General features: G+C 41.1%; 2 protein-coding genes across 4 annotated transcripts; both read right to left on the bottom strand.

The window, feature by feature from the left end:
• Positions 1–2,424: 2,424 nt before the first annotated feature.
• Positions 2,425–86,158, bottom strand: LOC132824749 (antiviral innate immune response receptor RIG-I-like). Of its 3 annotated transcripts, XM_060839453.1 has the most exons (20): positions 85,998–86,158; positions 65,281–65,382; positions 56,355–56,616; positions 54,174–54,305; positions 52,703–52,884; positions 44,574–44,724; positions 41,887–42,003; positions 36,258–36,371; positions 33,296–33,449; positions 31,113–31,371; positions 29,942–30,104; positions 28,587–28,688; positions 27,784–27,941; positions 23,566–23,701; positions 22,794–22,942; positions 19,245–19,326; positions 12,400–12,570; positions 11,051–11,202; positions 6,038–6,184; positions 2,425–3,500 (listed from the first exon to the last, which is right to left on the bottom strand). In XM_060839453.1, the coding sequence occupies exons 3-20, from the start codon at positions 56,458–56,460 to the stop codon at positions 3,204–3,206; spliced, it is 2,772 nt and encodes a 923-aa protein (XP_060695436.1). In that variant the 5' UTR covers positions 56,461–56,616; positions 65,281–65,382; positions 85,998–86,158; the 3' UTR covers positions 2,425–3,203. The 3 variants fall into 3 exon arrangements, with proteins under 3 accessions (XP_060695436.1, XP_060695445.1, XP_060695424.1); XM_060839462.1 differs by lacking the exon at positions 65,281–65,382; XM_060839441.1 differs by lacking the exons at positions 2,425–3,500; positions 6,038–6,184; positions 11,051–11,202; ... (14 more) ...; positions 56,355–56,616; positions 65,281–65,382 and adding an exon at positions 72,703–76,818.
• Positions 86,159–92,083: 5,925 nt separating this feature from the next.
• ndufb6 (NADH:ubiquinone oxidoreductase subunit B) lies at positions 92,084–103,287 on the bottom strand. Its single transcript, XM_060839430.1, has 4 exons — positions 103,002–103,287; positions 96,532–96,624; positions 94,204–94,248; positions 92,084–92,282 (listed from the first exon to the last, which is right to left on the bottom strand). Exons 1-4 carry the CDS (start codon positions 103,182–103,184, stop codon positions 92,211–92,213), a joined length of 393 nt encoding a protein of 130 aa, XP_060695413.1. The 5' UTR covers positions 103,185–103,287; the 3' UTR covers positions 92,084–92,210.
• Positions 103,288–114,745: the final 11,458 nt, after the last annotated feature.

Raw genomic sequence — 114,745 nt, 5'->3', positions numbered from 1 at the left:
TTTTGGGAAAGTTGCTGAGTAACCCAAATAATAGCCTGCACTTGTGGAGGGTGTTGTAAAACATCCTAGATACTTTATAGAAATGTCATCTAATAAAAGTTGTTACCAAGCTGCAAGAGGAGATATTGCAACAGGTAACCAAAAGGCTTAATTGGAGAGTTGGATTTTAAGGAAAGAACTTTGGTTTGGAACATATCTGCCAGTTATGGAGAGACAAAAATCAGGTGCCACAGAGTGCAGAAATTTTGCAAAGAGTGTGGTGCTGGAAAATCACAGTCGGTCAGGCAGCATCCAAGGGGTAGGAGAATCGACGTTTTGGGCATAAGACCTTCATCGGGAATGAGGCTTGTGGGCCAAGGGATAAATGGGAGGTGGATGAGGCTGGGGTGGGAAGGTAGCAGGGAAAGTGATAGGTAAACCTCTACACTGCTGAAGCCAGGTGCTAATTCGTGGACACTTCCTCCTACTGCCCCCTCAACCACAACCTCACCTCCCATCATCTCCTAGACCATCCACATTCTCATCACCTCAGGGGATCTCCACAGCCTCAACCACATAGTCCGGGAACCCTGCATCGCCCAATTCTACCTCCTAACCAATATCCACTAACCTGACTGCTCCCGGTTGACCCATTGTCTCACCCTGCTCCTGCACCACCGAACTTATCTCTGCATACCTTGACATCATCCTGTCCTCCGTGGTTCAGGAACTCCCCACCTATGTTTGGGACACCACCCATGCCCTGCACCATGGACATCCAGTCCCTGTACACATATATCCGTCATGACGAAGGCCTCAGTTTCTTCCTCTGATGCCAACCCAACCAGTATCCTTCCACTGACACCCTCATCCGCCTGGTTGAACTGGTTCTCACCCTCAAAAACTTCTCCCTCCAATCTTCTGACTTCTTCTAGACCTAAGCAGTAACCATGGGCACCTGCATGGGCCCCAGCTATGTCTGCCTCTTCGGGTAGGTGGAACCGTCCATCTTCCATGGCTACGCCGGCACCATTCCCCATCTTTTCTTCCGCTACATTGATGACTGTAGCAGCGCCACCTTTGCTCCCATGAGGAGGTTGAACAGTTCATCAACTTCACAAACACTTTCCACCTAGACCATTTCAGACATTCCATCTTCTCCATCTCCATTTCCAGTGACTGACTTAACATGGACATTCACTACAAACCCACGGATTCCCACAGATACCAGGACTACACCTCCTCCCCACACCCCCTCCCCCACCCCCGTAAAAACACTATTCCTTATTCCCAATTCCACCAGAGAACATCTCAAAGGACCTCATTCCCTCTTTCTTCAAAGACTGCAATTTCCCCACCCATGCATCTCCTCTACTTCCTGCACCTCTGCCCTTGAACCCCACCCCTCTAATCACAAGGACAGAACCCCCACCCCCACCAGTCCTCAACTTCCAGCGCACCAACCTCTAGATACACTGCATCATCCTCTGCCATTTCTGCCACTTACAAGCAGATCCCACTACCAGAGAGGTGTTTTCCTCCCCCAACCCTATCAGCGTTCTGGAGAGATCAGTCTTTCCATGACTCCCTTGTCAGGTCCATGCCCCCCCACCAACCGACCCTTACCTCCTGACACCTTCCCCTGTCATTGCAAGAAATGCATAACCTACACCCACACCTCACCCCTGTCCAAGGCCCCAAAGGATCCTTCCACATCCATCAGAACTTTATCTGTACATCCGCATCCATCATCTATTGCACCGATGTGGCCTCTCTACATTGGGGATACAGGATGCCATTTTGCGGATTGTTTCAGAGTTCATCTCTGGGACACCCACACTAACCAACTCCACTGCTCTGTGGCTGAACATGTTAATCCCTCCTCTCACTCTGCCAAGGACACTCAGGTCCAGGGCCCTTCCAACTTCATGAGATCAATGTGAATTCCACCTGGTTTCTGCACCCCCCCCACCCCCCCTTTCATTCCAGTCCCAACCTTCCAACTTGGCACCACCCTCTTGAACAGTCCAACCTGTCTGCTCCACCCTCCTCCGACCTATCACTTTCACCCCGACCTTCATCTCCCTATTGCTTTCCCAGCTACCTTCTCCCCAGCTCCACTCCCCTCCCATTTATTCCTCAGCCTCCTTGGCCCACAAGCTTCATTCCTGATGAAGGGCTTATGTCCGAAACGTTGACTCTCCTGCTCCTCGGATGCTGCCTGACCTGTTGTGCTTTTCCAGCACCACACTCTTTGACTCTGATCTCCAGCAATGGTAGTCCTCTTCTAGAGATTTTGTAGTGCCTGAATTGTCACTGTTGGTATTTCTTTAATTTTTATTTGTTATTTTGCAGTTCTGTCTGTTGCTGGCACAAATCTGTGTGACACCATCTCTTATTGACAGCAACTCTTGTAATTACCAATTTCAAAAGTAAAACACACTATTGACGATTAATCCAGTTTGTTTTAATTATTAAATGCATATAATAAATTGATTTTAAACAATATTTACTTAAATTCAAAGCACTGAACTACCTTACATGGAATGCACAGATAAAGACTCAACTGCTGAATGATATTGATGTGCCCCATCAGCTGCTTCCTCATCTATTCATCTTAATCTGTTAGCATATTCCTTTAGCCTTCTCTTCTTCATGTGATTAGCTTCCTCTTGATTGCTACTTATTTGCCTCAACTACATGCATGGCAGCAGTTGTCACATTCTAATCACTGGAAAGTTCTTAACAGATTTTTCAATAATTATCCTTTAGTTAAATGTCTATATTAAAAGCATTGACGAGTGGAAATGTCTTCTATTCTGATCAATAGTAAAGGACATTCAAATGCTTTGACAAAATTACTGAATCAGTATTCCAACTGTCGCATGTTCATGTTCTGTAAATGTAGGTTTTCTGTTCATTGTGTTGCTCTAGAGAAGGGAATTAATGCTTAGGGTGATTCTGAAACAAAGACTTAGGCAAGAAAGGTTTTGCGTAATGAATATCCAAATTGTTTTTTAAGCAGTTAAACGTAGAACAAAAAATTGTTATTTTTTTCATTTAAATTAGCAGAACAGTAGAGTGTCTTATAACCAAACTTAGATTATTTTTTTTAATTCTGTTGCTTGAATCTACTATGCAGTTCCAGCATTTTGTTTTACTGTGAAATGTCTTTGATTAAAGAATTTTAATAAGGGAATCCCCCTCCTGCCCCACACAGCCTATTATTTATTGGCCATTTCCACACCATCAAAAAGCTTAATTGAAAATGGGACATTCTTCCATTTAGTCCCAGGAACTAGTTCAGATGTTTTAACATTCTTAAGAATAAAGCTCTCAATTTTAATTATTGGGAGATCAATGAACACCTTGTAGTTTGCAGTGATTCCCCAATCATGCTTGCAGTTTTTGCAGTGCAATTTTTGCCTTTTCTGAAAATTGTTGAAGCTTTTTGGCTTCTTGTGAGGTTGAGTCGAATAGCGCTCCTGGAAAGAGTTGTCGATAATTGTGTGATGACATTCCTGAAATAAAACAGGGTGAGGTTTCAACAATAGCCCATGAATTAGCAGAATAGAAACAAATGACTCTACCGTATTGCATTACCTGTTCAGTGTGGTAAACATGGGTGACAGAGACAATATTTAACACTCTAGGAACATCCACAGATTGTATAGTTATTGTTAGTTGTGGGATTCTGCTGTCTGCATATTATCATAGTATCCCTATAGTCCAAAAAGAGGCTATTTGTTGAGTCTGCAACAACCCTCCAAAGAGCATGTGACTGAGACCCAAACCCCCCTCTCCTCCATCCTGAATTACCATGGGTAATTTCATCTTGCCTGCATGTCCCTGGATGGTATGGGGAAATTTAGCATGGCCAGGTTGCCTAACCTGCATATATGTGGATGTGGGAGGAAACCAGAATGCTTAATGCAAGCCCACACGGACATGGGGAAATGTGCAAATTCCACTCAAGGCTGGAACTGAACCTGGGTCCCTGAGGCAGGAGTGCTAACCACAGAGTCGCCCATATTATAGAAGTGACTACACTTTAAAAATACTTCAGGATGCCTTGATCATTGAATGTCTATACATTCCCCACACAAGTAGTTTCTAAAATATTATCCATCGCTGCTGATAACCTAACTGGACTATTTACCCTTTCTTGTACACACTTGTTACTCTCTGGCTCATCCCTATTTCCACCTCCCAATTCAGACCATCTGGATTAGGCAATTTGTTTACTCAAGGATAGCCAGCTTTTCCAGTACTTAATATCAGAAGTAATGGATGGGGTTGAGAATTAAGTCAGTCAACTTGTTATTCCTGAGTAAATACGAATAGCAATCCTCATTAAGTATTTTAGCATTGCTTTGTGCTTCACAACACACATTATTCTCTTTAAAACATGCTTTGTAACTTTTCTCCACGTATTTAGTCTACTCCCAAAACAGTTTCCACCATCATTCTAAATATTAGATTCCCATATAAAGCAATACACTGGATTTCAAAAAAAAAACTTCCTAATTTCTGGCTGTTTTGGTAGTCGCCTTAATTCTGTGTCCTCTGACTCCTCTGCAAATGGAAACAAATCTTCCTACTTCCATGTTCAAGATCACAAACATTTTTGATATCTTCCCCCAATCTTTTCTTAGAACAACTTCAGCTTCTCCACCCTCTAGACATAAAATTGTATCCCTCATCTGATTACATTCTGATAAGTTTTCTCTGTTCCCGCCTCAGGCGACTGACTGTGTGGAGTTTGCACGAGAAACCCCGTGGCTGCGTGGGTTTCCTCCGGTGCTCCGGTTTCCTCCCACAGTCCAAAAATGTGCGGGTCAGGTGAATTGGCCATGCTAAATTGCCCGTAGTGTTAGGTAAGGGGTAAATGTAGGGGTATGGGTGGGTTGGAGTCGGTGTGGACTTGTTGGGCCAAAGGGCCTGTTTCCACAGTGTAAGTAATCTAATCTAATCTCTGCAGCTTCTCCAAAGTCTTGCTTTCGATGTTTACCGAGATAGTAGGTTCACATCAATTCGATTTACTAGGGTACTAAGAAAACTTCCACTAGGCAGTTGGGTGTTTCACTGTATTTAAAAGGTGTTTGTTCAATTAAGAATCTGGGTTTATAATCCAATCCTGATTAGGAACCTTAGAGGCATTCTGTATAAAATGTATAAAATTAAAGTACATGGGATTGGAGGGTAGTTGGTAATCTAATTTAAAAAAAAGACAATTATACTGTTCCACCTGATCCCAGTTAATCAGCTTAAAAGTTATCCCCATCTCTCCGTAGTGTTCTTGTACCCAGATTATATAGTAATCACATTGAGTAGTGTTTCTGTATGAAATTCTACATGTCACATCAAAACACCAAATTCTTGCCATAGATACAACAGTTTGAGATAGCAAGTCAACATCGTCTGTCAATAGGCTCAGCTGATGAAGCCTCAGGTAAGGGGAGAAATTGAGAAGGATTCCTTCCTCATAACCTTAGCCATGTGGGAACGGAATCCATGCTGATGGCATCACTCTGCATTGCAAACCAGTCATCCAGGCAACTGAGCTACATGAGCCCCTGCAAGTGCTATTCAGTTACACAAACACACATGACTTGGACTCTCTTTTTCCAGTCAGGGTATGGTTGAGCCCTCTCTTGAATCTGAAATGATGGCCCTTGTCCCAACATTATTGCTATTTTGTCGGAATCATAAATGCTCCGAGGGGTGTGCACGGTATTATTTACAAGTACTCTCTTTAGCCATGTGCTTGGTCGATAATTGAAGAACTTTTGACCCCCTAAATTATGGGTAATTGTGCTTGGCAATTATCCAAAATTAGTTCCAATATCAAATCCTGGTTACTGGCTGAGCAGGCAAATCCATTTGTATTTTTCAGAAATTTTGGAACCAAATATTATGGCCAAGATCTAAGATTGAGTATGGAATTACAACTTTGAAATGTGGTTGCATCTGGAAGCACTTAGAATCAAGTTGTTCATATCTAGCTAGATAATTGTCATTATAGTAATAATGGTAGGTTTCTAAATTCTGGACTCACCTCTATGACTCTTATGTCATCAGAGTTGCATGCATACGTTTTGCATTTTCCACAAAGTAACTCGTAACTGACATCTGGTTTCTCTGTATTTGGAATACTAACAAGCAGTTCCCTCATCATCTTGTCATTTAGTTGAATGGTATTAATCTTTGAAGAAAGAATTGCAGTTTAGTCTCTTGCAAAGGTACATTTTAAACAGCAACCTCCAATATGTATTGTTAGAATAACAATCTAAACACAATTAATTCAATCAAACAAGAAAGTAAATGAATTGAGAGCAAACACTCTCAATTGTGCAGCCATTTCTGAAGGTAATTTAAAACCTAAAATGAAAGTGTGTGAGCATAAGTAAGAGCAGGAGTATTGTTATGACTCCAATTGGACAAGCCAGAGACCATAGTGAAACCTGGCTCAATAGGAACCAGAGTAGGTCATTAATGAGATCATGGTTGATCAAACCATTCAATGCCTTTTACCCAGCCTTCTCCATAATCCTGTCTGAAACTGGTAATCAGTAATAAAGTCACAGATGTACAGCACAGAAACAGACCCTTCAGTCCAACTCATCTGTGCAGACCACATATGTGAAATGGATCTAGTCCCATTTGCCAGCATTTGATCCAAATCCCTCTAAACCCTTCATATATATACCCATCCAGATTCCTTTTAAATGTTGCAATTGTGTCAGCCTCCACCACTTCCTCTGGCAGCTCATTCCATATATACACCTCCCCCTGCATTAAAAAGTTGTCCCTTTTAAATCTTTTCCCCCTCACCTTAAACCTAGGTCCTCTAGTTCTGGATTCGCCCAAACCAGGAAAAGACTTTGTCTATTTACCCTACTGTTATGAAGATGTACCTTTAAGAGTGAAGGACTTGGCAAATACACAGTGCTGGAGAATTCATAAAGTAACATTTTGATTAAGAACAAACATCACTCCCTGAATGGCCTAGAGACCAAAACAAATTCAAATTCAGCCACTCAGTTTGAATTATACCCCCCAAAAATACCAATTTCAAATCAAGTTTGAATTAAGTATATTGACAATCTTTAAAGCCAGTGTCACAATCCGATGCTCTGGGGGATAAGACTGGGGTAAAATTCAACAGTTGAGAGGAGAACTGCCAATCCTAGCATGTACCAGACTGTTTGAAAAAAAATCTCTCTTAAATGTCCCTTTTCAATCAGTAACCTGTGATGCAGAAATTCCTAACAAGGAGAAAAGACGACACAGGAAGATCTGAAGACGAGAACCTACAGCTGCCTGGTTTTGAGATAAGAAATGTTTTGTAAATCTTAATTGGGAGTTTTATTGGACTAGTATTATAGAAGGGAAGGTAAAAGATAGGTTAGAGAAAGAAATTGTAAACAGTGGTTAATTAAATATTCTGTTATACTTTATTTCTTAAAATTGTTCATTTTTACTTTACTTAGTTTTTGGCTGCTCTAATTTTACAGATTACTGCACAGGAAAAATCTTCTGTGTTGCTGGTTTTAAATTAAACAGGAGAGTTTACCCCATGTCGATAACACCTATCCATCATGATTTTGTAAACCTCTGTAAAGGTCATCCATGGAACACAGCTATTCAGCCTCTCCCTATAGCCCAATCCCTCTAATCCTAGCAACATCCTTGTAAGCCTTTTCTAAACCCTTTAAAGTTTCATAACGTCTTTCCTATAGCTATCAAACCTCTGTTTTAAACATACTCAAAGCTGAGCTTCCACAGCCTTTTAGGGTAGAGAATTTGGAAGGTTCATAACTCTCTGAGTAAAACAATTTTTCCTTATTTCAAACCTAAATGACATCCCCTTCTCTTTAAACTGTGGCTCATGATTCTAGACTATGCCAACAAGGTGAACATCTTACCTATTTCTTCCCTGTATTTTCTAAGTTTAAATGAGATCACTTCTCGTTGTTCAAAGTTCTCGGGAACGTAGGTCTGGTTTACACTATCACTTTGTATAAGATCATCTGGCTATCCCAGGAACAAATCTAGTGAATATTTATTGTACACCCTGTGTCAATGACATTTCCTGCGATAAAGAACCCAAAACATCACATTGTACTCCAGGTGGAGTGTAACCAAGCTCTGAGCAAGACTACACTAATTCTGTACTCAAATCCTCTTGCAAAAATAACATTCTATAAGTCTTAAAACAGTACAGTACAGGAACATCCCTTTGGCCTGCCATGTCTGCACTGACACAATGTCATTCTCAATAATCCCATCTTCTTGCATGTCCCTCTATTCCCTGCCTGTTCACCTTCTTGATAGCTTGCTATAGGTGGATGTTAACCTTCAGTGACTTATTGACAAGGTCACCCTAGCCCCTTTGTACATCTACACTTGCCAACCTCTTGACAATTAGCAAATACTCTGAACATTTTTTTTCGTACCTCATAGGACACATTCCTACCTAGCTTTTTTTAACCTGCAAATTGGAAAATATTAGATTTCTTCCCCACGTCCAAATGTATTGTAAACATCGGGGCCCATGCACCGTTTCTTACACCATTCTGCTGAGGTGAGAATGACCCAGTTTTGGCCCATTGGCTCTCAGATAGAAAACAGTCCATTAATCCAAGCCAGTACAGTATCTCCTACCTACTGTACTTAACCTTTCTAACTAGCCTCCTATGCAGGACTTTACCAAAACACCTAGATTTTCATAAGTGTATCTGTCAGTAACAACTTCAAATAAAAACTCCCCAAGTAATTTCCCATTCACAAATTCAGGCAGATTATGCTCAGATGATCAAAAACCAGATGTCTACTTATTTAAATCATTTCTAATATATTCTAGGATTTTCTCTATTGCTAATGTAAAACTAACAGGTCTATAGTTCCCTGTTTTCTCTCTCACTTGCTCCTTTAAATAGTGAGGTAACGTCTGTTGTCTTCCAGAATCTATAGAATTTTGGAAGATAGTGCATAGAACATAATTTATTTGTTTACCATGGAGAGTGTTACAGAACATATTCACGGCTGCCAATGTATTTTTAACAAAGTAAAAATCATTAACTATATTAGAGTGAAGACCTTTGGAATAATTTTATTGCAAACATCAGACAGATTCATCCTTTTTTTAATCCCCCCGCAGTAATACCCTTAACAGATACTTAAACCTCAGGAGTCACCCACTTCAAAGTTAAAACCTTTTGCTCAGCTGGCATGCCTGTAATTGGTTTCCTTTTGGGAAATTGCTATGTATTCACTAGAAATTAATTTCTTCACTTCACAGTCTCTACTCAACTGAACTCAGCTCATTCTTGTTAAACATGGCTCCCTAAACTCATTACTTCAACAGTTTTGGTGGATGTTTTCCTCTCTGACAGCCCCACAGCTGCTTTACTGACTTATAAGCATCTCAGGTCCTATGCCTAGCCTTGACCGCTAACCTTCCCCCTTTATAGATTTGTTTTTGATTCTTTGTCTCTCCCTGCAGTGGTTGTAAAACTCAAGTCAACAAATACTTTTGCAGTTAACACCCCAGGCAACCTTGTGGTCATTTAACTGACTTTAGTAAATGCTGTGGTCAGATAATCACAAAACTCAAATATGTACTAAAATTCCCTCCACTTCAGAACCTAAGTTCTCATGTAATGTGAAGCTTTAGAATGATAAAGGATTCCGTCCCTTTAGCCTACTCTGCCATTCAATAACATTGTGGCATTATATCCATTTTCCTATGCTGTCTTGACCTCAATAGTAATCAAAATCAATCTATTTCCATAAACTCCAGAGAACAATTCTAATCAACACTCCACATATTATAATAATAATCTTAGCCTGGGAAGGAAACAGTTAAGATGCATCACTCAATTAATTCTTATGTTAATTTTCTCTAGAAATAATTCACCAATGATTCCCATTGCACTGAGAGCTGGTGCTAAGAGCTTAGCTGATTTTAGTTAATTATGGTGCATGTTTTTACCATTTCAGTCAAGATACAATTGTTTACACAGGACAAACTGCAGACTGAACCATTTTATTTGTAGTTCAGTTGCACATTGCACAGTGCATTTATCTATTCAGAAGGTTCGCCATCAATGGAAGGTGAGATTTAACCCCGATGTTATGGACTGGACCCTAAACGTTTTCTTATTTTTAAAAGGCAGTGTGTTCCAGATGCAGTTCAATTGGTCAAACTACCAGGCCTGAAGCAAAGCACACTTTATTCTTACACTATTGTTAAAATACAAACAAAAGAAGGAAGAAATTGGTATAACTCATTCTGTTAAGTTTCAGTAGAGTTAGAGATTATTTAAATACTAAACAACAACTGTTCCAATCTAGTAACATCTCAGAAATATATCCTTGGCAAAGGCAAATTCAGTAAAATAGATTGTCTTATGCAATTCTCCAGTCCAGGAGGGAAGATCAACAAAACCTCAACGGCTAATGAAACCTAAACTAAAATCCTCGTTCTGTGAGAGCTAGACTCCACCCCTTCATGCTGCTCCTATTGTTCTAATTTAGGTGTGGTTCTTTTAAGGTCTCAGGTTGCTTACTTTGAGTTTGGAACAGACCATTCTTCTCCTCTGACGCAACTTCTCTTCATTTTAAATAAAAGAACAAAATACATCTCTCATACAATAGTATCATCACACAGGGGTCTCTGATAAGTTACCCAATTGAAATCTTAGTTGGGAACCTGTAGTCTCCAGAATTGGAACTTAAAACCTCACTGTTACCCTGTAATTTCAAAATTACAACAAGCTTCCAACTAATCCAGTGTGCTGTGATGATCGTTAGAATGAAGACATTCAAAGAAGGTTAAATGAATTGGTTGGCCTTATGGCTGCTTGTTTCTGTCCAATTTGATTTAAAATATTTGTCTGAAATAGCAGGTACAGTACAATCTACATCTCGAAATCAGGGCAGTGGAACATTGCATTTTCACATAAGATGTGCCTGCATAGGAGATCTGGGTGGAACAGAATATTGCAACTCAACCAAGAATTAGATTCTGAAGCCTGTAGCATAACAACCATAAGCCCATTATTACCTTCTCGACCAAGTCTGCCTGTCCCAACTGTTGTACTTCACGAATAGCTTTGTACATCATCTCCTCTTGTAAAAAATGAAGCATGTCTTTCTCAGCCTGCTCTTTTTTGCTGGTAATAAGAATGCACTTGCTATTTTGTGCTCTTCCACGACCTGTGACAGCAACAGTTTAATTGTGTTGTAATTGAACGCAGGCATGAACAGAACTGTCATATCAGAATCACCACTAAGTGAACTTCATGCAACAAAATGTGGAAATTGCTTATTCAGTTTTGTATAAATTAGCAGAAAAGAACATACCACATACATTGTGAATAGTAAAATTAATGGAGATTAAAAAATGTACCAGACTTTATCCAAAGTCCCTTATATTGTCATTTCATTTGACAAGAATAATTATTATACTGCTCAACTGCATGAAAACGTGAATTAACAATTGCAGAGTAGCATATCTACATTTAGCAAGCAATTTAAATTCCAGAGACACCCACAATTCTGTGCATCAATAAGCTCTCCAGTCATATAGAATTTACAGAAAATTTACATGTGGTCTATGCCAGTTTTCATTGTTCACGTGCATCTCCTTTACCTTGCCCTATCAGAAGGATGTTATGGAACTTGAAAGCGTTCAGAAAAGATTTACAAGAATGTTGCCAAGATTGGAGGGTATGAGCTACAATGAGAGGCTGAATGGGCTGGGGCTGTTTTCCCTGGAGAGTCGAAGGCTGAGGGGTGACCTTATAGAGATTTATAAAATCATGAGGGTGATGGATAGGATAAATAGATATGGTCTTTTCCCTGGGGTGGGTAAGTCCAGAACTAGAGGGCATAGTTTTTGGGTCAGAGGGGCAACTTTTTCCACACGGAGGGTGGTGCGTGTATGGAATGAGCTGCCAGAGGAAGTGGTGGAGGCTGGTACAATTACAGCATTAAAAAGACATCTTGATTGGTATATGAATAGGAAGGATTTAGAGGGATATGGGCCAAATGCTGGCAAATTGGACTCGATTAGGTTTGGATATCTGGTCGTCACAGACGAGTGGGACTGAAGGGTTTGTTTCCATGCTGTATGTCTTTATGACTACATGTATTGAACATTGTCTGAAATACATTGGTGCTAGCTAGTGAGTCCCACAGTCTCACTACTCTCTGGGTAAAGAGGTTTCAACTGAATTCCTTAATTATATGCTTAGTTTGTATGCATGGTCCAAAACAACTTAGCACTGAACTGCTTGTTTAAATCTAAACATTACTTGAGTGATACATTGTGCCTCCTACCCCACCATTATTCAGTAACAACCATTGGACAATAGATCAGTTGATCATATCTTACTTTGACAATGTCCTTACCTCTTGTTTGAATCATCTTTATAACATTACCCACATACTCATACAACAGTACAAGGTTACATTGAGCTATGTCAATTCCCTCATCAGCAACAGATGTTGCTACAAGGATTTTGGTTCCACTATCGCCTTTAAACGAAATTAGTACTTCTTTTTGCAAGGGCAGAGTCATTCCTGTAAAACATAATATATGCACTGATAAAATTATCTTTTATACCTTAGTTAAAAGAAAACATTCACAGTAGGTCACCACTATGATCTCTGCAAACCTCCTCCAAGACATTTACACTTCCAGACTCTTGGAATCAGATTGCTCTCGCTCCATCACTGGCAGCTGGCTAGGTCTATTTCAGGAACCACCTCCCTCCAAATCTCTCACTTAGAATGTTCAACAAAAACAATCTTTCTGAACACGTTTTTAAGTCACCTGTCTTAATCTTACGTGGCTTGGTGTCAAATTTTCTTTGTTAGTACTCTGATGTATTAACAGTGCAACGTTACTGTGTTATTGTTCCATTGGTTTAGAGAAGCTAACTTTTCTAACGCGCACACAAACTATTGTACACAGGTCAGCTCCGAAAGAACAATTCCTCAGATTCATGCTAATGTGGCTACAGTTCCCCATAATTTCAAATGTAACATTTACATTTAGAACTGCTACCTGCAACCTGTAACAGTTTTAAAGGTAGCAAGAGGGCAAACTGTTCAGTGTTTTTGGAATTCCAGTGCAAATTCTTGATATACAGCAGTTGATAACAAGATTACTTACAAAATCTAAGAATTTTAATGCTGCTGGAGTATAAAAGAACTGCCAAAGTCTATTTCCAATAGCAGGAGGATTAACAACTTGAGGTTACAAGATTCAAAGTTATTGGCTAAAGAACCAGAGTAGCATAAGGAAACATTTTATGTAGCAAGTTGTGATCTGGAGCAGTGATTTGCAGTGAAATAAATGCAATATCTTTCAGTAGGAAACTGGATAAATACTTGAAGGTGGAAAAAAAATCACAAGGTTATGGTAAAAGAACAAAGGGGAATGATTAGCCCAAGCACAGGCTCAATGGGTGAAATGACTCCTACAGTGTTTTATCATTTCTAGAAGTTTGTTGCAATCCTCTGCTTCTAGTTCCTTCAATGACAGATAGATCACCTTCCCAAACACGGACTGCTGCAGACAAAATCAATGTTCCAAAACCTCCATGATGCAAGCTGTGAGACTCGAGATGATTGGTAAGACAAGCTTGATTCGGTAAATGTTTTCCTGGTCCGGCTGCAGCCCCAAGGTATTTCAGACACATTATGAAGCAGGTAGGGCCAATATAACTGTTACACAAGAGCCCCAAGCTGCATCTCCAAGATATTTAGGGTTTTTTAAAATTCAACCTGTTCAGAGATGGTACTTCTGCAGAAGGTGCAACACCTGCTTCCTCCCTTCTCAGGGCCCAAACATATACCTTCCAGGTGAAACAGCACTTTACCTGAACTTCACTCAATCTAATCCACTATGTTCACTAGTCACAATGTAGTCTTTACATTGGGAAAACAAAGCATAGACTGGGGGACTGTTTTGCAGAACACCTACATTCTGTTTGCAAAAGAAAAGACCCTGAGCTTCCAGTTGCCTGCTATTTCAACACACCACCTTGTTCCCTGGCTTCCTGCAGGGCTCCTGCATAGCTCAGTGAAAGCTTGAACAGCAACTCACTTTCTGCTTGGGAACTGCATAGCCTTATGGACGCAATATCATATTCACCTATTTTAGGGCTTGAAGCCTTCTGCCATTAGATAAATGCGAGGTGCTGCATTTTGGGACAGCAAATCTTAGCAGGACTTATACACTTAATGGTAAGATCCTGGGCGGTGTTGCTGAACAAAGAACCTTGGAGTGCAGGTTCATAGTTCCCTGTAAATGGAGTCACAGGTAGATAGGGTAGTGAAGAAGGTGTTTGGTATGGTTTCCTTTATTGGTCGGAGTACTGAATATAGGAGTCAAGAGGTCATGTTGCAGCTGTACAGGACATTGGTTAGCCACTTTTGGAATATTGCATGTAGTCCTGGTCTCCTTCCTAACGGAAGGATGTTGTGAAACTTGAAAGGGTTCAGAAAAGATTTACAAGGATGTTGCCAGGATTGAAGGATTTGAGCTGTGGGGAGAGGCTGAACAGGCTAGGGCTGATTTTCCCTGGAGCGTCGAAGGCTGAGGGGTGACGTTCTAGAAGTTTATAAAATCATGAGGGGCATGGATAGGATAAATAGACAAATCTTTTCCCTGGGGTGGTGAAGTCCAAATCTAGAAGGCATAGGTTTAGGGTGAAAGGGGAAAGATTTAAAAGAGACCTAAGGGGCAACCTTTTCACACAGAGAGTGGTATGTGTATGGAATGAGCTGCCAGAGGAAGTGGGGAGGCTGCTACAATTGCAACATTTAAAAGGCAACTGGATGGGTATATGAATAGGAAGAGTTTGGAGGGATATGGGATGGTTGCTGGCAGGTGGGACTAGATTGGGTTGGGATATCTGGCCTACATGGATATTTGAACCAAAAGGTCTATTTCTGTGCTGTACATCTCTATGACTCTGTGTCTTTACCCCAACCCCCACACATCCAGGCCTTGTTGTCTCATGGTCCGCTATCACACACTTCCCATTATTAGCCACTATCATCCCCATTAGCAGCAATTTATTCTCATAGGCTGACCATTATCCACTCCTTTGTCTATCCAACTGTTGTTCCCTCTCTTTGGGCTCTGTGTCCACCTATAATTTACTCCTTACCCCCTGTCTTCTGCATTAAAACACCCTTTTTCTAGCTGCCATCAGTTCTGAAGAAGGATCACTGGACCCAAAACGTTAACACTGATTTCTCTCCATGGATGCTGCCTGGTCTGCTGAGTCTTTCCAGCAATTTCTGCTTTTGCTTCTGATTTCCAGCTTCCACAATTCTTTTGTTTCCTTTTTTAAAATGGTGGAATTTTTCATTGGGATAGAAAGTGAAGCAGTCCAATCCAAAACTATGGTCCTTAATCTAAACAAAGGAAATTATGAAGGTGTGAGGAGTAAGTTCACTGTAATAGACTGGGTAACTTTGTGAAAAGGCATGATAGTGGATAGGTAATGGTTAATATTTAGGGAATAAATGTGCGCATTGCAGCACTCGCACATTCTTTTCAGGTGAAATAACATCAGGAAAAGTCGTCAAACCATGCTTAACAAAAGTAGTTGAGGAAAAGGTTTGATCAAAGCGGATCCATATTAAAGTTGTTCGATGAAATAGCAAGCTTGAGAGCTGGACCAGTTTAGAATTCAGCAAAAGAGGAACAAGAAGGGAAAATGCACGAGGGTAAACTTGGAAGGAATATGAAAGTGGACTGCAAGTAAATGAAATGAAAAAAGAATTATTGAAGACAACTGTACATCTCTTTCAGTTTGAAACTGAAGAATTAATAATGGAGAACAAGGAAACTGCATGGAACCTTATCGCAAGGGAGTTATGGTGGCTCAGTATTGCTTCTTTATAATGTCAGGGACCCAGTTTCAATTCCAACCTCAGGTGACTGACTGTGTGAGGGTAGCGTGTTCTCTCCATGTCTGATGGATTCCCTCTAGGTTCTCTGATTTCCTCCCACAGTCCAATGATGTGCAGATTAGGTAAATTGCTCAATATCCAGGGAATTGCAGACTAGTTAGATTAGCCATGTGATATGCAGGAGTACAGGGATTAAGGGTTGGGGGTGAGGGTGTTGTGTGGAATATTCTTTGTGGAGGGTCAGTGTGGGCATGATGGATTGAACGGCCTGATTCCACACTATAGGGAGTGCAAGAATTAAACAACTACTTTTGTTCTGTGTCAAAAGACACAAAAAGCTTTCCAGAAATGCTCGGAAAACAGGTGTCTTTTGGGAAGGAGGAAATTAACATGAGTTTTAAACAAATGTTGGTAAACCCTAGGGGTGGCCATGGAAATAGTGGATGCTTTGGTTGTCACTGTCAAAAATTTTCTAAGTACTGACATGGTTCCAGCAATTGGAGGGTAGCAGTTAACCGCCAAATCTCACAGTGACAGTCCACTATACTTACACAAAGAAACAACAGTAGCAAACAAAATCCCACTGTATAAAAATGCAGAGGGGGAATCAAACCTACAGTTGCAGACCGGCTAGTCTAATAGCAGTAGTGGCAAAAATGCTGGGGTCTATGATAGGTATGTGATAATAGAACATATAAAAATACTTAAAGTCAACATAGATCAATGAATACAGCTCAGTCCAACACAGGCGTCTCCAAATCATAGATCAACGGAAGAGAAATAATATTTGAAAAACTTGAAGTTTATTTTTGAGGACATAACTAATAGAATAGATGAAGGAAGGACCAGTGGATGTGCTGATCTGGAATTTTTAGAAAGCCTTGTTAAAATCCCACATTGTGCAAAATGAAAGCACGTGGGATCAGTGGAAATATACTGGCGTGGATTGAGAACTGATTAGCAGATTGGAAATGAGAGCAGAAATAAATGAGCCATTTTCAGAGAGGAAACCAGTGATAGTGGGGCTACTGCAGGGATGAAAGCTTGCAACCCAGCCATTCACAATATTTTCCCTCATCCAAATCATCGATATATACTATATTTCCAAATTTGCTGGTGACACAACTGGGTGGGAGAGACAGTGGTGACGATGATGTCAGGGTGATTTAGACAAGTTGAGAGAGTGGGCAAATATACTGCAGATGTAGCACAACATGGATAAATGTGAACTTGTTCATTTTGTTAGGTGAAACAAAATGGCAGAGTGTAAATTAAAATAGATAGAAAAGTTGAGTTACAAAAAAAAGGGAGCTGGTATCATTTGTTCACTGAAAGCAAGCAGGCAGGTGCAGCGAGCAATTAGGAAGCCAAATGGTATGTTGGGTCTTCACTGCAAGTGGGTTTGAGTACAGGAGCAAGGAAGTCTCACTGCAGCTGTACAGAGTCTTACCTAGAATACTGGGTATACCTTTTGGTCTCCTTATCAAAGGAAAGATATAAAATATTCCCTGTAAGCTGTACGGCTGCTCGAGGTCCTGTTCATGCCATTGCAAAGGTAGACACACTTGCACATCGCTGACATGTGTAGACTTTGGAGGGCAATGAATAAAGAAATTAGGGGCAATGTGGCTTGAATGAAGCACAAGCACTCCTGTTTGATTCCCAAGATGGCAAGTTTGTTTTGTAAAGAGAGATTGAGTTGACTGGGCATATATTTACTGGCATTTAGGAGAATAAGAAGGGGTCTCGATGAAATACATAGAAGTCTGACAGGATTGCATAGATCGGATGCAGGGATTACGTTTCCCTGACTGGGGAGTCCGGAATAAGTGATCATTGTCTCAGAATATTTGGTAGGCATTTTGGACTGAGATAAGGAATTTCTTCATTCAGAGAGAGACTGGTAAAGCTGTGGAATTATCTATCAAAGAAAGGTGTGAAGGCCTAGTCACTAGATATATTTAAAATAAGAAATAGATAGAAGGAGTATGGGGACAGAATTGAAGTTTGGCATTGAGATAGAGATCATCTATTGTCACATTAGATGGCAGAGCAGGCTCAAACGGGCTGAATAGCTCACTCCTGCTTCTATTTTCTTTCCTGCGACTGACATTGATGCTATTATTTCTCTGCTGCTGAGTCAAATCACAGAGGCTCTGCCTCTGCTCCCAAAAGTAAATCCTTAGATGTTCCTGCCCTCTTTCCTTCTCTTTACAAAACTGCTGTCTCCACACTCTCTTGTGCTCTTCATGAAGTTATTCTTCCTATGCTTTCTACCTATGAATCTGCTGTCTTCATGCTCACTCTTTCTGTCTTTGTGAAACTGCTGTCTCTGCTCTCTCTTCTTCTCTTTCATGCTTTGAAAAAAAGAGGTACAATCCTAAAACTAGAGCTGGGCCTTTTAGGAGCTGATGTCCAGAGGCACTTCTGACGCAAAAGTGGAGTGGAAATTTCGAAGCCCCTCCAAAAGGCGCAACTGAAAATGCCAAAATAAATTGATGGTTTTACGCTCACCAAAGTATATTAATGTTTGAGAACCAATGCAGACAAAATATCAAATCGGTCACATTACTGAAACAGATTTTCTGATCGTTATTTCATTACCATTTGTGGAAGCTTGCTGTGTACAAATTTCCTACATTGCAACAGTGACTACACTTTTAAAATAATTCATTGGCTGTAAAGCACAGAAGTTGTGAGACCTGCTTTATAAAATTGTAAGTGTTTTTATTCTGAATGGCAGAAAATGCTCCAGGCTTCTGAATTACCTACCCTTCTTCCCACATTTAGAGGGAAACTTTAGGAATCAAATACCAAAATGTATTCTTGGCATTTAACCCTCGCACTGTTTATTTGTTTATTTTTACATTTAAAAAAATACTGGATATAAATTTTAAAATATTTTTGAGGGCTACCAATGTGTTTGACTTCAGTAACTTCAGTGGAAGAGCGTATGGTGTCCAGAACCAAAACACCACAGAACCATATATGACAGGAAAGGGTCATCTTACGTGAGCAGGCAGTCCCTTCTGCACAGACCTGCACATTTCTTCTTTCTAAGTTTTTACCCTATTACTTTTGAAAGTTAATGCTGAATCTACTTCCACTAGTTTATAGGCAACACACTGAGATCACAGTAACTCTGGATTCTGCATCCTAATTCTGTGGTTTCTGGTTACTGACCCTCCTGTCTGTGACGGTTTCTCCTTTATTAATCTCATCAAAATCCTTTAAATGATTTTCACCTTTAAATCAACATTTTAGTACTGGGTGCAGTATTTGTTATGTTAAAAAGGCTATAATAGTTGCACATAGGATATCACCTGTATTTTTGGATCTTCCCAACAACATTTCAGGTTGTAAGAATGCCAGTTCTTGACACTCTAATAGCCACTTCCTCAAAGCCTGCATACAAAGGAAAGTAATGTGTGCTTTAAAATGAATATAAACATGCCTCAAGTAAAGACTAACCTCTCCAACATTAGGATTTAATTTGAATGCATTTTACAACTGGCAGTATGTAATTTCACACAAGACGTATTTACTCTGCAAAGCAAACATAAGAAATAGAGGAATAGGCTGTGTGGACTCTTGGTCCTGTTCCACAGTTTAATTAGATCACAGCTAACCTCTATTTGAACTCCCATTTATCTGCCTTGGCTAGATTAATTATATTACTTTTGTTAGTCAAAGTAATGAAGGCATTTGATCCTTTGGTTCCCTCTCATATAGTGAACATGAATGAATCCTTAAGTATTTAGAGTCATACAGATGTACAGCACAGAAACAGACCCTTCGGTCCAATTCATCCATGCTGGCCTGATATTCTAACCTAATCTAGTCCCATTTGCCAGCACTTGGCTCATATCCCTCTAAACCCTTCCTATTCATTTACCCGTCCAGGTGCCTTTTAAATGTTGTAATTGTACCAGCCTCCACCATTTCCTCTGGCAGCTCATTTCGTAAACGCACAACCCTCAGCATGAAAAGTTGCCCCTTAGGTCTCTTTTATATCTTTCTCCTCTCAGCCTAAACCTATGCCCTCTAGTTCTGGACTCCCCAACCCCAGGGAAAAGACTTTCTCTATTTATCCTATCCATGCCCCTCATGATTTTATAAAACTCTATAAGGTCACTCCTCAGCTTCTGGTGCTCCAGGGAAAACAGCTCCAGCCTATTTGGCCTCTTCCTATAGCTCAAATCCTCCAATCCTGGCAACAACCTTGTAAATCTTTTCTGAACCCTTTCAAGTTTCACAACATCCTTTTGATAGGAAGGAGACCAGAATTGCACACAATATTCCAAAAGTGGATAAGTCCTGCTATGATTTGCTTTTCCAAAATGCAGCACCTCACATTTATCTAAATTAAACTCTATCTGCCACTCCTCAGCCCACTGGTCCATTTGACCAAGATGCTTTAGTACTGAGGTAACCTTCTTCACTGTCCACTACACCTCCAATTTTGGTGTCATCTGCAAACTTACTAACTATACTTCTTATGCTCACATCCAAATCATTTATATAAATGACAAAAAGTAGTGGACCCAGCACCGATCCTTGTGGCACTCCACTGGTCACAGGCCTCCAGTCTGAAAAACAACCCTCCGTGCCAATCCTCTGACTTCTACCATTGAGCCAGTTCTGTATCCAAATCATTAGTTCTCCCTGTATTCCGTGAGATCGAACCTTGCTTACCAGTCTACCATAAGGAAGCTTGTTGAATGCCTTACTGAAGTCCATATACATCACGTTTACTGCTCTCCCCCATTAATCCTCTTCGTTACTTCTTCAAAGAACTCAATCAAGTTTGTGAGACATGATTTCCCATACACAAAGCTGTGTTGACTATCCCTAATTAGTCCATGCCTTTCCAAATACATGTAAATCCTATCCCTCAGGATTCCCTCCAACAACTTGTGGACTTGTTGGGCCGAAGGGACTGTTTCCACACTGTTAGTAATCTAATCTAATCTAAAACTTGCCCATCACCGACGTCAGGCTCACCAGTCTATAATTCCCTGGCTTTTCCTTACTACCTTTCTTAAATAGTGGTACCATGTTAGCCAACCTCCAGGCTTCTGGCACCTCATTTGTGACTATTGATGATACAAATGTCTCAACAAGGGGCCCAGCAATCAGTTCCCTAGCTTCCCACAGAGTTCTCGGGTCACACCTGATCAGGTCCTAGGCATTTATCCACTTTTATGCATTTCAAGACATCTAACACCACCTCCTCTGTAATATGGACATTTTTCAAGATGTCACTATCTATTTCCCCACACTCTATATCTTCCACTTCCTTCTCTACAGTAAACACGGATGCAAGATACTCGTTTAGTATCTCCCACATCTCCTATGGCTCCACACATAGGCTGCCTTGCTGATCTTTGAGGGGCCTTATTCTCTTCCTAGTTACCTTTTGTCCTTAAATGTACTTGTAAAAACCCTTTGGATTCTCCTTTACCCTATTTGCCAAAGCTATCTCATGTCCCCTTTCTGCCCTCCTGATTTCACTCTTAAGTATACTCCTATTGCCTTTATACTCTTTTAAGGATTCACGTGATCTCTCCTGTCTATTCCTGACATATGTTTCCTTCTTTTCCTTAAAGAAAATCTCAATAACTCTCGTCATCCAACATTCCGTACACCTACCAGCTTTTCCTTTCACCCGAACAGGAATGTACTGTCTGTGGACTCTCGTTATCTCATTTCAAGAACATAGTTGATAATTTGAGTGAGGTATGAACTGCTTTTCAGAGCAGAGAAGGCAAAGAAGAAATTTTCTGGAATTTTTAAAAACATGATGTATTCATATAAAGGAAACATATAGTCATTGCTTTCGATGGCTGCAAGTTTGATAACCAGAGTTCACGGGTTTAAGGATAATTAAAATGACCAAAGTTTCATATTATGCAATGAGTGGTTAGGATTTGTAATACACTGTTTGTTTACATGGTAGAAATAGCTTCTCGATAGTAACTTTCAAAAAAGAAATTGGATAAACATTTGAAACAGAAAAATTGCAGATAGACAGGTAAAAGGGCCAGGGGTTGGGTTTAACAGAGTTGATTTTTCAAAGAACTGCCAGAGGAAGTGGTGATGGCTGGTACAGTTATAACATTTAAAATACATCTGGATGGGTACATGGATTGGAAGGGTTTAGAGGGATATGTGTCGAGTGATGGCAAATGGGACTAGATTAATTTAGGGTATCTGGTTTGCATGGCCAAGTCGGACCAAAGGGTCTGTTTCCATGCTGTATAACTCCATGGTTCTATAAGAGACTGCACAAACCAGATGAGACAAATGGCCACTGTCAGTGCTGTACTATTTGATGGTTCTATTCTGTATTGTCCAGACTGACAAGGGAGAAAAACATCTGTGTTAGCCAGGCGAGATGGAAGATTTGCAGGATCATACTTGTGGTAAGTGATCATGAGAAGCAATGTGAACAGGCAAGTGTTAAAACAATTCTTTGTTTGACAATTAAATAGCAAATTTTGAGAAGGAAACCAGGTAAAACAGCTCATTTTCAAGGCTTTCATGAAAATCACAACTGTGGAACCTACTTTGGTGAAACTAGTTCTGTCTTTTGAATCTATTAATTGGTAAAGACTGCATATGACAGCACAAGTCTCAACCACAGTGGCAATGTGTACCAGCAAAGTTACCTACATCATGTAAGCTACTTCTATTCAGACTTCTTCAGTTTCAGTCATAGGCTTTGTTTGCTATAGTGCATGAGACTCCTGTTTGAATAAACTGTTTGCTGTAAGTCCTGCCTACCCTGCTCCATTAGCTCCCACATTCATTCTCACTCCATTCCATTAATAAATGCATTTCTTAGGAATGTGACTCAAAAGGCAGCTTACATCTGCAAGTGCTCTGGTTCTGACAAACAGGATAGTTTTGGTTTGTAGATTGTTTTCATATTCCTCTTTCAGAATACTCTTCACTTCAGTCAGCTTGGGATTTTCATTGCTTGGATCAGCACCAATTGCCGACAGTTGCTGTTTCTTATCTAAGGGACAAAGTAAAACATAGGATTCAACAAATGTGGCAAAAATCAACAATGAACGGGAACAGTGCACAATTAAAGCATAAATAAAATTTCAACCACAACTTACACTTACATAGCACCTTTAACATTGCAATATGTCTCAAGCTCTTCACAGGACTGTTATCAAACACTATCTGATAGTGAGCCAACTAAAGAGATATTAGGCTAAATGTCCAAATGTTTGTTCAAGAGGTAGATATTAAGAGGCATCAGAAAAGAAGGAGAGAAAGACAGGAGAGATTTGGACAGAGCTTAGGGCAAAAGCTGCTGAATGTATTGCTCCCCATGGTGGAGTGATGCAAGTCGGGGACTGCAAGGGCCACAACAGCAGGAATACATAGATCTTGGACGATTTTAGTGATAGATGAGGTTACAGAGAATAGAAGTGATGAGGCCTTGGAGGAATTAGGAAATACGGGTAAGAATGTTAAAGCCAAGGCTGACTTTAGGATTAATGCCAATAAAAATCAGATAACCCACCTTGCTCAGTTAAAACATGCAGGGTCCAAACAAAAACAGTTCTTCTGAAGCTATGTGAAAATGAAAGATCTAAAGCTTGATTGATAATGCAATTTTTTTTTTACCTTCAAATAACGCAGTAAGCTTTTGTTCTGTCTCATCATATCCACCCTCCTTCACATTATTAAAAAATTCCTCCAGATAGTCAATAGCATCTTTGGTTCGGGCATCATCATTGATAATCAAAGCATCATTGTATTTCTACAGGCAGAGGGGAGTTAAAACTGAATTAATAAAGGAGAAGAATTAACTATGAAATGAAACTACAAAGTAAACAGGGAATTTATGTATGGCTATCAGGAAATAAATAGAAAAGGATTGCATCTTTTGAATCCATATCATAATGAATAATTCTAATATATAAGTAACAACAAATTCAATTTATACAACAGCTATAATGTAATAAAACACTCCAAGGTGTTTTACAACAGCACTCATGTCATTAATAAATGATTAATGCATAATCAATCATCTTTAATTACTCCAAGGAGGAAGTGAGGACTGCAGATGCTGGAGATCAGAATTGAAACGTATGGCGTTGGGATGCTCCTGATGAAGGGCTTATGCACAAAACGTCAATGCTCCGGCTCCTTGGATGCTGCCTGACCTGTTGCACTTCTCCAGCGCCCCACGTTTTGACTTTAATTACTCCAAGACTTATTACCCTGGTGAGGGGTAGTTAACAGGAACACCTTGCTTATAGGTCTTTGAATCCACTCATGTTCCATACTTATGGCCTCTCTATGTGGGTCAGTGCTCATTCATGATTGCATCCTTCTCTGGAGGCAAGGGTTCATTCTACCTGTGTATCTTATGAGGGAGCATACACTCATTTAGAGACGGATGATGTCTACTACCCCATTATCATCTAAACTCTGATTCACTGCACATTTCCCTTGTTGGAATTGAAGATTTAAGAACTGATTGCAGTTATCGCAAAGTCTGCTAAAGAATTGCATACTCATTTAGTGGAGCATATGAAACAAAGACACTGAAGGCTGAATGATGATGGGTGGGCATGAAGCATTCATATCTGGAAGGTTCTCAAACTGGTCATGGCAGAACTCATTGTATAAGTCTTCAATACATAATCAGGAAGAAAGCCTCAGAAACTGCCTTAACTTAGCACCAAACATTGTTAGAACTCTATGTGAACATGTGCTGATTTTTCTCAATGTTGAGACCAGAATAATGTTGTCATTCTTGAATGTAGGAGCAGCAGAGGTTGCAAAGCATTCAAAGACTTGATAGTAGTGACTTTTATCGTACAACAGGAAAGGCAAAAAAAAAATGCATTTGTTTTGTGCAAAAAGAGGGACTGCCTGCCTTTACATTAGTGCAAAGCCTATGTTACCATCACTTGGGAGCAAGTACTAACTGTTTGGCTGACTTGTTGCACCCAAAATTGCATTCTCCAGCATGGTAAAAGTGATATTCCTCATGTTCAGCATCATCATCTTCTTCCTCAGAAGACTGTTGCTGCTGTCTAAGCTCCTCAGCAACCATGACATCCCCACTTTATCTTCTCCCATTGTGAAGAACACATTATGCCATAGTTATGTGAAACCCTTATAGAAACGTAGAAAATAGAAGTAGCAGATGACCACTCAGCCTTTTGAGCCTCCTCCACCACTGATTATGATCATGTCTGTTCATTCAACTCAATAGCTGGTTACTGCTTTAGCCCCATTCTCTTTGATCTTTGTAGCCCCAAGTACTTTTTCCAATTAGTTCTTAATCGTACAATGTTTTGGCCTCAACTGGTTTCCATGGTGATGAATTCCATAGACGCACTCTCTGGATGAGGAAACTTCTCAGAGTCATACAGGAAACAGACTCTTTAGTTCAACTTGTTCATGCTGACCTGGTTTCCTAAATCGAATTAGGCCCATTTGCTTGAGTGTGGCCCATATCCCTCTAAACCTTTTCTATCATGTACCTGTCCAAAAGTCTTTTAAATGCTGTAATTGTAACCGCCTCTTTCACTTCCTCTGGCAGTTCACTCCATACATGCAACACCCTGTTAGTGAAAAAGTTGCCCCTCAGGTCCCTTTTAAATCTATGTAAATAATTTACATTGTATGCTTAGACTATGACGCTGACTCTGGATTCCCTTGCCATCGAGAACACCTTTCCTGCAACTATACTGACCAGTCCTGTTATAATTTTACAGGGACTCCCTCACATTCTTCTGATCCCAGTGAATTCAATTCTAACCAATACAACCTCTCCTCATATGTCAATCTTGCCATAGTGTGGTAAATCAGTCTTGTTCTGTACTTCCTTCTATAGCAAGAACAGCTTTTCTCAGATAAAGAGAGAAAAACAGTGTCACGGAGATCCTGTGTAACTGCAGCAAGACACCCCAGCTCCTGCACTCAAATCCACCTGCTTTGAAGGCCAACATACCATTTGCCTTCTTTACCATTTGTGGCAACTGCATGTTTGCTTTCAGTAACTGGTATACAAAGACACTCAGATCTCACTGCACATTCTCTTCTCTCAGTTTATAGCTGTTCAGATAATAATGTGACTTCCTGTTTTTGCTACTTCATGAATAACCCATTTATTTAGATTTGTTTAATATTTAACATGTTTCTAACTACAGTGAAAAGTGTTGTTTTGTGTGTTAAATGTAAAGTTTTGTTACGTTCTAGCACCATCTTTGAACACTGAATTATATACCATGATCTTATTACAACAGTTTTGCTATTTTAGGTTCAAAAGTTCAGCTTTTCTATTTTCTTTTCAGTTGGCTTCTCCTACTCTGCTCCTCCAGTCACACAGTCTCAACCTCTGACTGATGTCTGCGTAGCTCCCTGACTGACTTATCAGTAATCCTGGATTGGTCTGACTTGACCTGTAGGATTAACCATGGCCAAATTCTGATCGCACTAAGCACTCATCTGACTGTGGCCAATCTCTTGGACTGAGATTGTGCAATGACCATGATGCCACTGACTGACTAACCATTGTCCCTCTTTGCTTGATAAGAACTACTCCTTTTAGGCTTTCAAATGTGGCCAATCATTTGGAGCTCATGTGGTGTTTAGAGCTGAAGGTGCAGACAAATGGTGTAGGTGTGACATTGATACAGCATGATGTTATACACCAACGTGTTGACCCTCTTGACTGTTCAATGCCAGCAACCATGCCAAGCTGACTGGCACTGCATCTGTGCTGAAAGGCAAGGCAAAACAGAGATGCTGCTAACGTAGAAATCTGAATGAAGTGGTAATGTGCGAAGGGGCAAGGAGAAGATGATGTAATCATTTAAGTAAGTAAAATTGAGTGAGCTTCAAGGAAGCTAGAAGCATAGATGCAAACTGTGCTGATGAACAATGTGCGTGCGTGTCCCTGTGCAAAGCCACGTGGCAGCAGCATTGCAATACGAAGTGTTAGTGAGCTCCAAAGTGCAATTGTTAAGTACTATAATGCTTTCCGAGTTAACCCAAGTTATGCTATGAAAATGAGGCTTATGTTTTGCTGCAGTCGACTTTCATGGACAGGGGATACATTCAGTCGCTGCCCACAGAGCATACCCAGAGATGTTGGAGAATGTTGGCCAAGATACAAGCCAGGAGAAGAAACTTGTGAGCTACTGCCATCAGGTGATTGTTCTGACTTTCAACTCGCATTGGTCGCATCTAGTTGCTCACTGGTACCTGGGAGAATTGTAAATTGCTTAGAAAAGAGGTAAGGTTAGCTAATGCATGCATATTGAGTCCCTACCATTTGCTTTTGAGATTTCACTGGCTAGGATGAGAATCACAAGGGGAAAAGCTCATTTCTTTTCTCAGCGTCAAGAATCTCATTTATTTATTCTTGCTGCATTTTCCCAAATTCTACCGTTGCCCATGCTGATCAAAGGCTGGGAATCTTTCACCCAATAACTGACTCCTGCTCCACAGCTGCTGCTGGACTTGCTGCGTTTTTCAGCAATTTCTATTTCAGATTTCTAGCATCTGTATTTTGTTTTGCTTTTATTTTAAATATATGACCCAAAGCCTACATCTTGAAAAGTTGAAGGCAGAAGACAAACTGGCTATAGTGGATTATCAAACTTGATGAAATGAGCAGCAGTAAACTATGTATCCAAATATTTCAGTGCCATTAGATCTTAACTTTTATATCTAGAATGAAACACTGGACTATATAAAAAATAAACTTTGCCCTTCAGTTCAAAATCAGAAAATAGTTGAGTTTGAAACCAAATTAGCTGGAAACTGATTTCTTACAGACATGGCTGAAGCCGTATTGCTGACACAAACAAACTCCCTCACCCGTAAGTGTTCGGTGTAAGTGAAAAGTGCCCGACAGATCCGTCTTTCTTCTTCTATGTCGTCCATTTGGAGGACTTTGCACTTTTTTTGCACTTCAACGATCCACTGCTCATACTTCTGTGTCCCACGGCTTCGATTCTGGATGTGTGAAAGGTTATCTGTAATGACAAAATAAAGTGGCACGGTGGCACAGTGGTTAGCAATGCTGCCTACAGCGCCAGAGACCCAGGTTCAATTCCTGCCTCAGGCAACTGTTTGTGTGGAGTTTGCACATTCTCCCAGTGTCTGTGTGGGTTTCATCCGGGTGCTCCGGTTTCCTCCCACAGTCCAAAAATGTGCAGGTTAGGTGAATTGGCCATGCTAAATTGCCCGTAGTGTTAAGTGAAGGGGTAAATGTAGGGGAATGGGTCTGGGTGGGTTGCTCTTCGGAGGGTTGGTGTGGACTTGTTGGCCCAAAGGGCCTGTTTCCACACTGTAAGTAATCTAATCTAATCTAAAGCTTCACTGCACTGTTGAATGCCACTTCTTAACAGCAGCACCTCCCGTAATTCAGGCAGAATAAGATGTGTGTTAAAAAGCTACACCATTACGGAAGAATATCAGGGTAAAACAGCATGCAAATGGCATAATTCATAATGCAGTAACAGATTTCCTCCATATGTATCAGTATCCAAATATATTTGGAACAATAGATAGGAAAAATAAATCAAACTTTTCAAAACCAATCACTGCCTATTGGCACTAACAGGCCAGATCAAATACTCTCTGCCAATGTAAAAGCATCTCATGAAATTGCAATTTACCAATGTTGTAATTGCTCCTGGCCATTGCCTCAATTTGAGCCATCATCTGAGAGATAATGTCTGCAAATGGATCCTTTGGACGCCTGGTAGTTTGACGAGTATCTGTCAAAGAACAACAAAAACATAGGAATCTAAGTTTGCCAGTATATTTCAGCGTACAGTGACCTTAACAGTTAAAAGCAAAGCAAGTAAACCTCAGCTAATCACACTTCTTCCCTTGTCCAGATTTGCTTGATTTCTTCACAGAAACATAGAATTAATCCCCATTTCCCGTTCACTATGCCAATAAGTTTCTGTTTACTTTTTGCAACTAATATATATATTTGCATACTTTCATTAGTAGCAGTATCTGTAAACAGCAATGGCCCACCTCATTTGTCAGCTTGAGTGTCCAGCTTTGTGAAAAAAACTCGAATCAAAGGCCAGGAATTTTGTCTGAGCAGATTTCACCAATGCTGTAACCATGTGTAAATATTATATAAACCTCAAAGTGATAATGATGCTGTTTGAATTGGAAAATCCTTAATTCTACCAAAATTGAGGCCAGATATTCATCATATTCTATTTTGTTTTGCATACATCAAATAAGACATTTATTTGAATCAATTTCTTGCTTTTATTGTCCAAGCAGTTTTTTTCCTAATAACTTTAGTAACAGATTCTAAAATTAAACAATGCTGTATAATTTCACAGAACAAAAACAGGCCTTTTGGCCCAAGTGGTTAATGCTGGTTATGTGCTGCATATGGACCACTTGCTATTTTACAAGTCTTTCCTTATGCATTTATCGAACTTCTCCTTAGATGTGTCAATATAGTTTAATTCAATCACTCCACGGGATAGCAAATTTCACATTTTCTGCATTCTCTGGGTGAAGATGTTTGTTCTGAATTCTTTACTGGACCTGTTAGTGGCCAGTTATTGCACAGCCATCAGGAATGTGATACCAAGAATGATGGCACTTGCCGCATTGGCAGGAATACTGTGCAGGCACGGTTTGCACATCTGCATGAGGGCATTTTGGGGATTAGATTAGATTAGATTTCAGAAGATAGGATTTCAGGATATCAGAAGACAGTCTTGATTGAAATTACAGGCAACATTATTCACAATTACACCTCTGATTCCTGAACTCCCCCACAGGTGGAAATGCCTCCTTCACATTTACTCTATCAAGCATAATCTTTCATAATCTTTAAAGATGCCCTTTTCATAATTTTAAAGACCTATTGGACATACAGGAAAAATAAATTAATTTCCAGCAGTTTTGGGAAAATCATTTGGCATGAGGCAAAGCTAAAATTTCAATGCAAGACTTTAACCTGCTGGGATACTAATGCAGTTAGAAGTCTTACATTTTTTTGGAACAAAGACATATTTGTTCAATTCTGCCACATTCTTCTGCACAGTTGATAAGGATTCAGCATCAAGATTGGCACAAATTTGGAGAATATAATTCACTGCATCATTGAGTGAGCTAGCATCACCAACGCCAAGTGATGCTGTCAATCCGACAATCTATTGAGAAGCAAAAAAAAATTTCATGTTACATAAAGGTGCGATCACAAGCAAGTCCAGCATTTTTTTCCTTCCTCATTAAAACTTTTTTAGGACATATTGAATTTGTTTTATTTTCCCCCTAGATGAGCCACTGAAAGGTGGTGGTCGAGCACATCAGGGATTCCATTTATGGAGGAGAAGTTGTTTGCAAACTGGTGTTCTTGGCTCTGATAACATTTTCTGAAAGTTGCCTCTGAGACAGCACATTGTTTCCAACACCCAGCAGTAAAGTTGTCGTTGGTCTCTAGTTTCTTAAAGATAAAGAAAGCAACTCAATCTCAACTTAATCTGATACTCAGCATTGACAAGAACTGAGGCAAGTGGACAAAAGGAGAAATGGAACTCCATCATGAGTGATAAGGTTAGATTATGAATAGATTAACCATTAAATCAGAGTTACCTGCTTATAAACAACTACACAGCATGGGAAAGTGAGGCAAGAGAGGAGAACTAAAGGGATGGTCTGAATTTAAAGAACTGGACACAATATTCCAAATAAGACCTAAACAGAATTTTATTGATGGTTTAACATAACTTCCTAACTTATCTAACAAAAACAGAAATTGCTGGAGGAGCTCAGCAGCCCTGGCAGCATCTGTGGAGAAAAACAGCGTTAATATTTCTGGGCCATTCGACTTGCAATGTTAACTCTGGAGGTGATCTGAATAAAAAAGAAATTGCTGGAGAACATCAGCAAATCTGGTAGCATCTGGAGGGAAAACAGAGTTAATATTTCAGTTCTGAGGAAGGGTCACTGGACATGAAATGTTAACTCCGTTTTCCCTCCAGATGCTACCAGATCTACTGAGTTTCTCCAGCAATTCTGTTTTTTTTATTCAGATCACCTCCGCAATTCTTTGCTTTATTCTATTCTTTCCTCACTTCTGTATTCTACACCCTCACTTATGAAGCTGAGGACCCCATTACCTAAATCAGGCAAAGGAATAGGAAAGCCAGAGGTTTAACCTGAGGTAAACTGCTCGTCTTTGGGCCCAACTTGAGATCCATGTACGTCTTCATTAAAACATTGTATGGGTGGTTTTTCGTTGTGTTGTGACATTCATCAAAAATCAACAGTGTGAAGAGAGACAAGGATGGAATTCGTTCATCTTTGAGACAATTCAGCAGAATTTGTGGTGTCAGGACAATGATATCATTTCTCTCAACCAACATTTGCACTGGAGAACTGTCCACTTTATCAGCACACAGTCCACACACCTTGTAGCTGGAAGATGAAGGCAAATGGAAATTAGTCTCACCCAAGAAATAACCTGTGATCACTGCACAGCCATTAATGTGAACATTTAAATTATGGCCAAAATGTGTTGCGCTGGTAAAGCACAGCAGGACAGTCAACATTCTGGGCATAAGCCCTTCATCAGGAATGTTGTTCGAAATGTCAACTCTCCTGCTCCTCGGATGCTGCCTGACCTGCTGTACTTTTCCTGCGCCACACTTTTTGATACTGAGCTCCATCCTCTGCAGTTTTCACTTTCTCCTTTTATATTATGGCATCAATCAATCAATTAAAATCAGGTGAATTTATTTAGCTTTTTTCAAAACCTCAGGATTTTCTAGAGGACATCACAGAAAATTAAGTACTTTTCGAACTGTGGTCACTGCTGTCGGAAATGTGGCTATCAAATTGCATGAAGCAAACTGACACAGATCATATTTTTAATGATGTTGCTTGTGGGATAAAGGTCGGCTGGAACACAAGAGAACAACAGTGCTGTCTGTGGGATCTTTTATATTCACCCAAGGGGACGGATAACACCTCAATCTAAAAGCTCCATTTGAAACATGCCACCTTAAACAGTGCAGCACCCTCTCACTTCTGCATTGGGAGGGCCAGACTAGATAGTTGTGCTCAAGTTTCTAGAGTAAGACTTGAACTCCAAACCTTTTGATTCAGAATCAGCAGGAATCGAGTGCCTATCTGCTGAATAGATCCATATTTATGACTCTGCAATCTAAATTTTAATTCCTGATTCCCCAGGTGAAAGCTGAAAGATTGATGGGAGCCTGATCTCTTTCTTTGGTCTTCTGAGCTTAAGATCATTAAAAATTTCTGAATTACCTCTCATAGGTAATAAAAACTTCAAAGCTGAAAAAAAAACCATGGTTAGATGACATGGAGTTATTGTGAGCCATTTTGGGCACTACAACTTAGGAAGGTTCCATAGGCCTCAGAGGGAGCTCAGTGTAGATTTACAGGAATGATAGTATAGCATTTGAACTTCTTCACAACAAAGGTTGCATTCCTCGAATTTAAAAGATTAAGAGGTAATGATTAAAATTTAAGCTGTTAAGAGGGAATGATTTAGTTGACAGAAACCATTTCTAATGGTTGGAGTTTGAGGATGAAGAGGAACAGTATAAAAATTAGAGCTGGACCTTTAAGAAATGAAAATAGGAAACATTTCTACACAAAGTGATGCAATTTTGGACTTATTCTGCACATTCGAAAACTGAGATTGAATGATTTTTATTATTGATATGTTTTAAGGGATATGAAGAAAAATTGGTATTTGGAGTTCAGTTGCAGAATAGCAATGATCTCATTGAACGGCTCCAGAAGCATGATGGACTAAACGATCCCCTCCTGGTCCTATGTTCCAGTAGATGGACAGAGTAAGTATGGAGTCAATGCTTCCGCCTGTGGGAGTAACCAAAATGAAGGGCCAGAAAAACAAAAATAATTAACAATAAAAAACACAGGGAAATTGCTTGATTCAGTGAAGGGTGAATGAATTGGTAACTCGGGAAATGGTTGACAAATACTTTCAAAAGATGAGAAAATAGAATAGGAAGATGCACAGAAATGGAATTGGAAGAACTTCGCATGGACTACATGATTGGTCATCAATCTGAAACAACATTTTCTCTTCACATGTGCTCCCTGTCCTACTACGTAACTAGCATTTTCTGATTTTATTTCAAATTTACAACACCTGCAGTATTTTGCTTTTATATCACAGATCATTTAGGTTGAATGGTTTGTGTCTGTACTGCGCATTCTAAGCTATTCTGTGCTAACATAACTGAAGTTTAGCACACTGCCAAAAGGAATTTCTGAAATGATAGCAAAATCCTGAAATTTATGCTGCTTCTACAAAGGGCTGAGAAGTTGTCATTTCTGGGTGTACCTGGTTTGATCGAAGTGTTTCTTGAACAAGTTGTGTTGTTGTTCATAGACAGGAACTGTGGTAGCCATGAAGACAACTTTCCTTTTCACGCCTTTGGGTGCTTTGTTGAGGTGATCCTCACTGATATAGAGGGCAACTATGGTTTTTCCACATCCTTTGAATAGAAATGCATTTGATGATAATGGCACTTTTGATACCATGGCAAAGTGTACTGCCATTCAATACAGATATGAGCATTTGGATAATAGGAAAGTTATTCTCTAATATCCAGAGGCAAATGAGGCAGGCTCATCTTCACAATGTTAAGAGGGAAGTTAAGAAGAAAGTTCACAAATATTGCCTGATTCTGTGATTAAATTATTTCACTAGAAATTAGAAGCTGGTTCTAATGTTTCAGAGAGTTTGAGATCAAATCCAAACTGGATAGTTAGATACTTTGAGAAGTACATCTTTTTTCTCTGCTATTATCCGAGTAGTTAATGAACAACATCATCAATAATTCAGGCCCTAACACAGATCCTTGGTGACACCACTGATCACATCCTGCCAAATTAAGTATCTACCCATTATCTCTACTTTCTATTGTGTTCTCCAACCAACTTCCCAACCATGTCAAGAACTTGCCCCCATATCTATTCCCGATGAAGGGCTTTTGCCCGAAACATCGATTTTCCTGCTCCTCGGATGCTGCCTGATCTGCTGTGCTTTTCCAGCACCACTCTGATCTAAATTCTGGTTTCCAGCATCTGCAGTCCTCACTTTTGCTCAGTTCTGTGGGTGTCTACCTTAGTTAACAATCTCTTTGTGAGGCTTTATTAAATGTGTTCTGGAGATCATATAAACAACATGGCACAGAGGAAAATAGTTGTGGCAACTGGAGAGCAGTCATATCAGCTCCAGGACATCTCTGCAGGAGTTCCACAGGGTAGTGTCCCAGGCCCAACCATCTTCACCTACTTCATCAATGAACTTCTCTCCATCATAAGGTCAGAAATGGGAAAATTACCAATGACTGCACAATGTTCAGCACCATTCATAATTTCTCTGATTTCTCTGAAAGGTAGTACATGTTCAAATGCAACTAGATCTGGATAATATCCAGGCTATGGCTGACAAGTAGCAAGTAACATTCACACCACACAACTGCCAGGCAATGACTATCTCCAGTCAGAAATTATCTCACCACCCCCTCTTGACATTCAATGATGTGACCATCACTGAATCCCCTACATCCTGGGGATTACTACTGACCAGAAATGCACTGGACTTACCACATAAACACAGTGGTGCTACAGCAGGTCAGAGCCTAGTAATACTGCAGCAAGTGACTCACCTCCTGACTCTCCAAAAACTGTCCACCGTCTACCAAGGCACAAGTCTGGAATGTGATGGAATACTCCCCACTTGGCTGGATGGGCACAGCTCCAACAACACTCAAGAAGCTTGACACCATCCCGGACAAAGCAGCCCACTTGATTGGCACCACATCAACAAGCATCCAGTCCCTCCACCAATGACTCTCAGTAGCAGCAGTATGTACTTTCTGCAAGGTACACTGCAGAAATTCACCAAAGATACTTAGACAACACCACTCCAATTCCACAACCACTTCTATCTAAAGGGCAAGTGCAGCAGATACATGAGAACACATCATGTGCAAGTTTCCCTCCAAGCCACTCACCATCCTGACTGGAAGTATAGCACTGTTCCTTCACTGTAGCTGGGTCAAGATCCTTGAATTCGCTCCCTAAGGGTGATATAGGTCAACTTACAGCACCCAGACTGCAGACGTTTAAGAAGTCAACTCACCATTACCTTATGAAGGGAACTAGGGACAGATAATAAATGCTGGCCAGTTAGCAATGTCCATGTCCCATGAATGAATGAAAGAAAATGCAGATACTCCCCTGTCCACTACCTTAGTGACCTCTTCAAAAAGTTCAATGAGGTGTGTAAGACACGACCTATTTGTCATAAATCCATGCTGGATCTCCCTGATTAATTGTAAATTTGAGGTGTTCAGTTACCTTATCCTTGATTATAGACCCCAACAATTTCCCCACAGATCTTAAGCTAACTGGTCTATAATTCTCTGGTTTTCATCTTTTGCTCTCCTTAAAAAGTGGAGCAACATGCAGTTTTGCAATCCAGAGGGATGACTCCTGTACATAATGAACTCTGAAAGATTATAATTAAGACATCTACAATGCACTCCCCTACTTTCTTTAAAATGCTCAGATGGCAACCGTTACTTCCTGGGTATTTGTTGCTCTTTAATTCTGTTAATTTCCCAATTACTGATGTTTTACTTACATTAATTTTATTCAGTCCCCATCCACAATCCACTATTAATTTCCTTGGGACTTCAGCAAGCTATTTTCCTTTTCTACAGAACACAGTGAGGCAAAGTAATTATTCAACATGTCTGCCATTTCCCCATAGACGCTGACAATATCACCACTTGCAGTCTTTAGTGGGCCAATATTCCTCCTGACCATCTGCTTTCCCCTAATGTAAGTAGAAAAGTTTCTTCTTATTGATTCTGATGTCCCTTGTAAGTTCCTTTTCAGAATGAAAGAGCTAAGTTTTAAGGAGCCTGTTAAAAACGGAAAGAAAAGGCAGTGGGAGGGAATTCCAATGTTTAGGTCATGGATAGTTAAAGGGTGGATAAAAAGTGGAGCTGGAAAAAAGTACAATAGATCAAGCAGCAAAGGAAGAGAGGAGACAATGCTTCAGATTGGAACTGTCCTGATGAAAGGTTCCGACCTGAAACGTCGATTTCCCTCTTTCTCTGATGCTGCTTGACCTGCTGTGCTTCATCCAGCTCCACTCTTTATCCACTCTGATCTCCAGCATCTGTAGTTCTCATTTTCACGGAAGGCACACTATTCTGAGCAAAGAAATTTGGAGATGCAAAAGAGGTCTAGCAAAGAGATATCAATCACTTGTTTCTTAACTGTACCTGTAGGAGCACAAATGATGGTGTTGTCGCCAACGAGTACATGTTCTGCCAGCTCAAGCTGATAGTCTCTCAATTGCAAATTCTCCACATCAGTTAAGGTTTGTTGGAACTTTTCTGTAAGAAAGAAATATAAAAGTAATTAACCATCAGGATCAATGCTTGTGGAGATACAGTCAGACATTTACTAAACTATGTTAGTTCAGCTTGAGCATATTGTCTGCTGCCTCCAATGAAGGCAGTCATTTACACATGTTCCAGAGTCCAGTTATGGACAGGTATCTGCTAACGTTAATCAGGAGTAGAACAGCATCTTGGACAAGTATCGTGCTCCAAAAAAGTTACCATCTGGGCAGGGATTTCCCAAATGATTTTCTCCTAGTTGGTATGGCATTTTCAGGAGAGTCAATAGAATCATTGAATAGTTACAGGACAGATGAAGATTATTCAGCATTTCGAGTGTATGCTAGCTCTTTGCAAGAGAAACTCTGAACCCACACTCCTTACTGTTTCCCCACAACCCTGTAAATTTTGACTTAAGATCACGATACAATTCTCTTCTGAAAGGATTGAATCTGTCATTACCATAAGACATCAGAGCAGAATTAAGAAATTTGGACTGTTAAGTGCACTCTTCCGTTTAATGGCATGAACAATCTGTCAACCCACACTTCCATTTTCCTGCCTTTGCCTCCCCCATAAAGTTTTGATGAAAAATGTCTTTCTCATCCTTGATTATATTTAACAACCCATCTGTGGTAAACAATTCCACAGATTCATTACCCCTAGAAGAAATTCCTCATCATTTCTGTCTCAAATCAGTGACTCATTTTTCTGAGATGATGATAAAAGCTTTCCCACATGGGGAAAACAACATCTTCACATCTATCCTGTTACACAACCTAAGAATCCTTTATGTTTCAATAAGTTTGCTTCTCATTCTTCTAAACTCCAATGAGTACAGACCCAGTCTATTCACCTTCTCCTCATAGGAAAATTCCTCAAAGCCTGGAATCAACCTAATGAGTTTTTTCTGGACTGCCTCCAATGCGAGTACATCTTTTCTTAGATGACAGGCTCAAAGCTGTTCACAGCATTGTAGGTCTGTTCTAACTCGTGCCTTGTATTGTTTCAGCATATTCCATTTACCTTTGAAATATAGGCCAAAATTCCATTTGTGTTCTCTATTAATTGAATGTGTATGCCAGCATTTTGTGATTTAATAGATGAGTGCTCTCAAATCACACTGTCCTGCAGCCTTTTTCCATTTAAATAATGTTCAGCTCTTCTATTCTTCCTGCCAATGTGCATACCCTTACATTTGCCCATTGTATTCCATCTGACAGGCTTTTGCCGATTCACTTAACTTGCCTATATCCCTCTACAGACGGTCATTCTCACTGCTCACCTTCCCATCTATTTTTGTCATACATAAATTTGATGACAATACGTCCACTTCTTCATCCAAGTCATTAATATAGTAAATTGTTGGTGCAGCATTGACCTACATCGGACTCAATTTGTTACAGGTTGTAAAACACCGCTTTCTCCCAATTCTCTGCCTTCTATTAATTATGCAGTTCTCAGTTCATGTTAATATCCTCCTCCAAATACTCAGGGCTCTCTTTTATTAAGTAGCCTTTGTTTAATACCTTACTGAATACCTTTTGGAAATCCAAATAGATTACATCTCTTTTTTTTTAAAAACATCACTCACGGGATGAGGTTTTCACTGGCTGGCCAGCATTTATTGCCCATCCCTAATTGCCTAGAGAGCAGTTAGGAGTCAACCACATTGCTGTGGGTCTAAAGTCACATGTAGTCCAGACCACACAAGGATGGCAAATTTCCTTCCCTAAAGGACATTAGTGAAGCAGATGGGCCTTTCATGACAATCCGCATTGATTTTATGGTCATCATTAGACTCTTATTTTTGGCTTATCAATGAATTGAAATTCCACCCTTGCCATGACAGGATTTGAAGCCAGGTCCCCAGAACTTTACCTGGATCTTTGGATTAATACTGAAAACAACAAATGCTGGAGATCACAGTGGGGCAGATAGCAACAATGGAGGGAGAGCAAGTTTTGAGTCGAGATGACTCTTCAGAGTTCCATAGATGCTGCTTAACCCGCTGTGAACTCCAGCATTTGTTTTCAGTCCAGAGTCCAGCATCCACAGTAATTTGCTTCTCTCTGGTTTAATGGTCTGGGCCATCAACTCCCCCTACTGGTCCCCCTTTATTTATCCTGGCTTGTTACTTCTGAAAAAATACTAATAAATTTATCAGGCATGACTTTCCCTTCCCAAAGCCATATCAACTTTGCTTGTTTAGATTATGTATTTCTAAACACTTTGCTACTACATTGTAATGTAATTTAACATTTTCCCAATAAGTCAACAGCCTATCGTTATCGCTTTGGCTCCTTGACATTTTAAATAAAGATGTCACATTGTAGTTTTCCAATCCTTTGGGCCTTTACCACAATCTAAGTAGTCTTGGAAGATTACTCCCAGTGCATCCACTATATCTATAGGGCTTTAGTATCCCAAGATGCAACCCCTCAGCCTCAGGGGACTTATTGGCCTTTAGAACCATTAACTTTCCTAGTACCTTTCCTCTAGTGATAATTTTTGTAGATAGTTCCTCTCTCCTTTTTGTCCTTTTGAAAATTTAGTATTTTTGGAATGCTATTAGTCATGTTCATTATTTATTTAACTTCTGTGTCAGTTTCTGGTTCTCCAGTTTTGTTTTTGGCCTCATTCTCCGAGGAATCTGTGTTTACTTTTGCCTCTCTCTTTATTGAGAGAAGCTTTTATTATCTATTTTTATATTACTTGCAAGTTTACCCTCAAAGTCCCTCTATTAATTTAAATGAGTCATTTTTTTTGTTGCTTTTAAAATACTCTGTCTTACCACTAATCTGTGTCACTTGTTTTTCTTACAATCTGACACAGTCCTAACTTCTTTAGTATACCATGGTTGGCTTATTGTCTTTCTAAAATCCTTCTGCCTCACTAAGATGTATCTTTGCCCTGAGTCCTGAACTAATTTCTTAAAAGTTGTTTTTCTTCAGCCATCTTTTCCGATAAAAAAGAACTCTCAGTCCACTTCTCTCAACTCTGTTGTCAATACTTGTAATTACTGATATTAAAGTTTGAGCACACCTGTTTCCAACCCAGGTTTCTCACATCCAAACAGAATGCTAAATCCAACATAGTATGGCCACTGTTTCCTTGAGATCCTTTACTCTGAGATTGTTTATTAAACCTCCCTCATTACCAGATTCAAAATAAAAAAAAATCCAAAACTGATGCCAGTTTTGATGAAGGGTCACCGACTCAAAACATTAACTGTTTTTCTCTTTACAGATGGTGTCAGACCTGCTGAGTTTCTCCAGCATCTTTTGTTATAGTCTAATATCTGGATGGATCAACAACATTATGTTCTAGGAAGCTGGCTTGAACATACTATAAATTTTTCCTCATGGCTACCTGTATGAACTTCAGTTTCTAATCTGCAAGAAGATTAATATCACCCATGATTAATGTACTTTTTTTTTAATATGCCCTCCTTATCGCCTGATTTATCCTCTGTCCAACAGTATAGCTACTGCTAGGGGATTGTTAGACTACCATCAGTGTCTCCTTCCTGTTATTATTTCTTACCTCCATCCACATTGATTCTACATCTTCAGAAACAAATCATTTCTGGCTCTTGTACTTATTTCACTTTAGACTAATGTAGCGATACCAACTGTCCTTTGTACCTATCCTTTCAAAAAGTTACATATCCCTTAATATTTAGTTCCGAGCTTTGAATTTGTGACAACAGACACCACCACACTCTGAGCTGATGCATTCCAGATTCTGACTACATGCTGTGTTTTCTCATGTCACCTTTGGTTCTTTTACCATTCACCTTAAACTGATGTCTTCTGATTCCCAATGGGTACATGTTTCTCCCTATCTGCTCTGTTCAGGCAAGTTAAGAGAATAAAGACCTCTATCAAATCCCTCCTCAATCTGTCTAAAGGAATTAAACCAAATTTCTTCAATCTATTCATGTGACTGAAATTACACAGCCCTTGCACCATGCTTGTAAATCTTTACTTTCCCTATACAATGCCTTTGCATCTTCCTATGTTATGTTGCGCAGAATTGGACATAATATTCTTGAGGCCAAATCAGTTTTATAAAAAGGTTCATCATAACTCCCTTGGTTCTGTACTCATGGCTCCAGTGTGATGAAGAGTGATTACGTTAAAGTGTACAAGACAATTATAATTAGAGGAGACAATCTAAATGGATGGTTCCTGTCCTGTCATTTGTGTACATAAGATCAAAAAAGCGCATGACAATATCTACACAAATAAACAGGCTAGAAGTTATCTTTCAACTATGTAAAGCTCTAGTTAGTCCATATTTGCAGTACTGTAACCGGTTCTGGTATCATATTGTAGGAAGCCTTGGATGGAGGGCAGCGTATGGAAGTTAATCAAAATGATACCTGGGCTCCTATGGTTAAATGAGAGGATGAAATTATACCAAACAACTTTCTAAATTGATGGAATAAAAGCTTAAGAGGCAACGATCCCTTCCAAACAGCGTACTAGATGTATCTACACCAAATGGTCTGCAGTGGTTCAAGAATAAGGCTCACAACCATCTTCACAATGGCACTTAATGTTGGGTAAAATTGTTGACTGAGCCAGGGATGCTCACAAACTATGAAAGAATTAAAATGTGTTTTGAAATAAGGTATACAGAGATAAATTAATTTCACTAATGCAAGGGATTTGGATCTATGCAATCCAGAGTAAAAACTAGAACCAGACCTTTCAGAGGAGTGAAATTATGAACCATTTCTTCATACAAAAAGGTAGGTGCTTGGAACTCTTCTTAAATGACAATTAATGTTGGATCAGTACATCATTTAAAATCAGTTTGATTTTTGTTAGCCACACATTTTAATGGTTGTGGGGCAAAGGCAGATGTATGAAGTCAAGTCACAGATCAGTATGATCTGATAGAATGGTGGTACAAGCTCAAGAGAATACATTGACTTTTCTGGTCTTAATTATGTGCTTAACTACTTTCACCAGATGACACCATGAGGTTAACCACATGTTACACAGCTAGATAGCATTAATTACAGGATAGTCGACAAATCAATCACTGAAAAATTCCAAATAGCAAAACCAAAAGTGATTAGATTATTTCCAGTGTAGAAACAGGCCCTTCAGCCCAACAAGTCCACACCGACCCACCGAAGCGCAACCCACCCATACATTTACCCCTTACCTAACACTACGTGCAATTTAGCATGGCCAATTCACCTAACCCGCACATCTTTGGACTGTGGGAGGAAACTGGAGCACCGGGAGGAAACCCACACAGACACGGGGAGAACGTGCAAACTCCACACAGTCAGTCGCCTGAGGCGGGAATTGAACCCGGGTCTCTGGCACTGTGAGGCAACAGTGCTAACCACTGTGCCACTGTGCCACTGTGCCGCCCACAAAAAAGAGATGGGGGAGTGGAAGTGGAGGAGTTGAGGGGAAAGCTCTTGATAGGAAATAAATCATTTAGCATGTGTAGCCAAAGTGACAGAAGTATTGTTCATGCTTACCTGTATTGCTGACTGGTGCACTAGAAGTGTTCATGCTTTCTGCCTCTTCTGAATAATGCATTTCCACATCATTGGTCATAGAGTTGCTACTGTTTTCTTCAATTGTTTTCATCTCAACTATGGAAAAGAGATGAGGAGCAAACAACTATTTTACAGCTCAAGTTCAAGACTTAGCAAAGCTATGTAACCTGGATATACACTCCAAATTAGGCATGATGCTGCTGGTGTGGCCTTCAGTAGCAATATATTTCTGGAGGTCATTTCTAGGACATTTCTGGTACTTTCTTCTCCTTTGACATCGCAAATTTTTGTCCTTTAATAAAACATATTATCCACCAGCACAAGATGCATCCCCCAACTATCATTCTGCATTAAACCTCCCGAGTTCTGAACTCAGTTCCCTCCTGTCTGTTTTAAATGCCTTCCTCTTTATATACTCTCCCAATCAACATTCATATCCACCCTCTCAATCATCTTCTATGGACACCCACATAACCAGCAAGGATTCAATTCCTTGTTAACGCTTGCCACCCATTCTCTCCCTCCCCCCTCCCTGGCATCTGGGCATGGATGAAACACTCCCCTAAAACCATCTCCTGAGCACTTTAAGTCTCCCAACAACTAACCTTTGACCCTACATTGATCAAAATATCTCAATTTGCTGAATAGTTCCCTCATCTTTCTGATTGCTTCAAAACACCAATATCATCTGAAATCCTGGTCACTTCCACTAGTAAAGCCAAGTTCAAGAGTTTACAGAATTGAACGCATCTGCAGCAAAACCTGTTTACCATTCAACAACAGATCTGACTTAATTACATGAAGTGTCAATGAGCCTCTTCTACCAAAACTTCCATCACTCCAAAATCATTCTGAGAATTTCAGTAACCCTTCACACAGCTTTTTATTTTTACCTCTTTAAAATCAACTTGATGCCAAAACAACTTAATAGATTTTCTTTTGCCCCAGTGATTGTCATCTCTTTGTGCGGTGCCTTGGGGCGTTCCTATCTATGCAAAAAAATGAAAAATTCAAATCAAACTGATGGAGTGCATTTTTCATGCATGAAATGTGGGTATCACTGGGAGGGTGAGCATTTGTTGCCCATCTCTAATTGTCCTGAAAGGTGATGGTGAATCATAGAATCCCTACACAGCGTGAAAACAGGCCATTTGGCTCAACAAGTCCACACCAATCCTCCGAAGAGTATCCCACTCAGACCCATTCCCCTACCCTTTTTGTTAACATTTTCCCATGACTAATGCACCTGACTTATACATCCCTGAACACTATGGGCAATTTAGCATGGCCAATTCACCTAACCTGCATATCTTTGGACTGTGGGAGGAAACTTGAGTATCCAGAGGAAACCCACTCAGACACAGGCAAAACGTGCAAACTCTACACAGACAGTAGCCAGAGGCTGGAATCAAACCTAGGCCCATTGCGCTGTGAGGCAGCAGTGCTAACTATTGAGCCAGTGCATCTTGAATATTACAGTATACATTGCTAGACCATTGCTAGTGCAGTTAAGCATCAAACACATTGCTGTGGGTCTACAGTGACATGTAAATGACACCAGATAAGGATGTCAGATATCATTCACTCAAGAACTTTAGTAAAACAGATGAAATTTAACAAGTATCCAGCAGTTACATGGTCATCATTACTGCCACCTGCTTTTTAATACTACATTTTGTTTTAAAAATTGTATTGAGTTAGCCTAGTTACCTTGGGAAATTTAGTATTTAACCAAATACATGCCCTGAAGCAAATGGATTTTTTCCTCCTACAAAGCTGCTCAAACTGGTTAGTGGCTTGCTGTGCAGTGATTTCCAAAACTTTCCAGTGACTTTTCTTTCACTGATATTACATTAACATCGAGATCTGTTCCCACTGCAAATGTCACCCCCAGTTACTTTCAGTGTGGTAATCCATTTCAAATAATGTGGGAGTAAGATTGCCAAGTAATTTGTATATGAACCTAGAATTTAAGTAAAACACTATTTAGATTGCAGGTTCATGAGGAACGTTGGAAAGGAGTAGGCCATTCAGGTCCTTAAATCTGTTACACCAGTCAATTAGAACACTTCGTCAATCTATGTCTGGATTACTTCTTCCTGACTTGTTTATGTAACCTTAAATACCCTTCTCTCTCCCCAGGTAGCAACCTCATTGTGTAATGATAGCTTAATCATGGCTTGTACACTGTGGTGCAAGTTGAGGAAAGACGCGCTCAGTCTCCGCAGGGATTGAAGCCATGCTGTTAGCAGCACACTGTAGCCATCAAGTCAACTGAGGTAGCCAACCCCCTTGAATATCCTTACCAAACAAAAAGTCTTTGAATCTTATTTTTGATATTTTGACCTGATTTGCAGCCTCAATGTCGTTTTGGCAGTTGGAAAATGTACTTCCTGGAAGCAATCCTGAATGGACTGGCTTTAATTCTAAAGTCATGATCCATGCCAATTTGTGCTGGATTTCTCCATACCATTAGCATTGCTCTCTCAACAGATTAAATAGTTTCTCATGATCTGCCCTATCAAATATTAGTTCAATTACTTTACAGGCTAATACAATTAAGGAAATTTAAAAAATAAAAATGTTATATTCCAAAATTATTCATGGCTTACTTATCAGCTACTGATTACATATGACAAGGATTTATAATGTATCATTACTTTTACCTGAATCTGGAGACAAGAGCAAGGTCACTGCATTACAGTTGCACCTCTCCAACGCCAGTTGAAATTCCTTTAAAAAGCTTTGTTTGTCAGACCTTTGTAAACAATCAAGTAGTTTCTCTGCTCCAGCTGTGGAACCTTTGCGCTGGGAAATCTGTGCAAAAGGTTGAGAATTTCAGTATTTTTGATTTTAGCTTGGTCACTGAGAGTGGGTGTTAGAAGAGTCTTGGGGTTGAGGGAGGTTACAATAATTGGGAGTATCACTGGACAGGTGAGAGCTCTTCTGTTTTTTTTTGTAAGAAATGTCGTTCTCTACTTCTGTAGCCACCTCAACTGGTGACTTTTTCATCTGCCTGCCACGTTCCTTTCATTTTGTTTATTGTTGATGGACTACTTCTATTAATTTCAAAATGTGCAATTTCACATTCTTTTATGTAGAATTTCATTAATCACCTATCCACCTGATCTTCCCATATCTCTAGCAATTTCTCAGAGCTATTAGAATTTGCCATACTTCCCACACTCGTGTCATTGGTAAATTTGCTGAGTTTCTTTGGCATTCTATGTTTGCTGCAGATTATGGAACTATAAAATAAACAATATTCATGAATTTGCTCCTGAAGCACGTCAATTAAAATTTCGAACTACAAGCAAGAAACTTAAGCATTTATAAGATTTGCAAGAGAAAATTAAATGCTGAGAGACCAGTGGTACTGATCAGCGAAGTTATAGAAAATTTCACACTTAATACAGAACTCCGAAATAACATTCCTGTAAAAGTTAAATATTTATTTAGATGAACACCAAATATCAAAGATCAGAGAAGCAGCAGATACCTATGATCTCTCATAGACTAATGGTCACGTGGGAAACTGCAGGGATAGAAACTCTACAGAGACAAGTGATTTTTGTTTTTGGGAACAAACAAAAGGATGCAAATTTAATAAAAGGAGAAAGACTAGAATGTGATATAAAGAAAATAGCATGTCTCCATTGGACTATGACTTGATGCAGTAAAGCTAATTGCCAAGTTAAACAGCAGGTCAATTGAAGCAGTTGTAACATTTAGGGAATTTTCCAAAAAGCAGATATTGGGCAAGGGAATCGACATTAAAACTGTAGCAGCAGTACAAAGAGAATTTGTTTCCTTACAATGCACCGAGAAGAGAGAATTCGCTTCGGAGAGTCATGAAAATTCTTCAAATATTGATAGGAAGTCAGACCAATGAAGGTTCTGAATATTTCATCTCTGAAGGGGAGGTGTTTCCTTACTTGTCAAATTAAGGAGGTAAACTAATATAAGATGTATGAGAGACATTGGAGCAAGCCAGCCAGTGATGCAGGCTGATGTTACCATTTGCATTCCAGAGAAGTCAGGAGAAAGTATTTATTGGAGATATGCATGGAGGTTACAATCCAGTCCCCTGATGCAAAGTTGGATTAAAGAGTAACTTAGCAAATGGAGAAGTTGTAGTTAGAGAATAACAAATTCTTGAAAGAACTGATTTTATCCTGGAAAGTGACCTGGTAATTTCAAAATGTTTGGCCTCACCAAGGACGGTTACACAAAACATAGAAAACTACAGCACAGAACAGACCCTTTGGTCCACGATGTTGTGCCGAGGATTAATCCTAATCAAAAATAAAATAACTTAACCTACACACCCCACAATTCACTGCGATCCATGTGCATGTTCTAACAATCGCCTGAATGTCCCTAATGACTCTGCTTCCACCACCACCAATGGCAATGCATTCCATGCATTCACAACTCTGTGTAAAGAATCTTCCTCTGATGTCCCCTCTATACCTTTCTCATAATATCATAAAACTATGACCCCTCGTGCCAGTCAATCCTGCCTGGGGAAAAGTATCTGTCTATTGACTCTATCTATACCTCTCATTACCTTGTATACCTCTAACAGGTCACCTCTCTTCCTCCTCCTCTCCAGAGAGAAGAGTCCAAACTTAGTCAACCTCTCTTCATAAAGCAAGCCCTCCAGTCCAGGCAACATTCTGGTAAACCATCTTTGCACCCTCTCCAAAGCCTCTGTATCTTTCCTATAGTAGGGCGACCAGAACTGGACACAATATTCCAAGTGTGGCCTCACCAGGGATTTGTAGAGCTGTAGCAAAATGTTGTGACTCTTAAACTCAATCCCCCTGTAATGAAAGCCAAAACATCATATGCTTTCTTAACAACCCTATCTACTTGGGTGGCAACTTTGAGGGATCTATGTACTTGAACACCAAGATCCCTCTGATCCTCCACGCTGCCAAGAATCCTGTCTTTAATCCTATATTCAGTATTCGAGTTCAACCTTCCAAAATGCATAACTTTGCATTTATCCAGGTTGAACTCCATCTGCCATTTCTCAGCCCAGCTCTGCATCCTGTCAATGCCACGCTGCAGCCTGCAATAGCCCTCGATACTATCGACGACATCTCCAACCTTTGTGTCATCAGTAAATTTACTAACCCACCACAACCTCCACATCCAAATCATTTATAAGAACTACAAAGAGCAGAGGCCCAAGAGCAGAGCCCTGACCTCCAGGCAGAATACTTTCCATCTACATCACTCTGTCCTTTCTGTCAGCCAACCAATTCTGAATCCAGATAGCCAAATCTCCCTGTATCCCATACCTCCTGACTTTATGAATGAGCCTACCATGAGGAACCTTATCAAGTGCTCTGCTGAAGTCCACATACACCACATCCACTGCTCAACCTTCGACCACCTGTCTTGTCACCTCCTCAAAGAACTCTAAGATTTGTGAGGCATGACCTGCCCCTCACAAAGCCATGCTGACTGCCTTTAATCACCCTATGTTTTTCCAAATAGTCATAAATCCTATTCCTCAGAATTCTTTCCAAAACTTTGCTGACCACAGATGTAAGACTGACTGGTCTATAACTGCCAGGGATTTCTCTATTACCCTTCTTTCAAAGAGGAATAACATTTGCCTCTTTCCAATCCTCTGGTACGACTCCCATGGAAAGTGAGGAAGCAAAGATCTTTACCAGTAGCTTAGCAACCTCCCTTCTCGTTCCCGGAGCAGCCAAAGATAAATTTTATCTGGCCCTGGGGACTTATCAATCTTAATGTCTGCCAAAATTTCTAGCACATCAATTTCATCAATCTTGATCTGTTCAAGCCTGTATCCCAGCTTCTCAAAGTTCTCATTCACAACAAGTTCCCTTTCCTTAGTGAAAACAGAAGCAAAAAACTCATTTAGGGCTTCTCCTATCTTCTCAGACTCCACGCACAAGTTCCCTACACTATCCCTGATCGGCCCTACCTTCTCCCTGATCATTCTCTTATTCCTCATGTGAGTCAAATGCGTTTGGGTTCTCCCTAATCCTTCTTGCCAAGCCTTTATCGTAGCCCCTCCTGGCTCTCCTCCATCCATTTCTGAGCTCCTTTCTAGCAAGCCTGTAATCCTCTAAAGCTGTGTTAGATCCTTGCTTCCTCACCTTACGTAAGCTGCTTTCTTCCCTTTGACAAGAAGCTCCTCTGTTCTCGTCATCCAAGGTTCCTTAATCTTACCCCTTCTTACCTGTCTCAGAGGAACAAATTAATGCATCACTCACAGCAACTGCTCCTTCAAAAGTCTCCACGTGTCTGCTGTGCCTGTTCTGTGGAACAATTGCTCCCAGACTGTACTTCCCAACTCCTGTCTGATAGCGTCATAATTTCCTTTTCCTCAATTAAGTATCTTCCCTTGGTAACTACTCCTTTCCCTCTCCAAGGCTATGGTAAATGTGAGGCAGTTGTAATCACTGTCACCAAAGTGCTCTCCCATCGTGAGATCTGACATCTGTCCTAGCTCATTGCCGAGCACCAACTCCAAAATGGCCTCTCCCCTCTTCAGCCTGTCTGCGTAGTGAGTAAGGAAACCCTCCTGAACACATCTGACAAGAATAGTTCCATCCAAACCATGTGCTCTAAGGAGGTTCCAGTCAATATTGGAAAAGTTGAAATCACCCATAATAACAACCCTGCTACATCTGCATTTTTCCAAAATCTGCCGGTCTATGAGTTCTTCAATCTCTCCTGCTATTAGGGGGTATGTAGAAAACCCTCGAAGAGGTGGCTGCTCCCTTGCTGTTCCTAACTTCCACCCATACTGACTCAGTAGACAAACCTTCCTCAACAACCTTCGTTTCTGTAGCTGTGATGCATTCTCTGATTAGCAATCACTCCCTCCTCTTTTTCCAGCCTTTGTTGAGCAAACAACAGAAGTAAAAGTACATGAGAAGCTACAAGCATCTTGGAATACCTTGTGACTGTGTTGTGACCAGATATCAGGCCCATAAAATTAGACAGGAAGAAGAGGTGACAACAAAAAAAAAGACTTGGAAATTCAGTGATTGGAATTTTTGAAAAATTCAATAAAACGGATGATAGATTAACGAGAATGAGATTGTCATGTTTAGCCCATCTTCTTCCACAGAAATGAAACAAACAAATGCTCAATCAAAAGAATTATTCCATACATTGGAATTGAATCAGAACTAATACTACACAGTGTTAATCCTTGAAATGCAAAGACGAAGGAGGAAATGAGGAATGGGCAGTGTACCATCAATTAGTAGTTCCATCTGAGCATGGTAAAAATATTTTACGACTGGTTCACAAAATTCCAATGGCAGGTCACTTTAGGTAGTAGAAAAATACAGGCTAAAACATTAAAAGACCTTTGTTGGCCAGGATTACATAAAGATGTCTTAAAGTTTTGCCAGATACGCCACACCTAACTCCAACTATTAATTAAATATGCACCTTTAATTCTAATACCAGTTTTGAAAGAACCATCTTGCAGGATATTAATAGATGGTGTACTTAAAAGCAAGGATAGGAATAGCATATATTAATAAACATGGATGTTTCCAGAAGATTCCCTGAAGCAGTAACTTTAAGAAAAAACTTATTGCAAAAATGGCAATGAAAGAAAGGAGACATGAAAATATCAGATCAATTACTGAAGGATTCAGAAATTGAAAATTGAAAAAGTTGTTCCTCCAGGACTCAGATCAACTTATACAAATGTACTTGTGGGTTAGATACCATAATATTTAATCTCACAGGAAAACACAGAAGTGACTTACAAAGGCTACTGCAAAATCATAAATCAATTTGTGAATTACTGAATGAATTCATAAATGAATGTGAACAAGGACAGGAAGGGACAGATATATCAAAAGCAATCCAAGTAGAAATAAAGCAAGAGGTCGCTTATGGGAATGGTGTTCTGGTCCCCATACCAGTTACCACAAGTTGAACAGGGTATCAAGAAATAATGGGAGGTTGTTAAAGGGGTACAGCAATTAGCACAGGAGATTTTAACTTACGTTTAGATTGGAAAAATCAGATGGGTAACAGTGGTCTAGATTAGGAATTCATTCAATGTTTTTGGGGCAACTTCTTAGACCTGCACGTTATGGAACCAACCAAAGACCAGATAACAAAAACATACTAATAGTTAGGAGATGTTTCTTCAGATATTTATAAAAGAAAGGACCATAGCAAATTAATCAAGGGAATTCAGGACATATCAGAAACAGAGAGACTTCAAAACAAAGCCAAGCCTTGGCCAAACAGTTACAATTTTCGTCAGGATCTGGGACAGCAAGCTATTGTAGTTGCTGCTGGTATGCAGACTTGCGACACCCAAAGAGCCCCTCTAGAACTAAACTGAGAAAGAGAACTCAAAGACTGGTATCCAGGAGAAGGCACATCCTGGAAAGTCCACCAATATTGTGCTCAGCAACATCCAAATCAGAAACAAATCAAAATAAATGTCTGGTTAAATTGTTACCTGTTGTTTGGGCAGTGTCCTCTGGGCAACTAAAGATGGGCAATAAATACTGGCACGAGGCAGTGATGCCCTCATCATGTGTTATAGACAAAAGGGAACCAGCTTAAGCTTTCAAAAGACTTTTGAAACGGTTCCATGTCAAAGGTTACTACTGAAAATAAAAGATTATGTTGTTTGGGGTAACATTTCGGTGAAGGTAGAAGATTGGTTAGTTAACACGAAGCATCAAGTAGAAATATAGGGGTGTTTTTCAAGGTGGTAAGTGATGTGCTATTATGGACAGTACTGGGTCTTAACTCTTTATAATTTTAAAAAAAATGATTTGGATGAAGAGACCAAAGGGATGGTTGCTAAATTTGCTAACAGCAGAAAGATAGGTAGGAGAGTGAGTTGTGAAGAGGACATAAGGAACCTACAAAAGGGATATAGATAGGTTAAGTGAGAGGGCAAAGATCTGGCAAATAGACATTAATATGAAAATGTGAAATTGTCCATTTTAGCAAAAAGAATGAAAAAGAATTATATTGGGATGTTCTTTGGAAGGTAGGTGTGGACTATATGAGCCGAAATGCCTGCTTCCATAGAATTCCGTAGGAATTCTATGATCTGGTTATAAAATTAGTTGAGCGGAAGAACAGTGATTTATTTATAAATGATTTTTATAATGGGACAAAAGCCAGACATTCAAATATACCAATGACATAAAGAGATATGGCATTGTATGGAGAGTAGATAGGAGCTTTATTTTAACAAAAAGTGATAAATCAAATGCTTTGCCAATTAGACTCAACATAGGCAAATAAATATGACCTATAAAAGGACCCAACAGGGTAATTTCTAAATGGTGAAAAAGATAGAAACAATAGAACCCCAGAGACTACTGGGCTCAGGTAAACAGATGATTATTTTAGTTACCCCTTGATGATATTTTAATGAAAAAAACCCCAAAGGAATGCTGACCTTTATATCTGGGGAAATGGAATACAAGCGAATAGAAATCATGTTTCAGCTACAAACTGCTGCTTTCAGACCAAGTATTGGAGTATTGTGGGTGGTTCTATGTATCATAGCTATGTAATATTCATCAAAGACTTAATCTTGACAGGGCCAATTTACTGAATGAATGCTGAAACTGGCTCAAGGGTTCAAATGGCCTTCCAAAGTTTCTGTGTTGACATAGCATAAACATCCTATGGTACTTATGTCTAAACTATTTCAGAGATGACCAAAAATTAGGTTTCAAGGACCATTTTAAAAGGAATGTGTGGGACAGTCAGAAGTTCAGGGAGTTCATTCCAGAGCTTGGGGCCCAAGCAGCTGAAGACACAACTGCTAACAATGGTGGGATATTAAAATAAGGGGCAAGTGAGAAATCCCTCGTTTGTAGAAATGTTCAAAGATAATGAAAAAAAATCAATTTTTAACTGTTGTTCTGTTTTGTCACTTGATATTACCCGCCACGAACTCCAGAAGATCCCCAACACATGGAAAAGATCTTGTCTATTTACCGTATCCATGCCCCTCATGAATTTATAAACCTCTAAGGTCACCCCTCAGCCTCTAATGCTCCAGGGAAAATATCCCCAGTCTATTCAGCCTCGCCCTATAGCTCAAAGCCTCGAACTCTATCTTTTCTGAATCCTTTCAAGTTTCACAACATCCTTCCTATAGCAGGGTGACCAGAATTGCACGCAATATTTCAAATGTGGCCGAACCAATGTTCTGTACAGCCACAACATGACCTCCCAACTCATATATTCGATGCTCTGACCAATAAAGGAAAGCATACTAAATGCCTTCTTCACTATTCGATCTTCTTGAGATTATATTTTCAAGGAACTATGAACCTGCACTTCAAGGTCTTTGTTCAACAACACTCTCCAGGATCTGACCATGAAGGGTATATGTCCTGCCTTGACTTGCCTTGCCAAAGACGACATAGGTTTAGGGTGAGGGGGAAAGATTTAGAAAGGACCTAAGAGGCAACTTTTTCACACAGACGGTGGTGTGTGTATGGAATGAACTGCCAAAGGAAGTGGTGGAGGCTGGTACAATTACAACATTTAAAAGGCATCTGGATCGGTATATAAATAAGAAGGGTTTAGAGGGATACGGGCCAAGTGCTGGCAACTGGGACTAGATTAATTTAGCATATCTGATCGGCATGGACGTGTTGGACAAAAGGCTCTGTTTCCATTCTGTACACTTCTATGACTCTAAGATTGTTATTAATCTCTGAGACTGCAGAACAATCCTGGAGAATTGGTGTCCCAAACTGCTTCCCCACATCTCTCAAATCATCAGAAGTACCTGTATAATCTCTTCACATTCCCTGCGTCGAAGGCATGTTGGCATAAAATGAATAACTTCACATGGTTTTATATTGGAAACAATTGTTGGCAAAATGCGCTCCAGGAGTTTTTTAGGCTCCTCCAATTTTGCAATTTCAGTGAAGTCAGCATTTTCAATGGCTTGCTCTAGGCCAGTATAATCTGCAAACAGAATATTCAGAGCATTAACATGAAACATCTTATACATCTTAGTTTCAAAACGTATTGCTAACTCTGGTTTGGTATATTCAGGAAAGTTTCACCATATCATTTTAAAAATTCATTCATGGGATGAAGGCACCGCTGGCTAGGCTAGCATTTATTGCTCACCTCCAATTGTCCAGAGAACAATTAAGAGTCATTGCTGTGGGAGTCACACATAGACCAAATTAGGCAAAGATGGCAGTTTTTTTCCCTAAAGGACATTAGTGAACTAGGCAGTTTTTGTCTGCAAATGGATCTGTGGTCATTAAATCTTAATTCTGGATTTTTCATTGAACTCAAATTCTATAATCTGCTGTGCTGCGTTTTGAACCCACATCCTTAGAATGTTACCTGGATCTCTAGATTAACAGTCCAGCGATAATACCACTAGACTATTACCTCCCCATCTTGCCACCAACTGCCTCCCGAGAAATAAAGCCTTCTGCCGCCCGTAAATGCCAATATATTACTAACCATATTAAATATGTTTTATTAATGCATGTTGGTGTTAAACCAGAATGAACAATAGTGTGATCAAGCGCTCAAATTTTTATCTTCAATCGTAAGTCAAAAGGATACTACTGTGAAAAAAGTGTGCCCATCTGCCAATCATTTGCTTTACCTTTGATTACTCAATTAGTTCAAGGAAAAAGCATGGGATAAGAAGCAGGAAAAAGTAAATCAGTTTTTCAAGCCTTCTCTATCATTCAATAAGATCATTGGTAATCTTCTATCTCAACCAACAATCCCACTTCATCTCTACATTGCTCAATTTCTTCAGAATTCCAATGTCTTTGAATCCAAATCCTGGACAATAATTACTTTGTATTGTTTCAAGTTTTGTCATTTATTCATTAAAAGAAAAAAATAAAATCTTATCAATAAAAACACGAATCTCCCAATATTTTCAACCATTTATTTGAATTTGTTAGCATTTCTTTATGAGTGATCTGTGTCCATTGCATCTCTTACTAGTGAAACCACAAAATGCAAATAGTGCTTTTGTGTCCTAGCTAATGAAGCAGATTGCTCATTTAATGTTGTAAATTCTCCATTCTTTGTGAGAAGTTTACAAAATATTAATCAATGAGTTGAGGTATTGATAAACTAGTGATAACTTAACAGTGTACTTTTCACGAATCTTACGTAAATAGTGATAATACACAATGGGGAAAAAAGACTTTGGTTGAGAACAAAACCTGAAGAGGAGGAGAAGTGTGGCTTTTCTGCAAAATTCACTCACCCACCTGCTCCTCTTAGTTCATCTAAAAATGCTCGATACCATCCTTGCTCCTCCAACTTAAGCAGACAGTCCAGAAAGAGCTCTGCAGACTTTATGACTGACTTTTCTTCCAATGATAAAATCTGCTCAGTGTCAACTGGGGAAAAAGAACATTGCAAATCACGAACCAAATTGAACAGAGTTTCCAACATGATCACCAAGCATGAAACAAGATGAAATGTACAAACCAGGACGGAAAAGGTGATACGTACAAAGGCTTCTGACTTTAATTGGACATAATCTTGGAGGTTTCATGATATTACATCCCATCCCTCCCACTACTCACTGAACATGTCAAGCACTATGCCTTCAAACAGCAGACTGAACCATCAACTCATCTCTCCACATCCGAGGCTCGCAGCATCATTCCTGAGGAAGAGCTTTTGCTCAAAATGTTGATTTTCCTGCTCCTCGGATGCTGCCTGACCTGCTGTGCTTTTCCAGCACCACTCTAATCTTGACATCAACTCATTGGCTGATCCTGGACATACAATATTTTTCTTCCCTCAATGTCTTGTATTTTGCTAACTTGTGAAAATATTCAAGGAAATCTTATTTAAGCACAATGTTTTTTTTCTAAATGCTCCTTTACGTTCTTGGAGACTCGAGGATAATCCTGGTGGGTGATCTCTGAGGAGCATATGAACCAGGACAAAGGAAGATTTCCTTTCCCAAGCATCATCAAAACCGACAAATCCAACCCACCTTACTTAGTTTGTTACAGAAATTGATGGAAAAGCTCAGCAGGTCTGGCAGCATCTGCGGAGAAAAATCAGATTTAATGTGTTGGGTTAACCACCCTTCAAATTATTAATTAAGAGCTGTTGACTATTCACAGCTGTTAATCTCTTATCAATGAGTCCACAACAGACTCAGCCACAAGCTGTGGAAAAGTCTCCAAAGTGGAGAGCTTTAGAATCATCTTTCCAAACTCAATTGTGAAGGATCACTGCTCTCAAACGAGTTATTGAAACAAAAATGGGCTTTAAGTCACATACCAGGTGAGAAATAAAAAAATTGATGTTAATTTCACTGATCAGACAACATCTCTATCTAAAAGCCAGAGTCTCTTGTGTAGTAGTAGTGTTCCTTCCTCTGGATTAGGAGGCATGGGTTCAAGTTCCATCTGCTCGAGAGGCGTGTCATAATGGTTCTGAATAAGTTAATTAAAAGCAAAATCCAAAATCTAAAAACATTACTTTCGCAGCCTATTGGAGGATTTCCAGCAAAAAAAATGCAGCCCCTTCCCCCTTGTCACACCAATGAGCTAGCTGTGAACACCATGACGAATCATACCACAGGATCTCAGCTCTGCAGTCAGGTAACTCTAAGCAAGGATCCATCAGCCTTGGCCGGTGTGGTGCACTATGGGATTTCACCCCGAATAATGAACAAAACAACTTCGAGTGGCAGAAGATCTTAACAAGTTTTAATTGGTTAAAAGATCAGAAGATATTTGACACATCAGACACAATGTGGAACCTCACACGAGTCCACAGTTCGTTATGTAAGGCACAGTCATGTTTAAAAAAAAATTAAAGACCCATTTGTTAGCCGAAAAACACATCTAGCTAATGGACTATTTACAACTGTGTTGCTGGAAAAGCACAACAGGTCAGGAACCATCCAAGGAGCAGGAAAATCCCGATGAAGAGTTTATGCTCGAAACGTCGACTCCTCTGCTCCTTGGATGCTGCCTGACCTGCTGTGTTTTTCCAGCAACACACATTTTGACTCTGATCTCCAGCATCTTGCAGTCCTCACTTTCTCCTCACAACCGAGAAACAGTCTTCCTCACAAATTCCTGTGTTAATCCTGAAGCCTGGGTGCAGTTTCTGTAACAGACATATTTATTTATTAAGATAGGCCAGCAGAATCATAATTAGCATGTTTATATATTCAATCCTAACATCCATTCCAACATAATTTCCTTTAATTTAGGGAGTTTTCGTTTCGCTAGCTGGGGGTGGAAGCGGGGGGAGGGGCGGGGTTAGTGAATGATTCCACATTGTTGTTCATGCTACTGTCGATTGTAACATTTCAGAGGAAAATCACGATGCACGGGCAGATATATTTAAAATCGCACCAGCGGAAAAATAAATGCAACAGCCAGTATTGAAAGATCAACTATTTCAACCTTACATACCTGGTGAAAAGAAAGACGTGAGGAATCCGTGAATATACGTAGGGCGAAGGATTCTAGTGATGTAATGTCGCCATAATTTCAAGTTTTCTTTCTGGAGGTCGGTCATTTTAAATCTTTATAACTGTGACTGTTGTGGAATCCTTTCCGCTGTCTTGGTGATCTGCATGACTTCCATACAACTAAATATCAGCTCGGTGACTCCGCCTACACTGTGCAATTTGCAGGAAATCATGTGCCACTGAAGTTTCAGTTTCTTGCAGATCTATATTTAACATTAATTAAACATCATTTTCACCCCTTGACGAGTAAGAAATCCAATCACGAACCTCCGCGAATTTCTGCGTCAGCACCACTGAGAAAATAAACATCCCTGTTTCCCCCCTTCTCTCTCTGATTTATCACTATCGGTTTCGATCCCCCTTCTCATTTTCTGAAGGTTACGTTTCCTCGTCTTTTGTTTACGTCTACAGCGCGTTCCGCCTCCTAAATCTGTTGTTAGACTGCATAAAGCAAGAAAGTCCAAACCCATTTTGCCTGTTGATCCACCCGCCCACTGCCTACCCCATCCAAGTATTGATTTTGCTTTTATTACTCGAACCCTAATGCCTGCCAATTCCAATCCGGTCATCGACCACCAACACTGCTCTTCTGTCTAGCAACGCCCCAATTTTTAAAAGGTTTTCGAATCTTTCCTTGTCTTCCCCGCCCCCTAATCTCTCGCAGCCCTATGGTCCTCAGATCTCTGAACTTCTCTAACGTTTACCTTCAGTGCTGGCCCGATTTTAATCCCTTCATCATGCCTTCACCAAATTTAAAACTCTATTGCTAAACTGGCCTGCTTTTGATCATTTGACTTATGTGACTTGGTGTTTTTTTGTGTGCTAATGTATGTGTGATACACTCTGGGACACGTTACTAGATTAAGGGCACTTTGTAAATGCAAATAGCCATTTCTTGTTCTCTGTTCATCACGATTTTTCTCAGCCTTACGATACCACTGTCTACTCCCCCCAGCCAAATAACTCATAGCTTATGCTCTGCAAAATGCTACCCAGTTTAACTGTTCATTCACAGTACTGGAGTTCCCAGGCCTGTTTTCTAACACTACTGTAGAGCCAGTCATTTCTGTTCAACTGCCCTCCAGAGTAGTTTCCTCCTGTTTGCACTCCGAGGCTAACTTTATTGCCAGAATGCTTAACTGCTTTATCAGTCAGGTTTGCACAGGAGCAAGACCTGTTTCCGGTTGAGGTGGACTCCCCCTTGTGCAAGATTGTATAAAATTTATGAAATCCACAGTGGCCTCCTACATTTGTTTCAATCATGGAGTCAGAATCTTGCTCCGAAGGAGAACATTCAGCCCATGTATCCAGGTCAGCTCTTTAAGTGAACCATTCAGTTAATCCCAGATCCTTTCCCTGAAATCTTGCAATTTTCTCCCTTCTAAGAATTTATCCAATTCCATCTTTAATACTATGGAATTTACTTTCAACACTTTTTCAGGCAATACATGCCAGATCAATTGCTACGTACATATCACCATCAACTTGTAGTAAAAAGGGTTGAATGAGGTGGAAGGTATACAGGGGTGAAGCCATGATGGGGTTTTGAAAACAAGGATGAGAATTTTAAAATCAAGATGTTGCTGGAACAGGAGTTAATGTATGTTATGGACCATGGATATGATAGGTGGATGCAACTTGGCACACTAAAAACAAGACAGCTAAGTTTGGGATGAGTTCATATTTACAGAGGGCAGAATGTGGGAGGCCAGCTTAGAATGCATTGGAATAGTCAACTGTAAAGATAACAAAGGTATGGATAAGATCTCAGTAACAGATGAAATGAAACATGGCTGCAGTTAGCTAATCACCAACAGGTGATCTTAGTGATAGTATGGTAAGAAACTTGTCCCAGGATCAAAATAAGTCACCAAAGATAAAGTGCTTTGGTTTAGACTGTTGTCCATGAAAGGGATAGAGTTGGTACAGAGTGTATTGCAGACAATGGTTTCAGCTTCCCTAAGCTTAACTGGGGGAAGAGTTTCATTAAGGAGAAAGTGAGGTCTGCAGATGCTGGAGATCAGAGCTGAAAATGTGTTGCTGGAAAAGCGCAGGAGGTCAGGCAGCATCCAAGGAACAGGAAATTCGACGTTTCGGGCATAAGGCCCTTCATCAGGAATCATACTGATGAAGGGCTTATGCCCGAAACGTCGAATTTCCTGTTCCCTGGATGCTGCCTGACCTGCTGCGCTTTTCCAGCAACACATTTTCAGAAGAGTTTCAAAATCCAATGTAAAATGTCAAACAAGCTTATGAAGATTTATGTTGTGAATGTTGTTGTTGAGGCGGTATGTGGATGTAGGAGTGGATCAACTGTCAGTCCTTGGAAAACCAGACATAATGGTGTGGGAGCAAGAAGAAATATTTTGTAAGCAATTCCCTAGTCATGATTAATTGATATGATTAGAATGAGGTGAGTGCCATTTCACCCATCTAGACAACAGTGGAGAGGAACTGATGCAGGACATTTGTTCAAAGGCTGTTTACAGATCAAGGATGAGGAGTTATAGTTTACTTTTGCAGATAGGATATAATTTGTGTTGTTAATAAGAAACATTTTGGTATTCTGGAAGTCTGACTGGAGGGACTTATATTCGGGTATCAAAACTCAAGGTCTTTGGGGAGAACAGGTTAGAGATGGGGATTTATTTGCAAGGACAATGGGGTCAAGATCAAAACAACTAAAGTTCTTGGCTACTAAACTTTCCAGTTTATTCTAATAAATTTCAAATTTCCCCATGTTGCTGTGCCCAGAATTGAACACAATACTCCAGCTGAAGCCTAATCTATATCTTATAAAGGCTTTCTCTATGCCATCATTTATAAAGTCAGAGTTCCTGTAGGAGATCCAATATGTTTTTTTTGTTCAACAGCCATCAATACTTGAATGGTCTAAAAATATAATTCTTTTTCACCCACCCTGGCCTGTGCTTTTGAACTGTTTGTTTGACTCTCCCAGATAACATATACAGGGAGCATATATACACCGGACATTGATCACCATTGCACAGTGACAGCAATGTGTACTGTTTACAAGATGCACTGCAGTAACTCACCAAGCTCCTTTAATAACACCCTCCGCACCTCATGTAACACAGGTAACTAATGCATGAGAACACCACCACCTACAAGAGCATCTCCAAGTCACATACTATCCTAACTTGAAACTGTATCACTGTTCCTTCACTGATACTGCACCAAAATTGCGAAACTCCCTTCCTAACAGCACTGTAGATGTATCCACACCACACAGACTGCAGTGATTCAAGAATGCTCTCCAGAGCTGACCTAGCCAGAGGTTATACTCGTGTTTATGTTCCGTTTGAACCTTCTCTCATCCTATCAGTATGTTCTTCTAACCCTGTTGCCCACGTGTGGTTATCTAGCTTTCCCTCAAATAAGAAATTGATTATTGCTTCGCTCCCATCCATCTACCATAAGAATTTACTGCTGCCACACTAACTGCTGTGTACATACTACCACAAGCAAAGGTTGAGGAAGCTCTGGGTGTGTCCTGTACTCCACCACTAACACCCCAGAGACGGAACACCCAAGGCCCTGTTTATTGTGACTGGCGTCTTCAATCAAGCCAATCTAAGGAAGGTGTTGCCTAAGTACCACCAGAACATTACCTGCCCCACTAGGGGCCCAAACATTTTAAATCACTGCTACACCTACCGCTCCATCACCCGCCCTCATCTCCGGAACTCCGACCACAATGCCGTGTTTCTTCTCCCGGCTTACAGGCAAAACCCAAGCAGGAGACCCCCCTTGCGGATACAGGTCCAATGCTGGTTGGAGGAGGCAGAGGATCAACTCCGGTGCTGTCTGGAATCGGCTGATTGGGCCATATCCGCAGGTACCTTGGACAATTACGCCACCAACGTCACAGACTTTATCAGCAAGTATGTGGAGGACTGTATACCGAGGAAGTCAAGCCAGGTGTTCCCCAGCAGGAAACCCTGGATGAATCAGGACATATAGAACCTGCTAAAAACCAGGTGTGAGGCCTTCAGATCAGGAGACCCACTCAAATATAAGGAATACAAGTATGACCTTCGTTGAGCCATTAAGACAGCCGAGGACCAGTACCAATCCAAACTAGAGACCCAGGCAGACACCCGGGCACTATGGCAAGGACTGAATGACATCACAGGTTCTAAAAAGAGACAGCATAAGATGGCAGACAATGACATATCCCTCCCAGATCGTCTCAACACCTTCTATGCTCGCTTTGAGCAGAATTTCGGGCGGAGTGGTAATACTTATTCTGACAAGTCCTGACGAACCTATCCCAACAGTCACTGCATCAGAGGTCAGATCAGTTTTCCTTCGTGTGAATCCAAGGAAGGTGGTGGGACCAGACGGAGTACCAGGCCGTGCACTCAGAGCATGCGCAGATCAACTGGCAGAGGTCTTCTCAGACATCTTCAACCTCTCCCTGCAGCAGGCCACTGTCCCTGCCTGTTTTGCGAGGGCCAACATCATCCCTGTGGCTAAGGCGGCTCATGCAACACGGCTCAATGACTACCGCCCAGTGGCCCTAACTTCAGTGGTCATGGCATTAATCAACTCCAGCCTCCCCACTACTCTTGACCCACTCCAATTTGCCCATCAAACCAACAGATCTATTTCAGATGCCATATCACTTGCCCTTCGCTCCTCCCTAGAACATGTTGACACCAAGAACAGCTTAGTAAGAATCCTGCTCATTGACTACAGTTCAGCCTTCAACACTATTATCCCCTCAAGACTGATTACTAAACTTAGTGATTTCGGAAAAAGCCCCACTTTCCTGACCCACAGGTCATAATCAGTAAAGATTGGGGACAATATTTCATTGTCACCAACACTCAACACTGAGGCCTCCCAGGTCTGCGTACTCAGCCCCCACTGTACTCACTGTATACCCACGACTGCGTCGCCAAATACTAGGCTAATGCCATTTACAAGTTCACTGATGACATCACCATAGTCAGTTGAATTTCAGATGGCGACGAAACAGGCTACAGATGGGAGGTGGAAGAACTGGAAAAATGGTGCACTGAGAACAACCTAGTTCTCAATGCCAGCAAAACCAAGGAACTCATTATTGACTTTTGGTGGAATGTTACTCATACTCCACTACACATTAATAGCACAGAGGAAGGAGGAGTGGAGAGTGTCAAGCTTCTGGGAGTCGTCATTCACAACAAGCTTTCTTGGATTCATGTGGACGCACTGGTCACAAAGGCCCAACAACATTTCTTCCTCTGGCAGCTGAGGAAATCTGGCATGACAGCGAATACCCTTGCCAACTTTTATAGGTGCGCCATCAAGAGCATTCTGTTTGGATGCATCACTACCTGGTATAGCAACTGTACTATTCAAGATCAGAGATGGTTACAGTGAGTGACAAACTTGGCCCTGACAATCACAAAGGCCAACCTCCCATCTGCAGAATTCATTTACCAGGCCCGCCGTCAAAGAAAGGCCGCCAGGATTCTCAAAGATCCATCCCACCCTGGCAATGTTTTTCTACAATCTCTACCATTGGGGAGAAGGTACAGAAGCCCGAACACACACACACACACACACACACGCCAGTTTTGCAACAGTTTCTACCCTACTGTTGTTAGAATACTGAATGGACTCTCAAACTCTTAACATTCGCTTGTACTTGTGTTTTTGTTTTTGCCACTGTTTGCCTAGTATTTACTATCTATGCTACTTGACTATGTGATCTGCCTGTATTGCTCGCAAGACAAAGTTTTTCACTGTGCCTCGGTGCATGTGACAATAAATTCAATTCAAAAGCTATGAGTGGAAGATAGTTATGATAAAAATGATGCATGTTAAATCAATCCTAGTCACTTACAGCAGTGCAGGCTCCCTGGATGATTCTAGGGCAAATTTAGCCAATCATATCATTTCTATGATATAAGAGTCAACTTTAATGCAGCACTCTGGTCACACTCTCTGCCAGTTCGTATGCACTCTTTGCATATCTGATTACAGGTCTTGGTGTGTCTCGTGGATCCTCTCCATTCACAACTCAGTGCTTATCTTGCTCATTCTCAAAACATCCACTCCCCTCTTTGTACACGTGCCAACTCCAAAACCTGTATCTCATCGAATTATACACTGAAGAAGCAAGCTGTTTATCTGACATCTGTGCTGGCTCTAAAACGCTACAAATTAGTCACAATGTTTGCTATTTTTGCAGAAATCAAGTTTCAATTTGAAAGTTACTACTGAACCTGCTACATCTTCATCACCATCTTACTGCCAGCAATACCCCCTCTACTTGACAAGAGACGCCCCATCAGTTAGCACTATGATTGGTCTTAATCCATTGCTGCCTCCAAACTAAGTACCTCCTAAACATCAAAGCCTTCATGTTCCCAATTTTCTCTGGGGTTATACTCCATGTGATAGGAATTCCCATTTATGAAAAACACCATCATATTTCAACATTAATATCAAAATAATGTATGTGATGAACATTACTTTCAGACTTCAACTCGAAACATAGTTGCTTTTAATGACATTTTATAAAGATCAGAAGAGAGAAAATAGCAAAACTTTGGGAAAAAAATCCCCATGATCTTTACAATGTTGTTTAATTACTGATGGAGACTGCTGATCGTTGCATGACGACCCAAGCTGTTGCATCATGTTGTAATTATTTATTGCTTAGTATAACATTTTTCACTTCAGAAAATCTCAACAATTATGAAAATATTCTATATTATAACTGTCTCCAATTATCACACGTTATTGATTTCACCATTTCCTCGCTCCTGATATTTATCAAAAGGTCTAACAGGCATTTATATTCCGAGTTGATGCCTGGATGAGGTGTTCAACACATGCATCTACTTAATCTTAAAATTTAAATATGACAATGTTTCTGTCAAATGGGATGTCCTCTGGAGTTGGAATGATTCTAGACAAAATGCAATCAGGTAAAAGGTTCAACATACTTCGATGCTTCTGTTACCAACGTGTAACAAAGCTGGAAATACTCTTCCTTGAGCCACTTGATTAAATATCTCTATTTAATCTTGAAATACCTTTACGTGAATTTTCATGCCAGTGAAGGCGTTCCTTCAAGTACTTTCAGCTTAACGTTTTACACATTTGCACCTTTGAGAATTCCTTTTATTCTGTGCTATCAAGATGTTTTATCCCAAATTCTCTCAGGATAGCATGAGTTTTCCATTTCTCTCAGGTTATCCTTGGGGATTCACATTCATAGAAACATAGAGGGGAGGCCCAACACATCCATGTGGCTCTTTGCAATACCAATTCAAAAACTGACCCTACTGCGCTCCCCTTGGATTGTCCCTGCATCAAGTATTTATACGGTAATTACAAAGACCTCAGGACCAGATCCAAAATGATAGTATCAACACCATATTGAGAAAGTGCTGTACTACCTGAGATATTAAACCAAGGCTTTATCTGTGCTTTTGGGTGGACACAAAAAAAATGCCATGCCAATTTTACTGCCCTTTAGCCACTACCACCAAAGAGAAAACATATCTGGTCAATATCACATTGAGATTTCTGTGCACAGAACAACAATGAGTTCTGGCACTGTTCAGTGTGATCAAGTGCAAGGGAATGTCCTGAAGTTTGAATGGGACTCTATAATTACAAATCTGTCTTTCTCTTCAATCATAGCTATTCCAAGAACTGAAGCTGGTTCTCCTAGAGTACAGGGGTCACAAAGAAATCTCCTCAATTGTAATTTGGAGATGCTGGTGTTGGACTGGGGTGTACAAAGTTAAAAATCACACAACACCAAGTTATAGTCCAACAGGTTTATTTGGAAGCACACTAGCTTTTGGAGGGTCACCACCTGTTGAAGGAGCAGTGCTCTGAAAGCTAGTTCTTCCAAACCTGTCGGACTATAACCTGGTGTTGTGTGATTTTTAACTTTCCTCAATTGTAGTCAGTCTTGTATATTCTATTTCCTCAATGACACAATTGATTGCTATTCTGGGCTTAGAAGAATAATTAACACATCTTGAAATCACATTTATAATTATGTTTCAGAGGTTACCTCTGAACTGGAAAAAAAAAGGTGTCCAGAATGCACATGTATTTATATAAAAGTCAAGTCAACTTGAACACAATTGTTTTTAACCAAATCTGGTCTATCCAAAACTAAGTGGCTTAAAGAGACCTTGACAAATCTAATATCCAAACAGAAACTTATTTAATCATAGAATGGCAGACATGTCTCCTCCTATCCCAGGTTCCAAGTCTTTCCATTCTAGTCTCTGGATTCTCTTCCAGCCTGACAGTTTTCTCGGTTAACAGTAATCCTCCAATTCCAACCCACTTGTACATCTCCATCATTAGCAGCCAAGCCTGACTGCTGAAGTCCCAAGCCCTAGAATTCTCCCCTTAAACCCCTCAGTGTCTCTTTTCTCTCTCTATTGTTTAAGGTGTTCCGTAAAAGCTACAACATTGCTGTTTGACCAAATATGTGGTCTGGTCAAGTGCCAGCCTTGTGAAACGAAAACTTGGAAGTGAGGAGAAACAGTTTCCGGTGGCAGGACAGTTGGTAAACCGTGACACAGATTTAAAACAAACCAGAGATTTATTTTTGGAAGACGCAGAAGTTATGATCTGATGCACTTCCTCAAGGTTGGGGAAGAAAATTTAATTACAACTTTAAACAGCTATTTGGATAAATACTTAGAGTCATAGAGATGTACAGAATGGAAACAGACCCTTCGGTCCAACACGTCCATGCCGACCAGATATCCCAAAGCACTCTAGTCCCACGTGCCAGCATCTGGCCCATATCCCTCCAAACCCTTCCTATTCATATACCCATCCAAATGCCTCTTAAATGTTGCAATTGTACCAACCTCCACCACTTCCTCCGGCAGCTCATTCCATACACGTAATACCCTCTGCGTGAAAAAGTTGCCATGTAGGTCTCTTTTACATCTTAAGAGTTCACAAGGCTGCTGAGGAAAAGCAGAGACTGGGATGACTTAGTTTGATCTATCAAGTAGATGACAGAGTCATTAATGGGCCAAATGTCCACTTTTTGTGTAAACCAACTAATTTTTAATTATTGCCACACCTAATGTTCATTTTACATTTTTCACATCAGAGAGACATCTAAGTAGATCTATTCCCTGACTAACTTTTCCCACCCATATCATTAATGTCTTTAACATGCAAATGTTTCTGCTCCTAATCAGCATCCTTAATGAAGGTGTTTCAATTTTGTTTTTGTGGTTCAAGTTTAAAGGTTTGTTAACAGTGGCTCATTCTGACTGCTGAAGAGATACCTGAAGGTTTTTGTTTATAAAACAGGCTCCTAAAAGGATATAGCCATATTTATTTGGATTGTGTTGACTTATTTCCTGGAAATCACCTGAATGGGTTTATGCTTTGCTTTGAATATTGTCTGGAGTTCAGTTGGGGTACAGCCATAGAGAAAGCTACCCAGCTCATCCCTGTGAAAAGCCTTTTGGAGATTCCAGTGTGAAATGTGATAAAACCAATGCAACTATTCTGCTGAAAGGCTCTGAATTTTCCACTGAATAAACTGTTGTTTCCATTGACAACTGCCTATGTTGACTGACACGAGTTAGTGTGTGACAGAAAGCATGCCATTATGAACAATTTTTACTTTAACAGTCTTTCTCTGAAGAACAAATATTTGTCAAGTTTTATTTTCCCCAATATGAAGAAATGTCTCCACTTTTTTTTCCTTTGAATTGTGTGTACAGTGGGACATTTCTAAAATTTCTTTAATATTCATTCATGAGATGAGGGTGTCACTGCCTAGGCCAGCCTAATTGCCCAGAGCACAGTTAAGAGTCAACCACATTGCTGTGGGCCTGGAATCACATGTAGGCCAGGTCAGATGAGGATGGCAGTTCCCTTCCCTAAAGGGCTTTAGTGAATCAGATGGATTTTTCTAACAATTGACAATGGTTTCACGGTCCTCATTAGACTCTTAATTCCAGATTTGGTATTGAATTCAAATTCTGACATCTGCCATGGTAGGATTTGAACCCAGGTCCTTAGGACATTACCTAGTTCACAGGATTAATAGTCAAATGATAATACCACTAGGCCATTGCCTCCCCTGAAAAATTTATACTTTCCTATTTCAAATTGTGTTAATCAGCTTCACATATTTGCTATAAAATCCTGTTTTCACAGTAAATCAATAATTTTCCTATTTATTAAAGAAAGCTGGTAGATAATTATTTTATTCCAAACCTAAAATGAAGCATCAATGTTTTCTGAACAATCTATTCAGAAATGTCATGACAGATCTGGGTGTCCTGTCTCAAAGGTAGGGACACTAAAACTACACAAGAGTCCCTTAGCTAAAGTATATAACTGACCACATCAGTAATGAGTAAAGCATTTCAATTTATAAACACCAACAGAAGTGCAGATGCTGTAAATCAGAAACAAAAATAGAAATTACTGGAAAAGCTCAGCAGGTCTGGCAACATCTGTGGAGAAAGTTCTGAGGAAAGGTCATTTGACTCAAAACGTTAACTCTGATTTCTCTCCACAGATGCACTTCAACTTATGTTGTGAATAGTAGAGTAGTGCAGGAAGGTGGTAGGGAGAGGGAGTGTACTTAGTTAATCTCAGTTATAATAACTAATTAATCGTTTAATCATCTTCTATAATTGCTCATGTTTATGCAACTTGTACTGTACTATAACTCCCACCTGAAACAACAGCCTCTTGTATTGACTTTTTAATTATCTTAAGGTATTTAAAATAATGGTTTAGCGGTAGCTCTATGTCTAAAAGGTGACAAACCAACTAAAAGATTTCATAGAACGATAACAGCACAGGTGGTCTAAAATACCTGTGCTGATACTTTGGAAGAATCTGCTCTCAGCTAGTCTCACTATCCCATCCTCTCCCTCAAGTCTACAGTATTTTTCTTTTCAGATAATATTCATTGAAAACCAAAATTCAATCTGCCGCCCCCACCCCCTGAAGCAGTACACTTCAGATCCTCATCATTCATTGCATAAAAAGTTTAACCTCATGTTGCTTTTTGTTACTTTGCCATTCACCTTAAATGTGTCTCCTCTAGTTCTTGACCTGTTGTGAAACCATTTGCCTACGTAACTTGGGATTGTATTTGCATTTTAAAAATAATGCTGTCAACAGGTTATGTCTTATTCAAACCAAACTTTAAAGTTGGGTCTAAAAAGACATCAGGTCAGATGAAATGCTTTATTTTGCTGGAGTTTTTTAAAATATCCATTGGGATTTCATAAGTGTTTCTAGAGCTGTTTAACTTTGTCATGTCAGCTAAGTCCACTGATCCTCAGAGAGTTGTAAGATCCCGTCCAAATCAATAAATCTTGTTTGCTAGTTAATGACATGATCATGTATTTGATCACACTGGAGAGGCCAAGTACTTGGAGTTGCACAAAAAAATGCGGTATCTCTGGAAGTAACACTTGCCATTTCCTGCATTTGGATGATTCTGACAAAATGAGGGTGTATTGCAGCATCCAAAGTGATGCTTATCGGTTCATGTGAGAAACTAAGTGCCCAAATTCCACCAAAAGATTCTACTGCAATATTTAAGGAGCACGTGAGGTGCTGGGTCCACTTTTGTGTGTCATTTATAAATGATTTAGATGAAAATATAGAAAGCCTGGTTAGTAAGTTTGCAAGATTGGTAGTATAGTGAACAGTGAAGATTATCTAAGATTACAAAGAGATCTTGATCAATTGAGTCAACAGGCTGAAGAATGGTAAGTGGAGTTTCATTTGGATAAATGCAAGGTAATGCATTTTGGTAAAACAAACAAATACAAGATTTATACAATTAAAAGTAGGGCCTTGGGCAGTGTTGTAGAACAGAAAGACCTAGGGGTTCAGGTACAGAATTCTTTGAAGTTTGCTTCACAGATGGCTAGGGTGGTAAAAAAGACGTTTAGCACGCTCACCTGCATTGCTCACACCTTTGTATATAGGGCATTACATTGAGGTTGTTCAGGACATTGGTGAGGCCTCTTCTGGAGTATCATGTCCAATTCTAGTCTCCCTGTTATAGGAAGGATGTTATTAAACTGGAGATGGTTCAGAAGAGATTTACCAAGATGTTGCTAGAAATGGAGAGAGTTTGAATTATAAGGGCAGGTTGTGTAATTTGGGACTTTTTTCCACTGAAGCATAGGAGATTGAAAGATGACGTTATGGAGATTTATGAAATAATGAGGGCTATAGATAAGGTGAATGGCTTTTCGCTAAGGTTGGGGATTTCAAGACTAGGCGGCATATTTTTAAGGTGAGGAGAGGAAGATTTAAAAAAGATATGAGAGGTAAGTTTTTACACAGAGTGATTCATGTGTGGAATGAATTTCCAGAGAAAGTGGTAGATGAGGATACAGTTACAATATTTAAGACATTTAGATAAGTAGACATATCAGAGAATTCCTACAGCGTGTAATCAGGCCATTTGGCCCAACAAGTCTACACCAATCCTCTAAAGAGTATCCCACCCAGATCCAATCCCCCTAACCCATTACTTTACATTTGCCCTGACTAATGCACCTAACCCACACATCCCTGATCACTATAGACAATTTAGCATGGCCAATCCACCTAACCTGCACATCTCTGAACTGAGAGGAAACTGGCACATCCAGAGGGAACCCAAGCAAATACGGGGAGAATGTGCAAATTCCACACAGTTGCCCAAGGCTGGAATTGAACCCAGGTCCCTGGACTTGTAAAGCAGCAGTGCTAAAGTACTGAGCCTCCGTACTGCCCTTAATGTTTGGAAGGATATGGCCAAGTGCAGGCAGGTGGAACTAGTTTAATTTGGGATTATGGTCAGCATGAACTGGTTGGACTGAAAAGCTGTATGATTGCAGGTGTTCTCCTAACTTTCATTTGTCCTTCAACCAATGCTAACTGGTCATTATTTTAGTGTTGTTTATGGGATCTATAAAATCAATTTATTGGCTGTAGGAACAAAGTATTCCTTATGTTTTAAAAAAATGCATTTAGTGTATAGTATAAATATAGCTTTCCTGTCCTTTACCTCCTGCCACCACCTCTGATGGTTTTTTTTTTACTTACCTTTCTCCAAAATGATAATATTGATATCCATCTTCCACACAATGATCAGTTTTGATTGGAACCCAGTTATCTTCTTGTCCTCAACATTTAATTGATTTACTGCACTTCACCAGGTAAACTTTCTTGTTACACTCAGTGTGGTGAAGTCCATTTCTACCTGGTTCCAGTACCTCTGGTTTTGAAATGACTTCAAATTACTTAAAAGTTTTGTTTCATAGTAAATTGCCAACCATTTCTATTTATTGTTGAATTCCCTACTATTTACAAGGATGATACCAGAACTTGGAGTTTATAGCAACAGGATCATGAAGACTGAATTGGCTGGAATTCCTTTTGCTCTGGAAAAATGAAGGCTCAAAGAAGGGGGCTTTCTAGGACAGACTTGGAGAAGATGTTTCTACTTTTTTGAATTCTTTTATGGGATGCAGACTTTTCTGGCAAGGCCACAGATTTTCTTCCCATTGGTAAAGCAAATGGGTTTTTAATTATTCTATATTTATTAAATGTATTTAAATTCGACAGGAATTTGAACCCAAGTTTCCAGACTTTTGGACAGGACCTCTGGATTACCAGGCCAGTGACACTACCTCCCATGTGGTTAAAACTAGAGTGCCATTCATAAGATAACTAGTGAATACAATGAATAAAGAAGCATTATTTAAGAAGTGGTGAGAATGTGGAATATGCTAGTAAATGGAATGGTAGAACTTAATAACAAAAATTCATTTATAGGTACATTGGATAAAAACATGATGGCGATTTTGAAAGTCGTGTTGATAAGGTGGGATGAAATAAATATAGTGGGAGGAGACTCAGGTAGAGGAATAACATACATGACATGTTGGGAGTCGTACATTGCGTGTTACTCCAAAACAAAAAGCATATCAGAGAATATTATTTTGCAGCTACTACCTATCTGCATTTTGAGGCAAATCTCACAGATGAGATTTCTCCATGTTATTCAGATTTGCATGCAGATGCCATCAATGTCCCTTCTGTAGTCCTAAGCTTTCTTCAAAGTGCCAGTGCTCCAGTTCCAGCAGAGAAATAGGCTGACTCAAATGGGTCATGCCAGTGTTTATACTCCACATGAGTCCCTTTCCCCGTTGCTCACCTCAACTCCTCACATCCTTTTATTCCTTCTCTGTCATGTTCTTTCTAATTTTCACTTAAAAATCTACTATTTTCTCATCCACTCCATATTGAGTTTTTATCAGGATTACTGGAGTGCTTGTCTGTTACAATCACACCCAGTGATTGTTTAAGAACTTTCTTACATTGTTCAATACTCGAGCGTACAAAGAACAAAGAAGATTTACAGCCCAGGAACAGGCCCTTCACGCCCCCCCTCCCCAACCTGTGCCAATCCAAAGCCACTGTCTAAACCTATCACCCAATTCCTAAGGATCTGTATCCCTCTGCTCCCCACCTACTCATGCCTCTGCTCAGATGCACCTTAAAATGAATCTACAGTGCCTATCTCTACTACTTCTGCTGGCAATGTGATCCAGGCACCTACCACCTTCTGTGTAAAGTATTTTCCCCATGTATCTCCCTTAAATATTTCTCCTCTCACTTTGAACGCATGACCTCTCGTTATTGAATTCCTCACCCTGGGAAAATGCTTATCTCTATCCACCCTGTCTATACCCTTCGTGATTTTGTAGACCTCAATCAGGTCCCCCCTCAATCTTTTTTCTAATTAAAACAATCCTAACCCACTCAGCCTCTCTTCTTAGCTAGCACCTTCCATAACAGGCAATATCCTCATAAACCTTCTCTGCACCCTCTCCAAAGCGACCACATTATTTTGGTAATGTGGCAACCAGAATTGTACACAGTATTCTAAATGGAGCCGAACCAAAGTCTTGTACAATGTTAGCAAGACCTGCTAGCTCTTATACTCAATACCCCATCCAAAGGCAAGCATACCATATGCCTTCTTGACCACTCTATCCACCTGTGCAGCTACCTTCAGGGTACAATGGACCTGAACTCCCAGATCTCTCTGCTCATCAACCATTCCCAAGGCTCTTCTGTTTACAGTATAGTTCGCTCTAGAATTAGACCTTCCAAAGGTCTAATTTGCCCGGATTGAATTTCATCTGCCACTTCTCTGCCCAATTCTCCAGTTTATCTATATTCTCCTGTATTCTTTGATAGTCCCCTATCCTTTCTGCTACTCCACCAATCTTTGTTCATCTGCAACTTACTGATGAGATTACCAATGCCCTCTTCCAGATCATTTATGTATATCACAAATAACAGTGATGCCAGCACTGATCCCTGTGGAAAACCACTGGTCACCTTTCTCCATTTTGAGAAACGCACTTCAATGACTACTCTGTCTCCTGTTGCTCAACCAGTTCTTTATCCACCTAGCTAGAACACCCTGCACACCATGTGACTACACTGATTTGTAGCTAAAAACGCAAAGGACTTGCTGGAAGTCAAGTCCTCGTCTGACAATCTTACAGACTGGTGGTGATTCAACTCACTAAATCTAGTGATGTGGTGGTGTGGCGGCTTGTTATTTTTCTCAATATAAGGATATTTAGTACATTTCAGGATAGGTCATCCGACAATAATGGACTATAGACTTTTACTCATTATCTTCTATGAGGCCTATCCCGATGAATTCACATGGGAATGAAACTAAGAACTGCGTTCCAGTAAAACTTGACATGACCCAAGATCTCCCAAAGTGCTCCACAGCCAAAGTACATTTAGAATGGTGACAAGCACAGAGGCTGCCATTCAGAGCTCACATATGTGCCATCTCTGTGCAAGGTCAATTCAGGTAGGCAAGTCACTTTTAAAAATGCAGTCACTGCTATAATGTAAGGAAAAACACAGGCAATCACTTAAAAGTACAGGCAGTCCTGGAGTTGCAAAGTGTTCCGTTCTGGAAAGCTGGAGCACAATTTGGGACAGTGGAAAGCAGCTATTCCAAATTCAGGAAATGTTTGTTTGCCAGGTCTTTAAATTTTAGAATCATGTATGGGATCGTGTTCGTTAGCCTGATGTTCAGAAATTGTGGCTCCCCTGTAGGGATGCATCATTTGATAAAGACAGACAAACTGAACATTTTAACTATACTGCAGGTAGGTTTATCTAACAGCCTCTTTACAACAATTCACAACACACTCTCAAAAAAACTCAAACATAAAAATACATTTCCTGCAAATTACAGGACATTGAGAATATAGTAAGTGTGCACAATGTTTTGAAAATGCACTATTCTAACTGAATTATCAAGAACATTGACCTGGAAGTAGAAAAGGTTAGAATTGCCTTAAACTGACAGCCCTCCTTCTACTATCACATGACATCATTCTAGTTTGCTGAAAGTTTCAATCAGGGTGATAGAATGTTAATGGAAATTGATATCCTGTGTAAAAAGTGGGAGAAACCAGCTCCTAAGGGCAAGGAACACAACTGTTAGCACATCGATTTGTAATTGTTAGTGCAGCAAAAGGCCTTTTATCCAAAAGTGCCACCAAGGGAGCATGAAAGTATTTCATTTCCCGAGGAAATAGTCCTCGTTGGGATGAGCACAAGCTTCAGCAAAAAGAAAACTAAACATTTGTTCAAACCTGTTCTCAAAATGAACTTTTAAAAAATTATTGCCAACCCAATTGCCAATTTTGATCTATATATTTGGCAACTGTTTTAGAACATTCAAGTAAAATTATTTACAGAAGTGCAAGTTTCTTTAATCTCTCCGAGTCTTCCCTTCCATGTATTATGTGATTCATGACAACCTAGAACAGTAAAACGCAAGTTTATGTGCTGTATTTTTGGCAATGATAAAGTCAGATGAAAAGGAATCGCTGATGTATTTGAACAGATAAACCCACACAACTTGTCAAATCCCACCTTAATACATCATATTTATAAAATTTCCAACGGATAGATCCAGTATAGGAATCTACATTTTCACGGTATTGTTAAGCAACATCTACAAACACGATTGATTTGTCCACTGTTACTGGTCTTGTCACGAAGTTCTTCTTGAAAAACAAAAATTTGTATGTAGGAAGCCACCTTGATGATCCTCTTGGAGCTACTGAAAGAATCTGATAATATTCCCTGGGTGGAGGGGAAGTGGTAATGGTTGTTGGATGGGGGCGGGGGCGGAGGTTTGGGGAATGGAGACCAGGAATTTTTCAAACCAACTTAGAGCTGAGAAACAATTTTCAAGCATTTTCCGTCGGACGGTTAAATAAGTTGGTGCCATTAATGAATCTCTTTGGAATTTTCAGTATCAAAGGTGGTCTGTCTGAAGAGTTTTTAGGAAGGGTTCTACTTGGTGAAGAGCAATGTTGATCATAGTCTCGTTCTTCCCCTTTGAAATTCTGATGACTGTCAGTATCAGTCACTGGATTGACATCTTCTTGGTCAAGGTTAGTCTGTTGATGTGGATTTGGTGGACTATGATCAGAATCTGGGGAGACTCTGCACACATCCAAAGAGTCTGTGTTTGTGCGATTCAAGAAAATGTTTGGAGGTGTGTCGGGAGATTCCATTGTCCTGAGAACATGTTTCTCGTCAAGTTCAAAACTGTTACCTGTGAGAAGGTTAGTAGTTGTGACGTAAGTGCTATTACCATCTTCCATACTTGAAACAATCACGTCACTATCACTTTCAATGGTTATGACAAGGGGTGAATGATGTTCGGTATCAGTCTGCTCGCTGCTCTTTTCCCTTTTCTGTTTCTTTTTGTTTCTTTTCTTTTTCCTCTTATGGTGCCGACTTGCATCTGTTACCTTTCCCTCGTACACTATTTCCACACTTGTGCTTCTTTTTTTCTCCTTATGTTTTTTGAACTTTGGTTCGCTGCCTCGTGTACTCTCAAGTAACACTGAACTACTCTTCGAGTTACTGCTACACTGTGAAAGAGGGCCAGGGGAGCTACCCCCCTGTCGGGGCAGCATATGAATTTCTGATGATAAATTAGCAACTTGCAAACTTGCATTTTTCATCTCTTTGCTGGAGAAACTTTCCAAATAATGAGTCTTATATTTCCGTTTGCCCCCAGGTTTCTCTTGCCTAATCTTATCGGTCCTACCAGACGTGGTTCTAGATCGGGTACTAGATGGGCTTCTTGATCGATAACTTCCATATTGGTAATAGATATCGTCTCTATGGCTACTTGGACTCCTGAAACTTGTACTTTCGGAACTGGATCGAATTCTATAATCTGAACATGGTGACCCTTTTCTGTGATGAGTTCTGGCTCGAGTTGCAGATTCATAGCCATCATTCCTTCTACTGTGATAACTATATCTTTCCCACTGATAGGAGAAAGCTCTGTTTCTCTCCTGGTATTCCCTCATATAGCTGTACGTCCTCTCCCGACTTCTGGACCTCTGTCTGTCTCTCGGAGCAGGATAACCTCTGCTCCAAGAACGTGACCTGGCTCTATGCCTGTAAACAGCACAGTCACTGTTCTGTGACCTCGTCCGACTTCTGGTGAATGACACCCTCTCTCGGTTCCTTGATCGCCTTCTATCTTGAGATTGATGAGCACGGGGCTCTCTGCTACCTGATCTGGCCCTCTCTCTTCTATTCCAGTCTTTAGCTCGATGTTCACTTCTGCTGTAAGAGTAAGTCACCATGGTTCTATCCCTGGTGCTTGATTGCTCGGGCCTCCGAAGATCATGCTTATCTCTACTAAGTGATCGAATTCTGGATCGATCCTTTGAACTGCCTTGAACTCTGCTCAATGTCCTTTCTCTGTGCCTGCTCAAACGTGATGCACTGCTCCGAGAACGGGAACTCTTCTTATGACTGTGGTGCTTATCTCTTTTTGATTTGTTGCTCTTTTTATGTTTCAACTTCTTTCTTTTCAATCGCTCCCTGGATACGGATGATCTAGTTGATGATGATCTAGTTGACGAAGACAAACTGCTGGTGCTGTGGAATCGTATATGTACAGGCTGTTCAGCAACCTCAGTGCTTGTGGCTTGAATGGAAGCATCAGAGTCTGAACTTAGCTCGATTAGTTCAGGAGTTCTTTCAGCTAAAGGCTTTACATAACCAACTATTAGGCAGTCATCGATGGAACGGACAGACCCCTCTTCATTTGTGCCTGGATCAGTTTTAATTGATGCTGCAAGCAATGAAGATCCAGGCTGTGGTGGTGTCTCTTCAGAAACAACAGACGTTTCACCAGGTGAGGAGTTAGCTGACTCCACTGTCTCTGTCACTGAATAAGAAGGGCCCGGTGTTTCATCATCCCATGTCGCCTGACTTAAGCCAAGTGCTAACTCTGAAGGATTGGGAGTGGGTCTATCTTCTTCCTGAGCCTGAGCGGTGTCAGGGGAGATTGTGATTACAGACAAATCAGAGTCACTTTCTTCCTCATAGGATGGAGCTGGACAGTCATAGTTAGCCCTCTGATCATACGATTCCATGTTGAATGGTGCCCGTGCAAAGCTTATGAACTCATGCAAGAAATGATCTGTGCGGCTGAGTAAAAAAGGCCGGAGTTCTTCCTGAAATGCCTCGCTTTCCATGTCATATCGAACAATGTTAGACATGATGATGTGTTGCACAATATTGACAACAGAGCCATGGGAGCCAAACAAGACACAGAGCTCCCGTTTTAACCACGGCATTAACCGGTGAAGACAGGCTGCATTGCGCCGGAAAAATTCGGCAGAAATATCTCGATACCGACCTCCATCCTGGACATTCCTTACCCTCAAGCCCGAACGGTACAACTCCCGTCTAAAACGGATCATCTCTTGTTCTTGGACCTGGCGTGTGGATCTTCCCTCAGACTGTGCTCTCCTCCGGGCGCTCATTCGCTGCATCATTCGACGCAAGCTCTGTCCCTGATACATCCGGGGCTGCCTTCCAAATCCTTCAAATACCACTCCGTTGTCAGGCAATTCAGGAAGAACAGGGGACCTTCGAGGTTGGCGGGTGCTGCGACGTTCACGCGTCAGTGTTGTTCGGTATCTAAACCTCTGCCCACCTGGACTGGCAAACGAGCCATTCTCTGTTGCCTTCAGTACATACTCCTGAAAATCATTTTCAGTCCGCACACTGTGGAAAATTGAGTTAAAAGGTTGTTTGCACAGGGGACATTCAGCTTTATTTCGTGACCATTCCTGAATGCAGCGGAAGCAGAATTTATGAAAGCAGCGATCAATGTAGGACATGTTGTCAAATCTGTCTAGACAAATGGGGCATTTTGCATCAGGTGACGCATCAGCCCTGACTCCATGTGGAATCTTGCTACTTTCAGGATCTGGTGAAAACTGGTTCTCCATCTTCAAATCTTCGGTAGCAGATGCCATAATCTGAAACCAAAAGTAAAAATTCCAATGAAGAACTTCTAAATGGATATAGAAACAAAAGGCTGAGAACAGATCTCATTTTCCCAGTAAAATCCGGTTAAATTATCCATGTCTGGTACAGACAGGCTGGAAGTCAGATCCCAGGTCTCTGCCACTCTATAGCCAAAAGTCTTAAGAGAGGGACCTGGCATTCCCCAATTCACTCTCTCACTGATACGTATCTAAACCCAAGGTACTGTGGAGATAAACAGCTTAGTTTGTTAGGAACTACAAGTATAAACATAAACACAGCCACTTTTTATACTACTTCATTTTTAAAAAATTGAGTAAGATCTGGATTAAAATATATAGCCAAGGATGACATATTGCCTTGGCTTTGAACAGCTAATTTTGGACACATTCTGGATAACACTTTGGCAGATTGAATTTGTCAAATATACCAAGTAAGATGCTACTATCTACAGCACAGAATGATTCAGGAGAATATTACTGTTATAAGAATGATCTAAAGGTTGACGTCAAAACTGAAGTTATACACATCAGGAATAGTTGAAAAGGTTTGTATAGTTTTTAGTGAATGAGTTTGACATGGTATTCGTGTAGATGATTCCATTTGTGGAAGATTCCACAGCAAGGAATAATGAATATAGGATTAATAAACTATTGACTATTAGGAGTAACTTATTTACCCATAGACTAATGAAATGCAAAACTTGTCACTGACAGAGGTTGAGGCAATTAGCATATATAATTAAGGGAAGATTGATATACATTAGGAGGAAAGAAACAGAAGGAAATGCTAATAGGATGAGATGGAGATGAAAAGAAGCTTGTGTTAAACGTAGGACCATTTGGGCCAACAGTTTCTGTGCTGACAAATTTTGAAATAATCTAGGATTAGAAAGCTTGATCCAAAAACAGTTTAGAAATTTAAAAAATCTGATCTTTTCAACAGAAATTTGCTGTTAATTAATTACTCATCTTTTACATTGTGTATCTATTTTATATTCTGCATAATTCAAGGTAACTTGGATGATCTGGAAATCTCCAGACTAAATAATAACCTAGTCACTCTCAATATTTTTATAGACAGATCTTTTCTTTAAGGTGACTCTCCATCTTGCAGCATCAGGTACTGACAACTGCTCAATTTATAGATTAGATTAGATTCCCTACAGTGTGGAAAAAGGCCCTTTGGCCCAACAAGTCCACACTGACCCTCCGAACAGCAACCCACCCAGACCCATTCTCCTACATTTACCCCTGACTAATGCACCTGACACTATGGGCAATTTAGCATGGCCAATTCATCTAATCTGCACATCTCTGGATTGTGGGAGGAAACCAGAGCAACTGGAGGAAACCCACGCAAACACAGGTTGAGGCTGAAAGTAGATTTTACAGTTTTGTCAGTGTTGCTTGACAGCACTTCTCAAACTTATAACTTCTAATGGCAGAAGATGCATGGCAGCACTACCACCCACACATTTTCCCACAAATCTCACACCATTCTAACTTGGAAGCATATTACTCTTCTTTCAGCATTACTGGCTCAAAATCCTGGAAAATCCTGGTTAACAGCATCCTCAGAGTATGGACATGCAGGGACAGCAGGGATAAGACAGCAGCACTACAACCTTCAAGGCAAATAGAGAATGGACAATAAATACTGGTATTGCCAGTGATATCAACACTCCCAACAATTGTGTGTAAAAATGCAACAGATATGGAGATGCATATATATTTATTTTGCCAATACAGATTGAAATGATGGTAAAAGTAAATTTATTTGCAGAAAGTAAAACTCAACATGGACTTTAATCCATCCAATGCCAATTGGAATAACCAATACAGTCACTTCAAGATCACACAAAATAGCTCAATATCCTATAAAATTAGGAAACATTTTAAATCCACTCTTCTTTAAATGAAGAAGTGCGTTTAACGTAAACACAGAAAGATTGTGTGTTCTAGTTTGGTCGCAACAGCCAGAAGTCAAATCATTAACATTTTCATTCTCTCTTCATTACTTTCAAAGTTTCTAAAGCAGTTGAAAGCAGATTATTCCAACATCCAAGTTATCTTTTATGAACTGTGACACCACCATAGACAGTCGAATCTCAGATGGCGACGGAACAGATGGGAGGTGGAAGACCTGGAAAATGGTGCATTGAGAACAACCTAGCTCAATGCCGGCAAAACCAAGGAACTCATTATTGACTTTTGGAGGGATGTTATTCATGCCCCCCCCTACACATTAGTAGCACAGAGGTGGAACAAGTGGAGAGTATCAAGCTCCTGGGAGTGGTCATCCACAACAAGCTTTCTTGGACTCTTCATGTGGATGCACTGGTTACAAAGGCCCAACAATGTCTCTTCTTCCTCAGGCAGCTGAGGAAATTTGGCATGACGGTGAATGCCTTTGCCAATTTTTATAGAAGTGCCATCAAGTATATTCTGTCTGGATGTATCACTACCTGGTATAGTAACTGTACCATTCAAGATCAGAGATGGTTACAGAGTGGTAACCTTGGCCTGGACAATCACAAAGGCCAACCTCCCATCTATAGAATCCATCTACGAGGCCCGCTGTCAAGGAAAGGCCGCCAGCATTCTCAAAGATCCATCCCACCCTGGCAACGCTTTTCTACAACCTCTACCATCGGGGAGAAAGTACAGAAGCCTGAAGACACACACCAGCCAGTTTCGTTAAGTTTCTACCACTGTTGTTAGAATACTGAATGGACTCATGAATTCTTAACATTTGCCTGTACGTGTGTTTTTGTTTTTGCCGCTGTTTACCTATTACTTACTTATCTATGCTACTTTTTTTTGTAGATATTTTTATTGAAATTTAACATTTTTGCAAATTTTCAAAAATAAACAAAACTCTCAAATACAAACATTGATGTACAATTAAATCATATATACAATAGTCATAATTTAACAAAGAAAAGAGAAAGAAAGAAAACAAAAAAGAAAAAAAAAAGAAACGAAAAAAGAAAGAAAAAAAAACTCAACTTTCTACTAATCTAACCTATAACTAACCAGAGTGTATACCTAAGTATCTGACATGCTCGGAATGTATAAACATCAAATATAATAAAACCCGTATTCGCGCAGGATTCCTCTCCCAAGGGGCCCCGGAGCAGCCCGGTCTGAAATCTTCACTAAATAAAAGCCCTTGTTAGGATAGCCGAAATATCTGCATTTATATAATTCAAAAAGGGCTGCCATATTTTATAAAATAATTCAGTCTTTCGGTGCACCATATTTGTGAGGAAGTCAAGGGGGATATAATCTATGCTACTTAACTCTGTGATCTGCCTGTATCGCTCCCAAGACAAAGCTTTTCACTGTGCCTCGATATATGTCACAATAAAATAAATTCAATTCAAAATAAATTCAATTCAATTCAACTGTAGAAGAGCTGTCCCATCATCTTGTCAGGGCCTTCCTTCTATCTCCCAGTATCCAGTACCTTCTTTTAGTATCACCAATAAGTTGACCAACAATGAATAGTAGGACTCGATCTCAATACATGCACTACTGCCAAGCTCAGATAACTGGATTTAAAATTTGAATAGCTGGAAGTCCAGGTGTTCTGGTAATATTGGTATTATGATAAATTCAATTAGTACATCCTATGACAAAACTCTCATTTATATAGTACCTACACCACAGGAAAATTCTGAGTGTGCTTTCTCTTTCAAGGTTTGCTTCCAGTGTGGAAATCATAATTTACCTTTGCCTACTTTTAATGTTTATAAGCTTCAATAATTAATAAAAAGTCACAAAGAAACAATCTTGTGATTTTATTCAATTACCCAGTGAGTGATAAGAATGTAGAACTCTCAACCACAGGGTTGGTAGAGGCAACTAGCAAGATGTATCTCAGGGGAAGCTAGAGAAATGAATAAGTGAGAAAGATAAAAGAGGAATGTACTGATGGGGTGAAATCTGGTAGAGTGGCAGATTGCATCTGGATCATAAACATCAGGTCAGACCAGTTGGACTAACTGCCTACATTCATTCCTTTCATCCACACAATCGTGCAGAATCTTTCAGCTCAGAAGCCAAATTAGTTGGTTGTCACATTTTTAGTCCTCTCCAACTTACAGCAGCACAGGAACAAATAAGCTAAATGGTATTTTAAGTCCTCCATTCCAATTGTTTTTCCTCTCTTCTCTCCTCCTACCCTCCCACTGCCCCCTTAAACATTTATATTTAAACAGTGCTAATTCCTCACAACTCACTGTTTCTAGCAATCAGTTAAATGGGGCGGCATGGCATCTCAGTGCTTAGCACTGCTGCCTCATAGCACCAGGGACCCGGGTTCGATTACAGCTTTGGGCGACTGTGTACTCGTTCTCCTCATGTATGCGTGGGTGTCCTCCGGGTGGTCCGGTTTCCTCCCACAGTCCAAAGATGATCAGGTGAGTTGGCCATGTGAAACTGCCCACTGTGTTAGATGCCTTAGTCAGAGGGAAATGGTCTGGGTGGGTTATTCTTCAGAGGGTTGGTGTGGACTTGTTGGGCCAAAGGGCCTGTTTCCACACTGTAGGGAATCTAATCTAATCACAGGGCAGTATCAGTTAAGATGTAAGCACTGTATGCATACCAATTAACAAAGAATGCAAAGGCAGGTGTTGCTTGCCAAAACGTTAAAACTGGCATCCAAAAACAAGGCTAAAAATGCTTTTGACATAAAGCACTCACATTTAAATGTGTTTATGATATGGTGCTGGATCTTTCCTATAGAAGTGTTGACTGCTCACTGATTCATCAGGAATACAATCGTTCTGCATAAGAGGTTTGTTTGGAAATATTGAACTAATTTAGAGTGAAACATTACAGTGATTGCTAGTATAAGAACTCAACAATAGAAATATTTTAGTGTGACAGATCAAATCTTTGAACTCTAGAATTTCATTTCTGCCCAAGATTACCATATTCAGCTGTTCACTAAGAAAGGATAGAGTGTGTTTATTTTAGTTTCATACATTTTTTGCTTAATACGTTTTAAAGATATTTAAGTTTCTGGTCGATAATGTTATCAGTGAAAGACTTCAAGAGAAGTTTACCTGATGTGCAGTGAACTATCAATGAGAAACATTTCCCTTCTGGAAACAGTGCCTGAGTGCATGGGCACAATCCTCCTCAAAATCAAAATCTTGATGCAGAATAGTAACACATCTGCTCTAGCGCAGGACAGAGCTGGCCAAAGGACAAACAGAAATCCACAGATACACAGTGCAGTCAAAATATCAATAAAAGGGAACTGCATTCACTCCATTAGTATGTGGAAGGTTTAAGTCATCTCATCATTAGAACATTTCAACAACCAGCAAGATCTAGCTTGGCTGGCAGTGAGAAGGGTATTGCCCATCAGATCCTTAATGCACACCAAGTATCTGTCCATTACCAAATGTCCTGAAAGCTGCTGTGATGATGAGGAGGCTGCCATAAATCTCCTTCTGGAAGGTGCCTTTGCAATCAAGGTCTGAGGAGAGATGCAGTAGTTTTTGTCAAGTTTCACCTCGGGCAGCCCGGTAATGCAGATCTCTGTGATCTACGGGCTGGTTTCCAAGACAAACACTGACTGCACCTGCAGGGCCAACTTGGTGACAGACACTCAAAACCTGTTGGTCTTCCAGTGCAAAGAGTTGACGGAGAGCTGCAGACTGGAACATTCCAAGGTCCAGGACTACATGCTGAGGGATGCACTAAAGCTTGGGCAGCTGCTGCCAAAGCACTGACCACAGTCTTTCTGCCAAAATAGAATTACGGGAGAATCTATTAAGTTTCAAGATATGTTTACAGCCTTAATGGGTATGTAAATAGTTTCCTCTCATGATTAGAAAATACCTTTTTGTTGCAACTGGATTGAAACTTACTGAAGAATGTCAAAATACTTGTTGTATTTAGTTAAAGATAATTTATGAATAAAGTACATTTTTTAAACAGGTGTGTGGATGCTGATATCAGTTAGTATTTTCTCATGATTCAGAAGCTCCTATCGACAGACATAGATACTGCATGCAATAATGATATTATTACTAGACTATTAAACTAGAAACTCAGTTAATGTTCTGGGGGCATGGATTCAAATCCCGCTACAGCAGATGGTGGAATTTGAATTCAACACCAAAAAAAGAAATCCGGAATTAAGAATGTACTGATGACCATGAAACCATTGCTGATCATCTTAAATTCATCAGGCTCACTAATGTCCTTCACAGAAGGAAATCTACTATCCTCACCTGGTCTGCCTACATGTGATTCCAGACACCATCAATGTGATTTGACTCTGAATTGCTATTTTGAAATGGCCCAGCAAGCCACTCAATTCAAAGGTAGCTAGAAATGAGCAATAAATGCTGGCCAGCCAGCAATGCCAACATCCCACAAGTGAAATACAAAACGTGTAGTTTACTTAATATTGTCTCAAATGTAACTTCAAATTACACCGAGGTACTGCCTTTACTCACACTTGCCATCCTTGTAACATCTTTGTGAGATCGTCAATTTAGAGAATGTGAGTTCACTAACCTAGAGCTTTGTCCAGACATATTTCATACATAGGCTTTTATGTCATCAAAAGCAGATTTCAAAGCTGAAAGGACAGTTTGTTCAGTGAATACATCAGATTATTTTTAATATTTTCTTGTCAACATCTAGTTACCTTTAGATTGCAGTAAAAGTGGATTTCCAGCTGAAACTGAGGGAAAAGCTGGTGCAAAGTAATTTAACACTTTTGCAAACTTCCTAACACATGAACGGGGGACTAATTTGCCCTCTGAGGCTGGTCCATCCCTCATGATGTGGCGGTGCTGATTTTGGACTGGGGTGGACAAAGACAGAAGTCACATGACCAGGTTACAGTCCAACAGGTTTATTTGTAATCACAAGCTTTCAGAATGCTGCTCCTTCAGCAGATAACTACATCTGACAAAGGAGACATGATTTGGAAATGCCAGTGTTGGACTGGGGTGTACAAAGTTAAAAATCACACAACACCAGGTTATAGGAGAAAGTGAGGACTGCAGATGCTGGAGATCAGAGCTGAAAAATGTGTTGCTGGAAAAGCGCAGCAGGTCAGGCAGCATCCAAGGAGCAGGAGAATCGACGTTTCAGGCACAAGCCAAACCCGAAACATTGATTCTCCTGCTCCTTGGAATGCTGCCTGACCTGCTGCGCTTTTCCAGCAACACATTTTCAACATTAGGTTATAGTCCAACAGGTTTAATTGGAAGCACACTAGCTTTCGGAGTGTCGCTCCTTCATCAGGTGGTAGGGCTCAATCCTAACACACAGAATTTATAGCAAAAATTTACAGTGTGATGTAACTGAAATTATACATTGAAAAATTGATTGTCTGTTAAGCCTTTCATCTGTTAGAATACCGTGATAATTTCACTTCTTTCATGTGTAAATCACAATTTTTTTTTAAAAAGTTCCACTCTTGGGTTAGCTGTTAACAATGGTGATAGCTAGACAATATGTTGAAGGTGTTGGCCCCCTGTGTTCTCTGTCTATGCCATGGTGTTTAGATTGATTCTAATCTAAAAAGTGAGATAATAGAGTTTTATTCATGCATGAATTCATGCAGTTTTTGAGCTCAGAGTTCTACATGAATGCATGCAGTTTTTGAGCAAAGTACAATGTAACCCTGCAAGTCAAGTTCACCCCACAAAATATATGTGTGCATGTGGGTCTTTGTCTGTCTGTGTGCGTGTGTCTGTCTGGGTTGGGGGTTGTGAGTGTGAGAAAATGTATGTGTGTGTGTATGTGTGTATGTAGTGAGTGCAGAGTGTCTTAGGTCTGTGAGGGGATGCAATGTGTGTTTGTAAGGGTATGCGTGGTGTATGTGTGCACATCTGTGTGTATGTGTTTGTGTGTACAGGAGTGCCTGTGTGTGTAGGAATATCTGTGTGTGTGTATAGTGCAATGGTGGTCACCTGTAATGTGACATGAACCCTAGATCCTGGTTGAGGCCCTCCCTATGGATGCTGAACTTAGCTATCAGCCTCTGCTCAGCCACTTTTCTGCCTGTCCTGAAGTCCGCCTTAGAGGATGGTCACCCGAAGGTCCGAGGTCGAATGTCCTGGACCACTGAAGTGTTTTCCAACTGGGAGGGAACACTCCTGTCTGCTGATTGTTGTGCGGTGCCCATTCATCCAATTTTCGTAGCCTTTGCTTGGTTTCCCCAATGAGGATGCCCGGAGGCATGGTACATTTTAGCTATGAAAAGAGGCTGGATAGCTTTGGATTGTTTGCTTTGGAGACAAAAGGCAGAAGGTGCATGTGATTGATGTATAAAAGATTGTGTAGAATGTATAATTTCAGTTACATCACATTGCAAATTTTTGCTATAAATTCTGTGTGTTAGGATTGAGCCCTTCACTACCACCTGAAGGAGCGACGCACTGAAAGCTAGTGTGCTTCCAACTAAACCTGTTGGACTATAACCTGGTGTTGTATGATTTTTAACTCTGACAAAGGAGCAACACTCCAAAGCCTTGTGATTTCAAATAAATCTAAATGGTTGTTCCTCATCCACCCTCAGGTCAACCACCTGATGAAAGAGCAGCGCTCCAAAAGCTAGTGCTTCCAATTAAACCTGCTGGACTATAACCTGGTGTTGTGTGACTTCTGATTTTATACTACACCAATAAGATGATGGCAAAACCCCAATCAGCTACCTAAGTTCTGCCTCTTAAACCCTTGACTCTTCCAGCACCAATCTATCACGGTCACAGATGTATACAAGAATTATGCTTTGAGGGAGATCCACCACCCTTTATGCAAGAGTTGCTTCCAGAATTGTCTGGCTCTTTAATTTCAGGATTGAACCACAACCTCCCCATAACGCAAGGAGGTGCCAGCCTCCTGAAATGAAAACAGGAATTACTGGGAAAACTCAGCAGCTCTGGCAGCATCCGTGGAGAGAAATCAGAGCTAACGTTTCGGGTGTAGTGACCCTTCCTCAGAACTGAATGCCACTGGCTCAGGTTCCGGTTTAAAAAGTCTCTGGCCTCGAATTGTTTTATTTTTTTACTGCCTGTCATCTCGCAGCTCCACAAATTGGTTGCACAATCTGGTGACAGATCGAGATGCTAACCTTGGGCCTGCGCTTGGCCCCAACATTAGGCAGTTACCCCTCCCCCAGGATCTCTCACCTGCTGCAGCCGCACTCTCCTCTATCTTCCACACACTTCACTCGAATTGTACAGTATTTTAACTGCGATTAATCTCTTCCTTTTTCTTTAAATGCTATAGCATCCCATTCCCCCCTTCGTCTCCTCTTCCTCCTGGATCCGACCGCGAACATTTGCTCGGTTTATTCCCACCTAGGCCCTCCCACCCCGCCCCACTCCCTAGCCCACCGGCTGAGTCCGGGCGACAAGCCCCTGCCTGTGAGGGGGTGACACCATCACACAAGCGCAGTGAGTGACGGCGTCGCACTGGCCGCCGGGACGTCGGAGGACCCGCAACTTTCCTCCGCCTCCGCCGCCAGCCGTCACGCGTTGGCCGCCGGGACGTTGGAAGACCCTCTCCCTGGCCCTGGGAGGACCGACTGATGGAGCGTGTAAAGCCGGTGGACCCCACAAAGTGATAGAGAGCTGTCGTTTTGATGGTTTAGGGGTATCTCATTCATTGGGATATACAGCACCAACCCGAGTGGTAGGAAGAGGGCTATTTCAGACCTCAATTTTTAAAAAAAGAACAGAAAGTGATGGAGAAGCCCAGCAGGTCTGGCATCATCTGTGAAGAGAGGGAAAGACAGAGTAAACTTTTCCAGTTCCTTTGAGCGCTATGTTCTGGTTTGCATTGTAAATGTTTTCGGCTTTGTTTATATTTGTGACTGCAGCTTCCACTCAGGTTGCCATAGTGAGGGGCCATGATGCGTGTGAGTAAGCGAACACTGGACTGGATTTATTCTGTTGTGAGTATCAACCGTGAACTGCAAGGAGCAGGGCGGGGGGGGGGGGGGGGATTGTGGCCACATCTGGTTGAGCAGAGCCCTGGATGCTCCAGGGCAATTCTGGAAAACTGGCACCTTCGCCGAGTGAACTGGGGCATTGGGTTAAGTAAATCGTCGTAGTCCTGTCCAACCGTAATGCTGTTTTCTCACTGGAGAGAGAGAGAGAGACACACACACACATACACAGCTGGTGATGGTTTAACATGAGGGTCACCGCACATCAGGTGAGGGAAAGGTTGAGGCAGAGGGATCTTCATTCTCACCTCAGAAGGTGCGGGAATTGCACCCACGCCGTTGTCGTCACTTTGCATCGCAGAGCTGCTAACAGCAACACTGACCCGAAATATGAAGCACATTTTTGCATCCATAGATGCGTCTTCCGCTGCATAACTTACTTATGCCACCTGATGAAGGAGCGTCGCTCCTAAAGCTAGTGTGCTTCCAATTAAACCTGATGGACTATAATCTGGTGTCGTGTGATTTTTAACTTTGTACACCCCAGTCCAACACCGGCATCTCCAAATCATAACTTACTTAGCTATTGTTTTGCCCTCTAACTCTGAGGTATTGATACTTTTGGTTTGGGAACAATGGTGAGCATAACGCTAGGAGCAGAGCCAGGCTATTCAGCCCATTGAGTCTGCTGTGTCATTCAGTTAAAATATGATTGTTCCAATAATCCTCAACTCCACCTTCAGACTTTTGCCCATGTGAGAAACGAAGCTCACTCACTTCAATAATTTCAGTCTGAGACAAGATCTGAAGCAGTAGTATTGTTTATTACGCTCTTGCAAAAGGGGTGTAGTGTCTATTTACAAAATAGTCACACACACGTGTTTAAGGAGTACACAATATTTATGTAATTCGTTCCTCTTCTCTCTTTCCACTGCACCTCCCCTGTTTACATCTCCCACTTCTCTAAGACCTGCGCCCATTACTCTTGTTTATCTCTTGCCTTATCCGGCCTTGTATGTGACAAAATGCTTATTTCTGGCCTCACAAGGCTGTTTGACCACATCCTGCTGTGGGCCATTGTTAGGTATATCCTCCTTTACTGCCATCTGCTTCCTTGCTTGCTATGATCTTATGACCTCTTGATTGTGGTTTGTTCTCGTTTTTGCAGAAGCGGGAAACAGATGCTTATAACTACTGTTTGTACAAGCATATCTAGCTTAACCCCCTCCCCTCACAGCACCTTATCTATTTGTCTGTAACATCTACCATTGTTTGCAGGCACATTTCAGTCTTGTAAGCACATTTTAATTAATACAAAAACAATTATATATTTCCTTCAGATCGTTTTTATTCTTGTTAACTCAGCTCTTGGCTGAAACAATTATACACTGGTGTGAGTTCATTTACCTTGCATAAGCAATTTATGATTGCAGAAGTAACACTGCTTTACCTATATCCCACACCCATAATTCTTGATTCACTTCCTAGTAAACATCTTTCCATCCAGCCTTAATACACACAGACCCAGCCTCTGCAGTAAAGAGTTCCACAAATTTACTGCTTTCTGAAAGATGAAATTCCTCATCATATTTCTCATAAGGGTAACCACCTATTCTAAGATTACATTTTGTTTCTAGACACTCCCACAAGGAGAAGCAGCCTTTCCATGTCAATCCTGTCAAGTCTAGGAATCTTGTATGTTTCAATAAGATCACCTTTCATTCTACTAAAATCTACCTACTCGGCCTCTCCTCATAAGACTTCCTTCTATAGCTGGGATCAGTTTGGTGAATCTTCTCCAAGCTTCTAATGCAAGTGTATTTTTCCTTAAATAAGGGGCTCAAAATAATTCATAATATTCCAGCTGTGATCTGACTAGTGCCTTGTATTGTTTTAGCAAGATTTCATGATTTTTACACTCCATTCCCTTTAAAATGAAGATCAATATTCCATTTGCCTCCTCTATTACCTGCTGAACTTGTATGCTAGCTTTTTGAGATTTTTGCATAAGGTCTCCCAAATCCCTCCGAGTTGTAGTCTTCTGTAATCTTTCTCCATTTAAGTAATACTCATCTCCCCATTCTTCCTGCCAAAGTACAGAACTTCTTGTTTTCCCACTTTATATTCCACCTGCCAAGTTTTTTTCCCCAAATTGGGTAGAAATGGATAGTAGAGACCAAGTTGTTTTTCATGATGAACAGAAAGGCATGCTGTGAATGTGTTTCACTCTACATTCCTCAAGACAAGCACAAGATGGCTAAAGTTTCAATTATCATCGGAATCTGTATTATAGGAGAAGTACACGGATTTACACCAATCATCAGGGCTCCAACCCAAATATGACTTCTAACTAAAATACCTCATTTTGCATGCATTTATGTGGTGTAGTGGTAACGTCAGTGGGCTAGTAATTTAGAACCTCAAGCTAGTCTTTCGGATAAACTATCAAGTTGGGTGATTATTGCAAAACAAGGATGATACCAAGCTTATTTTTAAAAAAGCAGTAAACTGCTATTAACATCCATGGGTCTGCATTTGAGGCCAGTTGCTAAAATAATTGCCCGTTGGCCCTTTTTTGGAGTGGTGGTGTCCCTACCACTAGACTGGAAGTTCAGGTTCAAGTGTTATCTGCTTCAGACATGTGTAATAACATTTCTGAGCAGGTTGGTGAGGAAAATAATTTAAATAATAAAAGAAAAGCCAGTAATCTGATAGCACTCTCATAATTTAGTGGATGAAGACAGAAAATGCTAAAAATACTCAGGAATTCAGACAGCATATATTGAGGAGACTTAGTGTTTTATATTGATAAAGTTTAATCAGAATTAAAACATCTCTGATCTGGCATCTTATGTTGTCCTGTCAGAGAGATGCTGCCTGACTGGCTGTTTTTCTGCTGTTTCTATTTGGTATTGCAGATTTCATCATATTTTACTTACTTGTTTAACATAACACCGATCTTTCATCTTGTACAGATACTCCTGACCATCGTCTTACTTTCTTGGGGATTTGTTATTTACGCAGCCAGGATCACTGGTATTCAGCAACTGAAGAAGTTCTTTCCAGAAGCAGGTGTTCATTAAGATTCTGTTGATGTGACAACAATCATTTTGGAAATACACTAAGCAGGCCACAATGAGAAGAAACGTTTTGGTATCGATGGTGCATTTTGTGAGACTGTATCTTTCAAAGCAAGTACAGATCATCTTTCAGCAGTGCAAACATAACTAAATGTGAGAGCAGAGATTGACTGTGCCAGAGGCAAATAAATGTTAATGCAGTTCTGTTTTTTATAAAATGTAATTTCAATATTGAATATATTTTGATAATACAGTTTTATTGCTAAATTGTCGAATTTGTTTTGATATACAGAGGAACTTTGATTATCCAGCATTCGATTAACCAAACTTCGGATCATTTGAATAAGATCGCAAGGTCCTGATGCATGGCTAACTATGTTATCCAACATCGATTATCTGGCATTCAGTTAACCAAATGAAATACTCCCCACCCATGTCCTTTAGATAATCAAGGTTCCTCTGTATTGGGATATACTCCATTTCTAAACAGTTGAAATTTGTGAATATCGTTTTATTGTCCCCGACATCATGGATTTGAATTTTAAAAAAGTGAAAATATTAGGTGGGACTGTGGAGCTCACCAACATAGACATCACTTGAATTGAATAGTATAAATATTTTATTTTCCTTCAATGAGTTGCAGGCATCGCTGCTAAGACAAGCAATGTTAGGGAGATTAGTTGACATGTCAGTTATCTGTTGGTGTTCAGTCATCAGGTAGCCTTTCAATCTATAATTGAATGTTCACCCTTACATTTTATACTTTGCATTAAATGAACAGCAAGTTTGTAATAGCTTCTCCTCCTGATTCACCCCATTAACTCTGTTGTCCTCCAAGGCCTCTCCTATTTCTTATCTGCATTCTGGCGTTCACGTCTTTGGAAATCACAGCCATGGTTTACAGTTATTTCAATCAGCCTGTCGTGATATATTTTCACACACCTCTGGGATAGGTGGGACTTATGCTAACAACACCCACCACAGTTGCTAAATTCTTAAACTATTTGTCTGATGTCCCAGCACTGAATCAGCAGACATTTCTTCTGATTAAAGATTGAGAATGAGACCACTGTCTTCCCTCAAACTTAGCTTTCAATTTGCGTCACATTCCTTGACAACTGTGTATGGCTGAACCAGATTGATTACAATATTGGCCACATATTTAATAGAGGTCAGCTTGTGACTCTGTATCTGCACCATTACAAAACTGCTTTATTTTTATTATATTGCCAGCTCTGCCCATGCCTCAGCGACTTTATCTATTGCTCACCTTGTTACCTCTGGATTTGACTATTCCAATGCTTTGCCAGCTGGCTTCCACTCAATTGAGGTAATCTAAAACTAGGAACATTATCACCATTCCTTGTTGCTGAGTGCACCTAAATAATCTGCAGTAGTTTACAGGAGTAGCTATTACCTTCCCCAAGAAAATTAAGGTCTAGACAATAAATGCTGGCCTAATCAATGACAGCACATCTCAAGAAAGACAAAAACAATTCCAATTTGTGTCTTCTCCCAAATCCAGTTCACCCATCTCCCTGTGGTCATTGACCTACATTGGCTCCTGGTTAAGCAGTGCCTTGATTTGAATTTTATCATCCTGGATTTCAATCCCTCCACATCCTCCACCGTCTTTATCTCAGTAACCTCTGTCAGCTGAAAACCTGCTTAGCTAATTCTGGCCTTAAGTGGAAGTCCTCAGGCCCTCACAGGAACAGCTATGAAACACTTTTTTTTCCTGAAGAGTTTTTGCACTTAAAACATTAACCCTGTTTTTCCCTCCACAGCCATTTCCTGTCTGAAACAAAATTTAGCACCGAGCTCAGTGAAATTAGATCACATGACCAAAAGCTTTGTCAAAGAAGTAGGTTTTAAGGCAAAGTGGTTTAAGGAGGGAAATTCCAAAGCTTTGGCTTGAGAGGTTGGGCCCTAGGCATGTGAAGGCATTTCAACCAATGGTGATTTAATTAAAATGGCATGGGTGCCCAACACACCAAAACTGGGGGAAGCACAAATATTTCACAATGTCATAAGGTTGAAGGAAGTGACTAGAGCTGAGGAGGAGAATAGCAACCGAGGGATTTGAAAACATGCGTAAGAAATGTAAAAAAAAAATCCAGGTATTGGTGGATTGGAAGTCAATTTGGGACAGGCTTGCATATGGATAATAGGTGAACAGGACTCGGTGCAAATTAGGACACAGGCAGATTTTATAAATTGTATATGAATAATAGCAACCTCTGCATCTTGGTAAGTCAGTGTTTAATGATAAATAACTCTTTCAAAATGAGAAGAAAATCTGTTCTATTCCATTGAATTCAATTTGTACAGCCATTGATGCTATACATTTACATTGTGCTTTCATCCTGTAATTAATGGTGTCCATTGTACTCATCCTCTTGCATTGGTGGAATAACTTCTCCTGTTTCCAAAATTCTGTCACCCTGAAGGAACAAATATAAAATATATGTCAGATGTGTGATTAGCTCAACAGATTCTCACTCGATTTGAAGGCCTAGAGTATAGTATGATGTTCTAAAGTATGGTATTCTTTATGGTAAGTTTCCTTGTTTGCTTTTTCCAGATTTCCTCCATCTTAATTATATGTTTCCAGTCGTGAGTTTTTGCATCAATTGGTTATTTTGAATTTCAATTCTTAGCAATCATATTGTGCAAGCATTCTTGTCTCCATGTCATTTCACCACAAAGTCTACACGATAACATTCCAGCAGTGAAGACCCTGCAAAACAGTTTGCTTAACATTTCCTCGTCCAAGCTACTTTTTCATAATCATACAACAAGAAAGAATCCCTGAGGCCTATCAAGTCTGTGCCAACCTATCTGCACTAATCTTAGCTTCTAGAACTTGGCCCATAGCTTTGACTATTATGACATTTCAAAAGCTTATCTACATACTTTTTAAAGGTTGTGAGGTTTCCTGCCTCAAGCAGTGCATTCCAAATTTCCACCATTTCTGTGAAAAATATTTCCACAAATCCCATCTAAACCTCCTGCCCTTCACTGTAAAATTATGCACCCTCGTAAATGAATCTTCAACGAAGAAGAACAGCTGTTTTCTATCCACCCCATCTATGCTCCACAATCTTATTTACATCAATCAGGGTCCCTTCTGCCTTTTCGTCTCCAAAGCAAACAATCTAAACCTATCCAGCCTCTTTTCATAGCTAAGATGCACCATCCCAGGCAGCATTCTGGGATCTCCTCCAATGTAATCACATCCTTTCTGCAGTGAGGTGACATAGCACTTCAGTTGTTGCCTAACAAAAGTTTTGTACATTTTGAACACAAACTTCCCATTCTTATAATCTATGCCATGAGTGATAAAGGCAAGTGTCCTGTATGCATTCTTGACTGACCCTATGAAAATGTCCTTTCAGGGATCTGGACAGGCACCACAAGATTCTCCTTTTTATAGTCCTAAAAGATGTACTCACAAATATAGGAAACAAAAAAAAGCCCAGAAAGGTTGTAGCGATCACTGGCAGTATTTTTCATTGGCTTTCTCTTAATTTCCTGGCATTACTTTGCTTTAAATCCTGGAATAACAGAGAAAATGGCCTGTTTCCAGAATTCTCTTCTGAAACAGAAATGGTTGGAGGCAGTAGAAATCTTACCCAAAGGTACTTCACTATCATCCTTTTCACAAATTATATGATGCACCTCACTTAATCATCTGGATAAGAAACAAATTCTCCTCTGAATATGTCATGATCTCTGTTTATGCATCGATTTTCTATATTTGAAGGCTCCCTAGCTCACACCAATGCACACACATCCTCAATGAGATAGTTCTCAAGACCCATCAAGTGGCAGGCATCTTCCAACTCATCTGCAATGAAACAGGATATTTTCTTCACGGTCAAATATTGGGAGAAGCAGAAGTCAGAACTCTTCTAGCCACTTCTTGGGAATTGTCTTTGCTTCCTTAAAATTATATGATTTTGGATAGTTGAAAACAGGATGACAAAATACAATGTACACTAATGCAGGCAAGTACCATTCAACTATGGTACTGCATACTGCAAATTTATCTCAAAATATCACCTATATGTGCTACAGTTAAATCTTGATATTAGAGGAATTTTCAGGAGCATGCTTATTAGCTCTGTGATTCTGTGCCTCTCCAAGGAGATTACACAGCTGAGGGGACTGGAGGGAATGAAGTCACATTCAAAGTTTCTGTTTGATGAATAAAAACTCGTGCTGATGCCAGTTTATTTTTGTTTCATTTCAGATTTCCATTGTTCTCAATTTTTTAAATAAATCTCTCTTCAGTATTTTATTAAATTGAAGAACCTGCTTATACGTTGTTGGACGTGGCACAAATTCTGGCAAGTAACTCACCGGGAAAATTCTCGGTTTCACACTCACAATGCCATATGGTTTTGTCTGTGGAATGGAAAGCACATATCAAAGAAATGAAACATTGATACATATTATCCACAAAATCTACACTTCCACAGTATCTTTAACATTGTAAGTACCCCCAAGATACCGAACAGGAGCGATTCTCATACAAGGACAGTGAACAAAAGCTTGATCAGAGATGCAGGTTTTAAGGAGTTAGAGAGGGAAGGTATTCCAGAGCTCAGGGCTTAGGCAACTGAAGGTAAAGCCACCAATGGTAAAGCAATGAAAATCCTTGCTAAGATATTTGTATCATCAGTAGCTGCAGGTGAGGTGCCGTTAGACTGCAGATTGGTGCCACTATTTAAGAAAGGTGATAAAAAAAAATCAGGAAACTGTAGCCTGGTGAGCCTGACGTCGGTGGTGAGCAAGTTGTTGAAGGGAATCCTGAAGGACAGGATTTACAAGCATTTGGAAAGGCAAGGACTGATTAGGGATAGTCAACATAGCTTTGTGCATGGAAAATCATGTCTCACTAACTTGAGTGAGTTTTTTGAAGAAGTAACGAAGAGGCTTATGAGGGCAGAGTGGTGGACGTGATCTATATGGATTCGACAAGGTTCCTCAAAGAAGACTGGTTAGCAACGTTAGGTCACATGGAATACACATGGCTCTAAGGTAGAAGGCAGAGGGTGGTGATAGAGGGTTTCTTTTCAGACTGGAGGCCTGTGACCAGTGGTATGCCACAGGATTGGTGCTGGGTCCACTGCTTTTCATTATTCATGTAAATGATTTGGATGTTAACATAAGAGTTATGGTTAGTAGGTTTGCAGGTGACACCAAAATTGGAGGCATAGCGGACAGCAAAGAAGGGTACCTCACAGTACAATGGGATCTTAATCAGATAGGCCAGTGGGCTGAGGAGTGGCAGATGGAGTTTAATTTAGATAAATGTAAGGAGCTGCATTTTGGAAGGGTAAATCTGGGCAGGACTTATACACTTAATGATAAGGTCCTGGGGAGTGTTGCTGAACAAAGAGACCTTGGAGTGCAGGTTTGTAGTTCCTTGAAAATGGAGTCGCAGGTAGATAGGATAATGAAGAAGTCGTTTGGTTGCCTTTACTAGTCAGTGCATGAAGTTTAGGAGTTGGGAAGTATTGTTGCTGTACAGGACATTGGTTAGACCACTATTGGAATAGTGTGTGCAATTCTAATGTCCCTGCTATAGGAAGGATGTTGTGAAACTTGAAAGGCTTCAGAAAAGATTGACAAGGATATGGCCAAGATTAGAGGGTTTACACTATAGGGAGAGACTGCATAGACTGGGACTATTTTCCTTGGAGCATCAGAGGCTGAGGGGTGACCTAAGAGAGGTTTGTAAAATCATGAGGGCCATGGATACGGTAAATAAACAAGGTCTTTTTCCCTAGGTGGGCAAGTTCAAAACTAGAGGGCATATGTTTAAGATGAGGGGAAAGATTTAAGAGAGATCAGGGGCAACTTTTTCATGTAGAGGGTGGTGCGTGAATGGAGTGAGCTGCCAGTGAAAGCTGATACAATACAACATTTAAAAGGCATCTGATTGGATACATGAATAGGAAGGGTTTAAATGAATATGGGTTAAATGTTGGCAAATGGGGACTAGATTTATTTAGGATATCTGGTTAACATGCATGAGTTGGCCTGAAGGGTTCGTTTCTGTGCTGAACATCTCCATGACAAAAATCATCAATGCTCAAGAGTGTAGAACTGAAAAAGGACAGAACAACTGCAGATGTTTGATGTGATAAGGTGAGGCCATGGTTAGATTTGAGAATAATACACTTTGTTCCTGAAATGTACTCCAAAGATGCGGGCAAGATATGCAGCTTCCAAATTTACCTATACTGCTCGTTTTCTCTGTTTTGCATGATCTTGTATTTGTTTGATCCCTAAAAAAAGTCTGTGTGAACCTAACTGCTACCATTCTATTGCTTCTAACTCTAATATCTTAGAATTAGTTACAGCACAGAAATAAGCAATTTCTTTCATTGTGTGCAAGCTAGATCTCTAGAAGACGAACTCAACCAATCCCATTCACAAACGTAGCTTTGTTACTTGTGGAAATGCTACACTGGTGGGAGGTGCTGTCCTTTGAATAGGATGTTAAGCCAAAGCCTCATGTTCCACAATAGTAGAAATAAGCTGTTTCTAATATTACAGCAGTGAGTGTGCTTCAAAAGTGCTTCATTAGCTGTAAATTGGTTAGGGACATTCAGGAAGAAACTACAGACAATGTAATCTGTTAGCTCTTCATTTAGATTACCAACAATTGCCAGTACTTACTGCAACATGGTACTTCACATAGTAGTGAATAATCCAGGCAGGAATCAACAACCGAGTCAACGTCCACCAGCCAGCAAAGCATGTCTTGTAGGTCTGAAATATGAAATAATTACAAAGTGAGAACATCCCCATCAAGATTACAAGAATATAAGATTTTAGAAAAAGAGCAGTCAAGACACTTTAGAAAGTGGTTACTTAGATTAGAACATTGAAACCATTGGTTTACAAATAGCAGAGTGACTCATTTCGTATTCAAAACCATGATGTACTTCTGCTAAAAGCAATCTTATTACAATAAATTCAGTGCAAAATTGTCCTTACCTCCAAGCCAGGTGTCCTGGGTTCAAGTATCACCTGCTGTAGATGTGTGTATTAACATCTTTGAACAGGTTGATTAGAAAAATATCTAACTACAAGCTCTTATCTTTGGAACTGTTTCAACAAATCTCATTTACATCTTCTCCAGGAGAGGCAGGTGCTCCTGCTTGCAGGTAGAGCATGGGACCTGGCATCAGCAGCCCATTGGCGAGGTGGGCCCAGTGAAGAAGAGATGGTGCCTGAAGAGTGGTGACTCTGACATTGTTGGGTCCAGCACACGCAGCATCACAGGTAAATCGTTGGTGAGCTGGCTCAGGGTTCAGGAATCATGGCAGAGGTGACAGAACAAAGGTGGACTTTCTTTTCAGCTATATCTTTTTATTCTTAAACTATTTCAAATAGCACTGGATTGTGGCGACAGCTGAAACTTTTCACTATGTTGTTCATTGAAGACTACAAGTGACAATAATTCAACGTTCATCAATTGTTATGACACGGAAGGAACCATTCTGCCCATTGTACCAACTGTGGTTGTATTACCTCATGCCAATCTCCTCCTTTTACCACATATATTCCACTTCAATTCAAATACCATAACCATCCAATGCCTCCACCATATTTCTAGAACAGTGCATTCCATATTCTAACTCCTTGTTGTGAGCAAAGGTTTTTCTCACATCACCCTTGATTCATTTGCACATTAAATCTATGCACTCTCCTTTTTCCTTTTATGAGCGGGAACACCAACCAACCCCACCTCCCTGTGGCTGAACATTTTAACTCCCCCTCTCACTCCACCAAGGATTTGCAGGTCCTGGGCCTCTTCCACCCGACACCTGGAGGAAGAATGCCTCATCTTCCGCCTTGGGACCCTGTAACCACACTGGATTAATGAGGAATTCACCAGTTTCCACATTTCCCCTCCCCCATCTTATCCCAGTCCCAAACCTCCAACGCAGCACCACCCTTTTGACCTCTCCAATGTCCTTCCCAACCATCCACTCCACCCTCCTCTCTGACCTATCACCTTCGCCGCCATCTTCATCGATCTATTGCATTTCCAGCTACCTTTCCCGCAATCCCACCATCCTCCCATTTATCTTTCACACCCCCACCAAGGGCCCACAAGCCTCATTCCTGATGAAGGGCTTATGTCTGAAACATCCATTCTCCTGCTCCTCTGATGCTGCCTATCCCACTGTGCTTTTCCAGCACCACACTCTCGACTCTGATCTCCATCATCTGCAGACCTCACTTTCTCCTTTTTTTAAACACCTTCTTACCTAGTCTGTCCAGCACACTCACGATTTTGAAAACTGCTACCAAGTCTCATGGCAACCTTCCTCTCTCGAAGGAGTACTGTCCCAACTTCTTCAATCTCTCCTTAGGTAGCTGAAGTTTCTCATATCTGGAACTATTCTAGTAAACCGCTTCTGCATTCTCTTCGATGCACTTGCATCTTTCCTGTAATGTGGCCCCCACATCTGTACACAATACTCCACCTGAGTTCAACATCACCTCTTGTACTCCATGCTCCTATTAATAAAGCCAAGAACACAGCATACTTTATGCACTTGTCCTGCCACCTTCAATAATCTGTGCACACACATACCCAGGTCTCTCTACTCTTGGAGTAAAAAGTGAGGTCTGCAGATGCTGGAGATCAGAGCTGAAAATGTGTTGCTGGTTAAAGCTCAGCAGGTTAGGCAGCATCCAAGGAACAAGAAATTCGACGTTTCGGGCCAGAGCCCTCGTCGAATTTCCTGTTCCTTGGATGCTGCCTAACCTGTTGTGCTTTAACCAGTAACACATTTTCAGCTCTCTACTCTTGCACCACTTTAGAATTTTCTATTGTCTTTCAATGTTCTTGCGACCAAAATGCATCACATTGCACTTCTCTGCATTGAACCTCATCTCCACCTATCTGTGAACTCTACCAACCTATAGAGTCATAGTGAAAGTGAGGACTGCAGATGCTGGAGAGTCAGAGTTGACAAAGCATGGTACTGGAAAAAGCACAGCAGGTCAGGCAGCATCTGAGAAGCAAGAAAGTTGACATTTCAGGACTGGTGGGGGTGGGTGGGGAAGGGGGCTTAGAGATAAATGGGGGTGGAGTGTGGGACTGGTGAAAGGTAGGTGGGATGGCAAAAAAGTGGGCGAAAATATGAGGTGATGGTGATAGGTCGGTGGTAAGTGGAAAAGTGGGATGGAAGGTGGACAGATAGGTCAGGTCAAGAGGGTGGATCTGAGTCAGAGGGTTGGATCTAGGATGAGGTGGGAGACGGGAGATTTGCAAATTGGTGAGTTCAATGTTCATGCTTTGTGGTTGTCGAATCCCAAGACAGAAGATGTTCCTCTTCCAGTTTGCAGGTGGTCTTGTGTAGGCAGTGGAGGAGGCCCAGAATGGATCTGTCCTCAAGGGAGTTGAAGTGGATGGTGACAGGAAGGTGGGGTTAGTTGGTGCGTATGGACCAGAGACAGCCCCTGACCTCGGTCTCTCCAACGTAGAGAAGACCACAGCAAGAGCACCAGTTACAATAAATGAATACCAACTGTGGACCCAACTTCCACAGCTACATTAACTAAACCTCCTCAAACCTCTCCTCTCCTGTAAAAATGCGATCCCTTACACCCAATTCCTCCACCGTAACTGCTCTCAGAATGAGTGATCCACTCTAGGACATCCCAGATGTCCTCTTACTTCAAGGATCCTAATTTACCCTCTCACGTGATCAACTGCCCTCAATCACATCTCCTCCATTTCCCATGTTGCTGCCCTTGAACTTCTCCCCCCAACAAGGATAGAATCCACCCTGGTCTTCACATTCCAACCCATCAAACTCCAAATTTAGCACATCATTCACTGCCATTTTTGCCACCTACAGTCAGCCCCCACCACCAAAAATATATTTCCCTCCCCACCCCATTCTGCATTCTGTACAAACCATCCCTTCCGTGATACCTTCATTAGGTCCACACTCCCCACCAACCCTAACCCTTTCACCGTAAGAGGTGCAAAACCTGTGCCCACACCTCAAAGGATCATTTCAAATCCAGCAGGGATTTACTTGTATATTCTCCAACCTCATTTATTGCATCTGGTGCTCTTGATGTGGTCTCCTCTACATCGGAGATACCAAGCGCGAACTTGTGGAATGGTTCAGGGAACATCTCTGGTCCGTACATCCAACCAACCCCACCTTCCTGTGACTGTCCACTTCAATTCCCCATCCCACTTCCTGAGGATATATCCATTCCAGGCGTCCTCCACTGCCTACACAAGGCCACCCATAAACTGGAGGAGGAACAACTCATCTTTCACCTTGGGAGCCTACAACCCCCACATGGCATGGACATTGAAGTAACCAGTTTCCAAATCTTCCCTCCCCCCACACCATTCCAGACCCAAATTTCCAACTCGGATCCACCCTCCTGACCTGACCTACCTGTCCATCTTCCTTCTCACCTATCTGTTCCACACTTCCCACCGACATAGCACCATCACTTCCTACCTTCACCCACCATCCACCTTCCTTTCCCCTACCCCCCCCCCTTTATCTCTTGGCCCCCTTTCCCCCGTCCCAAGCCTGAAGAACAATTATGCCTGAAACATTGACTCTTGCTCCTTAGATGCTGCCTGACCTGCTGTGCTTCTTGCAGCCCTACACTTTATCAACTATAGAGTCATACAGTATGGAAACAGACCCTTCAGTTCAACTCATCCATTCCAATCACGTTTCCCAAATTAAACTAGCCCCACTTGCCTGTGTTTGACCCACACCCCTCTCAACCTTTCTTTCATGTACCTGTCCAAATTCTTTTAAATGATAAAACTGTACCTGCACCTACCATTTCAATCCAGGTATGAACCACTGTCTGTGTGAAAAGTTGCCTTTCAATTCACTTTTAAATCTTGCTCATCTCACCTTAAAACTATAATCCCTAGTTTTGACCTCCCCCATCTTAGGGAAAAGATCTTTGCTATTCACCCTATTTCTGCTTCTTATGGTTTTATATACCTGTAAAAGGTCATCCCTCAACCTCCTAAACTCTAGGAAAAAAGTTCCAATCTATTCAACCTCTTCTTATAATTCAAACCCTCCAGTCCCAGTAATATCCTTGTCAATCGTCTCTGTATTCTTTTCAATTTAATAATAATAAGGCAGCCAGAGCTATATGCAGTACTCCTAAAGTGGCCTCTCACCAATGTCCTGTACAGCCGCATGACATCCCAACTCCTTTATTAAACACTCTGACCAATGAAGGCAAGCATCCAAATGCTTTCTTCACTACTCTGGCTACTTATGACACCACTTTCAATATTATTTTTCAGTTAAATTCTGTCCTCCTCTCAGTTTACAATTCTTTCAAGATTAGTGTCATCTGCAAACTTTGTAATTGGCCCATGCAAACCAAGACCCAGATCATTAATATATCTCGGGAAAAGCAAGGGTTCCATTACTGACCCCTGGGGATTTCCACTAGAAACCTTCCTCCAGCCTGAAAAATATTCATTGACCATTACTCTGTTTCCTGCCACAGCCAATTTTCTATTCACATTGTTACTGTCCCTACCATAACCTACAACTGGCCTTGTGTGTCTATTGTGTAGCACAGTATCAAATATCTTCTGGAAGTCATGTATACCACATACCAACATTAACCTCATGACTTCTCCAAAAAAACTCAAACAATTTAATTAAACATAATTTCCTCTTTAAAAATGCATGCTGAAGCTCTCCCAATCAACCCATCTTTTTTTTCTACGTGACTATTAATTCTGTCCTGAACAAATACTTCTTACATTCATTAGCTTCTTTTGCAAATTACCTTAAATCTGTGACATCTTCTTCTCGATCTTTCCATAAGAAAATAGATTCACCTTATCTACTCTGTCATGATTTTGAAAATTTCTGTCAAGTCTTTTCTGGGTCTTATTATTTCTAAAGAAAACAGTCCCAGGTGGGAATGTTTATTTTAGTAAAAGATAAAAGTTTTAAAGATGGTATTGGGTCAAATTTGCAGATGTTAGAAGTGACAATCAACTAAGAGAAAGTGAGGATTACAGATGCTGGAGATCAGACTTGAAAAGTGGGACACTGCAGAAACACAGCAGTCAGGCAGCATCCGAGGAGCAGGAGAATCAACACTTCTGGCATAAGCCCTTCATCAGGAATGTGGTGGGGTGCAGGGGGACTGAGAGATAAACAGGAAGGTGGGGTGGTGGTAGGTAGCTGGGAAGGCAATATGTAGATGCAGGTGGGGCGTGATGGTGATAGGTCAGAAGGGAGGATAGAACAGATAGGTGAGAAGGAAGATGGACAGGTAGAACAGTCCAAGAGCACGGTGCTGAGTTGGAGGATTGGATCTGGGACGAGGTGTGGGGAGGGGAGATGTGGAAACCGGTGCAGTCGACCATTGATGCTGTGTAGTTGTATAAGAACTTAACAGTTGGAGGTGGAGGTGGCCCAGGACTTGCATGTCCTTGGGGTGTGGGAGGGGGAGTTGAAGTGGTCAGCCACAGGGCAGTGGGGTTTGTTCATTGCATGTATCCCAGAAATGTTCCCTGAAATGTTCCATGAGTTGGCTTCCTGTCTCCCCAGTGTAGAGGAGACCACATCAAGAGCAACAGACAGAGTAGATAACGTGTTTGCATGTCTCTGCTGGATATAGAAGGATCCTTTGGAGCCTTGGATGGAGATGCCACGACGGGAGGGGGAGGAGGAAGGTGTGGACACAAGTTTTACACCCCTTATGTCAGCAAGGGAAGGTGCCAGGAGTGGAGGGTAGGTTATTGAGGGGCATGGACCTAACCAGATAGTCATGGAGGGCATGGTATCAGCAGAATGGTGATAGGAGTGGGGAGAGAGAAATATCTCTCTAGTGGTGGGGTCTGACTGTAGGTGGCGGATCAACTGCCGAATGAGAAAGAGAACAGGCCCATTAATACTCAGCTATCCTTTTGAGCCAAGGACAGAACCGAATATAAAGGATTCAGTGAGACCCCAGATACACAGAGCAAAACCTCATTAACAGGAGATCACAATGTAAGGTCACAGTGAGGTCACTGTCTACCTGAGGTCACAGTCCATGTAATGTAGTAAAGTGCCTGCCTATTAACCACTACTAGGTGACAGTTCACATTCACTCACATAAACTCGCCAGAGACTCCGCGGCTGCAGAAATCCATCCCAGAACCGGGCCACGGGCCCTTTGCTTTCGGGCGGGAGGACGGGTTCACGTGGGCTCAGCTCCTGGTCCTTCAACCACTGGCGACGCAACTTCACCAACTGCTGGAACCGGGCCTTCTCATCGGGCGTGTAACCCAGCGGCATGTCGACAGCGACGGCACACGGCAGTAACCAGGCCGCGGTCACTAGGACATTGGCGTCAGAGCGACACCGGCCTGGGTTACTTTTCGGCGCACTGTGATGACGTCGCACCTGCCGGGACGAAGGCACTGCGACGAACCTTATGCCGACCAGGAGGAGGACTCCGCTGAGCGCCACCTCCTGGCCGGGAGGAGGACACTGCAGCGTGCTGCAGGCTTACCAGGAGGACCAAGTTATTCCTCTCTCCCCATATCCAAGTTGATAAAACAATCAAAAGCTATCCAGACAGGATAGGCAAGTTACCTTGTCACACACAAGTTCCAATCAATGACTATCTCGACAACAAGTAATCTAACCACTACCCCCAGTATCCTGAGATTTACCACTGACCACATGCTGAACTACTGGCTATATAAATACTGTGGTTGCAACAGCAGGTCAGAGGCAAGGAATCCTGCATTGAGTAGCTCATATCCTGACTCCCAAAGTCTGTTAGGCAAAAGTGAGGATTGCAGATGCTGGAAACCAGAGTTTAGATTAGAGTGGTACTGGAAAAGCATAGCAGATCAGGCAGCATCCAAGGAGCAGGAAAATTGGGGTATACCCCAAAAGCCCTTCATCAGGAAGGGTTTTTGCCCGAAACATCGATTTTCCTGCTCCTTGGATGCTGCCTGACCTGCTGTGCTTTTCCAGCACCACTCTGATCTAAACTCCCAAAGTCTGTTCACTATCAGCAAGTCAGGTTGGAACACTCAATCCCCATTCCCAGGGATGAGTGCAACTTCAATAAAGTTTCAAGACAAGGTGGTACATTTTTAAGATGAGAGGAGAAAGATTTTAAAAAGACATTAAAACAAATACATTAAGGACAAAAGAGTATCTCGGGAGAAAATAGAGCCCCTTAAGGATCAGCAAGGCCACCTATGTGTGGAACCACAGGAGACTGGGCAGATACTAAACAAATATTGTGCATCAGTGTTTACGGTGGAGAAGGATATGGAAGAAGAGAACATGTGGAAATAGAGACATCTTAAAAAATGTTCATATTACAGAGAATGACTTAAAAAGCATAAAGGTGGATAAACCCCTGAGGCCTGATCAGGTGTAACCTAGAACTCTGTGGGAAGCTCAGGAGGTGATTGTTGGGACATTTGCTGAGATATTTGCCTTTCCAAAATGCAGCACCTCACATTTATCTAAATTAAACTCCATCTCCCATTCCTCGGCCCATTGGCCCATCCAATCAAGGTCCTGTTGTTCTCTGAGGCAACCTTCTTCGCTGTCCACTACACCTCCAATTTTGGTGTCATCTGCAAACTTACTAACCCTACCTCCTATGTTCACATCCAAATCATTTTTATAAATGATGAAAAGCAGAGGACCCAACATTGATCCTTGATAGCCACAGGTGAAGACTGGAGTTTGGCTAACGAGGTGCCACTATTTAAGAAAAGTAGTCAGGAAAAGCCAGGGAACGAGAGACCAGTGAGCCTGACATCAGCGGTGGGCAATTTGTTGGAGGAAATCCTGTGGGACAGGATTTATGCTCATTTGGAAAGGCAAGAACTGATTAGGGATAGTCAACATGGCTTTGTTCGTGGGGAATTGTGTCTCACAAACTTGATTGAGTTTTTGAAGAAATAACAAAGAGGAAATGATGAGGGCAGAGCAGTGAATACGATCTTTATGGATTTAATGAGGTGTTCAACAAGGTTTCTCATGCTAGACTGGTTAGCAAGGTTAGGCTACATGGAATACAGAAAGAGTTAGCCATCTGGATACAGAACTGGCTCAAAGATAGAATACAGAGGGTGATGGTCGAGGGTTGCTTTTTAGACTGGAGGCCTGTGACCAGCAGTGTACCACAAGAATCGGTATTGGGTTCACTGCTTTTCATTATTTATATAAATAATTTGGATGTGAACATAGGAAGTATAGTTGTACGTTTGCAAATGACACCAAAATTGGAGGTGTAGTGGACAGCAAAGAAAGTTCCCTCAGAGAACAACAGGACCTTGATTGGATGGGCTGAGGGATGGAAGATGGAGTTTAATTTAGATAAATGTGAGGTGCTGCATTTTGGAAAGGCAAATCAGAGCAGGACATATACACTTAATGGTAAGGTTCTGGGAAAAATTGCTGAACAAGGAGACCTTGAAGTGCAGGTTCATAGTTTCTTGAAAGTGGAGTCGCAGGTAGATAGGATAGTGAAGAAGGCATTTAGTATGCTTTCCTTTAATGGTCAGTGCATTGAGTACAGGAGTTGGGAGTTCATGTTGCAGTTGTACAGGACATTGGTTAGGCCACTTTTTGAATACTGCGTGCAATTCTGGTCTCGCTGCTGTAGGAAGAATGTTATAAAATTGAAAGGGTTCAAAAAAGATTAACAAGAATGTTGCCAGGGTTGGAGGGTTTGAGCTATAGGGAGAATCTGAATAGGCTGGGGCTATTTTCCCTGGAGTGAGGGTGGCTGAGGGGTCACCTTATAGAGATTTATAAAATCATGAGGGGTATTGGTAAGGTAAATAGACAAAGGGGGGGGGGTCTAAAACTAAAGGACATAGGTTTAAGGTAAGAGAGGAAAAAATTAAAAGGGATCTAAGGGGCAACGTTTTCACCAAGAAAGTGGTCCACGCATGGAATGAGCTGCCAGAGGAAGTGGTGGAGGCTGATACAATTACAAAATTTAAAAATCACCTGGTGGCCATATGAGAGATACGGGTTCAATGCTGGAAAATGGGACTAGATTTATTTAGGATATTTGGTTGGCATGGACAAGCTGGACAGAAGGCTAACCTTGCTAACCAGTCTAGTGTGAGAAACCGTGTTGAACACTTCACTAAATCCATATAGATCATATCCACTGCTCTGCCCACATGAATAATTTTTTATTATTTCTTCAGAAAACTCAATAAAGTTTGTGAGACACAATTCCCCACGCACAAAGCCACGTAGACTATCCCTAATCAATTCTTGCCTTTCCAAGTATATGTAAATCCGGTCCCTCAGGATTCCCTCCACAACTTGCCCATCACTGATGTCAGGCTCACTGGTCTCTCGTTCCCTGGCATTTCCTTACCACCTTTCTTAAATAGTGGCAACTCGTTATCCATTGGTCCATACTGTATATCTCTATGACTCTCTGACATAAGGGGCAGAGGGTGGTTCGCATGTGGAATAAACTTCCTGAGGAAGTGATGGATATGGGTACAATTACAACATTTGAAAGACATTTGAATAAGTACATGGATAGTAAACATTTGGAGGGATATGTGCCAGGAGCAGGCAGGTAGGACTCGTTAATTTGGGATTGTGTTTGACATGGACTAATTGGACCGAAGGGTTTCTTCCTATGCTCTATGACTCTATGACAGTCAAGAAGGTTTACACTGCCCAGGACAAAGCAGTCTGCTTGATTGGCATCACATCCACAAACACCTGCTCTTTCCACTGCCAAAGATCAGTAGCAACAGTATGTACTATTTACAAGATGCACTGTAGAAATTTACCAAGGCTTCTTTGTTAGCACCTTCCAAACCCACAAATATGACCATCTAGAAGGACAAGGGCAACAAATATATGAGAACACCTCCAGCCTGAAGTTCTCTTCCAAGTCATACTATTTTGACTTGGAAATATATCACCATTCCTTCACTATCTCTAGATAAAATAGCACTGTGGATGTTCTTAACCATTCCAATACAATGTGCATATACTTTGTGGGCGGCACGTTGGCACGGTGGTTAGCACTGTTGCCTCACAGCGCCAGAGACCCGGGTTCAATTCCCACCTCAGGCGACTGACTGTGTGGAGTTTGCACGTTCTCCCCGTGTCTGCGTGGGTTTTCTACGGGTGCTCCGGATTCCTCCCACAGTCCAAAGATGTACGGGTCAGGTGAATTGGCCATGCTAAATTGCCCGTAGTGTTAGGTAAGGGGTATATGTAGGGGTATGGGTGGGTTGCGCTTCGGCGGGTCGGTGTGGACTTGTTGGACCGAAGGGCCTGTTTCCACACTGTAAGTAATCTAATCTAATCTAATGTGTACCTTAAAATACTGGGAATCATTACAAACCTCAAATCAGGAAATGATTTATTAAGCCCATAACTAATAGTCTTTGAACAGTGGTAGTACAAGTCATATATGTAGCATATATGTGTTCTTGAGAAAGTTGTCTGAAAATAAAATATAAAACTGCAAAACCAGAAACCAAAAAGTTCTATCTCCCTCTCCTATATTTATCAGTATGTAATTTGCACTTAGTTTTCTTTGCATTTGAACATATGATTAGTAATGCTGAAAAATACTTTGTCTAACGTTTCATTATATTCACTTTTAGGTAGGGATACCAGATCTTGGGTTGATGTATTCTTAATGATTTCATCATCTGTTGTCTCTCATAGCTCCACCCCTCACGCCACTGGCTATAACACTTGCAACCCTAGCCCCCCTCACCAACCAAAGAGAAAGCAAACAGACTCAAGACAACTTAACAATGTTACTTCTACAAATGTAGGAAGGTCTTGTGGTGCAGTGAGTGGCATCCCTGCCTCTGACCAGATGCTCTGGGTTCAAATCCTATTCCAAAACATAGTGGCCAAGAAAGATGTATTCACAATGTGACCAAACAGGTTGTGTATCAGTTTGAAAATCTTTTGAACACACTCTGTTGACAGGTGGTAAGAGTGGGAGAAATTCCTGTAATGGAAAGGAATCTATTCTCACTTCCTGTAGCTCCAGATTCTAACATGGATGTAAAGGTACATGTTTTCACAGCCATTCAAACTCCCTGAGTGAACTGTAACACACCTCCACCAACACTTTCACAAATTCCAGTATGATCAGTTCTGATAAGCCTTTTTAAATACTTCAATTTGATGACAGATTTTGCTTCATATTTCTATTGCTTTACTTACTCTGATGATAAAGATGAAGAATCAGATAGAATTATTGTTGGTTGGATCTACACACATACTATCCTCCTTACTACAAACCTTCCTCCAGCCCAAAACAAAAATTAATTGACCTTTATTCTCTATTTTGTATCAAGCAGCCTATTCTGTGTCGGTATTGCCACTGTTCCTTTTATACCGTGGTCTATAACATTCCTCGTAAATCTGTTATGTGGCACTGTATCAAACGTTTTCTGGAAATTGATGTATACCACATTACATCACACTCATCAACTCTTTGTGTTACCACTTCAAAAATCTCCAGCAACTTAGTTAAACATGATTTCCTCATTAGATATCCATGCTAATTCTTCCTAATTAACTGCCCTTTTCCCATGTGACTGTTGTTTCTATCTGTGTGAAAATGAGGAATAAATTACCTTGTCACATAAATTCAATGAATATAGTGAAAAGTTTATATGTCGCCACCTATAGCACCACCTTAGGGGCAAAGGTACTGAGGTGCAGCATCTTTAATTACAAGATCTTAGAAAATAAAGAAGTAAAATGTCCAGCATTGCAAACATAAAAATCCACAACAGAGGTCTTTCAACCCATACCACGTTGGCACCGAGCCTCCAGTCCATACTGGGCCCTGGCTCCAGACTGCTCTGCCCTCCACACTAAAGACCATGAGGCTGGGAGATCGCTCCAGACTGCCCCACCAGGCCAAGGACCGTCTGTTTGCCAAGACTGGAGGCTGCCATGGGATGTCACTACGCTAGGCCAGGAGGTCATCAGGCCATGCTGGGAAGCTGCTAAGCCAGGCCAAGAGGCCACCACGCCCAGCCGGGAGTTGTTGTTGTTGTTGGAAGCCAGGAATTGTCATTGAAGGCCAGGAGTTGTCTACTGGGAGAGAAGAAGAGAAAAAATTGCCAAGAGGAAAAAAGAGAAGAAAAGAAGGAGAACGTGTGGAGCAAAATGAGTTCTGACTGAAGTGGCCTACTCCACCATCATTTTGGACCCAATAATTATTTCCAAACATTTCCCTACCACTGAAGTTAAACAAGCTGGTCTGTAATTGTTGGGAATATAGTTAGAACCATTTTAGAACAAGGCCGTATTGTTGACAATTCTCCACTCTCCAAGTTCAGGGCAGGCTGAAATATTACTATCAGTGTCACTTTTCTACCCTCACTTCCTTCAAAATCCTTGGATGAATCTCATCTGGTCCTGGTGTCTTGTCAACTTTAAGCCGTAACAATCATTCTAAGACTTCTTCCTTATTAATTTCAAACTCTTCTAGCGACAGTTTCTTCCTCTGTCATCTATGTTGACAGTGTGTTTCAAACATAGCTTCACAAAGGAGAAAATAAGTTACCTTTTGCAACCAACAGAGAAAAAAAGTTGAGTGGCCACTAGATGGTGCCTGTGGATAATCACTACAAAAACCAGAACAAGAAATTCACAGTGCTGAAACAGGCCATTCTGCCCCACTCATCCATGCTGATGTTTCTACTCCACATAAACCTCTTCCCATTTTACATCATCTCACCCTGTCAACATATCCTCTACTTCATTTTCTGTTTAATTCAGAATTATCTGAAAACAATGACTTCCCAATAATGATCTTTCGGAAGGGTTATGTCATTGAAAGAATAGGTATTTTGGAACCTATTTACAGAATTAAGCATAATCTCATACAACTCAAAAAAGTGTGGGATTAAGAGGGACAAATGTACATGGATAAATCTATTTTAAATCTCCAACAATATTAAAATCCAAAAAAAGGATTCAAACCCTGTAAAGTCACATTTTCAGGGTCAGAGAATTAAGACTTCCATGCTGTTAAAAAATCATTTATACTTTAGTGCAAAAGGCTTTATTTTCTAAAAGTACAGTAGCTAAGTAGTGTTCTAGTACAGCAACTTTGCATTATTGTGTAGTACAGTGACTCAGTGGTTAGCACTGCTGAGCATAACACCAGGGACCTGGGTTCGATTCTAATCTTGGGTGACTGTGTGTATGGAGTTTGCACATTCTCCCCATGTCCCCATAAGTTTACTCCGCTTTCTTCTCACACTCCAAAGATGTGCAGGCTAGGTGGTTTAGCCAGGGGAAATGCAGGGTATCAGGGATAGGAGGGACGGGGGGAGGTGGGGTGGGTCTGATTGGGATGCTGTTTGGAAGGTGGGTGTGGACTGAATGGTCTGCTTCCATACTGTAGGGATTCTATGATTCATTGGATCTATTTCAAATCTCAGCTTATCTATGAGGTTCTGGTGCATTGTATCATGTAAAGGAGAAGGGCAGCTCATAATAAATTTCTGAACTTCCAAGTTTAACTGTACATTATATGGGGTCTGGAGATTGCTGTGCAATTTGCCTCATAATAACAACATGCATAGATAACTTCATTGCTTTTCTGACTACAAAATCTGGACTATTATGTTTGTTAGTGGATAAATACATACTGACTGAGACACCAGAGTGAAATTTCCTATTCATCTTTAAAATAGGGTCCTAGGACCTTTTATATCCCATTGAGAGTACTGTCGGGGCCTTTGCCTAATGTGTCTTCTGAAAAACAACAGCTCTGATTCTGCAGTACTCCCTTACTGCCCTACTACAATGTCCCAATGCTCTTTTTGCTCAGGTCATTGGAGTAGCACTACAGAGACATGACAAACACCCTGGGAAAACACATTATGTAACCAAGGCAGAAATAAATCAGTAAAACACTGCATCGAGCTTGTATTACAACAACAACAACCTATATTTATTGAACTCCATTACTGGAACAAAATATCCCACAACACCAGCTTATAGTCCAACAGGTTTATTTGGAAGCACTAGCTCTTGGAGCGCCACTCCTTCATCAGGTGTTGTGGAGGTTAATCTGGACTATAACTTGGTGTTGTGGACTATAACCTGGTCTTGTGGGATACTTAACTTTGTCCACCCCAGTCCGACACAGGCATCTCCAAGTATAAAAATATCCCAAGCATTTCAATGGATCGATTATCAAACAAAAATTTGATACCAATCATATCAGGAGTTATTAAGGTAGAAAATGAAAAGCTTGGTCAAAGAAACTTACCCAGGATTTAAGGAATACCTAAAACAAAAGAGGCAAAAATAAAACTGCAGATGCTGGAATCCAAAATAGACAGGCAGGAGGCTGAGTAAGGGTTATACCAGAAATGTCGATTTCTCCACCTGGCTACCTGGCTTGCTGTGTTCTTTTAGCCTCCTTCCTGTCTATAAAAGAAAGGAGAGTCAGCAAAGTGGAGACAGTAAGAGGGGGAGTTCCCGAGCTTTGGGCCTGAGCAGTTGAAGGAGCATTCACAAGTGGAGAAGTAATTAAAATCGGGGTCAGAAAAGAAAAGTTAGGTTATGGCAGAGACCTTGAAGAATTGTGGGGCTGCCGGAGATTACAGAGAGAGGGAAGGTACCAGGCTGCAGGAGATTATAGAGATAGGGAAGGTATCAGGCTGTATGAGATTAGAGACAGGGAAGGTATCAGGCTGCAAGAGATTACAGAGAGAGGGAAGGTAACGGGCTGCAGGAGATTACAGAGATGGGGAAAGTATCAGGCTGCAGGAAATTACCGAGGTGGGAGAGTTATCAGGCTGCAGGAGATTACAGAGAGAGGGAAGGTATTAGGCTGCAGGAGATTACAGAGATAGTGGAGGTATTAGGCTGCAAGAGACTACAGAGACAGGGAAGGTATCAGGCTGCAGGAGATTACAGAGATAGGGCAGATATCAGGCTGTAGGTGATTACAGAGGTGGGGAAGGTATCAAGCTGCAAGAGATTACAGTGATGGGGAAAGTGCCGCCATCCCCACGCTGATTAATGGTGTCACTTCTGCCCCCATCATGGCCACTCCCACAACCACTTCCGCCCCTCACAATTCCTCATGCATCACACGTGACATCACTTCGGCCCCTCACATCATCGCTGATGCCACACGCTCAGTGACTTGCGCCACCCCTACTGCCGTGGTCACCACCACTTCCGCCCCCACCAACGCCACTCACATGCATTCTGCTGACACGCTCCCCACAGACCCCTCTGTCATTATCCCTACCCTCCAGAACCCCGAGGGGAACACCACCCCTGCTCATGACTCCACCTCCATTCCCCCACCAACACACCCACTCCTGTTACAGGTTCCGCCTCCACTCCCAGCTCCACACCCACACCTGATCCCAGCTCCCAGCCCTGCCGAGTTTTCACCATCCCTCCAGACCTCCCCCTCACTGAGGACGAACGATCAGTCCTCAGCAAAGGACTCACCTTCATCCCCCTCCATCCATGCATCAATGAATTTAATACACGCCTTGACGTAGAACAATTCTTCCGCCGCCTCCACCTCCTAGCTTACTTTCACAATCAGGACTCCCGCCCACCTTCCGAGGACCCCTTCGCCCCTCCTCCAACACATTGCATCCACCTGGACACCGCGCGCTGCCCTATTACCTGCCCTCGACCTCTTCATTTCCAACTGCCGCTGGGACATTAACCGCCTCAACCTGTCTACCCCCCTCCACCACTCCAACCTCTCACCCTCACAACGTGCAGCCCTCCAATCCCTCCGCTCCAATCCCAACCTCACCATCAAGCCAGCAGATAAAGGGGGCGCAGTGGTAGTCTGGCGCACTGACCTCTACACCGCTGAAGCCAAACGCCAACTCGAGGACACCTCTTCCTACTGCCCCCTCGACCACGACCCCACCCCCCATCACTAAACCATCATCTCCCAGACCATACAGAACCTCATCACCTCAGGAGATCTCCCATCCACAGCTTCCAACCTCATAGTCCGGGAACCCCGCACTGCCCGGTTCTACCTCCTTCCCAAGATCCACAAGCCTGACCACCCTGGCTGACCTATTGTCTCAGCATGCTCCTGCCCCACTGAACTCATCTCTACCTATCTCAACACTGACCTATCCCCCCTAGTCCAGGAACTCCCCACATACCCACGTCCTCCACCTCCTCCAAGACGTCCGTTTCCCCGGTCCCCAACACCTCTTCTTCACCATGGATATCCAATCCCTCTACACTTCCATCTGCCATGACCAGGGCCTCCAAGCCCTCCATTTTTTCCTCTCCTGACATCCTCAACAGTACCCTTCCACCGACACTCCCATTTGTTTGGCCGAACTGGTCCTCACCCTTAACAATTTCTCCTTTGAATCCTCCCATTTCCTCCAGACCAAAGGGGTAGCCATGGGCACACGTATAGGCCCCAGCTATGCCTGTCTCTTTGTTGGCTACGTAGAACAGTTGATCTTTCGTAATTACACCGGCCCCACTCCCCACCTCTTCCTCCGCTACATTGATGACTGCATTGGCACCACCACGTGCTCCCACGAGGAGGTTGAGCTATTCATCAACTTCACCAACACATTCCACCCTGACCTTAAATTTACCTGGACCATCTCTGACATTCCCTCCCCTTCCTGGACCTCTCCATCTCCATTAATGACAACCAACTTGACACTGACATTTTTTACAAACCCACCGACTCCCACAGCTGCCTGGATTACACCTCTTCCTACCCTACCTCTTGCAAAAATGCCATCCCGTATTCCCAATCCCTCCGCCTCCTCCCAGGAGGACCAGTTCCACCACAGAACACACCAGATGACTTCCTTCTTTAGAGACCGCAATTTCCCTTCCCACGTGGTTCAAGATGCCTTCCAACGCATCTCGTCCACATCTCGCACTTCCGCCCTCAGACCCCACCCCTCCAACTGTAGCAAGGACAGAATGCCTCTGGTGCTCACCTTCCACCCTACCAACCTTCGCATAAACCAAATCATCCGCCGACATTTCCGCCACCTCCAAAAAGACCCCACCACCAGGGATATATTTCCCTTCCCACCCCTTTCCATCTTCCGCAAAGACCGTTCTCTCTGTGACTACCTGGTCAGGTCCACGCCTCCCTACAACCCACCCTCCCATCCTGGCACCTTCCCCTGCCACCGCAAGAACTGTAAAACCTGCGCCCACACCTCCTCCCTCACTTCTATCCAAGGCCCTAAAGGAGCCTTCCACATCCATCAAAGTTTTACCTGCACATCCACTAATATAATTTATTGTATCCGTTGCTCCCGATGTGGTCTCCTCTACATTAGGGAGATTGGGCAGCTCCCAGCAGAGCGCGTTAGGGAACATCTCCGGGACACCCGCACCAATCAACCACACCGCCCGTGGCCCAACATTTGAACTCCCCCTCCCACTCTGCTAAGGACATGGAAATACTGGGCCTCCTTACCGCCGCTCCCTCATCACCAGACGCCTGGAGGAAGAATGACACATCTTCCGCCTCGGAACACTTCAACCCCAGGGCATCAATGTGGACCTCAACAGTTTCCTCATTTCCCCTTCCCCCACCTCACCCTAGTTCCAAACTTCCAGCTCAGCACTGTCCCCATGACTTGTCCGGACTTGTCCTACCTGCCTATCTCCTTTTCCACCTATCCACTCCACCCTCTCCTCCCTGACCTATCACCTTCAAACCCTCCCCCATTCACCCATTGTACTCTATGCTACTTTCTTCCCTCCCCTATCTTATCTCTCCATGCTTCAGGCACTCTGCCTTTATTCCTGATGAAGGGCTTTTGCCCGAAACATTGATTTCGCTGCTCGTTGGATGCTGC

Source organism: Hemiscyllium ocellatum, chromosome 2 (genome assembly GCF_020745735.1).
Source record: "Hemiscyllium ocellatum isolate sHemOce1 chromosome 2, sHemOce1.pat.X.cur, whole genome shotgun sequence".
NCBI classification, from domain to species: Eukaryota; Metazoa; Chordata; class Chondrichthyes; order Orectolobiformes; family Hemiscylliidae; genus Hemiscyllium; species Hemiscyllium ocellatum.
The sequence above is the reverse complement of the archived record's forward strand: the minus strand, read 5'-3'. Positions and strand labels throughout refer to the sequence as shown.

Bases quoted from the DNA above. Each gene is read 5' to 3' on its own strand.
- ndufb6 (XM_060839430.1), bottom strand. From the start codon at position 103,184: ATGCCGCTGGGTTACACGCCCGATGAGAAGGCCCGGTTCCAGCAGTTG. The intron at 96,625-103,001 runs GTGAGTGAATGT...TTCATATTTCAG, and splicing joins GGAGTCTCTGGCGAGTTTAT to ACCTACAAGACATGCTTTGC. The intron at 94,249-96,531 runs GTAAGTACTGGC...TCCATTCCACAG, and splicing joins ATGTGAAGTACCATGTTGCA to ACAAAACCATATGGCATTGT.
- LOC132824749 (XM_060839441.1), bottom strand. From the start codon at position 76,815: ATGGCATCTGCTACCGAAGATTTGAAGATGGAGAACCAGTTTTCACCA.